At 45.1% G+C, this 138,492-nt stretch overlaps 11 protein-coding genes, 2 long non-coding RNA genes and 1 pseudogene across 23 annotated transcripts; 8 read left to right on the top strand and 6 right to left on the bottom strand.

The window, feature by feature from the left end:
• Positions 1-5,797: 5,797 nt before the first annotated feature.
• adamtsl5 (ADAMTS like 5) lies at positions 5,798-29,076 on the top strand. 3 transcript variants are annotated; one of them, XM_076037820.1, is made up of 14 exons: positions 5,798-6,214; positions 14,202-14,277; positions 17,097-17,272; positions 17,368-17,428; positions 18,599-18,704; positions 18,997-19,124; positions 20,780-20,903; positions 21,113-21,199; positions 22,856-23,019; positions 23,536-23,749; positions 23,992-24,144; positions 24,777-24,848; positions 25,792-26,138; positions 26,888-29,076. In XM_076037820.1, the coding sequence occupies exons 1-13, from the start codon at positions 6,207-6,209 to the stop codon at positions 26,124-26,126; spliced, it is 1,704 nt and encodes a 567-aa protein (XP_075893935.1). In that variant the 5' UTR covers positions 5,798-6,206; the 3' UTR covers positions 26,127-26,138; positions 26,888-29,076. The 3 variants fall into 3 exon arrangements, with proteins under 3 accessions (XP_075893935.1, XP_075894002.1, XP_075893856.1); XM_076037887.1 differs by having other exon boundaries at positions 27,206-29,076; XM_076037741.1 differs by having other exon boundaries at positions 25,792-29,076.
• Positions 29,077-30,782: 1,706 nt separating this feature from the next.
• serinc4 (serine incorporator 4) lies at positions 30,783-46,625 on the bottom strand. The gene is made up of 11 exons (XM_076037999.1): positions 46,151-46,625; positions 42,440-42,607; positions 39,990-40,168; positions 38,827-38,906; positions 37,782-37,875; positions 36,782-36,993; positions 36,221-36,316; positions 34,303-34,429; positions 34,090-34,202; positions 33,111-33,264; positions 30,783-32,027 (listed from the first exon to the last, which is right to left on the bottom strand). The coding sequence occupies exons 1-11, from the start codon at positions 46,268-46,270 to the stop codon at positions 31,820-31,822; spliced, it is 1,551 nt and encodes a 516-aa protein (XP_075894114.1). The 5' UTR covers positions 46,271-46,625; the 3' UTR covers positions 30,783-31,819.
• On the top strand, positions 44,565-52,261 carry LOC142896426 (uncharacterized). The gene is made up of 3 exons (XR_012928353.1): positions 44,565-44,713; positions 51,079-52,082; positions 52,132-52,261. It is a non-coding gene; the product is annotated as an uncharacterized LOC142896426 (long non-coding RNA).
• A 2,733-nt stretch (positions 52,262-54,994) lies between these two features.
• Positions 54,995-56,032, bottom strand: LOC142896480 (uncharacterized). Its single transcript, XR_012928359.1, has 2 exons — positions 55,939-56,032; positions 54,995-55,793 (listed from the first exon to the last, which is right to left on the bottom strand). It is a non-coding gene; the product is annotated as an uncharacterized LOC142896480 (long non-coding RNA).
• A 957-nt stretch (positions 56,033-56,989) lies between these two features.
• On the top strand, positions 56,990-58,378 carry hypk (huntingtin interacting protein K). Its single transcript, XM_076039690.1, has 4 exons — positions 56,990-57,197; positions 57,872-57,927; positions 58,015-58,066; positions 58,160-58,378. Exons 1-4 carry the CDS (start codon positions 57,036-57,038, stop codon positions 58,253-58,255), a joined length of 366 nt encoding a protein of 121 aa, XP_075895805.1. The 5' UTR covers positions 56,990-57,035; the 3' UTR covers positions 58,256-58,378.
• mfap1 (microfibril associated protein 1) lies at positions 58,379-62,669 on the bottom strand. Its single transcript, XM_076039184.1, has 8 exons — positions 62,462-62,669; positions 61,268-61,484; positions 61,046-61,193; positions 60,756-60,943; positions 59,692-59,961; positions 59,443-59,602; positions 59,266-59,355; positions 58,379-59,057 (listed from the first exon to the last, which is right to left on the bottom strand). Exons 1-8 carry the CDS (start codon positions 62,556-62,558, stop codon positions 58,878-58,880), a joined length of 1,350 nt encoding a protein of 449 aa, XP_075895299.1. The 5' UTR covers positions 62,559-62,669; the 3' UTR covers positions 58,379-58,877.
• A 360-nt stretch (positions 62,670-63,029) lies between these two features.
• On the bottom strand, positions 63,030-64,438 carry hddc3 (HD domain containing 3). Its single transcript, XM_076039563.1, has 4 exons — positions 64,217-64,438; positions 63,885-63,940; positions 63,528-63,768; positions 63,030-63,226 (listed from the first exon to the last, which is right to left on the bottom strand). Exons 1-4 carry the CDS (start codon positions 64,326-64,328, stop codon positions 63,096-63,098), a joined length of 540 nt encoding a protein of 179 aa, XP_075895678.1. The 5' UTR covers positions 64,329-64,438; the 3' UTR covers positions 63,030-63,095.
• Positions 64,439-64,906: 468 nt separating this feature from the next.
• Positions 64,907-74,697, top strand: vps33b (VPS33B late endosome and lysosome associated). Of its 2 annotated transcripts, none has more exons than XM_076039057.1 (24): positions 64,907-65,179; positions 65,341-65,462; positions 66,061-66,141; positions 66,240-66,301; positions 66,392-66,441; positions 67,034-67,101; positions 67,186-67,231; positions 67,313-67,407; positions 68,003-68,107; positions 68,189-68,279; positions 68,354-68,431; positions 69,384-69,457; positions 69,535-69,621; positions 69,701-69,791; positions 69,877-69,951; positions 70,060-70,124; positions 70,217-70,271; positions 70,739-70,785; positions 72,651-72,783; positions 72,896-72,969; positions 73,058-73,159; positions 73,227-73,302; positions 74,160-74,279; positions 74,517-74,697. In XM_076039057.1, the coding sequence occupies exons 2-24, from the start codon at positions 65,367-65,369 to the stop codon at positions 74,594-74,596; spliced, it is 1,851 nt and encodes a 616-aa protein (XP_075895172.1). In that variant the 5' UTR covers positions 64,907-65,179; positions 65,341-65,366; the 3' UTR covers positions 74,597-74,697. The 2 variants fall into 2 exon arrangements, with proteins under 2 accessions (XP_075895172.1, XP_075895094.1); XM_076038979.1 differs by having other exon boundaries at positions 65,366-65,462.
• Positions 74,698-74,974: 277 nt separating this feature from the next.
• On the top strand, positions 74,975-82,557 carry prc1b (protein regulator of cytokinesis 1b). 8 transcript variants are annotated; one of them, XM_076038280.1, is made up of 15 exons: positions 74,975-75,148; positions 75,337-75,469; positions 75,931-76,053; positions 76,171-76,404; positions 76,965-77,135; positions 77,228-77,377; positions 78,666-78,813; positions 78,896-79,032; positions 79,303-79,398; positions 79,473-79,619; positions 79,899-80,006; positions 80,183-80,314; positions 81,291-81,470; positions 81,577-81,611; positions 82,000-82,557. In XM_076038280.1, exons 1-15 carry the CDS (start codon positions 75,138-75,140, stop codon positions 82,046-82,048), a joined length of 1,854 nt encoding a protein of 617 aa, XP_075894395.1. In that variant the 5' UTR covers positions 74,975-75,137; the 3' UTR covers positions 82,049-82,557. The 8 variants fall into 8 exon arrangements, with proteins under 8 accessions (XP_075894395.1, XP_075894737.1, XP_075894821.1 ...); XM_076038451.1 differs by having other exon boundaries at positions 74,988-75,148; positions 80,183-80,296; XM_076038622.1 differs by lacking the exon at positions 82,000-82,557 and having other exon boundaries at positions 74,983-75,148; positions 81,291-81,393; positions 81,532-81,578.
• A 929-nt stretch (positions 82,558-83,486) lies between these two features.
• ptpmt1 (protein tyrosine phosphatase mitochondrial 1) lies at positions 83,487-85,433 on the top strand. Its single transcript, XM_076039434.1, has 4 exons — positions 83,487-83,777; positions 84,227-84,307; positions 84,414-84,605; positions 84,810-85,433. The coding sequence occupies exons 1-4, from the start codon at positions 83,631-83,633 to the stop codon at positions 84,936-84,938; spliced, it is 549 nt and encodes a 182-aa protein (XP_075895549.1). The 5' UTR covers positions 83,487-83,630; the 3' UTR covers positions 84,939-85,433.
• A 326-nt stretch (positions 85,434-85,759) lies between these two features.
• Positions 85,760-90,391, top strand: ndufs3 (NADH:ubiquinone oxidoreductase core subunit S3). Its single transcript, XM_076039310.1, has 7 exons — positions 85,760-85,893; positions 86,209-86,280; positions 88,171-88,268; positions 88,432-88,581; positions 88,950-89,075; positions 89,157-89,276; positions 90,104-90,391. The coding sequence occupies exons 1-7, from the start codon at positions 85,839-85,841 to the stop codon at positions 90,263-90,265; spliced, it is 783 nt and encodes a 260-aa protein (XP_075895425.1). The 5' UTR covers positions 85,760-85,838; the 3' UTR covers positions 90,266-90,391.
• A 2,214-nt stretch (positions 90,392-92,605) lies between these two features.
• c1qtnf4 (C1q and TNF related 4) lies at positions 92,606-105,456 on the bottom strand. Its single transcript, XM_076039819.1, has 3 exons — positions 105,313-105,456; positions 94,818-95,179; positions 92,606-94,079 (listed from the first exon to the last, which is right to left on the bottom strand). Exons 2-3 carry the CDS (start codon positions 95,172-95,174, stop codon positions 93,348-93,350), a joined length of 1,089 nt encoding a protein of 362 aa, XP_075895934.1. The 5' UTR covers positions 95,175-95,179; positions 105,313-105,456; the 3' UTR covers positions 92,606-93,347.
• Positions 105,457-118,297: 12,841 nt separating this feature from the next.
• On the top strand, positions 118,298-119,971 carry LOC142897507 (myoblast determination protein 1 homolog). Its single transcript, XM_076039944.1, has 3 exons — positions 118,298-118,989; positions 119,448-119,511; positions 119,664-119,971. Exons 1-3 carry the CDS (start codon positions 118,438-118,440, stop codon positions 119,822-119,824), a joined length of 777 nt encoding a protein of 258 aa, XP_075896059.1. The 5' UTR covers positions 118,298-118,437; the 3' UTR covers positions 119,825-119,971.
• Positions 119,972-128,082: 8,111 nt separating this feature from the next.
• On the bottom strand, positions 128,083-129,195 carry LOC142887487 (beta-1,3-galactosyltransferase 2-like; annotated as a pseudogene).
• Positions 129,196-138,492: the final 9,297 nt, after the last annotated feature.

Raw genomic sequence — 138,492 nt, forward strand, 5'->3', positions numbered from 1 at the left:
TTTTTACTTGACTGACACCCATAGACACCCACCACCCCTCCACGCACACACACACACACACCACTTCACCACATCACATTTTTTTCTTTTTTCTGTTGTGACAGTTTTTTTTCTCTAATCATTAATTTAGAAACTGTTTGTTGCGAGAGAGAGAGAGAGAGAGGGAGAGAGAGAGAGAGAGAGAGAGGCGGTGTTAGCTCCTGGACGTGAGTCAAGTCTCAAACTGTGTGTTGAACACAATCTCAAAACAACACACACAGGCGCACACACACAGATAATCACAGTCATCAGTCAGAGTCTGAGCAGGTCAGATGCCAGCCTCACATTCTTCTGCGTGTGTGTTTACTGCTCAGCCGGTGGGAAGCTGAAGGCTGTTAGTCGATGAAGTGTGCATCAGCCGCAGTGGCACCATAATATTGACGCAGCAGACAAATAAACTCCTGAGAAAATATAAATCTTTGTGAAAGCCTTAATGAGCTGTGACAGCTGCACCGCACATCAGCTCATTGAGACGCACCGACAGTTCCTGCCAGCCACTAGCCGGCGCTGGCACCAACCCGACATCCCGCAGCTGTGACAAGTTGAACAGATTAATTCTGCACATGAAACAGAGACATTAGGCGGCGAAAGCTAAATTCTAACAACCCTCAGGCTGGGATGTCTGTGTATTAACCCCCGGTGGACTGGAGGAGTAAAAAGTGTCCGTAAGACTTTCTTAAGAAGAAGAAGAAGAAGAAGATTTCACTTCACAGGACAAATACAATAATATAAAACTGTATATAAAATACAATGTGCAGTTATGCACATTGTATTTTACAAACAATATATATATACAAACAATACAATGCCAACACAAGCAAACAAACAAATAAACAACACAAAAATAAAATATGAATTGGTAACTGTGGTTGGTAACACACACCACACAAACACCCTATGTGTGTATGTATATACAGAATGTATATATGTATATATATATATATATATATATATATATATATATATATATATATATATATACACACACACACACACACACACACGAGAATGACTATTTATTTATTATATTTCTAACCCCCAAATAATGTCATGTGAAGAGCTAAAGTGGAGGCTGCTAATGATGATGTCACAAGGCCTTGAAGGGGTGCGTCCCTTTCCAAGTCCTCGACCCCTCACTAACTCAGTCACAGGGGCTGAAGGCTGAGAATGTGACATCGGACTGGACTCCATCATGTCCTGGGAGGAATTCCATCTCTTCCTGTGTGTTTTTTCCTCATTAGTGTTTTCTCCCTCCCTCCCTCCCTCCCTCCCGCCCGCTCTCTGGTCTCTCCACAAGCTGCTCCACAACATTCTGCCCCCCGCCAGCAAGTAGCAGAGTCTCTCCTGGTTGAGACGATGCCGCACATCTCAGCTCTTTAAAAAAAGGCCTTGATGTTGTCGTGTCAGGAGTGAGACACGCCTCCTGCTGTGCACCGCCCGTGTCACTCCCAGTGTTCAGGCGCTGGACAAGTCCTTAGGCGGCTAATTTCGCACAGATCCTGCAGCAAGTGAGACAGAGACAGCTGACCTGAGACAGAACTACCAGGTCCAGGTGTGTCAAGTGGTTGCAGAGAGGGTTTTTATTCTATTTTATTTTGGAAAAATAATCACTCATTCATTTATTCATTCATCTTCTATACCCGCTTATTCCTATTCAGGGTCACGGGGCTCTGCTGGAGCCTCTCCCAGCTGTCTTAGGGCGAAGGCAGGGTGACACCCTGGACAAGTCGCCAGTTCATCGCAGGCCCGGAAAAATAATCCACTAATGTAATTAAACTACTTTTTCTTTTTCTTTTTTTTTCTTTTTTTAAGTAACGGAGTAATGTAACGGGACTACTGTGGCAAAACTGTTAATTATATCATAAAAAAGGGTCTATCTTACATACTAAAGACTCTCTGTTGGAGGTTGAAGCCAGCTCATGTGGCATCAAACATCTTCTGCTTGTGCACTGAAGCCGCTAACAAATTGGCTTTGAAACAACAATAACAAAAAAAAAAAAGGAAACAGACCATGTGATGATATGTGATGAGGGGCGTGATTGGCCTCCTGCTTGAGACCCTTTCAACGTTTCTGCTCACTCGTCTGTCTCTTCCACTGAGCTGGCGAGCCGGAACATCGCAGCTAAACACGCACACACGCACACACACACACACACACACACACACGCACAACACTCGGCAGCGCTGTTGATGCTCTCCTGCAGCTGTGTTTGGAGGTCCCTCCATGTTTGTGCTGACATGATAAGATTTGTTTTAAGGTCGACCTTCCAAAACAACCTCAGCTTCAGCTGCATCTGCACAACCACCAGAATCTGTTTGCTTGCGTGTGCGCGTGCGTGCTCACGTGCGTGTGCGCGTGTGCGCGCGGTACATTTTATTTGCTGTTACAGGAAGCAGGTTTGCAATGGAGCCGGAGCTTTACTGGACTCTAAATGATGCCGCCGTGACGTCCAAGCCACAGAAGCAGCAGATGTTTCCCATCAGGACGCCTTGTTTCACTCAAAATAGGATTCGGGAGCGACACAAACAGGAAGCTGCTGTCAGCTTGTAAACAGCGTGCGTGTGCGTGCGTGCGTGTGTGTGCGTGTGTGTGTGTGTGTGTGTGTGTGTGTGTGTGTGTGTGTGTGTGTATGTGTGTGTGTGTGTGTGTATGTCAGCGAGTACACTGCAGTCGGTCAGTCTGATCAACTTTTCCCAGCTGGTTCGGAGAGACGATCGACTGCACAGGAGTCTTTTCTCAGCCGGTGCTCTCAGCCGAGGGGCCGCCTTTTAAAACGCCCTCGCTCTCGGTGGCCCCTCGCTGCAGCCCGTCTTTGGGCCGGAAGCGTGTAAAAAGACGCCTGTTACCGCCGCTTGCGGTTTGCTAGTAGCTGGAGTTTACTGGAGGGTTGAAGCAGCCTGTTGTTTTGTGTCAATGGTTGCGGAAGCTGTGTGACAACCAGCTCATAATGTCGTTCTGACTGTGTGTGTGTGTGTGTGTGTGTGTGTGTGTGTGTGTGTGTGTGTGTGGCTGTTGTGTCTGTCGTTGAAGTCCTCAGGTGTGTGGCCCCTCAGCCTGGCCCCCGGACACCAACTGTGAAAATAAAGAAGATAATCATGATTAATCAACTAATTGAAAAAATAATCGATGGATTAGTCAACAACAAAAATAATCATTCATTGCAGCCCTAGACCATTTACAAAAGTTGAAAGTGGCTGAAATAATCTTCATGTCTGATATTTATGACAATTAAAAAAAAATAAAATCACTTGCAACCTGAACACAAGCGAGCGTGGCCACCTTGAAAAGTGGACCAATCAGGTTCCTTCTCGCCAGCTGGAAACAGTGTGCGGCTTCCTATTGGAGCCGCTGAGCCTTGTGTCTGTTTGTGTCAGAGAATAATGTGGATGTAGAAGTTATTCTGTGCCATTGTTGGTGTTGGCCCCTAGATGGCAACAGCTTTCTAGCCTGCACAGGAAGTGCGAGGTCATGGGTCACAGGTGAGGTGGGTTCAAGTGCGGTGCCACAGGTTGGTTGTTGGTTAAAGAGTGGAAATGGAGCACAGGGGTGAAAGACACGCAGGTTCTAACTTCTTATCAACAATCAGCAACTTCAATGGTGGAATGGATCAAAGGAAAGTTGGTCTGGACCTTCTTTTGATTACTGCTAATGGACTCGGTTAAAACTTCCTGTAACCCCAGGCTGCAGCTGACTCATATTTCGGATTGGCAGTCACCACATTCCTATTGGTGCAGGGGCGGAGTCCAAGGGGGCCCAATCAGAAGCAGAGAAATCACAAGGCCTCTGAATGTTGTCTGCTGCGGCCGACCTGAAGAATGCAAGAAGCGAAAGTTCAAAATCTGCAGGCTGAGTCCAGAAGCAGGAGTCAGTCGGTCAGTCAGCAGATACAACCGTGCTCTTGTCTGGAGCTTCTCAGGGCCGAGCGAGGCGGAGAGAGACGCGACTGTGGAGGTGAGGAGGTGCTGATGGCCGTCGACTCTCTGCTGCTCTCCGCCCCTCAGTCAACACTCACAGTGGAGAACTCACACGTGGGACCTGAAAGTGTCTCCACAAGCCCGGACAAGACTGACGATAATGGTTAAACGCTCACAGCTACGCTGCCTACACACACACACACACACACACACACACACACACACACAGGTTCCACTTGATCAAAAACCCACCAATAGACAAGAGAGCAGCTCAGGTTTCACATCGTTCTTCAGCTCAGTTTGTCGTCCTTCCTGTGACGACAGCCACTTCCCGCCTGTCCGCCTGTCTGTCTGTCTGTCTGTCTGGCTGCAGTCACTTCACATTTACACCAGTCATGTGACCTAGAGTGCTTCCTGCTCCCACCTCTGAGGTCAGGGTCAAGTGGTGAAGATAGGAGCTGCTGTGATGCCCCTTGCCCCCATGCTGTTGACACACACACACACACACACACACACACACACACCTGCTCTGTTGTGTCTGCATCATACCGGGGTCGAAAGGTCAAGATCAAGTATTGTAGGCGGCGGTGACGACACCCTCAGGCCTCACACACACACACACACACACACACACACACACAGGCTGCAAGGGAGGAGATCCAGCGTTGTGGGAGGGGCCAAAGTGAAGGGGGCGTGGCCTCACCAAAGGAAGAGCCCCTGACGTGAAAGATGAAAGTAGAAAAAAGAGGAGAGGGAGGAGGTGATGGAAAGAATTCAGGAACATTTGAATTCCTGAGACGTGACAGTGACGTGAGTCCATTGCCGGGTGGCTCTGAGGGGCCGTTGCTGGGTTTCACACGTCCATCTGGAAAACAACCTGAGCGAAAACGATTGAAATGGGGGGAGGGTCCCCTGAACAACAAAGCAAACTTGGATTAAACCTGTCGCATTTAAAGCAGATCAATCAATCAACAGCGTTGTTGGGATTACTCCATAAAAATAGTCCAACTACTGATTACTGATTACTCCTTTAAAAAGTAATCTAATTACTTATTTAACTAATTTGTTTCATAAGTAATCAATTACCAATTACTGTTAAAGTTACAGTTAAAAAAAGATAAAGTTGAAAACACAGTTGAGAGCGTCTTGTTTCCTGCACATGACGCACAACGAACCACAATATTCTTTGATTTAGACGAGACGAACTCAAAGTAATGTTTGTATTTCCAGCTACAAACGCAATCGCAGTTTTTTCTTTTGCCGTCGCCGTGCTTGCTTTGGTGCGTCGTCGCATCAATGACGTTGCATGCATGGCTGCATCATCAATCTGCGACATCATTGTTTTCGGTTGTTTTCCTAGATTTCAGACATTTTGGGGATAATAAGATATTTTTAGCTTGCAAAATATTTCAGAAAAGTAATGGAATTGTTACTTGATGAAGTAATTATGATATGATTAACAGTTTTGCCACAGTAGTCCCGTCACATTACTTGACTAAAAAAACTACTAAAAAAAAGTAGTTTAATTACAGTAGTAGACTACTTAGTAATAGATTACTCGCCAACACTGTCAATCAATCAATCAATCAATCAATCAATCAATCAGTCAGTCACATTCCTTCTCGGAGCTGTGGCAGCAGTGGAAAATTTACACCAAAAAAATGCAGCTGCAAAGTCCTTTCAAATCAAGAGCAGCGGAGTAAGAACCGCTTTCATTCTCCGCTGGTTGTTCCCCTCTCGCCCTCCGATTGGTCGAGGGGGGCGTGGTCAGCGAAGGAATGCAGGTGGAGTGAGTGAGAGAGAGAGAGTGAGAGAGAGAGAGAGGGAGAGAGAGAGAGGAGGCACCTTCCGCAGCTCCACCTGCGGCTCCCTCAAACTGTTGGTCTCGCAGCAGCAGCAGCAGCAGCTGCAGCCACCTGTCCGACATACTTCAGGAGATTTTTCGCGCCTCTTCATCTGCCGTCCGTGCGCCACTTGGCACCTGGGGCTTTGCTCAGGCTGCGGGCGGGAGGAAGGCGCAGCGTCCGGCCCGGTGAACCGGAGGCGGGGGTGGGGGACCCCGTCGTGCACTTCACCTCGAGAGTGACGCGGGACGGTGCGAGCGACATGGACGCGCTCGGCGCCTCGCAGCTGGCCGCCGCCGCGGGGACACAGCCGCCGACTCAGCCGTGATCTATCCCCGCTCCCTCCGAGCCGAGCTGCGCCCGGCCACGAATGAAACGCACCAGTCCAGTCAAGCGACCGCGGCCACGATGAACAGGTGAGGCGGCGAAACCTCCGCACGCTCTCTGCCTTCTAGATTTGCTTCCAGCTTCGAGTCCTCCCATCAGCCGGAAGGATGAAGGCGCGCACGCCACGTTCGAAGGGACACGTTCTCTCTTGTGGCGTCACTAGGGAGAGGATGGGAGGGGGGGCAAACTTGACTTTCAGCACCGCTTGTTTTTGTTGTTGTTGTTTCTGCTGCTATTGTGTTTGTTGTTGTTGTTGGTGGTGGTTGTAGGCGTGGTGATGGTATTTGTAGTGTTGTTGTTGTTGGTGTTGGTGGTTGGAGTGGTGGTGGTAATGTTGTTGTTGTTGTTGTTGGTGATGGTTGTTGTTGTTGGTATTGGTGGTGATGGTGGTTGTAGTGTTGTTGTTGTTAGTGTTGTTGTTGGTGGTGGCGGTTGTAGTGTTGTTGTTAGTGTTGTTGTTGGTAGTGGCGGTGGCGGTTGTAGTGTTGTTGTTGTTGATGGTGGTGGTAGTGGTTGTAGTGGTGGTAGTGTTGTTGATGGTGGTGGTGGTGGTCTCTGGCCGAGGTCAGAGGATCTGTTAGCTCTGCCCCTGGCTGCACTGCGTCTTTGGCCCAAATGTCAGTGGCTATGAATAGCTGCCTCCTGTTTGCTCTGATCTCACCTCTGCAACACACACACATACACACACATGCACACACACACACACACACACACACACACACACACACACTGGGTGGGTGGAAACTGTTGCAACTGTGGATGCAAATCTGTGTCTCTGAATTTGTAAATTGTCTTGATTTTTTTTTTTCCAAATCAGTGGTTTCATCGACCTTTGACTTGATTGGCAGAGGAAAGTGCAATAGAAACAGAACATAAAGCAGATGGTGGCCTGCAGTTGGGGTGTGTGTGTGTGTGTGTGTGTGTGTGTGTGTGTGTGTGTGTGTGTGTGTGTGTGTGTGTGTGTGTGTGTGACCTCACTGGGCAGCTGCCCCGCTGACAAGTTTGGATTGTCTGAGATGAAAAGATCCACCGTAATGATTTTTTTCGGCAGTGAGGCAGCTGGTCAGGTCAATATAAAAAAATGATGTGACATCACATTTGACAATGATCCAGTTTTTAGTCCGAAAAGTTGATGGACGCCAGCGACACCAGCATCGCCAGCCGCCTTGTGGCCCCTCCCAACGGTGGGCGCCGCAGCTAGAGAAGGAATCTGATTGGTGTGCTTGCAATGTGACGGATGGAAGGTTCCTCCAGGCGTTTTCTCTTCACTTTCCAAACGTTTCCTCGGTGCTGCTCTGGGAGTCTGTGGACAGTTTGTGGACGCCCAGGAGATCTGACTCAGGGACACTTCCCGTCCACCTCTCACGAGGCCTTTTTGATGGAGACACAGTCATTGCACAGATTTTAATCTTCTCAACGTGGAACAGTGAGCTTTATCGCTCCACACCCACCGCTCCCACCCAATCCTGCGTGTCATGATGTCATTTCCTGCTGGGAAGAACCTTTGTTTTTCCTTGAGGGGAGAGGAGGAGGAGTGATTCCTCTGAAGAAGCGGTAGAGGAGGAGTAGGATTTGGAACGTTTAGGAATTGTTATCCAATCGTGGCATGTCGGATGCTGTCATGGCACTCTTGGTTGTAGTGCTGTGTCATTGCCACCCTCCATCAGTTCCCTGTGCTGTGTCACGTCTTATGTTGTGTTCTTGCCCAGGGGTTCCCAGACTTTTCTACATCACGGCCCCCCAAACAGCATTAGTGTTTGGGCAGGGACTTTGCAAATCACCAGAAAATGCTACAAAATGTGTAAAGAAAAATCAACTTTTCGAAGGTTTTTATTTTTTAACTTTTATTCTCTAGTCAACATTGGTGACATTAGTTTAGAATAAGAATGCTACCAACTAACTTGTTTTCAACACTGTATTAAACATTGTTTTTCTTAAACTTATCAACAAAGTTTAGACAGATAAAAAAAACACAGATGTCACGCGGATATCCAACTATTGTGCAATTGCATTTGTGTGTGTGTGTGTGTGTGTGTGTGTGTGTGTGTGTGTGTGTGTGTGTGTGTGTGTGTGTGGAAGTCAGACAAACACAGACAGATGACACTAGTTTGGATTTCTTTTTTCTTATCTTCTCTCCAATTTCCTGCAGCCCCCTTAGCGCCCCCTGGCGGGCCCCATTTTGAAAACCACTGTTCTGTGTAACATGGATTAACGCGACGATATGGATGTATCGCACTTGGAAAAAGAGCCATTCGGTCTCAAAGTGTCTACAGAAAAGGTTCAGTTAAAGCTCTCAGCGTTAACGCATTAATCAGTTGAAGTAGCGGAGGGCTCGCACACAATTTTCGTGGGCATGCGGCGCTTCCCGTCCGTTGTGAACCCGGCCTAAGACTTCTGGAAAGAATCACTTTACGATATGGTGTTAAAACTGCCTTGAAATGCTAGGTGACAGAATTTTACACATGCAACTATGAAGATTCTGCGATTAATCGCGATTTTGAAAATTAATCGTTTGACAGCCCTTGGTAATTCATAGATGCAAATTTGTGGATTAGAGGCTGATGGGCACCGTCACAGCCCGGACACGACTTCAGGTGTTTGTGGCGGTCGCCGAGGCAACGCTGGGTTGCGTCTGCTCTCTGGAAAAAAAAAATGTTCTAATCACATCCCGGCGTGCCTCTTCACGCTGTCAGACGGCGGGCGAGTGAACGAGCCGGCCTGAGTCAGATAATCTGATAATCCCCGAGGTATGACGCCGTTCGGCTTTGGCGGAGCGAGTCGGTTCGGTGGTGGTGGGCGGAGGTTGTGATCGGTTTGGGGGTGGAGTGAAGCAACCAGTGGTGTAGTCTACGTGATACGCAGGTATGCGCTTGAAAAGGTTCCCAATTACCATATGCGCAAAGATACGTATCAGTATGTTTATTTTTTTTAACACTTCACTTCACTTTCCCGTTTAAATATGCGATTAAAAAGGATGTTTTATGTTCTAAACCAGCGGTCCCCAGCCTTTTTTGCACCATGGACCGGTTTAATGGTATCATTGTCAGGGTTAAACGATAAATGACCGGCATGGAAACTGTGGTATTTTCTAAATATGATAAATGTGAAGCAACTGTGTTCTTGTATGCAACTTTATTAGCAGCGTCCTCTTAACATAGCGACAACAACATAACAAGAGTAACATATGTTTTTCTTTCTAAATGCTTTTTATTTATGCAGGTGCTTGGTCTCCAAGTGGTGAAGCAGTTTTGAAGGCTTCGTTGCGTCATTATAGACCCGGTCGCCGCATATTGCGTAGGAATCCTCCTGTCAAGATAAAATCCATGTTTTCATTTGGACCACTGTTATTGTCTGTTAAATGTTGCTTTCTTTTTCTTGTAAGTCCTTGGCTTTTCTTCTGTCTCCTCACTGGGACTTTTCCCCTTCGCAAAAGAAACTTTCCAAAGACTTTTTTTTCTCACTAATTTTGCTCACCAGCTAGCTCGTAGGTTTAAGACCGGAGACAGGGGCCTTGATGTGCGACAAGAGTTGAGCCATTAGACGGATGTAACAGAGAGAATCCAGTCAATTTTTCCTAACAAAACATCGTTCAGACTCAGATAATAAAGTAAAGTAACCTAAGTCATTTATTCTTTCTTGGCGGCCCGGCACCAAATGACCCACCGACCGGTACCGGTCTGCGGGCCGGGGATTGGAGACCACTGTTCTAAACGGTTTGAGCGTCTGCCATTGCTTTGGTGCCGCTTTCGAGGATTTATTTTTGTGTTAGCGCCACTTTTTGCACTTGATCGCTGAAACTGTGTTTGTTGTTGTTTTGAAGTAGCTGCGGCCAGACAGCTGCGTACGATCGGTGGGTGGGGAGATCAGAGTATACCCACTACAATAAACTAGACTACACTAGACTACGTTGGAAGCAACGTCACCACCACCACCACCACCGCGACGCCTGACACTCGCCCTTCTTTTGTCCGTCCTTTCCCACAATCCTGTCCGAAGAACAAAACCGTCCTGAAACAAAAAACGCTTCTTGGCCTTTTTTATTCAGCCTGATGTTTTTATTGCGTCTGGGAAGGGGTTGGGGTGGGGGAGGGGCTGGCATCTGCCGCGCCACAAAGGCCTCGCTGCTGAGAAGCCCTCAGAGAAGCCCCTCCTCCTCTGGTGAATGTGGACGTGACCCGGTGGGGGGGGGCTGCTGGCCAGAGCCGAGCCGAGCCTGGGGGGCCTCACACCCGACATCTGCCAACGTTTGTGTCAGTGTATTCGGACCACCAGCACCGCTGCCACCAGGCTCTGGTGGGCAGGCGGAAAGGTCAAAGGTCAAGGCGGCCGCAGAGACAGATTGCTTTTGGGTGTGTGTGTGTGTGTGTGTGTGTGTGAGAGGCCGAGCAGACGGTCTCACCTGCAGCAGCCTCGGACGCCGGCGCTTTGTTTGTGCAGGGCGTTGAGGAGCCGCGAGCCTCCCGGCTGCCGGGGCGTGTCAGCTGGAGGTTCCCGGGTTCACGTCGTTAAGCCGGGAATGATCAGCCAGGCTGGGGAAAGGTCAGCCGCCATCCCAGCGTCTTTATGGGGCCAGCAACCCCCCCCCCCTTCCACCCAGAGAAGATTATTCTTCCTGTCCCACGTGTCTCTTTCTTCTTCTGTTGACTTTCTGCACCTGACTAGTCAGTCAGCCAGCCAGCAGGGGGAGCTGTTGGTGTCGTGCGTCTGACAGGTGGACGCTGAACGTGTTTAAACTCAGGCCGACTCTTTGGTTTCTTCTCTTTAAGAGGCAGATTTCCCACAGCTTTCTCAGTTTCGAAATTGAAGTTAAAAAGAAGAAATTCACTGCCAAAAAACTGAAATTTGTCTGTGATTGATTATTGTGATTGATAGATTAGACGAACTGGCTCCTCATTAAAACATTTCCTAAGAATAATGTGAGTTTGTGGAATGGAGGCCATGATGAGCTGAAACTGCTAAATTTTGAAACATATGTAATGAGTGACGCACAACGTTAATATTGATCCTCGTTGCCACCTCGTTGCCAAGTTGCTTTATTTTAATGGCCAGTTCATGATTCGACAAATTGTGAAAGCACCCTTTATTTTCCAACAGTATCATTCTGGATCACATTTTCAAAAGCAATGTTTATCACTGATGATGATGATGATAATGATGATTAACATTTTGAAAAAGGCATGAGGGGATGACTTCATCCTTTGGTAGATCGAGGACGGCTGACTGACGGTGTTTCAAACAACAGTGGGAAAGTGCGACTTTTATTCGAGTATATTTCATGCCAGTTTCTACTCAAAACGTTGTAGTCAGCCGTCCTCGGTCTACCTGTGTGTCTCTCCATTGAGCTGTTCCGCTAAGAGCGCCCCCTGCAGGTTTGGATTCCTCCCGTGTATTGACTGGTTTATGCAGAGTTTTTGTCATTTGCATGTGTTTTTCTTGGTTTGCATCTGTTGTGTTTTGCATCGCTTCTCTATTTGCAGCGCATTTCATGTTTAGATATGTTTTTTTTTGTCTTGCAGCGTGTTTTTTTTTCCGTTTGCACCACAATCCTCTCTTCATACTTTGTTTAGACTTGTGTTTGTGTTTGTAAATGTGCATTGTTTCCATACCTGCAGCTGTTTTCACCAACTAAGGGGCATTAGGCAGTTGTATTGTGTTTGGCCCTTGTCGGCCACCGTAGTCTGAGGCTCTGACGTTCACTTCAACAAATCCATCCTCGAAAAGGGAAAAATATCAAAGAGAAGCGGGAAAAATTCATCCAGTCATTAGACTCGCACTTAATGACCAGCAATCAACATGTGTGCAACGATGGCAACACCTAGATGAAGATGATTAGCTTAGGGGACACTTTGAGGTGGGCGGGGCCACTGGGGTTGTCACCCCCACCCCACCCCGCCCACCCCACCCCCTCCGGCCCTCGCTGCCACCACCAGGCAAACAAACAAACAAACAAACTTACAAACTAGCTGCTGATTAAAGCCATTTCCCCCCCCAGGGCTAACGAGGAGGGAGGGGTCGGGGGGTGCGACCCTTGGTGACCTCCAGGAGGGGAGGGCGGGGCCACAGCTGGCCTCTCACACATGTAACAACACTATCCGTGCAAAGGGAATTATCTGAGGCGTGTGAGCTGAACTTGGAGCCAGGACTGATCAAGAGAGAAATAATTTATATCATGAAGGGAAATAATATTGTATTTCCTTTTTATTCCTGGAAACAAAGGGGGGCGAGTCACTCCGAACCCGAGACGTCCGTCCTGTCGAGATCAAACATGATGCGTGACTTTACCTCCTCTCCGGGTCACGGCGACCTTCCCTCTCCCTCTCTGGCTTCGCCCATGTAAGGCCGGGACGGCAGCTGAAGGGAGGATCTGCGCAGCCAAGCGAGTCCGAGATGTGTATCGTCTAATTGGACCGAGGGGGGCGACTGTTGACCCGGGGCCGAGCCCAAGGGCGGCGGAGATACAGAGGGGGGGGCAACGGAACGGCCTGATAAATGAGAGGAAATGGAGAAGGTCAGAGTTTGTTTTCCCTCGCAGTTCCACGGGATGAAAAGACACAGATATCCGCCCCCCAAAAAAGAAAAAGCATGAAGGGCCAGCAGCTGCGGCCAGAGGTGGTGCTAGCAAGTGACTTAAGAGGAGACTCGTCCCTCTGGTGAGCAACCGTGGGAAGTGACTAAGTACAAATACTTTGTTACTGTACTGAAGTCGATTTTTCAGGTATCTGTTCTTTCCTTGAGTATTTCTTTTTCTGATGACTTTTTACCTTGACTCCCTCCGTTTGGACGCAAATATCTGGACTTTCAACTTCTTACATTAGAAAAACACCCTGGTTACTTTAAAAGATACAAATTCCGTTCAAAGTCATTCACTTATTATTTATTATAGCTGTTGTTGATTGAAGTGGTGCTATTTGAACTCTGTTGTTTTGCAGTTCAACATAAAAGTTTTTGATATTTTAGAAGGAGATTATTTTAGAGGACCATGGCTTTGAGGTCGGTGTTTTCATTTTTGGCACAGAGAAAAATAATGTACAAAATAACATTATTATTATTATTATTATTATTATTATTGTTATTAAAAGTGTCAACATTCAATAATGACTCACTGGTCAGAACTATTAATGATTACAGTTTGGTTGTGCTGCAGTAGAAAAAGAAAATGAACTATAGTATTGAGATATACAGATATAGACAATGCATTTATACACGCACAGTAAGTACACAACAATGAAAAACAGGAGCAAGGACTTTGGATGGCAGATTTGGGAAAGAGGGTAAGAGGGTTGTACTTACAATGCAAATTTAAAGTTTTCGTATGTTTAACAAATTTTGAAGACCAAAAAATAAGTGTTTGTGGTGGAATTGCGCTGTGTCAAAATTGTCGACAAGCAGCCTCAATTTTGCGGAATAAACTGCAATTCGAAAGCTAGCGTGTGGTTGCATGTTGGCACTGCACCCATGCTTTTTGTTTTTTTTTTTCTGAATGAAAAAGTGCAACAGGATATTTTCTCACTGGTAAACCATGAGGCCCGATTGGGCCATTCTCTGCTGGTTCCAACGGCGGCGTCTCTGGCGGCTCTGGCGGCAGCGGGGCTCCGTCCTGATGGAGCTTACTTAGATAATTAGTGAGATAAAAGCGCCTGATGTCCGGGCGGCGGGGGTCCTGTGTGTTTTGCACGTCTGACGGCGCAGCACGCCAGTGGACGAGGGGATTTCCGCGGGGGAGATAATCAGGGGCGTGGCGGGTGAGCGATGATACTCGGTGGATGAAGGTGGGGGGGTGGGAGGGGGGCGGCGGCGGGGGGGGGAGGGCATTCCTCACCTCGACCCCTCCACCGCGGGCGGTTTGGATTATTTGTGGATATTAGCAGCGACCTAAAGACCTGCCCTGCCCCCCCACTACCCCTCACCCCTGCTCCATCCCCCTCCTGCTCTCCGCTCCTCCTCCTGCCTGTAGGGGGCGGCGGCGCTCGGCTGGAAGCGACTGACCTCTGCTTGTTTCGTCCCCTGTGTCTCCAGGAGGCTGAGCGCGTGCCAGGCCCTGACCTCTGCCCTGCTGCTGCTCGCTGCCGCCGGCCCGTCCACCTCGCAGAGCGTAAGTCCTCCGCAGTGACACCAGCACCACCTGCCTATCAGTCAGTCGGTCAATCAATCATTCAATCAATCAATCAATGGCATTATTTGTCCCTTATGGGGCGATTGCTGTGCAACAACGCTGGGAGCAACACTTCAATTAATCAATCAATCAAATAACAAAATCCAAAAAGAATACATGATTGATTAAATATTCATAATCAATAAAGGTTGTTATCAATGTCAATACTTAGTTTACATTTGCAGTGATCAAAACCCTTCCTTTATTCAAACCGTAAACCGTATCTGTCAGAATTAAGGAGGTGAAAAGTCGGGAAGTCAGTCAGGTGGTGAAACCTTCAAAATAAAAGCAACGTAATCTTATAGGGATATAAAACAAAGAGAACCCAGAATGCATATGAGAGAAAGTCAAACCTTCAAAATAAAATAAAAAAGGCCACATATGGGTGTATTACACTAGTTGGTTTTAGAAAGTGGACGTCTGAGGAAGTGAAAGTGTTTGACCTCTGTCACTGCCAACCAGGGTTACATTACAAAGTATTGAGGTGAACTTTTGTTTCTGATCAAAAACTTTTTTCACATTCTGTCTCACAGTCGAAGTGTAACTATGAACATGACAGACCTCTCCCGCCTTTTCAAGTGGGACATCTCGCAGAATCGGTGGCTGCCAAATACTTCTTTGCCCCACTGTACACAACATGAGTGAAACCTCCCTGTGTGGTTCACATTTTCGGCTGTTTCTCATGAAGAATCCAACTGGAAAAGCACGAACCAGCTGGAATTCTAAATTTGCAAAGGCCTGAGGAGCTTCAGTGAGCTTCAAGCTGCTCGGGGGAAGCAAGGAAGAGTTCAGGTGGAGGGGGTCAAATGTCACGAGGGAGCAGGCCGAACTTGAACTGTGGCCGGCTGACTTTGAAACTTTCTGTTTGTCGGTGTGTGTCTCCCTGGAGCAGCTTCCCTTCAGGCACCAGAGCTGCTGGCTGGCAGGCAGGCAGGCAGGGTAGGAGGAGGTTGTGTCTGAAGGAGGGTGTAAAAGGTCAAATGTCACTTTCATTCCAGCAGACTGCCGACTGACCTCATCTCCAACTGTTATCACCACTAATTTGGCCGGCGGTGACGCTAATGAGGGCGACCTCATGTGACCCTGCCATGGAAAATGATGCAGAGTCCCCGTGTGTGTGTGTGTGTGTGTGTGTGTGTGTGTGTGTGTGTGTGTGTGTGTGTGTGTGTGTGTGTGTGTGTGTGTGTGTGTGTGAGAGAGAGAGAGACAGAGAGAGAGGGACAGAGAGAGAGGGAAATAAAAAATCATAAATCGCACAGAAAAACTGAAAAACTGAAAAAATGAAGGTGGCTGTTTGAATTTGCTGTTAATTATTTCCAATAAATTAAAGGTCCAGTGTGGAAAATTTTCAAGGAAGCCCGCCTGACAGCACGTTTCGTATTTAGGGCACTGTCAAGCAGGCTTCTTTAAAAAATGGTGGCGCAAGATGGCAGCTAACTGGGAGCAAGACCCTTATTGCTCTATGTAGAGTCTTACATATATTAGAACCTTTCTAAGGGTACGAAGACCAAATGACTTTTATTGTACTGCAGGTATACACTTTTATTATTGTATTTATGGGCAGTATGTTGAGCTTTTACCAATACAATAATCATAAATCAAGCCACATTTTTACACACTGAATCTTTAAACAGTATTTAATACTCATAATGGTGTCATAGTGATACCAACACATAAATAAATAAATAAATAAATAAATAAATAGTAGTCACAATCATGATATTCTCGAACCTTGTTTTGTTGCTTTACTATCCTCAAGTCGACGTGACCCTGCGGCTTCACTGGCATGTCTCCAACTCCTTAATCAGTGAATCAACAAGGTCGAGAAGGGCTGTTTCGTCTTCTGACACTTGAACACTGTTCACTGAACAGAATCATGCACTTATTTCTGGAAGACTGGTGATGTTTGGTGGACCCACAGAGTCATGACCATGGTGTTAAAGCCGTCACATCCCGGCCCATGGCTGCATTTTTGCCTTTTCTATTATTGACAAATACTGAGATTTTTCTTTTTCTTTTCTTTTGGTGTTTGGAAAGAGATTTGGATGTGAAACCACGTGCCGTTCTTCCTACACGCTCATGTGTTGTGGAGGAGGAGGTTCTAAACATTCCTCTCTCATTCAGTCCATGGATGTATAATACGAATTGGACTCCAGACTGCCAATATGACAGTGCAGTGATTTTCTTTTCTCTTTTTTTTCTTTTTTTTTCCTAGTAGCTACTCAAGGTACTGCAACCAAAACCCAGCGAAACCCAAAAAGCATGTTTCACCATCAGACCACATGATGACCATATGATAAATCTAAATCTAATCTATATGATAAATATGACAAAAAGGCAAAAAAAACCCCAAAGAAAATAGTTTATTCCCTTTGTGACGTTGCAGCGTCGTACGTGCTACTGCGTCTCGGCTCGTTCTGATTGGCTTGACGCATCCTGATGCTTCACGTGAGTTACAGAGGCATGATGGGAAGTGACACTACTGCTACATGCTCTATTTGCCGCATGTTGCGGAAGCAAAATGGTGTGATGATGTCATTCAGCGACTTTTAGGACGGCCAATAGCTACTTTTCTTACTGGGGAGTGGGCAACACTGCATTCATTGAAAACCGCCCCAGTCGGCCAGTGCTGGTAAAGTAAAGAGGCTTTTCAGTGAGGCTCCAGTCTTGCTCATGAACAAACAGAAACATGTAGGTGGCGCCGGTTCCCAAACTCAGAGGCGAGCAGCACGCTAACACTCCTGCCGTTTCCCTTCCAGTCTTGGATTTCTGCGTGGGGTCCGTCCGCCCAGTTGCCCTCCTCCTCGGCTCGTCCTGCCCGTGCCCGGCGGCAACTTCACTTCAGGAACGAGTGGGCGATGTGGGGCGGCTGGTCCGTCTGCTCGCGGAGCTGCGGCAGCGGCGCCTCCATCCGGACGCGCACCTGCATCACAAGGTGATGATCAGTCGGACCTGAACTACGAGGAGCCCATTCCACGCATGTGCCGTCTCCTGCTAGTTTTCCCTTTTTTTCTGCTGCTCTTTGTACAGGAACCCGGTGGGTGGGCCTTGTGCAGGAGATGCCAGACAGTACAAGATCTGCAACACCAAGGTTTGTTGTGGGCTCAGGCTACGTTTCATACAGCAATTTCTTTTTGAGAAATCACATATTACACTTGAAATGTTTCATCTGTCAGTTTGAATTATGAACCATAGATGGACCACATTACAAAAAGAAACGCCTGTAAAATGGCTGGCAGGTCGACTTCTGACCCAAAAATGGTTCATAATACATTTTTCTATTGTAGATTGTAAAAAATGTATAAAGGCCAGAAAATCACCAGAAACCCCAGTCGTATGTGCTGCTGTGTCTCGGCTCGTTCTGATTGGCTGATTCGACCTGATGTATCACGTGAGTGACAGAGGCATGATGGGAAGTGACACTACTGCTACATGCTCTATGGATCCCCATAATGCAGGAGTAACCCAGAAGCCAATTCAATATGGTGGACTTTTCTGGTGCATGCACCGAGTGAGAAACTCCATTGAAGTCAATGGGCCACATTGCATTCTGGGGGCCTGGTTCCCTCGTCCTCCTGGGACGCAGGATTGTAACGTAAAGGTCGGACAAAGGCAACCTGGCCGGTCAGACAGCAGTCGTATTGCAAAATGTCAGATGCGTATTGGAATCTGGACCGCACATTGTAAGTGGGCTGGATCGCATCTGAAAAGATTGGAATTATGCTGTTGGATTGGATTGGATGCCGCTCACAGACGGCCGAATAAATCAGATTTGGGCCACGGTCTAAACACTGTGACAGTGATGCAGATGTTTGCAAATTATGGATGGCAATTGCACTTCGCAGCATTTGTGGTGGGCGGAGTTAGTGGAAATTTACAGGCGCGTTAACATGAGAGGAACTGGCCGGGATTCACTCAGTCGACGCACTGCCGAGCATGCGGACGTGATTCCTTCCGTGAACCTGCGGCTCGACAGCGGCGTCTCTTTCCATACGCCGTAATCCGTTTGACTCGACATGACACGCACCTCGTTGGCAGCAGATTAGTGGGGAACTTTCTCTTCTTCTGGCGGATTAGCCGACTGAGCTAGCTTAGTTCCAGCTTAGCCAAGCAAGAAGCCATTTGATGTCTAAAGCCGTCTGAAACAGCGGAGCGCTGATTAGCAGAGGAAGAAAATAGATTCTGTCGTAAACTGCGCAAAAAGGTGTACTCATTCTTTGTGTGTGTGTGTGTGTCTGTGTGTCTGTGTGTGTCACACCAGGAGTGCCCCCCGAACTCAGAGGACTTCAGGGAAATGCAGTGTGCTGCCTTCAATGACCGTCCGCTGGTGGCAGGAACCTCCTTCAGGTGGACCACGTTTCATGGAGGTCAGTGAGGTCACGCTCCTCCCCCACCCGAAAAAGTGAATCCTCCCAGTCGTCCAGAGTGTCTGATCAGTCAGTCACCTCCACCGCAATCGGAAAACCCCAACTTTTACTTTGTCTGCTGCAGCATTTTTCATGCATACGATATGATGGATTTGATGAGTCATGCCACGCTGGCCGATTCATTTGAGATGAGAAAATGGGCAGCGTGAAATTATGGGATTATGGAATTTGAGTTGCATGGATCGTAAAGCCGGACGAAGAAAAACTTCTGGCTCAATTTCTCCTCCGCCAGGCTCGAACCCCTGTGAACTCAGCTGCCTCGCCATTGGCCACAACTTCTACTACAACTTTGGCCACGTGCTCGATGGCACCGCCTGCGACAAGGAGCCCGGAGCCGTGTGTGTCAACGGACGCTGCCTGGTGAGTGGACTCTGTGTCTGTGTGTGTGTGTGTGTGTGTAACATAGTTTGGAAATTAGCGCCCTCTCTGGTAGAAACGTGTTGTTGCGTACTGATTGCGCAACGTCATCATCAGAGATTTTTTGATCGGCCATCGGTGCGTTCTGCTAGCCTCACAGCTCATTATGCAGACACTCTCCTCACACACACACACACACACACACACACACACACACACATCTACACGCGTCATGCTCAACTCAGTGCATGCGTGTGCTCCATGGGGAAATGGGTGGAGGGAGTGGATGTGTGCATTCACATATATTTGTGTGTGTGTGTGTGTGTGTGTGTGTGTGTGTGTGTGTGTGTGTGTGTGTGTGTGTGTGTGTGTGTGTACGCACATGCACACTGCATTAAGCATGTGGTTGTGAATAAGTGGTTTCATTGACCTTTGACTTGATTGGCCAAGGTACAAGGTAATACAGAGACGGAACATAAAGCAGATGGCGACGTGTGTGTGTGTGTGTGTGTGTGTGTGTGTGTGTGTGTGTGTGTGTGTGTGTGTGTGTGTGTGTGTGTGTGTGTTTCAAATATTGAAACCATTAGGTTTGTTCATTCAGAATAAGGAACGGCTCCACCTGCTGCTTATTTTGATGAATTAACTCCAATACAGCATATTTTCATTCTTTAACATTCCGACAGTCCGTGTGCGATGGATGTATTTACATGACAAACACTCAGCAGGCTGTAAGTGTTTGCACAGTCTGGGGCCCCACGCTGCCCCGTCATCAAGGTTTCGCTTCCTGCTGCCAAAAACACAGACTTGTTCTTTGGAGCCTTTCTGTGTTTTCTGTGTTTTCTGGGCTCTGGGTTGCGGAGGCTGTTGTTTAAAAAGCTCCTGACATCGTCCACTGAGCCGTCGGCAAAAAGTTGCCACTGCAACCTGGCTGAGCGCCATCAAGCATCCAAGTCCGGCCTGCTCAGCGCTGTTAGCCCGCAAAAATCACGACGTGGCTTCGATTTATCTTCAGTACGCAGTTCAGTTTAACTCAGCCGAACGTCGCGATCGCACCAATAGGAAGTCTGAAATTTTCTCTGTGAACAATGTGAACACTTGGCTGACGCGCAGACCCTGTTTGCCGTACTGCTCGCTGACACCGGGGGGGGCACTGACAAGACGGTTTTCTTTGTTTCCTGCATTTAAAGGTCAAGTGTGTAATATTTGGAGATGTTGAGATGAAACAGCGACATCAAGTGGTTACATTTTAGATGACAACTCCACCTTTACCCTAATGTCAGGCAGCTGGAATGTCCACAGCAGGCTTCCTTGCTCTATGTATATTCTAATTTCTTTTATGTATGAAAACTGTTCGAAGGGTAGGAAAACCAAATGACTTTTATAGTACTAGTACTAGTAATAAACTATACGCTTTTATTAATGTATTTATGCTTATATATGAAGCTTTTACCGATGTAAAAATCGTAAATCAGGCCAAATACTACAAACTGGACCTTTAATTCCAATTCGCACATTGGAAAAATATATATAAAAAAAAAAAAAATACTTTATAAAACTTTACAACAGAATACTTTATAATAACAAATACTTTATAAACACGTGACCCCCTGGCCGTAGCTAACGCTGATCTGCTGTGTGTGTGTGTGTGTGTCGTGCAGACGCCCGGCTGCGACTCCATCCTGGGCTCCAAACAGCAGGAGGACGCCTGCATGGTGTGTGGAGGACAGAACACCACCTGTCTGCACCACAGGAGTGTGTACCAGAGCGACGGCCTGCAGGCAGGTAGGACCCGCGACACGCATAACGCTCAACGTCCTCAGTGGAGGCTTTTTCCGCCCGCGGCCTCATGGTATCGCTGGGTTGTGAAACTGTTCTTGGTCCAGTGTGTGTCTGTGTGTGTGTGTGTGTGTGTGTGTGTGTGTGTGTGTGTGTGTGTGTGTGTGTGGACTCTTGTGTGTGCATAACCTCTGACAGTCCTGTCACTGTGCCAGGCGGACCCTTCGGCTACAACCAGGTGACCATGATACCAGCCGGCGCCACTCACATCCGGGTGACGGATAACAGCAGGAATTATCTCGGTAAGACACACACACACACACACACACACACACACACACACACACACACACATACACACGAGTGCATGCAGCCGGCATCTTGAGCGTCGGTGTCGTCTCGTTTTGGACACGTAGCTCAGAGGCAGACGGCGCCCTCGTGTGGACTGGCAAGACCATCACAAAGGAACTGCCGAATTTTCCATTTCAATTTTCAATTTTTGATCGTTCGCTTTATTTATTTAAGTAAATTCTAAGCGGCGATTAAACGGTAATCTATCGATTCTTCAGTCATCGCTGCTAACGTCCTCCTCCCAGAGACGAGCCAATGGAGTGGGCGGGGCTTATCTAGTCTCTGGACCAGCCATGTGTGGGTTTTTCTTCCTCCCCCCTATTACAATAACAAAGGGCCTCTATTCTCGTCCTTGTTTACAAAAGGCAAAATAAATCCTGCTCCTGAAGCTTCTCTCGCTGATGAAGCTAATAAAGGCTCGCAGTGACCGCCGTGACGGTGCAGTTAAGTCTGCTGGTTTCCATTTCACACAGCATGGAAAGTCCCAGGGTGGCGCCGAGGGGGACACAGCTGTCACATTTAGCCAGTTGCCAGGTTCCTGTGTGTGTGGAGACCGATCCACACAGCTCGTGTTCAGGACTAATCAACGGCCAACGCGGACGTGTGCGTTCGACTCACTCCCTGCTGTCGCGGCTGGAGTGAAGCGTGACGTGAGCGGGCAGGAAATCAGAAACCCTTCAGGGCGTCTGATTCAGAAAAGCAACAACGTCAAGGAGGACGAGGACACAGAATTGCAGAGACTAAAACAATTATATATTATGTATGTATGCATTATGAACAATTACAATAGGATGAAGTACAAATATTTACAATTCTGCGCTGTGCATAAGTGACAAGTTAGAAGAAGAAACTGAGCAAATTGCAGCATCTTTGCTAAACTGGCTAGCATCAAGTAGGCTTGCAGTCATTTTAAAAATCCCGAAAGATCCTTGTGTAGATGTAGATGTAGTTATTGTTTCACAGGTTAAGTGGACACTCTAAAGTCGGGAAGACAAATAAATGACTTCTCACGGCCCTTATACCAACATTAGCTGCTAGCCGCTCAAGGTTAAGTGTGTAATGTTTAAAGGTTTTGAAGAAGAAACAGCGACACTGAGTGGTTACATTTTAGATTGCAGCGTCTTTCAGGCTCTCTCCCTCTCCCGAGCTTGCCAGTGAGCTACGGTGGCCTGCACACACAAACCTGGATATCTCGTGAACCTTCTTCTTTGTTGGTTTCTTTGAAGACCTCTGCAGTTACCCTAATTAAGAAACGCACACACCCACACCAGGCTTCCTTAGAAATATGGTGGCACAGGATGGCAGCTACTGTAACTGGGAGCAAGACCCTTGCTATCCGTTCATTCTTATATATCAATAAGAATTGTTCTATTAGTAGGAAAACTATATTACTGTTATTGTACTGTGAGTATACACTCATTAATGTATATATGGGCAGTATATAAAGCTTTTACCAATAAAAAGATCAGGCCAAATTTTACATTCTGGACCTTGAAGCCTCTCTGTTGTTCACATCCGCTTGATAAGGGATGTACGAGCTGAGCCTGGTGGTGCATGTTACGATGTAAAAGACCAGACCTCCAGAACCTTCCGTCTCTCTCTACCAGCCCTCCAGAATGGCCGCTCCCAGTTTGTGATCAATGGCAACTGGAAGATCAGCATCCCAGGCGAGTACAACGTCGCCGGGACGAAGCTGCTGTACCGCCGCTCGGCCGACACCTGGGAGAGCTTCGAGGTTCCCGGACCCACCAGGGAAGACCTGCACCTAATGGTGAGGCTTCAAGCAAACGTGTACTGAAAGTGCTTAAGCAGCTCACGTGGAAAAGAACTCGGTCATTTTCTTGATTTCCAGATAGTGTGTGTTGCCCTCCTGTCGATGTTCTTCTGCTAATCATTAGGTGTTTTACGTGCAAAGTGGGGAAATTGGGGGTTAGATACGTTTGATTAAATGCAGATGTGCTGCGAAACAGCTGTTGAAAGAGCAGCAAGCGGGGAACTCACTTTGACTTTAATTGGACCGCAGCTGCACGAGAAGACGTTGAAATTAGCGTTAGCTCACTTTTATGGCCTTTAATTTAGTCTGGGCTGCCTGGCGACTTGGAGACACAGAGAGTTTTGATCTCGGTCCCCCAGACAAGGTGCACGTTTCGAGTCTTGGAGGCTTCAGTGGGTGGAAAAAGAGACATTGGGCATGGTCAGGAGGTTGTCCCAGGTCGGGCCTCCAAAGTCCTGATATTCCACCTCCACAAAAACAAGTTTTACAAGTTCACGAGCACGTTCCGTCCAGGTGCTGGCGACGGACAGGAACCCAGACATCGAGTACGAGTACTGGCTGCCTCCGGACCAGTACGCCCTCTACCACGGCAGGAGGAGTCCGCTGCGTCAGGTGCACCACACGGCCAACTTCCTGCCCTGGGAGCAGCCCTCCACCAGCACCACCAGCACCACCAGCCCCACCAGCACCACCAGGGCTCCTCCAGCCACCAGCAGACCTCCCTGGTGTAAGTGGAGCCTTTGACTTCTCCTGTCGTCAGAATCTCATGCGTAAACAGGCTCTTCATTGGGTCTTAACGACAGCTTTTTAAGGAAAGTATTGATAATGTTGAGAAATTTATGTGCAGACGCTCTCGAGGTCTCCGCTCAACAAAACGTGTGTAGCAAACGAGATACAAATGCTTTGAGCTCAGGCGTGACAACTCCATGTCAACTTGCAGACCGTGAAGCGCCAATTTCCTTCTTCCAGTTTTAAGGCCTGCGAAGCCGCCGCGCCAGTCCAGCCACCAGCAGCAGCAGCAGCAGCAGCAGCAGCAGCAGCAGCAGCAGCGTGTCCAGCTGCCTCGTCTGGAGCGAGAGGACGACACCCGGCGGAACCTGCTGCCTCAGCCCTCACCTGGAAGTAGGCTTGCCGTCTTCTGCTTGTCCGCCAACTGTTTTTTCATTCGACTTGACGTCTCATCACGTCGGCGTTTGGCTCTGACTTAAGCCTCCTGAAGGTGTTTTTAACTTTCACTTTTATTTTTTTGAACAGTTAGCATCAGATGCTTGATTCAGTGTAGGACAGATTCTCCCTCGTGGTTTTCCGGGTTTATATTTAAAGTGTTCTTGACTTGTGTCATTCAACAAAATGAGTATGTAATGAAGAGGAGGAAATGCTTTCTTTCTTGTCTTCATTTGGTTCCCAATGAGGACACTCTGGTAAGAATTGCTTTTCATAAATATGGACATAGAAAGGAAAAAGAACAGTTTTTAAACATGCAAATCCAAATGCGATTAATCGCATTAATCGCTTGACAGCCCCAATACTTTCACACCCAGACATTCCTTTCATTTTGGTTCCGCTCTTTTGACGACACGGGAACATTCGAAACTCCGCGCCCATGGTGAAATTAGGAAGGACCGTCTCCGTCGCCCTTTCAAAATGTTGTCCCTGGACAGGGAGAAGCTGCCAGTAGCTGCTGAAATTGAAAGTGTCCGAGACAAGGAACAGGGTAAAGGCCAATGAACCTCGTTTTGCCGCTGTGTTTGCAGGGCATTGTGGGAAGTGCCTGCGGGTCAAAGGAAGACGAGAACGTAGGAGACAGTACTGCCAGAAGGACTTTGGTGAGTCTGAACCTTTGAGCTTTGCTCAGCTGGAACGTGTCCATCGTGTCCTCCTATGATGATGAATTTATTCTTTTGTTCAGACAGATGATTAAGATGTTCTTACTTGTCTTACATAAACTGTTGAACTACTTCATTATCTGAACCACAAAGCCCCAGACATGACATCGGGGAGGGGGAGGTGGGATGGTGGGGATGAATAGTGGCGACCCTGAACAAGTGTCCAGTTCATCGCAGAGCCACATGGACACAAACAACCACTCGCACTCACACACACCAACGGACAATTTAAGAGTTTCCAATTCACCTCAAATGCATGTTTTTGGATTGTGGGAGGAAGAATTTAAAAGACTGTCAGCTTTGTTGCTGAAGGCGTGACGAGACACTGCTCTCCAACTCCAAACACGACCAAGGGGACATTCCGGAAAGCCAGTTCAGTGAAAACTCTTGAGTGTGTCAGCCCGGAAATGATTTGCTTGAACACAATAACATTTTTTTGTGTTTTTTTATGTTTATCTTTTCTCCCTTTTTCCTTCCTTCCTGTCTCCCTCTTTCTTGACTATACTACCTATCCCAATTTTAACATTCCCAATTAATTACAGACTATTCCATAAAACAGCCGGTTTTTTCAGGCTAGTAGATTTGTTTAAAAGATTCTAAAAAAAAAAAAAACACCAACACTTATCATACATTTATACTCTGTTTACTTATTCTCTGTGGAGAACATTCCACAACGCCACACCACAAACTGAAAAACACAAACTTTTAATATTTGTCAGAGCAGAATGCTGTTTCATCCCCACAGTTTTGCAGTTCAGGGTCGGTAAACTCAGCATTCCAGATCACACTGGGAGTCTTCTTTCTCTCCCCTTTTCTTTCTTTTTTTCTTCTTCTTTTTGTTGGAGTAGCCCTCTGACTTTGTCTTCCTGTGTTCTTCTGGCAGTTTTCCGAGGTCGAGTCCTCGGGAAGCTGCACATAGGCGAGGAGACGCGGTACGACGTCCAGATCCTCCACACCTACCGCAACGGCTTCCGTCTGGAGCACCGCGAGTTCCTGTGGGCTCCCAACACCTGTGACTGCCCCCTGCTGGAGCTGGGGAAGCAGTACATTGTGATGGCGCGCCGCCACATCAACCACGAGCGCACGCTGAACCGCATCCTGCTGGAGGAGGACGCCTTCGTGGTTCCCTACCGGCCCAGGGAGGACGAGCTGCTGCGGCCACTGGAGAGACTCTGCAGCAGCAGAGCAGCCGGGGAGCCGCCGGAGCCGCGCGGGTGAAACCCAGCCAAGGTGCGAGCGGCAGCAGCTCCCGAGAATCATTCACTCACTCCGAATCATCATCACAGAATCATCTGGTGCTGTTCGCACATTGTGGGGTCGATACGTACTTCAGATGGAATTAAGGCAGGACATTCAGCACAACTCTGCCACAGCAGTGGCACAAGCACAGGGGCCGTAAAATAAAAGCAACGGTAGTTGGCGGTAGTTGCCCGTAACCAATACCCGCACGCCGAGGAGACCCGATGACTGCTGTGGTATAGAACCGACCAGGTCAGACCATAGCAAGGTGGCGTGACCTCATTCCAAGCAAGCCACATGTCTTTCTAATCTGATGTTAAAGTCAAAATTAAGCTACGTTGCGAGTCGGCAAAGGTAATAGTAATTAGCCGACTACCTGTGTGCTACATAGGGATGGCTGGTGTTGTGTTAGCATCTTCCCTTGGAGCAAACCCAGTTGTTAGCGTGTATTTTCTGAGCTGTAGGTGGCGTCTTCCACACTTCCTGATCCAAATCTAACATTTCTCCTCTCGCGTTTCGGACTTTTGGAAATCCAAAAAATGTAACATTTCCCTCTGAACTTTGGAGGTATCGTGCATCCGACGTGCAAAGGTATGTTGCACGTATCAGCATATTGATTCTGATTGAGAATTCACTCGCCTACTTCTGGTGGCTAAGGTATGCTAGGTCAGCGACTATTCTAAGGCTTACCGAAGGGTTAATAAGTTGTTGTTGATTTTTTGTTGTTGTTTTAAATGTAGTATTTGAAGAAGACCAGAATGCAGTACAGAATTTGGGACAACAAGCCAAGATGAACGATAGTGTGCTGCACTGAAGTGTGATTTTAGAACACAGCAATGGTCCAGAGGAAAAAATGAAACGTCACGCTAACCTCAGCTAGCCACAGCGTTAACTGTTCTACATCACGTCAGATGATTTAGCCACCGCGGGATTCTATCCGCGTTGTGACCATACAGGACTATAATTTATTGAGCCATATAATCATGTCGTTTACATACAGTTTATCTGCATCGCCCCCTGGTGTTGCGTCAGTCCTTTTTTCCCCTTTTTTTTTTTAGACTTGGTATTCCTGAAGTCCGACCTCCAATAGTCTGTGCAGCTTCACTGCTGGGAGGAAGTGGATCATTGTTGCTGCTTCGCCCTCATCTGAAACCTCTGAGAGACACATTTTAACAGCCGGACCAGTGAACGGAACCACAGAGAGCACTTTAGGTGGCTGCTTGTGCCAACCTGTAAACACACCATACCAAAGAGAAGAACACTGTCTTTTTCCCTTATTGCAATCGTTTACTTTGTAATGATTCTATACGTTTTTGTGCACGAGCAGAGAAATAATCCATCTGGAACGACTTTAGGACACGTCGTCACGTCCAGCATTGTGCCCAAAACATTTTTACTTTAAAACCGCAATGTTTCCAGCAGCTCAGGATATTATAAAAGCATATATACAAAATGGTGATGCTTGACTGTTAGCCAGTAGTGGGAGGAAAAACGTGTGTTTTCCATTTAAATGTCATTCTGACAAATGTTTTGGACAGTTTTGCTGCCTTCTAAAAATATATATATATTTGTATGTTAAACTTGTATTGCTACATATTTAAGCGCAAGGTGACTTTACAGGTCCAGTGTGGAAAGTTTGGCTTGATTTATGATTTTTATATTGGTAAAAGCTTAATGTACTGCCCACGAATACATTAGCAAAAGTGCTTGCTTGCAGTACAATAAAAGTAATTTGGTTTTCCTACTCATAGAACAGTTCTCATATATATATAAGAATATGCATCGAGCAATGAGGGCCTTTGCGCCGCTATTTTATTAAGGAAACCCACTTGACAGTGCCCTAAATACAGAACGTGCTGTCACGCGGGCTTCCTTCAAATTTTCCACACTGGACCTTAAGTAACTTGAAGAGATTTCAGTTTTTACTAACAACACCACCTCTACATTTCTGCATTGTGAAAAAAAGGTTGTTTTTTCTTTCAGACAAATACAAACAAACTCAATTAATTTGAGCAACCAAATTAGGCATCATGAGTGTCAAATTTACTTTAGGATGCTTTAAATTTCTTTTAAATTTTCTGTTGATTTCTGCTTTGAATGTGAAATTGTGTTCATTCATCAGTGTACAGACATATTTCCAGAACTGCCGCAATACGAAGCTCATCTTCTTTTGCTTGCGATATTTGTTTTTTCTTGTATCTCATTTACAGTTAAAATGCAAAGTTTGGATTTCTGGGGGGAAAAAAACAAAACAATATTAGTGACCAAGTTATTTGCCCTGAAAAAACACTTCATTATAGAGAATATTTTTCACCTCCAGTATTTAATTTGGGCAGATTTGTTTGATCCACCGTCGTCTTATCACATTTCAAAGCTCCATTCAGAAACTGTGGATCTGCTGTGTTTTTGCCGCAGAATATTTATATGCAGTATTTAAACATAAACAACAACAATGTTGTGTGTGTCACTTGTTGCTCTATTGTCTCATCACTATGTCTATGCATTTCAACTGGTGGCTCAGTATCTCAGCCGGCAGTGACAAACTTAAAGGCTTTCTGATGTTCCAGCCTTTTGTTGCTGTGTAGCTTATAATTCTTTTTTTGAGAAAAATGTGGATTGAAAGGGCCAAACAAATTTTGATTTCAAAGTTTTTTTCCCAAGTAGTATCCAAGTGGTTTCCTTCTGGGAAAGCAGACACAGGGGAGACGGCTTTGTAAGAAAACGTTGTATTTAGAAAAAGAAGAAAAGCTCCGTCCAAAAGTCCAGCTACATGATGCAAGATGAAATTAGCCGTATCACAGCTAACGGCTGCTGAAGGCGTGAGGCAGGAAGCTTCTGGAACCTTCTGCATCTCTCTCCTGTATTGTAGCACTGGTGGTTTTCGTTTGTAACGATTGCTTTCATAAAAAATAAAATAAAATACAAACAACTGGAAAGATAATAAAGCAACACATGCACTGTAACATGTAAACAAGGTTGGTGCAGGGGGGGTGGGGGGGGGGGATCTGTGGAGGATCCCAGTGCCAACAGAAGACAGTGAGGAGAGTGTGGCTCACTTCCTGTTTGACTTCCCAGTCACTCTGATGCTGACAGCGAATCCAGTTTACCCACAATCCCCCCCCAAACAGCATCATGAACAAATCTGTCTTTGGGCCAACCGTGAAGGGTCAAACAGGGTCAAAGGTCAGGATGCTACTAAAGAATGGTGTACATTTTTATTTTATATTCAAATATTGTAGTTATTAATGTTAATAACTACAATAAAACGTATTCATATCATTATTATTATTATCATCATTTTGAGATTTGGAGCTATTTAGACTGAAAATGATGACGTATTAACCTGAATCACGCTGGTGAATGTGCCACCTTCACATGTGATTGGATGGACATGCTGCCTGTCTGCCACTTCACAAACAGGGCTGAGAGATTCCTGCACTGCCAGTGAAGTCAGTCCCCCTGCTGAACCAGTGGTGGGCCGAGTCTACCTACCTACAGAAGCCAGATTCACATGGAACTAAATATTCCAATTGTGATTGGGGTCAATAAAAAAAAATCTCCATATGAACACCTCAGTCAAAATAAACAGGCCTAAACTGAATGGAATTTCATTATTCATTTTCCCAAACTGATTAAAAGTCAAGTTTGAATGGTGAAATGCACAACGCCAAGGCTGCGCTCTTTCTGCACAGTGACGTCTGACTGTGTTTTTAATACAAACTCTTAAAGAACTGAAGATTACCGCACGCCGAGATGGCAGAAGAGCAGCAAGAAATATTGAATTCTTTAAAAAAACATCCACGAAAAAACTCCCAGACGCACAGCTGGACCCCTCTGCGATTCCACAGTAGCAGCGTCTCAGTATCGAGATAGACTTTCATTGTTTGTTTTTTTGTTTTTTGTTTTGTTACCGATACCGAGACACTTTCAGCGATCGGCTAAATGTAGCCGCTCATGTAAACACACCAGATTCGGGATAGATCACATCCCATGTAAACAGTTGAACTGGAATCTTCAATCGGAACAATTTCAATCAGAATGGAAAAAGAAAAAAAAAAAAGCGTAGTGTGCATGTAAACCCGAGCTGTTTGTCCAAAGCCAGTGAGCAACTGAGAAAAGCCTTCACACTGTCGACGAGCTGGCAGCAGCTTCCAGCAACAGATTTCTTTGAATTTCGTGAGGTGTCGCTGCCTTGGCTGTGCTTCCATTCTTTTCCGGACCTAATGAGTCACCATTATTATCATATTTATTAATAATATTTATAATTTGTGAGTTGTAACGGCGTTTTCTGGGCGACACCGTGCTGCAGTGGTCAGCTGAAGGTCACGAGAAGGTTGCAGGTTTTTCAGCTTCCGACCCACAGTCCAAGAACATGCACGTGAGGCCAATTGGAACCGAGAATTGGAAAAGTTGTCCCTGAGTGCAAATGGTAGTGAGTTTGTTTGTTTGTTTTTTCTTCTGTGGCCCTGCGATAATCTGGTTCTGGATCAAACTGCGATAAACTGGATTTGGATAAAACAGTGATAAACTGCCAACTTGTCCAGGGTGCCCCACGCCCCCAACGATCCCGAGTGCAGGAGAAAATGAATGCATGGACAATGTTTTAACCAGTGGTCACTTAATGTATTGCAAGCCTACTTGCTATTTTTAAGGCCTGTGAAAATGTTTCACAGCCCAGTATGAATTGTGAGTTTTTGTGGCTGCTGCCATACAAAAAAGAAATTCTCAGTAGCATGTCATTACTTGAAAATGTCATGTTTTTACGAAACAAAACAACTCCACTGCCCCCCTTTCACTGTTTAATTAAGTCGGGCAAACGAGCCATAGTGCCTTGCTTATGTCTCGTTTCATTTAGTTTTGGTTCCATATCATGAAATGACGTGAAAATAATCATGTAAAAATGAGATAATGAACCTTTCATTCAAAATAACGTGACCTTCTCGCAAAAACGTGAGACTTTTGCAGAAATTAAGTGAGCCTTCCACTATAAAGTGAAACTTTCATGTAATTACGTGATACTAGACCTTTTTTTTAATTATTATTTTGGCAGCAATACACTTCCATAGATTACAATGGTGTTTTCAAATGAAAGACGGTGCTGGCAAAAAGCTTCAGCCGCATTACCACAAGTGGCCACTGGTAAAAACAGGAAGAACGAGGAAGAGCAGAGAGATTTGTTCATGATGGGGGACCGTCAGAGTCCTGCCTGGCATCAGCCGACACACAGGACTCGTCACATGACACCCTGTCTCTAAACGCTTCTGTCGTGTGACAGAGATCTAAACGTGGCCGACACTAAAATCCTATGATTTCTTTAAAAATTATTATAAAATATTTTTTACACCTGCTACATTTCCAGTGTGCGTTCACTGCGCGTTTCCGACCCCTTTGGCAATGAAAACCGCAAGTCACTTCCTTGCTGCTGGTCGTGTGTCCCGACTTCCGTCCGGCAACATCAGCACTTCCTGTCCCTGGTCCGGAGGGGCCACTCCCATTGGTTCCTCTCACAACGCCGCCAGCCTCGGACTCTACTGTCCCGCCCACCCTCAGGGGTGGAGAGGGGGTAGGAGGAGGGGGGAGGCGTGCCGACGCTCCCCCCTGCACCCCGTCCTGTCCGTCCGTCTGCGCCTCCACGTTGCCAGCTTCTCCTCCTCCTCCTCCAGCAGGGGGCGTCACACGCTGACGGAGACGTGGCGGCAGGAGGCCGGGCGGCGCTTGATGCGCGAGCGGCGAGGCCTGGACTCGGCCTGGCAGCGGCACAGTGGGCCGAGCAGCAGCCACAGGTAGAGGATGACGCAGGCCCAGCACGACGACATCTTCACCCAGAAGGTGGACCAGCTGCCGTGGGTGAAGGTCGTCTCCAGCACGGCCGACTCGTAGCTGCGTTGGGGGGGCGGAGCCAGAAGACAGGTTGACACTCACACGCGACACGCACCATGGATGTATTAGAACATTGGTGTCAAACTCTGGCACGCGGGCCAAAGTTGGCCCGCAGCGTCATTGCATTTGGCCCAGTGAGGCAACAGTAAATCACTACCAGAGTTGACCTGTCGCTATTATATGGTAGACATGTACTGCTAACGCTACAAATACCAGAATGCTGTGTTGGTATTTTGGCGTGTCAATCGGGACAGGACGTTCATGAAAGGATATTATTGTCATTCATTGACATTAATTGGTTTATTATTGTTATTTTATCTTTGTTTAAGCCTTTATTTCATCAGGCAAGTTATTAAGAACAAATCCTTATTTACAACGGCCTTTCAATTTATTATTTGAAAAAGGTTACTGTTGAAATTTAAACTAGAAGGCTGCAAATAAAAAAAGAGGCATATCGTTTTTATTGACATTTTATTTACTTTGATGAGGTTTTTTATTTTAATTTGGATTTTGCATTTGCGCAATGTGAAGTTATTTATTCTGTAGTTTTAAGCAATGTTGGCCAGCGACTCTGTCAAAGTTTTAAATGTTGGCCCACATACCGGTGAATCAAAATGACTGGTATCCAGTTCTTCTATAATAATTAGAAGAACTAGACACCAGACTACATGGTGGCACAGCGTCCCCCCCCCCCAGTGGCCACTTGAGGTTCTGTAGCCAAAAATGCATCCCACACGGCTCTTTCTATTGTAGATTTTACAGTGCTGGCCTTTAAACGTCTCTAAAAAAAAAATTACGAAGGCCAGAAAATCCCCAGAAAAGAGTTTAATTCCAGCGTGACGTCCAGCACTGTAGGTGCTGCTGTGTCACAGCTCATTCTGATTGACTTAACTCACGTGATTCTACTGCTACATGTTATCTGGGGCCGCATAACGCGGAAGCAACCTGAAAGCCAAAACCTTTTTTCAGCATATTCGCTAGCTAGCTAGCTCGCAACTCCATTGAAATGAATGGGCCGCCGTACTGGAATCTGGAGGGCGTGGCCTGCGCCGCCTGGCCGACACCTGGGTGGACGGGACTCACCTGAACCAGTTGGTGAGAGTCATCATGACGTAGAGCGAAGCCAAGAAGAAGACAAAGTGGAAGAAGAAGTAGCTGTAGGCCACCCGCTGGCTCTCGTTGTGGATGACCCTCTGGCAGCCTTTGCTCTGGTCGTCCGTCACAAACTCCTCCTCCACTGGAGGAGACAAGACAGGAAGACCAACCGTTGGCCAATCGGCTCCTCCATAGGGCTTCCCTCATCCAGTTTGAAATGATTCAGCGCCATCTCTACAATTTTCTATACATTTTAGATTATCGCATGTGCTTTTTGGAAGGTGGGATGGATGCGGTGCTTTTCTTTCAGATTTGGGTTTGATTTTTCGTTCACACGGACGCCCGAGAGTGTTGCTGGTGCGCCATGATGCCACCACAAAGTAATGCCTGGAGCCTCAGCAGGGGCCATCTACATTTTCATTTTAACAGGAAAAAAATCCCCCTCATCCTCCTGAGGCGCCAACCAGCGTCTCATTTGTTCATTTGTTTTTCAAAACAAAACCAAAACCAGAAAAATGAAATAACACGTTTCCTTTTTCCAATATCTGTTTCGAAAAACGAAAAGAAAAACACTGATATCAAATCGTTCTTTTTTTCGATTTGGGATTTTGTGCTCCATTGAAAAATAGACAAAATGGATAACAGCCGATTTGGATCATTCGATTTTTAGACTACGTCTATGCAAGATTCTTTTTTTTTTTTTACTTATACAAGAAATATGAGCTGGAAGTGTCCCCCTTTTATTTTGCCTGAGAAGCACAAACCTGTTTATTTTTGTGATGCCAGCTTCAATCTCTAGCTGAAAACTTCCGGCTCACACACCTTGCATCGATCAAAGTATCCAAATTTGCCCCTTATTGTTGAAACAGATATTGAAAAAAACAAGTTGCTATTTTGTTGTTGTTGTTTTTTTTTACTTGTTTACTTGTTTTATTTTGAAAAACAAAAGAACAAATGCAGTACCCACCTTCTTCCTCCTCGGGGCAGCAGAAGCAGCAGCTGGCCTTCTGGAACTCGTAGCGGTAAACTTTGATCATCCAAAACGGGCCAAAGACCTCTGCCAGGTACGAGGCCTCGTTACTGGGGGACAAAGGTCACATTCAGACAAACTGTGAGTCTCCGCCTGCCTTGACGGGATGATTGATTGATTTTTTTTTTTTTCTTTCTGAACGCGGCTCACCAGGCAAAGAGGACGCAGCAGTACATGATGGCGGCTCCGATGATGGCCACGGCGTTGCCTTCGTTCTGGATGCCGTCCTGGCCCACGCTGGGGTAACAGACGGTCATGTTGGTGCCCTGATACACCACTGAAACACAGCAGAGACTCACAAAATCAGAATCCATCACAATAATCACACACTCACACACAATCCAGCCAAAATCCCCGAGGCTCCTTTCAGCTCAGGAGTGTTTGCGTGTTGTGCGTGATTGTGTGATTGTGTGTGTGTGTGTGTGTGTGTGTGAGAGCTGTGGGATAGGAACCGACCTGTGCCAAGTGAAAACATTGGCTAATTACAGGAATTTAGGCACATGTGCGCACGCACACACACACACACACACACACACACACACACACACACACAAATGTAACAACGGTAAAACGTCGGCACAAACATGTCCTGACCTTTAACTTGTCTCTTCATTTTCACCCCACCAGAAACAAACACATGGATTAAAGCTTGTGTGTGTGTGTGTGTGTGTGTGCGTGTGTGCGTGTGTGTGTGTGTCGGTGATGGTGAGGTCATGCAGCGGAACAAGCCTTCCGGCGACAGACCACAGCTAACAAAGATGATGTAGAAGATGTAACTAAAATATCTATCTTCTGCTCTCTCACTCCGTCTCGCCTTTTTCACACACACACACACACACACACACACACACACACACACGCAACACACACACACACACACACGCACTCTTGAGAAATGTGCTATGACAGGTTTACACTCTTGGGTTAGCCCATCTGAAAAGAAAACACTTAGTGAAATTGGATATAGGATGTATGTGTGTGTGTGTGTGTGTGTGTGTGTGTGTGTGTGTGTGAAAAATGGTTGCTGAAAAGGTGTTTTTATAAAAACACTGGCTGCATAGTTTCTCAACAAGTTGCTGCAAAGTTCTGCGCCGCCCGAGGACTCGCCAACTGCACACACACACACACACACACATACACATACACACACACACACACACACACACACACACACACACACAGTGTGTACAGCACAGTGACACTGACAGCAGCAGCTTCATAGCAGATGAATAAGCAGACAGGCGTTAAATCAGAGCTGAAACCTTCTCCTCCTCCTGCACCCACCCACACACCCACACACACACACACACTCGGCTGGAATCAGCTCAGCAGCCTCCAGCTGTCCACAGGGGGCGCCATTGTCAATGGATCTGTGAGGAATGTGACACAAACATCCCTCAGCGAGTCTCCACGGCCCGGCAGCCAGCGTGTCAGAGCACATCGTTTGCACGCATACACACTCACTCTGACTGTGTGTGTGTGTGTGTGTGTATGTGTGTGTGTGTGTATGTGTTTGTGTGTGTTTAGTCTGTATTTGCCTGGATAATGAAGTGACCACTGATCACAGCTCCTCTTTTTTCACAATATTTTGGTATCAGCTGCTTTGCTGGAGCCACGGGTGGGAAACTAAGGGCAGGTTTCCACTGGCACAACTCGGCTCAGCTCGGCTCGGTTCGGCTCGGCTCAGTTTGAGGGCGTTTCCACTGGGCACCAACCTTTTCCATTTTGGTCCCTGCTTGGGTTCCAAGCAAGCCAAGCAGGGACCAAAAGTGCCATTTTAAAATGCCCCCTAACATGTCTGAGGATCGTGACTGCACTGTGACTACAAAGAACTTTTGTTTTTAGGCTGTTTGGGAAGTAACGTCGTTGTCGCTAACGCTAATTTTCCATGCTATGCTTGTGTGTTGGGTTCGCTGCCTCTGAAGATTCGCTTTTGTGCTTTGTGTTTGCGTCGCTTCAGACTTCAGACATGAAAATGGGCGGAATATGAGACTTTTATTTGGAATTTAGGCACATGGAATCTAGCGCCCCCTGGTGGGCCCCACTTTCAACCACGGTGCTAGCGTACCTTTCTCCGGGGGCCGGCTGGACAGCGCTGAGAAGGTGAGGTACATGACGTAACAGCTGATGATGGAGGCCTGCAGGAGTCCCGACCGAGGCTGCTCTGTAAGAGGATGAGATGCAGAGAAAACAATGTGGCTGTTTTCAACAATCAGCCTCGCTCCACATCGCATCGTGTCATATGTTGCAAATATCCCCGACGTGGAACAATAGTGGCTCACCTCTGTGTCTGAGAACAACATCAGCACATATGTATATATATATACTTATATGTTCTCTTCATATATACTATATATATACTTTTGCTTTATCGCAAACACACAATGACATTCTGTTCACACTTGGTGGCGCAGTGGCTGCTTTGGGGGAAAAATTGTTCTTTATAACAGATTGTTTGCCAACGATACAACACTGGTGTCAGCCATACCCTTTTTTTTTTTTTTTTTTTCTTTGGAGAAATTTGATATTGAAATAGAAAGACAGCTGCACTAACACCAATCAGAGTTTTGCTCTCAAATGACAGGAGAAGACAACGTCATCAGACTGTCTCCTTCTTTGGCCAACTCACTCTGCTTGACGCACGGCGTGACGGCGATGAAGGACACGAGGCCGCAGAGGCCCAGGTTGATCCACAGCAGCGCCTTGTTGAAGTGGCAGGCGATGGGGTGCGTGTAGTACTTGTACATGAAGGTGAAGGCCATGGTGGCGATGGTGTAGAAGAAGAAGGTGGCGCACATCACGGCCAGGTACCAGCGCTTGTTCTCGGCGGCTCCAGTCAACCTGCAGGGGGCGACACGCACGCGGTCGCTCGGGATTCTGCGTTCAGAGAGCACCCTCGCTGTTCTTACAGCCTGGCTTCCCGCATCAAGTGTTCCTGCTACTTTATCAAGTCCCTTTTATTTGTGTATGTAGTAGCATCACATGACCTCGAGTCTTCAAGGCTTCTCTGAACAGAGTTTCCAGCAGAGTTGGGAAGTAACAAAGCACAAATACTTTGTTTCTGTACTTAAGTTGATTTTCTTTTTAAATATCTGCACTTTTTAGTCTTCCTGACATCCTTTCACTTTGATTCCCTATATTTCTACACTGTACATCTGTACTTTCAACTTACAGTACATTGGATAAACATTCTTGTTACTTTTGTATTTAAAAGCGTTTCATAGATTCCATTCAAAGTCATTCACGGATTAGTTATTGTAGTTGTTGTTGCTTGAAGTGGAGCGATTTGAACTCTGCTGTTGTGTAGCTGAATATAAAAGTGGAGGTAATTTAGAGTACCTCGGCTTTGAGGTCACTGTTAAGGACGTTTTCTCAACAGAGAAAGTTAGACATATAGAAATGGGTCTTTGACTCATTTACCCGTGAGGTTTATTTCCTCATGTTGCTGCAAACAGCAAGAATTTCTGGCCTGTGATGTGCGTGCAATGCGATTTGCTGAATTTTCACTTGAGGAAACTTCCAGTTCACCTCGCAGTTGGTACTCGCCAAACCTCTGAGACCTTTTGGAACAGCCAAACTGTTCCTGCAGCAACCAGAAGGGATGAATTTTTGTTTTTGGCCTCACTCACCAGTTCTTGTTCCAGGTATGCGCAAAAGCAGTGATGAGGATGAGCTGGATGAGGATGAAGGCAAACCCTCCCACCACGCCCACATAATGCCAAGCTGCAGGGGGGAGGAAGAGGAGAGGTCCATAAAGTCTGATTAGTTTTCAGGCTGTCAATCGTGTCTTGCTCCCACAGGGGCCAGGTGGCGTTCACAACATGGTTTACAGTCCAACAACATCGGGAAGCCTGCTTCAAGAGCAGGTCTCCACTGCCCCCTAGCAGGCCACAGAGGAAAGTGCAGGAACAGTAGCGGAAGCTTTATGGAAGCCACGCAGACGGACGTAAACAGGGCCGTACATAAGTCTGGTGGTACGTGGGAAATTTCCAGGGGGTGCATATGACAGAAAAAATCAATAATTTCAACTATATGGACCCCAGGTATAAAATGGGGGAGGGGGGGCAAATAATGATTATTAATCATTAATCTGTTCTCATGAAATATTCATTTGTCCCCCACAAAATATCATTTAGTTCCCACCAAATACTGACTTGTGCAAACGCAATACTTATTTATGGCCATGAAACAGTGTGGGACAGTCTGCTAACGTCAGCTAACCATTATGACGTATTAAACTCAAGCCTAATTAAATAACTGTCTAAATGTGGGACATATTGACAGGATATTGATAAGAAAATGATAAGAAATAATATATTTATATTAAGGACATCCCATAGGCTACTGCAGTTTCTGGGTATTTCGTGCTCACATTATATTCATTTTGTGGCCACAAATTAATATTTTGAGAGAACGAATTTGTATTTAATGGGAATAAATTAGTATTTTGTGTGGACAAATTAGAATTTTATGGGTGTGTTTGTATCTATTTATTTATTTTTTTTTATTTTTTTTTTTACCTCATGTGATATCTGGGGCTCCAAACAATTAAGTGGAAAAATTCTTAAATGCAAAAATGGCAATAATTTCTTCCCTAAAAGTATTTATCTATTCATAATCTGAAACATTCTTAAAAGCTTCTCCTGAGGAGAGAGAGGAGGAAAGGTTTCTCACCATGGAGGAAGGACTCTGTGGGGATGAAGAAGGCGGCGGTGCACATCCCCAGCAGCATAATGAACTTCAGGAACCAGAATCTGAAGGCCAAACAAAGCGTCAGTTTTATTAGAAGGCAGGTAACAAACAAATGTGTCATTTTCTGGACAGTGGCGGAACCAGACATTTAAATTTGGACAATTCTAGCAGTAAGAGTTTTTGAGGCACTTAAATTTTTACTCAATCCCAATGATTGTCATTAAATATGTGCCAGAATATTAATGTATTGCGTTTCACAATGTTTGGCCTGCATTAGAGACACAAAAACATATGGAAATTATTTTGTTGTTTATTTTTAATTAGACATATTAAGAAAACCAAATTCTTATAGTTCTTGGAGTACTTTTATATGCAATACAGTAACATCACAAATGCACAAACAAAAAACTAATGACTTTACCAGTCGTCCAGTTTATAAGTGAATGAAAGTTTGCATCACAGTGCATCCCAGCAGAGTCACTGTTCACTGGGAGAACTGGTCTTCAATCACTGGGTCACCTCCTGACCCTGCAGCCGGTCGCAGCAAAGACTCTTAGGGCCGATCAGCCCGCTAATCTCAGCACAGCGATGGAAAGTGTGACAGGGAGGAGGAGCTCCAAGGATAGCCAGTTAGGTGCATGTACCTGTGTGTGTGTGTGTGTGTGTGTGTGTGTGTGTGTGTGTGTGTGTGTGTGTGTGTGTGTGTGTGTGTGTGTGTGTGTGCGTGCGTGTGCCAAAATAAAGTTCCAGGAACTTCCTAAAGATCCACGGGGACTCTTAACAGCAGCTTTTTGCACACCACAACCACCAACAAAACAGAACCATTTGGAGTAATTGTACTCTGACTTAACTGACTTATTTGTGATGGCACTGATGTATAGACTTCATTATACAGAAAAAAAAATGTAGAACCACTGTACTGGGCTACATTAGCCCTTAAATTTGGTCCTTCGCAGGAAGCTCAAGTGGACAATTTTGTCTAAAAAAGAAAAACAAAGCTAACGTTGCTGCTTGGAGTCAAAACACACACAAAACAGTGTGTCCAGTGAGTGTATGTCATGTCACCTACTGTAAATGGTTTGTTTTACAGTTGATTTTGACACTGCTGCTGCTGCTTGTGTTTGGTGGCGTCGAGACAAACTGACCCGTTGTGTATCAGCGCCCTGAAGTCCTGGCTGGACTTCACGTCGATGAGGAAGATCGCCATCATCAGGTAGAAGCAGGAAGTGCCGAAGCAGACTCTGTAGACTGCCGAGTAGCCAACCAGCATTTCGCAGTGGCCGCCGCCGTGCGCCTGGTCACACACCACGTTGAAGAAAGGCACCTGCAAAACAGGCGCGAGTTCACTTTACTGACGGAGCAGAGCACCGGCCTGCTCCCACAGAAGCTCCGCCATGGAACCCGGTGGTTCTGTTAGCGGTGTGTCGCAAAGATGGTCACTGCACAAAGCCGTCGTGAATCGACCAACAACTGCTCAAATTTGCCGACCGGAACTATCGTTGTTATTGTTTTGCTGAACAAAGATGATTCTATTCAAACCTTCACACACTAAAAAACACTTTCAGTCAGTGGTGAGCCATCAGGGCCAGCGAGTCCTCCTCTGCTGGCCTTAACACACTCAGACAAGTCCATTTTCCCCGTACAAATTATAATAAAGTCATTTCCAGTATGTTCTCTTCAAGTCATATAATATCCACTTGTTTTGTGCTGCTTCCATTGTTGTATGCTATTAGTTTTATCCAATCATATTTCAGCTAGCTTGTGTTGTAAGGTTCTGTGAAATCTGCCTGAGGCAGAGCAGCCTCCTCTGCGCTGCGAGCAAACAGACGCAGCTGCGAAAGCCAATCAGATCTCGAGTCTGCTGATGCCGAGGCCAGCAAGAAGGTCTTACAATGAAATTCACATGCATGTGTCCTGTGATTGGGTAGGCACTGAGAGCACCGGCAGCCTGAAAGACTGAGCTAAACCCAGAGATGCGTTAGCTAGTATGACAACGCAAGACACGTTGGCTGAAGAAGGAGAAGGAAAATATTTAGTTGCAGAATCATTTGCAATTTATAATGGAAATGATGTGGCACACTGGAGCAGCAGCTGCTCTATTACGCCCAGTTCTTTGGCTTTTGCCTGTTCTCAAAAACAAAACACAAAAAACTGCTTATTTCTTCGTTCGATGAACAGTCTGTTTTGTTCCCATCTCATTGGCGTCTTATATAAGTAGTATTATCGTAGCAAACTTTTGCTGGACTTACTAAAACTTTTTTTTTCCCACCACTCTCTTAAATGGCTATTTTTTTTTATGTAACCTGGTGTTAGTTATAGATCAGATAGACTTTTACTGGTAATCATTTAAAGAGGTGTTGTTAGTGTTTATTATTTTGTTTTTTGTTTTTTTGCTGACCTTGACCTTGAAACATGAATGCGTTGTGCGGGGACATGCCTTTGTTTTGGTTGTGGGAATGTACTGCTTTTGTGATTGGGCGAGAGCTTTGGGAACACTTGGCGGGGCACCGCAGTTGGAAGGATGGGGAGAGAGAGCGACGGGGAATAAGCAAAGAAGAAGAGTGAGTAAAGAAGAGCTGAAAGGCTAAAAGACCATGTCGAGCTAGCTAGCTATGCAGTCCCTGTTGGTTGCTAGCGCAGCACGACAGGTGGCTGGACTGGAGACGGCCAAAGGACTTTACAAAGACGTGAGTCGTGCCGTGACGCCTTTGGAGGACTGGTGTTGGCGTTGTGAGCTGGAGAAGCAAGTTCATCTACTGCCCAGAGGAGAAGCTAATAAGCCTGTTAGCAAAGAGGGCCGCAAGCGAGCTGTGAGGTGCCGTCCAACTGACGGGGAACCGTGATGGATATTTAATTCAAGGTACTGTCGGGATATTCTGGCTCCCAGCAGTGAATAGGCTGTGGAGGGCCACACCTTACTTGAACCTCATTAACAGGCCTGCAATATGTTTAAAAAAAACAAACAAAAAAAACCAAACTATTCACTACAAGACATTGTTTATATTATACTCACTTGTGTTTGCATGTTGATTAGTATTTTCAAAGCAAAGACTATGAAGTGAGAGACATAACTTGTGAATACTATCTGGTACTATGTGTAATATATAGTTGGGTGTTGTAAATGACACTCACAAGCTCCAACAGTTCAGTAAGAACCTGAAGTCAAAAAAAGGAACTCCTCAATTAGTAATTTTCCTGCTCTTATTTGTCAATTCAAGCTTATTGATTTTAAATACTCCAGAAAGCCCATATCAAGGTGAAGTTGTTTCGTAAGTTTGATGCTGTCTGGATTCTTGAGTCGTGGTGTCATATTGATGGTGTTATGAGGTGAAATACTTCTGATAGGACTAAGTAGGATGTCACTGGCTGACCATTACTCTCAGTTGATGTAACAGTTTGCTCAAAGGATTACATTGTAGTAGCAGCAGCTGTTCCTTCAACTTCCAAATTGTCACTGAGACCAAACAAATCACATATGGAAATTCAAAGTCAGAGCGGTCCCAAAAAATATTGCTGACAAAATGTGACAGTGCACCGCTTGCTGTGGGAAATTCTGTTTTTCAGCCAATGGTCAAAAAGTGTTTAGGCAACTCACATTTTCCCGGACGAGCTCGGAGACGGTGCGGGACAGCATGAGGCAGGAGACAGCGCAGCTCAGGACGTGGAAGATGGTGTACATGATGCGCGTGCTGGTGGAGGAGCGCACTGGTGGACAGAAGGCACAGCAGAGCGAGCAGGGGGCGGGCCCACAGCAACAGCATATCTGAGGACGTGGGATCAAGAGAAAACAGGAAGTCAAGGCAAGTAGGTAGATAGGTCCCCACAGAACTCAGTGCGTATCATCATATCCCCCCAAACTCTCCGGATACTCAGACAGCAGCACCTTTAGCCAGAGGTGGCAAAAGTATTCACATTCTGTACTTCAGTAAAAGTAGAAAACTACACTGGTAAAAGTGAAAGTACTGCTTCAGCTCCTTTACTCAAGTTAAATTAAGAAAGTTCAGCTTCTTAAATGTATTGAAGTAAAAAGTATTTTTTTTATGTCTTGGTTGATAATTCTGCAAGATTGAAAAGGTTGTGACAGAATAACCTTGACTCAACGGACCAGAGGTCAGAGGTCGTGATGAGCATCTGGTTAATTTAGAATCATCGGTGGTTGAGAGGTGGCAACATTATTCACAATGTTAAGTAAAAGTATGGTTACTTATGTGAAAAAAAAGTCTAGTAAAAGAACTGGTTTATTTATTTTTTTTTTTCACAGCAGCACAACCAGACTGTAGTGAGCAATAATTTAGACCAGTGAGCCACTATTACATGTTAACACTTTTAATTAAAACAACCAATGTTATTTTCTACCTGTTTATTTTTCTCTGTTCTGAAAACGTACTTAACAGTGACCCCAAAGCTGAGGTACTCTAAAATAATGTTCCTCTAAAATACCATCCGTTTTCATAGTCAACCCTACAACAGCAGAGTTCAAATAGCTCCACTCCAAGCAACAACAACTATAATAAATAAATAAATGACTTTGAACAGAATTTGCATCTTAGAAAGACCTCAACACAAAAGTAACCAGCTCGTTTTTCCACTGTAAGGAGTAGAAAGTACAGATATGTGTGTACACATGTAGAGAGTCAAAGTAAGAAGTCTCAGTTAGAGTACAGATACCTGGAAAATGTACTTCAGTGAAGTAACAAAGTATTTGCTCTTTGTGAGCTCCCACCTCTGGGTTTAGCCGTGTGTTAACAGCCTCCGGCTAAAGCTGATGCTTTGTCAGACCTTCACACAGGCTTGGCGGAGCCAAGCTGGGCTGGCTGACTGTTGACACGCCAGCAGCAGCTTCCCGGTTGCAGCTGTGGCTCCGCCTCCTTCAGACCATTCAGACTGGATCTCTTCAAGGTGGACCTGAAAGAGGTCAGCTGGGACTCATCCAGCTGCGTGGCTGCGTTTGGCTTCCATCAGACCAACATTTGGGGATTAGCCGCTGATTTACGGTCCAGAATTCAAACCAAGAGTTTGGCAGCCGCCTGGTTGGTCCAACATTAATCTGATGAGTCCGATGGCATCTGGCTGGTTCTGATTCGGACCAATCTAGGCGGCGGGCGGCTGGACGTGAGCCCCCTCGCAGGGTTGCCTGAACTAAATCTAAGGAGGCCACAAGCAGCAGGCACATCTGTCTGACCTCTGGCCGGCTGCAGATTACGGCCGGTAGCTCTGTCTGTCGGCAGGGTTTTTCATTCTCCTGCGCTCTATGATCAGAGGTGAATTTATATATTTCACAATCCCAGACCATGGTAAAAGCCCAGAGATCCGCCACCGCCGACTTGTTTTACCAATGCATCCAGCAAACACCCACAAGAGCCCCAGAGATGTTGCTACTGGTCACGTGCGGCTCATAATCTGATGGCTAATGCAGAGATTATCCGTCATCTTGCGGTAAAAATAGCATTGCGTTGCAAAAATGATTGGATCGCGCTGGCGGAGCACCAAAAGAGAAGCTGAAGAGGTTGTGGAAATGAAAAAAGCAAGGCTCGAAGTGAGTGTTTTAGGGCCCGCTGTAAAAAGTGGAGCAGCAGAAGATGGAAAGGTGTCACGTCTGGGAGGTGGACTGACAGGTGAAACCGGTGGTCTGCAGCACGACTTCAAAGATTAAGATTAAGACTGTCGGATCGACATGGAAAAATAATCACTTTCTGACTTTTTCAAAAAAAAAATTTGCTGATTCGTGTTTCTTTCTTTTTTCTTTTTCCTGAGCATTATTAATAATCATTTTCTCATACTAGGATTTGGAGGAGCTATCTCCAACTCGTCTCACCTCATGACATCATCATTAGGCGACCTGGCACTGACGGCCGAGGCTGTTGTCAAGGTCTGAATTTCTTTTACATTTGTGTTGAAATGAAAGCTTTTTTGTTACTGCATGTTACTGCAACACTAAGTTGACACACACACACAGACGCAGGGACAAACACACACACACCCTTTGTCACTGCTGACATTCTGAACTGATTTTTCACCTAAACAGTCAATAAAAATGCAGTGCATAGCGAAAAGATTTCTTCCAGCTTTTCCAGCTGGTCCTAAATATGAAATAATAATGCAGTGCCTTGTTTAAAGCAACACTATGTCTACTATCTCTTGGTCATTTTCAAAAAACCATTTCAATCATTAGTCAACTCGCAAGTTCGGCTCCACCACCTGGACGCGACCCTGAGTGCAGGAGAAGAATTCTAACGTCCCCTGCTGTTCGCACAGTGCCACCAACTGGCCTGGCGGATGATTATACAATTTGGGTTGCCTGCCCGGCGCCCCCTTGCAAAACAACACTTGCTTTCAAGAACAACACAAACATCAACACCGCAAGTGTGCCAGTACGAAGCTAGGTTAGCTTTCAGTAGATTACATTGGCAAGTCCTTTTGAGGGGTTGTCGCACAGGCGGCTGGACTTATCGCGCCCAACACAAGGCCAGCAGAGGGTGCTAAAGGAAAATGTGCCGTTCTACCTCTTGGAGGTGAGCAAAAAGTTAAAATGACTTGGAATCTTTTTTTTTTCGCGACTAAAACTAGTGACCTCGTAACTGATTCAGCGGAATCTTTCATGGTTCTTCCAGTCAAGAATCTGAGCAGCAGCGACAAAGTATGTCGTCCCTGAGTTTGAAGTCACTCTCACTCTGTCCAGCTGTCCAACAAGTCACCTTTCAGTTACAAATCACCCCGTCACTACGCAATTACGTATATTGTTTATTCTTCCTATTTTACTATGCATGCAAATATTGTACTCTTATTATTATTATTATTATTATTACAATAATAATAATACTAATAATAACAATAATAATAATAATAATGATAACAGTGTAACGGAGCTTTTGTGGCCAAGCAATTTCCCTTGTGGATCAATTAAGTCTGCCTCAGTCTCGGTGTAAACCAAAAACAAACAATCCCACCTGTGAAAAACACAGGTTACTTAACTACTGTTAAGTTGCAGAATCCAAATTTTACATATAAAACAGGTTACATAAAGGCTAATAATAGTCAATGACGGTGCACTCAGTGAAATCTTCCATGTTTGCTCTGAAAAACATTCACAATGTGGCCACGGAGCGAAAACCAAAACCGAAGGAAGACTGAACCAAAACCCATGTGAATCCTCCTGGAAGTGTCAGCCAGGCAACATGTTCTGAAATCCTCCTGACAGCCTCCAGCTGATCTCCACACTGGGTTTAAAGTCGTTTCGCCCTGCGCCTGAGAAAGTGAAGCGGCAAGCAGCAGCAGCAGCAGCAGCAGCAGCAGCAGCAACTCTCACCTGATAGGCCACCATGTTGAGGAAGTAGTTGTAGACGCCGGTGCGGCTGATGCCCTGAGACGCCGACATGGTGCCCGCGGGCTGCTTGTCTTCGCCCACCGCCGCTCTACATTTGGCCATGAAACCGAGGCGGAGACGGTCTCTGTGTGGGAGGCAGAGACGCCTCACATCCTCAGAGAGGCGCCGCAGAGGGGACGCTCAGCAGAGAGCGAGAGAGAAAGAGAGAGAGAGAGAGGGAGCGAAAAAAAAAAAATGGAGATAATCCAGCAGGTTGGGAGGTTTGGTTCGGCGTTATGCTGGATTAGTGACCGGGGCCTCAGCATGAGCGCCGCCGCCGCCGCCTCGTCAGCTGCTGCTGCTGCTGCTGCTCTCCGACAAACGGCCTAAACGGGTCTTTTTCCGCACACATCCTGCGATGTGTGTGTGAGAGGGAGAGAGAGGGAGAGAGAGGGAGAGCTGGTGGCTGCCCCCCCCCCCCCTCCCTGCCATCCCTTCTCCTCCTCCCCCTCCCCCTCCCGTCCTACCCACTCAGATTAGGCAGAGCCTTTGTGGGGGAGGAGGAGGGGGCGGGTGGTGAGGTGGACGGGGACCATGTGTCCGTCCCATCTGTCCCTCCCTCCGTCCCTCCCTCGCTCCGTCACCCTCCCCCAGCGCCGCTCCAGAGCCACGGGATTGGCTGACACCGGCTCTTTAATCCAGACTAGCAAAATTAAACAATTACTGGCGAGTAGCGGCAGCGGAGCGATGCTCACTCCCTGCCTTGCGACGCTCGCTCACCCCCCCCCCCGCCTCACTCTACCCGACCCCGCCTCCCCCCGAATTCACCCAGGTCCGGTCAGTGTGTGACCGCTGTGTCATACACACCAGAGAAAGAGGCCACGTCTGTAATCCTGGCGAGTTCACCGCGGCTGCACGGCGACCCAGAAACTCTGATGTGGGACAGAGACGGTATAGCGGACAGGAAACTAGCAGGTGTTTCAGTCAAAGCAGTGATGGAGCCAGAAAGAAAAGAAAAAAGAAAAAAAAACAAAGCCTCCTGGCTGGTGTCTGAGTCAGCCGACGACAATTTACGCCAATCCTCTTGAACAGAGATGTCAAAAGTATTCACTTTCTGTACTTAAGTCAAGGTACGGTTACTTTTGTTAAAAAAAAAAAAATACTCTGGCAAAAGTACTGGTTCAACATCTTTTTCTCAAGTACAGTAAAAGTATATGTTTTTTGCCATTAATGAAATATTACACTAGTTTTGCCAAATTGAAAAAGTTGTGACAGAATAATCTAGATAGAATTGACCAGAGGTCAGAGGTCAGAGGTCTTGATGAGCATCTGAGTCATTTTGAACAGCTTTGCTACTCTCAATACTATAGTTTATTTTTCAACTGCAGCACAATCAAACTGTAATCAGTGATAGTTGTGACCTGTGAGCAATTAGATGATATTGACCCTTTTTATAACAATGTTATTTCCTACATGTTCATTTTTCTTTTTTTTTGTACTGAATACGTACTGAACAGTGGCCTTAAAGCCAAGGTCCTCTAACTTAATCTTCCTAAAATAACATCCACTTTTAGATTCAACAACACAACAGCAGAGTAGAGCAGAGAACAGCAAATAACTCCACTTCAAGCAACAGCAACTAGATTAAATAAAAAGGGAATTACTTGGAACAAAATTTGTATTTTGTAATCTGAAAAATCTACTTAAATCCATTTGTACTTTGTTATATCCAACCACTGTTTTTGAAAGATGCGCATGTGCGACATCGTGCAAGTTTCTTTTGTTGGCGCGTTGGCATTAACACGGAAAGATGACTGGAATCTTTGCATCTTACAATATGCACAAGTGCTTTGGATATTGACACTGACTCATTTCTGCATTGAACTTCATTATAACCAGTTTCATGAAATAATCATCTGGAATGCCCTGCCATCATTAAAATCAGTCAAGCTGCGCCTAGCAAGTATGGGAACATTATAGTGTTCAATGAAAACCACCTGCGATGTCTAATTAAAAAGGGATTGAGAGAATTCCAAGTGCAAAATTCTGTGTGAACACACTAAAAGTCGACTGCTTACAAGAGCCTAGAATATAAATCGTGATGCTTCATTTACTCTTTTATGGTTTGGCACACAACTAAGTGTGAGCCTACAAAGCTTTGTTTTAGAAATCTTTCCCTTTTTTTTTTAATAGCAATTATAAAGCAATCAACTTCTGTAATGATGGCCACCTATTTAACGCTTAATGTTCATTCTCTAAAATCACATTCAATCAGACATTCAAGGCAACAACTGTCAAAGCCATCCCATAATGTATTCAACTCATCCTGACTGATTTCTGTGTACTAGTAATGTTCTTAAAGCACTCCGGTAGATTATTTCACAAAGCTGGTTATAATCGAGTTTAATGCAGAAAAAAATTATTCAGTGACCCCCAACTTTTGAACAGGTGTGCATGTTTAAATCCCTTCGAAGTGAACACGCTAGATCCTTGCCAGTTCTTCTGTGTGTGTGGATGTGAATACAGAGTACACAAGGAGAGAGGAAGAGAGAGAGAGAGAGAGAGAGAGAGAGTCAGATTAGATTTGGGGCGGCCCGACTGGGCGGAGCTCTGGGCTAATCCGCCCTCGCCTCTTAGCCAGGGTGACCTTGAGCAGCCTCGCCAGCCGCCGGCCCACTTTCCCCTCTGAGTCTGGAGCGCCGCTGCCGCTCACCTGCTAACACACATCCAGCGAGAACACGGACCCTGCCTGAGCCTCCGCAGGAGGGTCAACGAGTCGACGGCTGCCGCACTGCAGGCCGCGTTTAGAGTGGGAAGGCGGCACCGTGTTAGCCCTCTGTTTGCAGCCCCACGGCTACAAAATGAAGCCTGGTTGTAAGGGAAACAAAAACACAAGCCTCAGAGCGCGCAGCCAGCACCTGGCTGGTGCTGCAGTCACTAACCAAACCTAGTTAGGTTAGGTTAGGCCCTTGGTGACATCATACAGGGATGTATGATGGATACCAATTTGGACATTTTGATTCCAGGCAAATGCGTGACCTGGAAGTTTCCTACAACGTCGATTCGAGAGACCTCGCTGTCTTCATGTGAGAGACCGCGGAAGGGGGTCATATTTTTTGTTCATTTTTGTGCCTGCTGCTGTCTCTCGCATGTGTACAAAAAAAAAATCTCTCTCATAGATGAAGTAGAAAACTTCAGAGTCACACGTCTTGAATCGAAGTATCCAAATTGGACAACAGCCTGTCCATCCATTTTGTCCATTTTCCAAATTGAGCACAAAATCTGGAATTGGAAATGAATGATGTAATTCATTCTTTCATTTTGGTTGTCAGAGCAGGTATTGAGGGGGGAGAAGCTAGTTGTTCCATGGGTTTTTTTTATTTTGGTTTGTTTTGAAAAAGGAATGAGCAAACAAGACACGGATTACACCGGTGTGTCACACTGGGGCGGCTCGCCATCGGCCATCGTCCCGGCCGATGAAAGTGGGGCAAAACATTTTTGCAACTCCATTAACAGTCGCTCCTCGGCGGTGGGACCCCTGACAGCGCGGCAGGGTGTGCGCTCAGTCATGTCGCCGTTATGAATGGCCACATTGTGTCCGCGCGCCTTTTGTTCTTCCCTTCCTCGCAGCAACGTAGGGAAACACTCTGCGTCCACACACAAACACACTTTGACTCGCCCTCGAGAAGCGGAACCGGACCTGTCCAATCGTCTCAGCCTTCTCATTCAGAGAGAAACGGACAGCCATCATTAATTGAAAGCCGTTAACCAAGTTGAGCCGCAGCCGTTTTCTAGCGCGCCGAGAGCATCTGCAGCTGCAGCCACAGACTGAGCACTTTCACTGGGGCGCTAATTTGCATCCGCCTGTTTGCCTCTTGTTTGTCCTCCCTGGCACTTCCTCCTCTCCCACCATGCAGCAGTAATTATCCAGGAGAGAGAGAGGGAGCGTTAGAGAGAGATAGAGAGAGAAAGAGAGAGAGGGCCCCCAGGAATGCTGGCCCCGCACCAACACGTGTTTGTTTCCGGGGAGACCCACTACCTCACACACGCTTGCGTCTCTGTTGCAACAACCCACTATAAAATTCAACCGAAAAAAACCCCAAACATTTTCTTGCAAGTGGGTGGGAAGGGTTTAAAAGTTGTTGGTAAAATGTGTCAAAAGAAAATCTCATTTACACTACACTTTCATTCCTGCGTGAAAGTTAAATAAAGGGCTTCATTACGAAGAGGAGGATATCTTGTGGTCACACGGCCACAGGTCTCACGCGTCCATCCCCAAGAACTTCGATCTGAGCGGGGGTGCAGGGAGGGGCGGTCGTAACACTGAGGAACCACGACAGAATCCTTTTTTTTTTCTAGGTGAATGGAGGATTGGGAATGACCAACCACCACAGACGTTGGCCAAGAAGAAGAAACTGTGAGCTAGTGGACAACTGGCTTTGGTCACAATTTAGTGTTGACACAATTTAGGCACCGCCGGCCAACACGAGGCCATGACCTTTCCACCTATAGCAAGCCTTGAGCTGTTGCTACTTTTCTTAACAAGCTGTAAAGCATTGCATGTTCCAAATCAATTTTTTTTAAAAAGCAGCGTCTCTCAAAACATTGAAAAACACATATTTAGACATATTTGAATGATGAATGTATCATAGTGTATTTTTTCAGCCATTCATTTTGACCTTGACTGATTAGAACCTCTGTAACTGCTGTAGCATAATATATGAATAAAGTTTGGCGTGCAGCAAAACTTTATTTATATATCTATGAGACTAAAGTATTGTGGGAGCAGACTAAACTTCATCTACTTTGTGCAGGATGTGCCGTACGGCCACGTAAAATAGGAAATAGAAAATAAATAACCAATAGTTTATTTGAGTTGAGCGGCCACGGTCACATTTCCTGGTGGGATTTTGCTCTCCCTGCTTCTGCAGCCTCACCTGAGCCCGCAGCTTTCGTCTAGACATCGCGAGGGCCAAAGTCACACAGCCGTCAGTCGTACAGCAGGATGAAGGGGTTGCTGCGGTGATGGCGACGGCTCTCCAGCCTCGGCGCCATGCCTCCGGACGCCGGCGAACGCAAACATCACCGGAGAGAATTACAGGCTACACTGGTGATGTTCTACCTGCCCTGCTCAGACAACCGGCAGAGCTCCCTCTCCTCTAATCTGATTATTGGTCTTTGGATTGTATGAGATCACGCGCACCAGCGTGCTGGAAAAGTCTGGAGACTCATGAAACCTCAATCGAGGCTATTTGTTTTTCTCAAGGAGCCGTAAACCTCTTATAGCAGACAGGAATAGAACAGGGAGGAGCAGTGGAGAGTGATTAGGTCAAAAGTCTGCATAATCTGCAGTTTGTTATTTTTATACTCACGTAACAGCTCTAAACATATCTAACAAATCATAATTTTAATAATTAGTTTTTTGTTTGTTTGTTGTATTTTTAGTTGAAGGGGTAATACACTATTTTATTTTCATCATTGACGAATTGAAGGTAGCACATGAAATGCTATGTAAAGTGCTTGTGTTATTTCTTCTGGGGCAGAGCGTCATGTCACATGACCTCTCTGTCCATTGATGTCCAACCCTTTCTATTCAGTTTACAAGGCCGGACCAAACAGGAACTCTAAACTGTCCGTAGGCGTACAAATGTATGTATGTGTGAAGTATGCCTTGATTTGTCTCCCTGTGTCAACTGGTGACTCGCCCAGGGTGCCACCCTGCCTTCACCCCATGACAGCTGAAATAGGCTCCAGCAGACCCCCGTCAACCTGAGTGCAGGAGGAAGCCTGTATAGAAAATGGATGGATGGATGTTAGAGAGAGTCACTAAACCAGATGCTAAATCCAGAGAGTCATCTCCTGTGAACCAGAACTGGTACAATGTTGACTTTCTAAGGGGACACCGAAGGGACCGACCTGCTTTAGATGTCCAGGTGTTGCATTTTGTTTTTATTATTATGAGAAGTGTAAATGCATTTTTTTAGCTCTTAAATTTGTTAAAATTGTTAAAAAATTTTTTTAAAAAAAACACTCTACAACTGAAGCCCATAGGCAACACCAAACCAATACCACCCGACGTTGGCGCTTCTCCCATGGAAGTATTATTGAATTGAAACTTGAGGAACTTCAAGAATAATTTGAGTGTTCGATTGCCAGGAAAAGGGGTTTGGTTTTCAGTAATAAAAAATATGGTCACCCTAATTATAATAATGTATTATGACTTCTTGTAACACATCCAATGCTTCTCCCGGGCGTTATTATGGAACCCACCGGAGTTCTAGGAAAATCCCGCCCCCGCTGCTCCGAGGGACTGGTGACGCAGCCAAACCCCGCCCACGCGACATGCAAACCCTACCCCCGCTGCTCCGATGGGCTGGTGACGCAGCCAAACCCCGCCCACGCGGCATGCAAACCCTACCCCCGCTGCTCCGAGGGGCAGGTGACGCTCCATTCTGAACGTCACCTTGATTTTTGTATTTTTATTACAAATTAATTTAAAGTTAATCTCAGGAAGCTAATATAAGCTATAATTAATGGCATTTGCCTACATATGTTTCCGCTTCAATGGACTGTTCATTGATCCGTTTTGCTGCAAAGAAAGGGGCTAATGATATTTAATATTCTGTAGTAAATTGATGGACTTTCTTTATCATCTTTATTATTTATTGTCTGCAGGCTTGCATTGCATCCTCCTGCTTTTGGTTAAATTGTTTATCCACAATCAATAGACATTATGTACTAATACAACAGAATACACTAAAATCAGCACTAGTGTATTAATGAATGCATGATTGAGTTGAATTGCAAATCCTGTTTGGCCTTTGCCCAATGGGCAACTGATTAGTGTATTCTGTCACAAAACAAAATAATAAGTACATGAAATAACGTATACAGAATTAGTCTCTTTATTCGTCTCCCATTCGTCTCTATTAATTGCAAAGATTTACCATAAAGGCAACAGTACACTGAGTCACGGACGTAAAACTGACATGTCCCCCCCACTTTTTAAAAAGGCAGTTTCGCAGTTAATGCACATTGTCAAAAAGCAAATTCAGTTGATTCTCAGCTTTCTAGTGCATTGGCAGCATCACAGCAAAAGGCAAGATCATGCTTGATGAAGATCATGAGCTGTGTGCAATTCCTTGGCAGACAAGGCCTGGCTCTCAGAGGCAATCAATCAGATGAAGGAAATCTTTCTCAGTTACTCAAGTTGAGATCAGATAATGATTCCATGCTGTTCGAGTGGCTTAATTCACGTGCTCATGATTACACAAGCCCCACAATCCAAAATGACAGGTTGAGCATAATGGCAAATTCCATCATCAGAGATATAGCCACTGAAATCCGATCACAACCACAGTTGCAATACTCCATCATTATTGATGTAACACAGGACATTACAGGGACCGAACAGGAATCAATCTGTCTTTGCTACATTGACCACAACCTCATTCCTCGTGAAGAATTTGTTGGGTTTATATGAAGTGTCGCTCACAACAGGACAAAACCTAGCCAATGTAGCCAAAGATGTGCTGCTTCGTCTCAACTTGTCTCTTGGTTGGCTCCGGGGACAGACGTATGACGGAGCAGCAAATATGTCCGGTAAATGTGCTGGTGCACAGGCCTTTCTTAGACAAGCACAACCACTGGCACTGTTCGTACACTGTGGTCCTCACTGTGTTAATTTGATAACACAGGCAACTTGTGCAGCCTCATCTGTTGTCCGTGATGCGCTGCAGCGGGTCCATGAATTGGGTCGTCTGTTTGGACTTTCAGGAAAGTTCAAGACCATCTTCTGCAACATTGCCACATCTGAACATGGATCGTTTACCACGCTGAAGCCACTGTGTCCTACACGGTGGACTGTGCGAGTCCCAGCAGGCCATTCAGTCCTCAAACAGTATGACGCAGTGTTACTCAGTTCAGAGGAGATGGCTTCAACTGGTGGCTCTGAAACTGCTACTAAGGTAAATGGTCCCTTGACAGATTCCAGGAAGGGAACACAGTGCTGGGACTCCGTCTTGCTTTGGAAGTTCTTGAGGAAATGGAGTGCCTCAACAAATCCTTACAAAAGCAAACCAGCACAGTGGCAGGCATGCGGGCTGCAGTCGATTATGTCAAGAAAGCTCTGCGAGAGAAAAGAACAGAGGAAAGATTTCGACAGATCTTTGACAGTGCAACGGAGCTGGTCGCCTCACTAAACATCAACCCAATTGAAATGCCTCGTGTCCGCAGGCCACCAAAACGTCGAGCTGGTGAAGCTGCAGCACACGGCCCAGCAGTTTCGGTTGATTACTTCAGAAGGGAGTTCTTCAAGATACTTGACACAGCAGATGAGAGCGGTTTCATCAAACAAGCCTTGAAGTTCTTGAGAAGTTGGAGAATGTGCTTGTAACTGGAAAAAGTGATGCCATTGTGGACCTATATCCAGAGATTAACAGGAGGATGTTGGATGTGCAGTTAGCCATGTTCAAGTCAAAGAACAACTACATTTCCAGCACAGAAGCTGCAGACATCCTGAGAGGCATGCTGCCTGAAGTCAGAGGTCTTTTTGACCAGGTGGAGGCCCTTGTGAGGCTGTTGTTGGTTGTTCCAGCATCGTCTGCTGAAGCTGAGAGGAGTTTCAGCGCACTAAGGAGGTTAAAAACCTGGCTTCGCAACTGCATGAATCAGAAACGCCTGAACAATGTGGCAGTTTGTCACATACACCAAGAAAGACTTGATGTCTTGGACAGGAAAAACTCTGGCAGGAATTTATCTCTGCTAATGGTCGGAGACAACATGTTTTCGGCAGCTTTGGCTAAGTTGATCACTCACTTCAAATAACATTGATGATCACTAATTGCATTGAATTATGGATATTTAATTCAATTTCTCCCCTCCTGCGATATTCCCTGGTCCATTTGATCTGCCCACCACTGGGTGGTACTGGGTGGTGGTCCAAACATTTGAAATTATTTCATTTCATTTTCACATATACCAGTCTGCGGTAATCTATCCATTTATATGCCTGAGTGTAACTATAGTCAAAGTAATTCAGAATTTCTGCTTATTTTTACTAAAAAATTTGGTATCATTTTATGCATATGAGGTCAATTGACCATACATACCAAAAAGAAGTGTTGGTGGTAATGGTGGCAATTGGAAAGAGAGATTGAAAGAGTTTGAGATTTAATGAAAAGTTTTTTTTTTTGCATGTGAAATTTCTGTATGACAACTTTGTATGTAAAAGCCTCTAGGCTGTGGTTGTACACATATTTTGAACTTCGTATTGCTTTGAGGTGGTCTGAGCCCCCCGCCCCGGCTCTGGCCAGTTGTGTCCACCCCATCTCTGAAATCAAAATTCCGTCCTTGCACTGAGTGCAAATTTCTGCGTCTGCTTAGTGCTGTTGGCTGGGCAATGATTGCAGGTCCAGCATGCCTGGCAGCTCTACGGATGGCCGTCGATCAAACCGATGCCAACCTGGTGTTGTTGTAACGCCCAAACATGTGCCAGGCTGTGGAGAGTTTGGCTGGATTGTTTTGGATTTTTTTTGTAGGCTTTTAATGCAGCCACCACTTGCAACTGCCAAAGATGAGTCGCTGCCGACCTTGGCTAGCATGTCCTCAAACATTTCAGTGATTCCGGCTGCAGCTTGATGTGATGCTAGAAAAGGAAAAGGAAAAAACAAAACAAAAAACAATTCAATGGCTTGACCACAACAAAATCCATACATTTAGAAGAGCAGAGTAAATAGATTGTCACTGCACTACAGGTCTGAAAGTTTAAATAGAGAACTCTGACTGATTACCATCTTCTGAAGCAGCCTCTTCAGCAACGTCTGCAGTAACCATCACCTCCTCCGCTGTGTCTTCTCTCCCACCTTCATTGGCCACATCCAGTCCATACGGTGTGAGACTTTAACCACTCTTTTATTTCTGCTTCAGACGACAAGGCCATCCGTAGGGTTGCTCTGAAGTTTACGTGATCTACGGTCTTGCTAAGGGTTTCATAATCACACACATGGTACTCATGGTCTGGTAGACAGTCCTATGAAGAAACAAATCAAATAAAGGACAGGCACGAGTGCTGTGTAAGTAATATTGTGGAAAAAATACAACAATGTGTTGTGCTAAAAGAAGGCCAGAAAATTAAATACAAGCACCCTAAAGACTACAAACCATTGAGTGACCAACTCAACATATACAGTAAACAGAGCTGCTACCTTTTAACAGATTTTGACTTTTGAAATAAATGAGGTAAAAAAGTTGTTTGTCCCAAAAAGACAGCAAACAATTACTGCCATTTGTTCCAAAGAAAAGCTTTTACACAATGCTGTACCCATGAAACTGTAAATGCACCCCCCCCCCCTTTTTTTTTTACAACTTTGTTTTATTTAATTAAACACTTACTTTGGCAATGCAAATTTCTCATGGCAAAAACTAATTTGGATCGAATTGAAATTAAAGTGTGTGTGTGTGTGTGTGTGTGTGTGTGTGTGTGTGTGTGTGTGTGTGTGTGTGTGTGTGTGTGTGTGTGTGTCGACTAATATCAACTCTAGCAGGGCTAAATTAAGTGTAAACAAATATTCAGGCTACTTGCTTGTATGTCAACTTTGGCAGAGGCCAGATTAGCGTAAATATATTAATTTACCGCTCTTCAATCGAGGGAATTGCAAGCTTTGCATATTTATTTAATTAGCATGGGCAACTTTAGCAGGGGCCAGGTTAGTGTAACGGGGCGTCACGGGGGGCTGTGGAGCAGCGGGGCGGGGTTTTCCTAGAACTCCGGTGGGTTCGATAATAACGCTTCTCCCGGAAACGAGGCTTCCTTTCCGGTACTTTTCGGCTATTGTTCCGACGTAAGGTGGGAACTCTTCTTTTTGTTCCGGACCGGCCAAGAACAAACATGGCGGCGGAGGGAGACGTCGACTTGGACCTGGAAGCCGAGGAAAACTGCACTGGGAAACCAGCAGAAAAGCCTCGGAAACATGACAGCGGGGCCGCGGACCTGGAGCGAGTGACGGACTACGCGGAGGAGAAGGAAATCTCCAGCTCCGACCTGGAAACGGTGAGAAGTTAAGCCAGGCGAAGGGTGTCAGCTGGGGAACATGCGGCCATCGCATCTTCCCCGTCAGTTCATATTCCCTGACGATCAAGCATGTGAACTGTGTTAGCGACATGCGTTGTATTTTTATTTTATTATTTATTTATTTTTAGACAGATGAGACGGTCGCTTTAAGGTAAAAAAATAAACGTGTTCTTCAGGGTACCGGCACAGTCGATAGCTAGCAAACAAGCTAAAGCTGTTCAAGCTAGCTGAAGCGCAGAATGCAGCCAGGGCTCACTGTTAAATACTTCCGTTAAATAGGGTTTATGTAACTGATAAATCTGAATTAGGAGTCATCCGATTGTCTTCTGATCGTGAAGTGTGTGTTATATTAGTCAGCAGCATTTAAACACATTGAATTTCTGCTAAAACTGATAGAACTAATACTGCGCCTCGTTCATTATTGTGTAAATACATATGAAACTATTAATATCAAATTGGAGATTGCCTTGTTGTTGCCGACACAGGTTTTTATCAGGAGTCTGTAAACAAAGGACTAAAATACAGATATCTAACTTAGATAACTAACTTGTTCCTGTTTAATTGATTGGTTGAATGTACAAGACATCCATATTGGGTACATTTTGTGATGTGCTTGAGCGGCCTGATAAGCCTAGTGTCTCTGCTGGTTTCAGGCTATGTCAGTCATCGGAGACAGAAGATCCCGAGAACAGAAAGCCAAACAGGAGAGGTGAGAGCCGATACTCCCTTCTCCTGAAGTGAAGCAAACTGGCGGATGAAGTTTAAACATGACTGTTGCATTGTTTCCTTCCTGCAGAGAGAAGGAGTTGGCCAAAGTTACCATCAAGAAGGAGGACGTTGAACTTATTGTAAGTTTCACCTTTTGCCCCAGGCCTATTTTTTTTTTTTTTTTTTTTTTACCAAGAATAAGGCCTTGACAGTGTGTTTTTGTGGCCGGGCAGATGTCGGAGATGGAGATCTCGCGGTCCGTGGCGGAGCGCAGTCTGAGGGAACACTTGGGAAACGTGGTGGAGGCTCTGGTGGCTCTGACCAACTGACTGAGGACATTGTTCTCATACTGGACTGCTTCATTCATCATTGTAATATTTGTCTTCTATTCCCAAATTACTCCCCAACCCCCATTTTTATTTTAAAATAAAAGTTGAACCGCCTCAATTGCATCTGTTTGAACTGAGACACTTGTTTTACTGCGTTTCTTTAAAAAAAAAAAAAAAACATGTTTTATTCACAAACAAATCAGCTTACATCAACAGGACTTTCACAAATAAGCAAAATTCAAGAAACAGAAGGGGGGGGGATGCTTATTTGCATCTGTGTTAAAAACGTGAAGTTTTCTGCCAATTGACATTTATCTATTCAATTAAATGACAAAGACATTTTGATATCACACTCCTATCTGGACAAATATTTTATAGAGAGGCTGCTCAGAAATTGGGATGTTTTCTGCACAGCTGCTGCAGCTTGGGTGCAACTCCAAGTCCGAACTCAGCAGGATGAAGTCGGGTTTTCCAGCTATTGTCCCGCTGGGTGAAGATCTGCACCCTCCTGTCTGACCAATAGAGTTAGAATCAGTCTGGCTCCTCCCACAGTGACACATCCTGGACAGAGTGGTCGTTTCTGCGGGATGCCCATCAGTCTGTCGAGCTGACTCGGGAGTCTCTAAGTCTTCCTCTTCTTGACGGTGGGCCGGTCAAACACGTCCCTCACGCCTGCTGCCTTCTGCTTGAAGAACTTGCTGTTCTGAGCGCTGTCCTGGGCCCAGGCGGAGTCGAATGACGTGGTGTCCTGGTCCACCAGGTGGGTGTACTTGGTGCGTCCTGAACGGCCAAAGTTTTTGACCTGTAGGAGGCAGAACAACCATAAACGGTTCCAATCAGATGTGTAAATATCTTCTCAGGAGTTGTGCCACCACTTGAAACAAAGTTTTAAAGGCCCCATTTAGGACCTTTTTTTATGGAGTTAACTGCAGTGGTAGAGATGCAGAGCCACTTTATTGCCCCTCAATAAAAGATAGTATAGCAACATGGTCACATGACCGACAGCTGACCTGCATGACTTTGGGCAGGATGGTTTTGTTGAAGTGGTCCTCCAGAGTGGGAGCGCTGAAGTCTCTCTTGTACACGTTCTCCTCCTCGTCCTGGAACACAACACACAACTCAGTGGCAACTTCGCTCAGTGGCACTCGACTGTCCCACCTGTTGCTGTTTGGTGTGAGGGGACTCACCATGAAGAAGGCTCCTCGGTGGTAGTACTTCTGCAGGAACTTGTATTTGCCCTTGGATGCCTTGTTGGTGATGACCTTGCCACTGTTGCGCAGCTCGGCCCGCCGCTCCTCCTCCGTCAGGTTGTGGAATCTGTCGATCTCGACCTTCTCCCGCTCCATGCTGAGGACCGACAGCACCGTCAGCACATGGGCCACCCACGGCGGCACAATGTTTGACTAAAGGCTTGGTGCGCCGTCGCGTCTACTCACAGCTCTCTGGCCTCTCGGTCTCTCTTGATGCGCTTCAGCTCCCTCACTTTCCAGGCTTCGTACTCCTCCTCCTCGTTCTCTCCATCCGTGTCCAGGCCATCCAGGGCGGCCAGCGTTCGTCGGTTCTCCTCAAACTCCTTCTTGGCTTCCTCCTCCACGATCTTCAGCGTGTAACGGCGCCGCTCCTCCACTTGCTTCTTGACCTCGGCCTCCAGCTCGCGCTGCCGCTGCTCCTCTGCCTCTCGCTCGGCCACGGTGATCCTGTCCTTTCTGCGGGACGGACGACAGACAGCCCTCACACAAACGACTCCCAGGAGGCAAGAAAACGGTCGTCTGACAGTGAAGACATCTACCGAATGTGCACACGAGATGTGGTTTGTATGTTTACATCAGATGTGAGTGTATGTGTGTGAGAAGCAGGGATGGGCGATATGGACTAAAAACATTAATCACAATCATTTCTGGCATTTATTGCTATAACGATAAAAGTGACGATAAAAAATATAAAACAATTCAACTCCATCTTTTTGGATTTTTTTTGAAACCAGACAAAACCACAAAAACAATGCATTTACACGAAACCGTATTTTAAAAAAAAAAGATCTGGTTTACACGGATACGCTGGAAATGACTGAAAACGATGTAGTACCTATGCCCGACCTGGTGTGGCACCGCAAGTTTACTCCATGAAGGCGGAAGAAGAATAAGAGCACCAGAAGCAGCAGCTCGCTAACAACATCAGCGTCACAGAGAACAGACAGAAAGTTCGCTCGTGAAAAGACGTGTGGATAAACGACAGAGTTGAAGGTCTGCTTCGAGTTGCTATTGAACACAAACCTGAAAAGGTCGACGATAAGATTGATTTTTGTCATCTAGGTTTCCTGCCTCAATATCCCAGTCCGCCGACCCAAAAGAAAATAAATTAAAAAAAAATAAGATAACATATCACCCATCCCTGGTGAGAAGGTGAGCGAAGGGAGTGGGGGGGGCTGACATTCAGCCGGGACAAGTGTTACCCGGCCGAATGTCAATTCAGCAGAGGGCGAAAAATGCTCAGGTCGTACTTGCGGATGAAGACCGGTTTGAGACGCGGCTCCGCCTCGTCCTCGCTGTCCGTGTACTCTTCGTATTCGGACTCGGATTCGGACTCCTCCCCCGACTTCCCTTCCTCCTCCACTTCCATGACCTCCATGTCCTCGTTCTTCCGCTCCAAGGCTCGCTGTCTCATCATGGTTCGTCTTCTCTCGATTTCCTGCACGGAGTCAATTCTGTGACTGTCAGACCTTTTCCGAACGTGAACATTGTGAGAAATCCCCCGCGTTCAAGAACACGCCGGAGAGGAGCGATGCCAAACCTCGTCATCGACTTCTTCTTCCTCTTCTTCTTCCTCCTCCTCATCTTCACTGCTCTCCTCTCGCTCGGGGTGCCAGGTGCCTTCATCCGAGTCCTCGCTGCTCTCAGCCATGACTTCAGGCTCTGCAATCTGTCTGTGTCGGGCCAGCCTGACAAACAAGATGACAAATAAGCTTCCGAGCATCAAAACACGGACAATGAAATCTCGTGAGTGTTGCTGTACCTCTCCTCCACATCCTCAGAGACACGGTTGAGGAGACGTTTGAGACGTGGGTCCGAGACCTCCTCCTCCTCCAGCTCCACCTCTGCCTCCATCTCCTTCCCCTTCTTCACAAACTGGAAGTCTTCCTCCTCCTCATCAGACGACTCCATGGGGGCGTAGTCGGGCCGTTTACCGGACACATATCGCTTCACCTTCACCTTCTCCATGGAGAGCTCACCTGGGAGATGCAAAGGCATTCATTAGCTTTCCAAATCTTTGACCCCACTTGTCCTCATCATGACCCACTCTGTGTATAATATCAAATGCAATCTCTGACCAGTGAAAACAATCAGTCATGAGTTGCAATTTGTGTGGGAGACCCTGCAAGCCATTAATGCACTCTTATGAAATAATATTTAAACTACTCAGGAGCCTTTTACATTTCATTGAAATAGATATGTCCTTCTGATTTGCTCAACCTGTGAGTAAAATTATCAGCTTGTTACTTAAGGTCTTTTAAAACAAATGGCATTTGCAAAAACCCCCAAAAAAAGAAAAAATGTGTCTTTGTTTCGAGGAAATCTATGATCCTAAGTTTGGTGAATTCAAGAGACGTATTAGTCCTTTATTTGTTTATTATTTATATTAAGCAGACTTTGTTTCTGTACTTAGATTTTTCAAGCATCTGTACTTTACTTGAGTAATTCTTTTTTTCCTGACTTCGTCTTTGGTGTCACTCATTGTTGACTAAGTTTTTAGAACAGAGAAAAACCAAGATGTAGAAAATAACGTTGGTTATTGTTATTAAAAGTGTCGACATCCAATCATGACTCACCGGTCATAAAAATGATTGATTACAGTTTGGTTGTGCTGCAGTTGAACAAGAAAAAGAAATTCAAACCAGTACTCTTTCAGTACTTTTTACACAAGTGTCCGTACTAGGACAGAATGTGAGTATTTTGCCACCTCTGATACCAAAATGAATGAACTGTCTTAACCAAAAAAGAAACCCACACACTTTTCGACACAACTCTGTATAAACACACAAGGGAAAGATGAAGGATCGACGTCGTTTGTACTCAATAGATACCTGCTTTAATAACAGCACAGTAAAGTGATATCGTATTTTCATAGACATGTTTTGGATTTTAGTGGACGATGTGCCTGCTAGCTAACGTAGCACGCTGCTAGCCTCTCGCGCGCTGTGTGGCTAACCTTTCTCGTTGCGAACCGGTACGGCTCCGGCCGTGGACTGGATCGCCGGGAGCTTCATGTTGAGGGCTTCTCGACTAGACATGGCTCCCCGGTCCATGGCTGAAAACGGTAAACTCCGTAGAAAAGTGAATTTTACACTAATAAAGTCAGGTCGACGATCCTTCCCACAAACGGAAGTTTGGCTTCGTCAACTGCAGTGAGCGGACAGGAAGTGGATTTCTTCCGAAAGATACTTCCGCCCACGTTGGGAAACAATAATGTAGTTTACGTTTGTGACATTTTTTTCGCAAAATTTCACGAAGTTTTGCGAACTTTTCCTTCTCCTATTATTAAAAATGTTTACAAGAGACAATAATACACTTGGTGGTGGATTTGGATTATATAAACTATCCCCTGCGACTGAAAGGAAACACCGCCCCTCGTGGCCATGGCCAGTGCGATAGATATGACAGTATGCCCGAAATCAGAGGGCGTCTTTCGATGTAAACCCCGACACAACATAACGTTAACAAAGCCCTTGGAGAAAACACACACAGGCAGGCACACAAAAACAGACAAAAAAAACATATTTAATAAGATGAAGAAATTGTATTTATTTGTTTTTTGAACGGTCTTGTGATGTGGGGTCCTGTGGTCAAAGTTGGATGCCTCTTTGTCTGAACAGCTCGTCAAGCTTCTCCTCCAGAGCCGAGTTCGTCCCTCTTAGACCTTTCACCACCTCGTGTGCCCAGAAAAAGTACTCCTGAACACGCTCAGCCGTCCAGCCTGCAGACACACAGAGATCACTAACTCATCAATCTGTGAAATACAGTGTGTGCTCCCTAAGTTTCAACAGGCCGAGTAGCTTAAAATATGATAAAGCTACAGGTCCAACTTATAAGTTAATTTTTCTAATTTCACATGTAAGAGGCATTGCAGTCCCCATATTGTACACATTTTAGGTCTTTAGTTTCCAACCTGAAGGTATCATGTCCAAAGAGACATCACACAGGAACTGTGCATTTTTCACATTTCTGGGGATTCGTGTGTGTATGTGTGTGTATGTCAGGAGGGCGGGGGTGCTGACCGATAGGTGTGCAGCGGTTCAGGTCCCTCAGGTTGTACAATTTATCTGCCAGTTTGACCAGTTTGGCTTGATGGCTGCAATGAGGCGCATGTGCCACCTGCTGACGCTTCCTCTCCTGTTTAGGCAGACTTTTGTCATCGGTCACCTCCTGAACGATACGAGCCACCACAGGCCCGAACTTGGCCTCCAGTTCTGCAGGCGAGGTGTCTGTGTCCTCTATCGTGTCGTGAAGCAGAGCAGCCTAAGAGGCAGGTAGAGGGATAGAAGGGGGATGGAAAGAGAGGGGCGGGAAGAGAGAAGAAAGATGGTCACATGTCCAAAACTGTCGATCTTGACATCACCATGATGAGCAATTACTTGCAAAACCTGGACGTCTACGATGTCTCCTTCATGACTGAGGATTCTTGCAACTCCTTAAAAGTAAAAAAACAAAAACAAAACACACACACACTTCAAAATGACTACACAAGGAAAAGAAAAGTGTCTTACTTTTCATACTTTTTAAGAACATAAATTCAGTCTAGGGGGGGTAATTAGTCCGAAGTGCACCAGATGGTGTTGAGAGTTAACATCAACAAAACTTCACATGACCTGAGACAAGTCTCGAAATGGAACTGAAAATACTAGGAGCTTGACGAGCATCGCCTGAATTTATCACGTATTAAGTACAACGCCGACACACTTCCTACCAATGGGGTGATTGATATACGGCGTCTGCTCTGTGTCTTTACGACGTTGGTTACGATGTTTCTCGGCGGCGAAATTAACGGTCTCTAACAAGATAACAGCGTCTGAATTCATGGTGTTGGAATGAGCGGTGTTAACATTGACTGAGGAAAATCCGTGTCCTGGATATTCGGACTTGACGCTCCCCTATGACTCCAGGTAGTCCAGGTAGTTAAAGTGTCCGTAAGAAACAACCGTGAGCTCAGTGATTCCGTGTCCCTCCCCCAAAATGCATTCCTGATACCTCGGAAATTCAAAAACCAGTGCATGAAAAAAAAAAAAAAAAAGTAACTCAATAGCTGTTGAGCTCGGGACGGATTTAGGGTCCAGAGCCTGGATCGATCTCACAATTATGGCTAACGGTCTCCATGATGAAAAGTTACGAATATTACTTCATTTTAATAAGTCATTACTTCTCTATGTCTCACTTATACGGCTAATGAGATTTGCTTCCCCATTAGTATACTACTGTCAACACGGGATTTTAAACGACGTTGAATACTCACATTAAAGTTCCTCCTAAATACAACAAAAACGCGAGCAAAAGCAGCGGCTGCGGTCTGTTTCCGGAGCGGCTCGTCATGCACGTACTTTTATTCTGGAATTCGGACCAAGAGAAGCTTTCCGGAACTCGGGACTTCCGAGTGGAATAGAAACGCAGCACCAGATACGACAGTGCAATTTCAAGTCAAACGACCCAATTTGTCAACTTTTCCTGACAGCGCTTCGCTGCTCAGTGACCCAGTTTTCTGGGCGGTATTTCAGAACTAATGTCAACACTCGGACGTTGATTTGAACCCTTTGTTAACGTCGCAGCGACATGAACAGTAGCTAACTGTATGTTTTTAGCCAGCAAGCTAGTGGTTCGTCCACTGCACAGGTTCTGGACGTTGCCTCGTCACTGCACATTGTCGACTGGTTTTCATGTAAGTACAGTGAGTCAAAATGATGATGATCATAATAATAATAATAATAATAATAATAATAATAATAATAATAATAATAATAATAATAATAATAATAATAATAATGATGATGATGATGATGATGGTGGTGGTGATGGTGATGGTGGTGGTGATGACGACAGCTTTCCTGTGTTGGTTGCGGTCCAGCATGGCTCACAGTGCCAGGAGAGACTCCCCGGAGCTGCCGGACTTCTCTCTACTGAAGCGGCTGGCCAGAGATCAGCTCATCTACCTGCTTGAACAGGTACGTGCCTCGTGCCTTCCTCGGGATATCGTATAAGGAAACGACAAAATGTTTTCCCCACACACCGTAAATGACTGTGGGCTGTAACCTCAGGAAAAAAGAAACTACTCTGTCAGATTTGACTTGGATCTTGAGCTCTGTTAGGGAATTGGTGTCTTACTCTTAGAGTGCGTTTGTGTCTTTGTGTGTTTTATTTTTCAAACAAATTAAATCCAATCGCTTACATGTCCTTACTGCACGGGATTGTCATATGTTAATACATGGTTTGGAGTCAGAGGATCTGAGCTATTTACTTAAAACACTGTCAAATTTTTTTGTTAATTATATTTGAAAATTGGATTTGTCAATCTTCAAAGAAGCACGACATGAGTTGAAGGTTTTCATTATTAATTCATTAGTTAGTTTGGTTTTATTTGGGATAGGTGCTAAGGATGGGTCTTCTGATGAAATACATAAGATTTTATTTTTCAGCTTATTCTAACTGACAGTTTTTGTCAAGGACCTCAGATTGTTTATTTTCCTGATTGAACTAGTGATGTGTAGACGCTTGCCGTGTGCAACTGGACCATCTTCCATCTGTTTACCTTTCGTCACGCAGCTGCCGGGGAAGAAGGACCTTTTCATCGAGGCGGACCTGATGAGCCCACTGGATCGCATTGCCAGTCTGTCAACGCTGAAGGTGAAGCTCCTGCAGCTCCTCTTCCTGTGGCTGCTGTGAGAAGATGTGCAGTTCTAACATCTTCCACTGTGCCCCCCCACCCCTCTTTCCCCTTCCAGCAACATGAAGTGGACAAACTCTACAAAGTGGAATACAAACCTATCAGCAGCACCTCAGAGCAGTGAGTCCCTGCAGGCTCCGAACACACACACACACACACACACACACACACACACACACACACCTACCTAACTTGTCTTTTTCTCCCAAGACTCTGCTTCCTGATCCGACCCAGAATACGAACTGTGAAATGGATCTGTGGTGAGTAATCAATTTGTCTGTTAATCTGGAAAACAGGATGAATAAAGGATCTTTGAGAAAGATTTGAGATGTTATTTTCTGCTCACAGTAAAAATTGAAGTTCAAAGAAACTTTCAGCCTGTTTAACTTGGGCATTTGCAGCCTTTTGAGCATTGAGTTTTTTAGGCCTGTGAATGATGGTTTTATAATAATTTTTATTATTCATTGACTTGTGGACAGACTGGATGACACCCAGTCGTCATGATAAAGTGGCTTTGGTCTTGACAAAAGATGGCGAATGTTATCACCCACTTTCAGATTTTTTTATATTATATATCTTTTTTTTAAATTCACCACAAATCAGCTGCTTAATGAAGATGCAAAAATATTATTAGAGGTAAAATGATTTTAATTTACCATAACATTTCGTAATGCAAAGTCAGTTAATCAGTATTTAAGAAGCTCAAGGTTGACTTTGTTTAGTCAAATCCTGTTTTGCATTGTTTTGTCTTCACACCCATTTAAAATGCTTGAGTGTTTGGGATTTTTCTGTATTTAAAATGATGTTGTATCTAATCTAAAAATCATAAAACCGTCTTTTGTTTCGTTCCAGACGTGGCCAACGCCGACAAGGCAGCGGGAAAGCCCCGCCGGTACAAGATCATCTTCACGCCTCAGAAGGTGGGTGTTGGCCTTGTGTGATGCGCGTGACGCTGTTGACGTTTCCCCGCTGACTCCGCCCCCTTTCTTCCCGGTGTCGTCCAGTTCTACGCGTGCGACGTGGTGCTGGAGGAGCAGGGCATGTTCGGAGGTGAGCAGTGTCCGGCAGCTTAGCGCGTCCATTAGCACCGCGGTGCCCGTGACCAACGTGTCTCCCTGGCTCCCTTTCCAGATGTGACCACCGACGAATGGGCGTTCTACCTTCTTCCTCTTGATGATGACATCATCAGTCTGGAGCTGCCTGAATTCTTCCGGGACAACTTCCTGGTAGCGTTTCTCACTCGGAATGCGAGGCATGGCTCAATGTTGTAGTTTGTGGTTCGCGGAGCTGTTTTAATTGGGTCGTGGCTACGTGCAAAGTTTTATTTGACTTTTTTCTAGAAAAGGGGGATTTTAAAGTGTGCCGGTATATATTTATAGAGAACATTTTGTGTATTTATTTTCCAGGACACTCATTTTAATAATGTATTTATTGAAATGATTGTTGTCTCGATACTGGATTTCGGATTTCAATACAATATTTTGAAAAATATCGATTTTCGATGCGATTTTTGAAACTAGCAAACACGGAAGTTGTGTCGGGGGGGTGTTTAGATTATGCTGAAGTCCCCCGGAAGTCTCTTTGCGATGCAATCTCCCTCCACTCCTGCCGGCGAGTCAATTTAGTAGCGATATATCGATATTACGGAAAAGTCATATCTTACCGTTTTTACTTTTAACCTTTTTTTTTGACAACACAAAATTAGAAAGTGTGCTAGCATTATTATTTTTGTGGAATAAATTTGAGTGTTAAGGAATATATTTGAGTCGTGACGTGAGCGCAGGGGGCACCTGGTGCTTCAGCTTGTGTCTGTCTCACCAGGCCGGGGATCAGCGGTGGGTGAGGACAGCCAGCAGCGCTCTGAACCTCCTCCACTCCCTCTACGGGCCTTTCTCCAAGGTCTACGGGATCGGACGCTGTTCCAAGGTCGCGGCAGCTTCTGTGGGCTCGTTGTCCAGCCAGGGTGCTTCTCCGCCTCCGCTCTAACCGCCGGTAATCTCTGTTCAGATGGCCTACGAGTTGTGGCGGGACCAGGCGGAAGAGGGCGAACAGAGGACTCGGCAGGCTGAGATCGGAAAGGTTTTCCTCATCGACAGAGGTGGGAGGGGCCAGTGACGTGCGGGCGGAGCACTGACACGTCCTCCCCGCTGACACGTGTCACTTTCTTCACAGACGTCGACTTTGTGTCGCCTCTTTGCTCGCAAGTCGTCTATGAAGGACTCGTAGATGACATATTCAGAATCAAATGTGGTGGGTATCAATCGTGGCAAATCCGAGTGCTACTGGCTGCCCTCTAGTGGACGTTATGAGTCACTGCTTCTGTTGCTCTTTCAATAAGTTTTCTCTTAGATGGGATATAGTCAGAGTTGGCAAAAGTATTTGCATTCTGTTCTAAAGTAAATGTATGGATACTTCAAAATTGTTTAATTATTAAGTTTGTTTTACTTAAAGTAAGAGAGTACTGGTTCTAAAATGTATTTAAGTAAACGGTAAAAATTATTTTATTTATTTTTTGCCATCAAATGAAAAAGTTGTGACAGAATAATCTGGACTGTACTGACTAGAGGTTAGAGGTCTTGCCTGAGCATGGATCATTTTTAACAGCTTTGCTACTCTCAACACTGTAGTTTGTTTTATTTTTCCTCTGCAGTACAATCAAGCTGTAATCAGTCATAGTTCTGACCAGTGGGTCATTATTGGATTTTCCTACTTTTAATGGCAATCACCAATGTTATTGTCTACATTTTTTAATTTTCTCTGTACTGAAAACGTACTGAACAGTGACCCCCAAAAGCTGACGTACTCTAAAATCGTCTCCCTCTAAAATAGTCTCCCTCTAAAATATATAAATTGATTGTTAAACTACACAAGTTCAAATATCTGCACTTCAAGCAACAGCAACCATAATAATTAGTAAGTTAATTATTTGAAACATAATTTGTATCTTTTAAACACAAAAGTTACCAGCATAACTTTCCAGCCAAAGGAGCAGATGCTACAGATGTTTGTGTTTTCAGAAGGTTTTCACAAAAAGTAAAACTGAAGTAAAATACAGACACCTGAAAAATCTGCTTAAGTACAGTAATGAAGCACTTGTATTTCGTCACTTCGATCAGTAATTTTGAATAGTAATAATTTGATTTAGGATTTAAAATTACAATTTTGAACACCCTTCCTCAACATAAATATTCTTCCTCCACAGGTTGTGTGGAGTTTGGACCTGACATCACCTCCTCAGACAAAAGTTTGAAAGTCATGCTGAACTCCCAGGATAAGGTGAGCCGGTTCCACTTCAGCTGCTCCTCTTCTGTCCGTGGGAGATGTTCCTTCGCTAAACATCTGAACCCTTGCAGGTCTTCAATGAAATTAGGAACGAGCATTTCTCCAACGTCTTCAGCTTCCTCAGTCAGAAAGCCCGCAATCTTCAGACAGCGTATGATGTGGGTATGGCTCATCGCAGCGACAAGCCCTGTTTGTCAAAGATGCTAAATCCGCCCCGTTCTTCCTTTGATGATGCAGAAGCGTCGGGGGATGGACATCAAGCAGATGAAGACGTTCGTGTCAGAGGAGCTGAAAGGGTTGAAGCAGGAGCACAGGCTGCTGAGCCTGCGTGAGTATCCGCTGAACTCGCGGCGCGTCTTTGAATTTCAACATCCGGGCGGCTTTCCGTCGCTGAGAAGGGCCTCCTTTCGCAGATATCGGCGCCTGCGAGTCGATAATGAAGAAGAAGACCAAGCAGGACTTCCAGGAGCTGTTGAAGACTGAGCACTGTGAGTATCGTCCACACTGTCTGCACACACATAAGACTCACAGTGCTGCTTAAATTCCAGTCTCTCTCTCTCTCTCTTTCCCTCTGTCTCTCTCGCTCTCTGCTCCAGCTTTACTTGAAGGGTTTGAAATCCGTGAATGTATTTCCTTCATAGAGGAGCACATCAACAGACAGGTGTGTTTGATTAAATGCACAGTGTTTAAAAAAAAAAAAAAAAGGGAAAATGTGCTGGAAGAGTAAAATATTTCCTCTTTATTCTCTTCAAGGTCTCCATGATAGAAAGTCTGAGGATACTTTGTCTCCTGTCTCTCACTGAAAACGGCAAGCCGTCTCTTTATTTTGGACGTTTTTATATAAAGTGGCAATACCTTTTCTCGCCACTAGAGAGGGCAGCTGAGCACAGCATGTAAATCTAAACGTAGCTTTTGGTGCCAGTGCTCCACTTCCATGTAATGTCATGCAACTTTTTGTTTTATTTTATTCATCCAAACTTAAATAAAATAAAGCTAAGTTACTGATAATTGTCCCGTCGGAGACATGTTTGAGTAACAGTTAGCATCCCACCGGATTGATGGTGATATCCTAGCATCGTTTTAGCTAACGTTAGTACTAATTAGCATTTGCTTGCAGTAAAGGCGTTTGCTTTTTGCTATTTATAACAGTCATAGGGCAGCTGCACCAATGGGCAGGAGGATGCAGAGGTTCACGTGCATGCAACATTTTCTGTTATCTTGAATGTTGTTTTTAAGTGACTGTGGTAGAGTTGTTTTTTTGTTTTTTCCTCCCAGGACTCCTGCCTAAGGATTACAGATCACTGAAGGCCCAGTACCTTCAGGTGAGACCGAACATATGCATTCGTCGAGAAATTTGGGGTCACTGACTCATTTCAGCGTTGAACCCCATTATAACCATCTTCACGAAATAATCCACTGGAATACTGTCAAAAAAAATTACCAGTGCACAAAAATTAGTAAGGACGTGCTGAACACATACAATGGGGCTAAAAAGTATTTGGGAAGCCACCAATTCTGCAAGATGTCCCACTTAAAGCAACTCTAGGTAACTTTTCGACCATAAAATTATGATTCCAAACTCAGTAAAGCGGTAGATAAACGATTAATAGGATCAATGGTGCCGCCTCGGCAGCGAGGGGGGTTGTGTCGGCCGTAACTGCACTGGGTAACTTTCACACCTTCCTATGACGTCATTACATATCGGACGAACCACTTAACGGCAACATCACACGTTTATTTAGAGGTGGTTTTACATACTACTATTACAAATACATAAGATTGTAAAATGGCCAAATGGAACCCAATAATTAACCTCGATGAAAGACGAAGTAATAAAAGTGTTGAACGTTTGCTACGACGTTATTGTCGATGTCTGTTTTGCATTTCATATTGGTGTTTTTCCGGAACACACACAAGCGCTCCAGCTAGGCGACTGTTTGTATTTTTCCCACATCAACGAACTAGCGCCGCAGCGTGTTTACTTCCTCACTTCACCAGTTCCACCGAAAGTTACCTAGAGTTGCTTTAAAAAGATGAGGTCTAGTTGTTCATGCGGTCTAATGTTCATTATACTGTAGGTGCACTTCAACTGTGAGAGACAGAATGTTAAAAAAAAAAAAGTAAAAATAAAAAAATAAAAATCCAGGAAATCACGTATGATTTTAAAATAATTTATTTGTATAATGGTGCAGAAAATAAGTATTTGATCAATAACAAAAGTTCACCTCGATACTTTGTAATGTAACCCTGGTTGGCAATGACAGAGATCAAGCATTTGCATTCATCCTCTCCTTAATACGGATCAGCCGTCCTGTCCCCTTTGCAGAAAAGCAGCCCCAAAGCATAATCTCTCCACCTTCATGCTTAACAGTGGGTATCGTGTTCTTGGGATGCATCTCAGCATTCTTCCCTCTCCAAACAGAGCAAGTGGTGTTTATACCAAAGAGTTACAACAGTTGATCTCTCCTCACAAAGCTGCTTAAGGGTGTGGGCAGGTGTCTTTTATGGAGATAATGAATTCAAACAGGTGCCGTTAATACAGCTAACGAGTGGAGGATAGAAGAGCTTCTTAATGAAGAAGTAGCAGGTCTGGGAGGGCCAGATTTCTTGCTTTTTTTTGTACGTGCTAAATACTTACTTTCTGCACCATTATACAAATAAATTCTTTGAAAATCATACAATGTGATTTCCTGAAGTGTACCTATGATGAACATTACAAACCTCTCATCTTCAAGTAGGACAACTTGCAGAATCGGTGGCTGACAAATACTTTTTTGCCCCACTGTTTGTGGGATGGCTTTGACAGTTGTTGCTTTACATGTCTAATTAAATGATGATGATTTTAGGGAATGAATCTAAAGTGTGCAATGTGTGGCCATCATTACAGAAGTTGAATGCTTTGATATTTCTTTAAAAAAAAAAAAACATTTGTAAAACAACTCTTTGTACTACTATGACCCCAAACTAATGAATGTTGTTTTGTTTTTTTAATGCCATTTGTTTGTTAATCTGAATTTGTCTCTTAAGTTTTGGAAGGAAGAAAAAGTTTCCAAATAGTTTATGTTCAATGCTGTAATTGAATTATTTTTCTTACATTCAGCATCGTTGAACAAAAAACACACAACAGCACTCGGTATTTTGCCAGTGTAAGTTTGGCTGCTGATCCGATGCACTCTGTCCTCTTCAGAGTTACGGCGTGGAGCATTTGCTCACATTTGCCAACCTGCGGCAGCTGGGTTTACTGGTGGAGCAGCAGCCGGGGGAAACGCTCACCGCCGTGGAGAGCAAAGTGGGCAAACTGGTCAACGACAAGGCTGCAGGTGAGTGACGAGGCGCCGCTCTGCGTCTGTCACAGGCCCACGCAAAAACGATGTCGCCCGAGCTTCTAAGGCCACGTCATCCGTCTCTTGTGATGTTCGCACCCCAACCCAGGAAAGCTGAGCGACGCCTTCTCCTCCTTGGCAAAGAAGAGCCATTTCAGAGCCATCAGCAGGAAGCTCAACCTGGTCGGTGCCTTCCAGGGTGTCTTGTTTTATGTCACACGCAGCCGGAAGCGCCGCATGAAGAAACTCACTCTTGTCTCCTCATGTGAAGGTGCCAAAGTCAGATGAAGAGTACGACCTCCGCGTGCCCCGGGACATGGCCTACATCTTCAGCGGCGCCTACATCCCGCTGAGCTGCAAACTCATCGAGCAGGTGGGAAAAGCAGCTGGATTCCACTGGGCTGTGTGTGACGGGGCTGACTCTGCTGCTCCCCCTGCAGGTGCTGGAGCGCGACGGCTGGGCGGGACTCGAGGAGGTCACCAGGCTGCTCAATGGCCACGAGTTTGCGGCTGCAGGTGAGACAACGTGTGGGAGAATTTGCATTTGGAATGTATACAGTGTCAGCACTGAGTCCAGTTCTAGGTTCACGGTGGCGGGAAGTGACCACGTACAAATACTTTTGTCGCCGTTTCTTCTTTGTAACATACATAAGCTAGTGATGCAACCTGGAGACGTCATCAGTATGTTTGCGGGAAAAAAAATTAGATTTCTAGATTACTCGCGATTGTGACATTGCCAATTATGAATCGATTCACAAATTTAAAAAAATCAGATTTTTTTTAATGAGGCCAGAACTCATGCGCGACTGCACTGCAGCGTCGTACAGGACGGTTTAGGGTGGCACACACTAGACACACGAGCACGCAGATCCGAACCAACTCATGAGACGAGACACCGACACACACGGCATTAAAGATGACCGAAAAACAAATTCGACCGGTTCCTTCGGGATTTAAAGTCAGCGTGTGGTAGCATTTTGGGTTTTACGAGGTTGACGGGAAAACGAAACTCAGCAAAAGTCACACTGTTTGTAAGTTGTGTCACGCTACAAACAAATATTGTGGGAACACGACGAACATGAGGAACCATATCGCCCGCTGGCACCTGGAATTGGAGGAAAAGACAAAAAAATCTTCCAGTTGTTCCAAACCAGACAGAACCTGTACTTACTTACTTTTACTCAAGTAAAGGAGTTGAATCAGTGCTTTTGCTTTTACCAGATTAGTTTTTTACACAAGGTTGCATACTTTTACCTCTGTACGGAATGTGAATACTTTTGCCACCTCTGTAGGTTCATAACTGGACAGGAGATGGTGCTGTAGGATCGATCCGTTGTTTTCATTAACTGGGGGAATTTTTCCCTGCTCACCAGGCAGCAGTGGCACCGATCTGAATGCGAAGAACGACGCACAGCGCACCATCCTGGTCATGTTCCTCGGTGGCTGCACCTTCTCTGAGATCTCTGCCCTGCGTTTCTTTGGCAGAGAGAAAGGTAAAGCAGCCGCTGCTCACGTTTTCCTTCTCTGAGCAGCGAGGGACTGGTGGAATGTTGCAACTTTTTTAGGAGTCCAGTTGTCACCTGTTTTCTTGAGTGACCGTTTGTACAAATACAAAAATCTGTCCAATCAACCCAAAACAAGCGCTTTCTATAATTTTCTGGAATTGTGCCTTGCCTTTCCAAAAATATTTGCTGGTTGTGTGCTCACACTTATGTTTTCTGTTTTTTCAGGTTACAAATTCATTGTGGTGACAACTGCGATTACAAACAGTTCCAGACTCCTCGAGGCTTTACTGGACAACCGAGTATGATGCTCGCTGAAACTGGACCAAATCGTCTCTTTAACGATCTTCAGCCAACAAATCTAATGATTACAATGTGAATAAATCATTTTTTTTTTAAGACGAACAAAGTATGTATTGTTTTTTTCATCGCTCTGTGATAATTTTTTCCCCCCGGTTTTTTTTAATGTGTATTTTTTTTCTGACTCAATTCAAATTCGACAACAGCGGCAGTGTTTGGAGCTGACGCTCTAAAAATAAAACTGACGTCCCTCCTGCGGACGTTAAAGCAGTGCGCTTGATTTAGTTCAAAACTTACTGGGAGAGGGGCGGCCCTCAACGCAGTTAATCACTCTCGTTGAAGGCGGTCGACGCTGGTGTACACGATTGGCGCCACCCACAGAGTCGACCAATCAGAGGCAGCGAGGCCACAGGACGCGTATTTTGAACTGGAGCAGCAAACGGACGGACGGAGACGTAGAGCACCCACCGAGAGAGGCGAGCGGCGCTCGGCTCGCATTGACAGCCTTTGAGGTCATTTTGAACTTCCCACCGACTCCGGAACACAACGATGAGAAAGAGGTGAGGGCCGTTGTTTTTTGTTTTTATTTTTGTTTTCATACGGTGACATACAAATAAAATCGAAGTTGTATTTGCTACAGCAAGCCCGGTAGCGGGCGTCTCAATGTTAGCAAGTGTTAGCACACAAGCAGCAGCGCCCTCTTTCTACCCGGGCCGGTTTTCTAAGTTCACTTCTCGGGTTTCCGTAGTGAGGTGCTCGCGGCAGAGGCGGTGTCGTGCCTGAACAAAGCGCTGTGCCACCTGAAGGACATCTGGGAGGAGATCGGTATCCCCGAGGACCAGAGGCTGCAGCGGACCAATGTTGTTAAAAGCCACATCAAGGTGGGGGTGCACTCACTGCACACTGAGCGGCCGATCCGCAACACCTCGTCCCCGGTTTCGGGTGAGGGGGGCGGGTGGTGGCTTGAGGAGTACCGCTTCCTCGGGTGGTGTCCGGCAGGTTAGGGGAGTGACTGCACCACGGCTTGGGCGTTTTTAGGGAGCGTCAACAAAGTCCTCTTCACCTCTCTTTCAGCTTGTTACAAACACATTAAAAAACAACAACAGCAACAACCGCACTTCCACTCAGGCTGCCATAGCACAGATAAATATGGTTAAAAAGAACTGCAAAATGGCACTTGAGAATTTTAAGATTCTAATTCAAATTGCCCACGGCAGCGTCTTGGCCAGGTGTGGCAGAGGTGATATGATACTTGTGACTGAATTTAGGAGCAATTAGGCAGTCTTATTGCTAAGGGGACAAATGGTCTCCTGATCCTTTTTTCAATGTGTTTGTCCTCCAGGGCCTTCTGGATATGATGATCAAAGAGGAGGAGTCGCTGAGGAGCAGGCTGGTTAACAGCATTCAGACATGCAGAACAGACATGGAGACCCTCTGCCTTGAGCTCCAGGTTCCGGTTTTTGAGGCGAGAGAAGCTCAGCCAGTCAGCCGACCGCTACGGCTGAAAACATTGACAGATTGCTCGTCACGCTGAGTGAGACCTCTGAGCTCGACGACGGTAACAAGTGGCGTCTCTCCTCAGGAGGAGAGTGGCATCAGCATGCTCCAGCAGGAGAAGAACATCCGCACTCAGGTGGAGGCCCTGCAGAAGGAGAAGACTCACCGGATGCAGCAGCTCAAGCTTCTGCTCGAGCAGGACCAAGATCTGTGTGACATCCTGTGCTCCATGCCGTACGGCATCTCGCCAGACTCTGTCCCTTCGCTGGAGGAACTGGACAACTTCAAACAGCACGTCAGCAACCAGAACGCTGAGAAGGTGGGAGGCTTGCTGCCGCCGTCTTCCAATGGTCACATCTAGGGATGTTAACAGTTAATCGATTAAGAATTTGATAGATTCAATTAAATGAGTCGCAATTAATTTAACTTTTTTTTTTTTACACCGCTAGTTGATATCATTATAACAGTGTAATAGAAAGAAAGAGCAATTCACCTGTAGATACTGTGATGGCCATAATATACCTAGAACAAGTGTTTGTTTGTTGTTGTTTTTTTAAAACAACTTTTTTTTTTTTTAAAAAAAAGTTGAAATGTGGCCCATTAGAAGTCTGACTTAAAGTCAGAGGATAAATGTTAAGGGTGTTTTCACTGTTCTCTAGTGTAAAACCTTACATGTGTAAAATGTGTAATTCCTTACACATTTTTCATTGTGAAATTTAGGCTCTCAGGAAAAATCGCCGCTTATCAATTAATCGTTAATCGATTGATAATGTCAATCAACTAACGATGAATGAATTAATCGTCGGTTTGCATCCCAACTCACATCATGTCTGGATTTTGTCTTCCTTGGCCGACCGACGCTTTGGTTTTCCTTCGCAGGTGAAGAGGCACGCAGAGTTCACGGGTCTCAAGAGGCAGATCGTCCTGTACATGGAGGAACTGGACGAGGTCCCTGAGACGAGCTTCGAGAAGGACGTGGTTTGTGAGGATGAGGACGCGTTCTGTCTCTCCAGAGAAAACATTACATCGTTGAAACTGCTCATCTGTCAGGTCAGAAGAACAACGTCCCCAGTCTTTGAAAGGATGGTGGATGGTGTTTCCACTGCGAGATGCTTAAATCTGGTTCCCCGTCTGGCCTTCAGCTGGAGGAACGCAAGTCACAGATCGAAGCCACGTGTGAGTGTCACCGCGAGAAGATCCAGCAGCTGTGGAGTCGACTGCAGGTTCCCCAGGAGGAGAGGGAGGCCCTCAACGAGCACATGGTCTCATCCAGGAAGAGGAACCTGGAAGCGGTGAGAAGTAGAAGTTGACCCGTCGAACCATGGAGACATTTTATTGGACCCGTTACCTGGTATTGACAGTTGGAGAGGTCATTGAAGAGCATCTTTGGGAGGAGAAATGTTTGCTTCAAGTATTACCGCGCAGCTAGTTTTTCAATCTAGTGAGTGCAGCCGCTGCCTATCCAGCTCCGAAACACAGTCGCATTGAGAAGGAGAAGGAGAGCATGACAGTTAAGCGGTGGGTGGCTCCGCCCACCCTGCTGACAGACAGCTCAGGCAGGGGCTGAAACACTTCAGGGTCCATCCTGTGGCAGAACTCAGGCGATGTCAGTGGAGACAAACAGACCAGTGGCCTCAAGTGCAGGGAAGTGGGTGGATTTCATAGTGAAACCTGATGTATATTCTAGAGATTGAGCAACATCGGTTTGTTTGTTTGGTTTTTAAGGGCCGTAACCCCGATAGGGACTTAACCCTTTACTAATGAAACGAGCTGTCAGAATGTACATCATTTGCCCTGATTAGTTGCACATTGTTTTATTGAGGGTTTTAATACTTACACATACTGCATGTTTCTTTTGTTTCAAATGTGAAAATATTTAAAATCCTTGTCAAAGCTACAATGTTAGGGATGCAAATTATCGATTAATTCATTAATCGTTAGTTGATCTAATGGGTCACATTTTAACTTTTTATTTATTTATTTATTTATTTATTTTTAAGTTCTTTAAAAGTAACTTTGAGGTATATTATGACCATCACAGTACCTGCAGGTAAATTGCTCTTTCCTCCCACTACACTGTTATGATGGGGATATTAACTACCTGTGTAAAAAAAAATTCAATTAATTGCGACTAATTAAATTTAATCAATTCAATTCTTAAGCTACAATTAATCAATAATTGATTAATTGCTAACATCGCCAGCCAATGTCCTTACTTTGTGCTGATTATGAAGCAGTTCATTGTATATTATTTGAAGAGGGGCAGTGTAGAGCAGTTTACACTTATTTCATAATTGGCACTTGAATAGAATTTCGCTACATAGTGTCTCCTTGATTTGGATCTCTGCTGTTCAGATTAATACGAGTAGCTTTTTTTTTTTTTTTTTAAATAGTGTATATTGCACTTAGTAAGTTAACAGTCTTGGAATTCAATACATAGTGACACCAAATGTAAATCCTTACGAGTTCCATATTTATTTTCATGGTGTAATTTTTCCCATTAACAGCTGTAGTTGTGTTTCTGACCCCTTCTCCCCTCTCCCGGCGTAACTTTAAAGCTGCTGTGTTTTCTTCCCTCAGTTACAAACGGAAGTTCATCGTCTGGAGGAACTCAAACTGCAGAATATCCGCAACGTGATCGACGCCATCCGCTCCGAGATCGCCGTCCTGTGGGAGAAGTGTTTCTTCAGCGCCGAGCAGCGGCAGGCCTTTGCGCCTTATTTCAGCGGTGGGTTCACCGCATCACACATTCCAAGCATGCAAAGTGCCCTCACTTGTCTTTATTTGTATCTATTTATATTTCCTCACAGAGGATTTCACCGAAGAGCTGCTGACTCTGCACGACGCTGAGATCCAGCAGCTGAAGCAGCATCACAACGAGCACAGGGAGCTCTTTGACGGTGTTCAGCAGTGGGAGGAGAACTGGAGGCTCCTCCTGGAGCTGGAGGTGAGTCAGCTTAGCAAGACCTTCTGGAAGTCAAATACCTCCCAGCTTTAACCACGGTTCTAATCGGTTACTTTGCCTTTCAGCACTCAGACTGCAAATGTTTGTACGTTTTATTTAATTATTACATTTTATTTGTTACGTTTTTGCAGAAATGTTCCCTTCCAAAACATGTGGAAGGTCCAAACAAAGCTTCACTTTCACCACTGCCACTGCAAAGCCTTGTGAAACCTCTGTCCGTCTCTCTCTGTTTTTTGTTTTTTTTTTTCACAGAAAAAGGCCACAGATCCGGCGAGATTCACCAACAGAGGGGGGAACCTTCTCAAGGAGGAGAAGCAGAGGTCTGAGCTGCACAAAAGCCTGCCCAAGGTAAAAAGCCGCCGCCAGTCCGAAGCACCTGCGTCTGACTCCAGTGTAATCCCTCGTGCTCGTCTGCTCTCCAGCTGGAAAAGAAACTGAAAGCCCAAATTGATGTGTGGGAGTGCGAGCAGGGCCGCGACTTCCTGGTGAACGGCCTGAAGTTCCTGCAGTACGTGGAGGAGCAGTGGGAGCAGCAGCAGGCGGAGAAGGAGAGGGAGAAGCTGGCGCGGGTGGGTCAGCCAGCGGCGCCGTGTCGCATTGTCACTGTAGCGATCCTTAATGTCATTGAATTTATTCGCCATCGGTCACCCCACACCGTGAAAACTAAACACAACTAATGACATCATTGATTTTGGCTTTGATGACAATTTCGCGCCTAAAATTAATGAAGTTGAAGTTCGTAAATGCACTGACGAGGTCCCAAGTGAATGCAAACAAATGTCATCCAGCAAGCCGACCCCGACTCGTAAATGTCTGCGGCATTGACCAGGTTCTCTTTGCACGAACAGCACCTGAAGAAAAGCAAGCAGACGGAGGAAGACATGCTGTACGGGACGATACAGACCCCCGCCAAGCGCCGCTTCCTGGCCACCCCCACCCCCAACAAAACCCGCAAGGTGGGTGGAGCTTTGTGTGTGTGTATATGTGTATATATAAATATGTATACGCATGTATATACTGTATATACTGTGTGTGTGTGTGTGTGTGTGTGTGTGTGTGTGTGTGTGTGTGTGTGTGTGTGTGTGTGTGTGTGTGTGTGTGTGTGTGTGTGTGTGTGTGTGTCCGCCCGCAGCTGAACGCCACCTCCAGCGTCTCCAGTGCCGCCTCCAACAGCACCGTGCGCTCGGCCTTCTGCGGGACCGTCTGCCGCTCGCCCGTGCCCCGCCCGCTTAACTTTGCAACCAAGGTCAGCTGCATCTCTGAGGTGACGCAATGCATTTAGACCAGGCATGGGCAAACTATGGGGCCCGTTAAGCTTTTCAACTCGGCCGAACGACCTTGAAGAAATTATATTAATAGTAAGTAGGTTATACAATAGCTGTAATTCATCCACTTTTTCCCTGTTTCAAGAGTCATTTCAATAACGAGGCTTCAAAGACACTGATTTTATTGCAACCCTTTTGTTAATTTTCAATAGACATTAAAGCACATGTTTTCTACATATCCCATCATATATTTTTTCCTCCTATGAGGTGGGTCACCAAAACACTCCATGCACCTGCTCCTGCTGGTGGATGTCTGGAGATCTGAAGAAAATCTAAAACTGAAAAAAAAAATCATCCTCCAGATAGAACAGTGAACCTTTTTATATGGACCCAAACAAGTTTTGCTTCAACGCTGAATTTAGAACAAACATAGTACTATACAATTAATAACTTGATATTGCACACATGCAAAATCCGTCCATCCATTTTCAATATCCGCTTCTTTCCTGCACTCAGTGTTGTGGGACAAGCAAAATCAAAATTCAATTGAAAAAAAACAAACTCAAGATAAATAAAAAAGAATGTAAGTAAAAATTTTATGCCTTTTTTCTTTGCAGCAGCAGCAGCATTCTGTTTCAAATTTCAGCAATAGCCTTTTTCACTAATAAATCAAAAAATAAAATAATAATAAACCAATTATGAGCTGCTTTCTCTTAGTAATAATAATAATAATAATAATAATAATAATAATAATAATAATAATAATAATACATCCTTCAATTATTGTCCTGTCCTAATTGACATGCAAAATACCAGGAGAGCATTCTGGGATTTGTAGTATTAGCAGTACATGTACTGCATAATAGCAGCGGGCCAGCTCTAGTAGTGTCTATTAGTGTGGGCCGAATTTTGCCCCCGGGCCAGAGTTTGACACCTCTGATTTAAAAGGAGAAAAAAAACCTGTCCTTCCTCCAGAGTCCTGCACCAAGGACACCAGGTGGCGCCAGACCCCCTCAGCGATACCTTCAAGGCTGCAACAAGGAGAACGAGGCCCAGCTGAAGGGGACACCTGTGATTGGTGCGTTGCTGACCCGCGCTAGCCCGCAGCGTCACTTCAGCATAACCTCTGTCGCCAGCACATATTCAGAGTTTGTGGTAATTCACACTTTTCTCTCTTTTTTTTCTTTTTTTTCTTTTTTTACCCTGCAACGTTAAGCTCTCATCGACAAACGCGCGCTAATGATGTGAATTTGTCTCATAGAGGGACTTGGTCGGCACTGAATCAGTTCAGTCAAGGTGTGTTTGCAAGGCTAAGGCTAACCCTAGTATGTCCTCTCACTAACACCTTGCCGCCGTCGCCTCTCTCACTGAAGGGAAGTCGCCTGTAAAGAGCAAAATTAATCACCAGTTGGCACCTCTGGTTATTATACTTGAAAACTTCATCTTTCTTAGACAAAAATAGGACAGAGTAGTAACAGGTGTAGATAGAGTCATCTATCTTTCAGGTGTGTCCTAAACTCACTGCTCTACTAAACACTTTACATATATAAGTGCAGTCCATGTCGTCCATTTAATTATAGAACGCAAAGTGACTGATTAGGATAGAAAGAAGCAAACACCACAAAGGAGAGGGAAGGTTCTGTCTGCCTGTCTGTCTGTCTAACAGCTGCCTCTTTTCCTGCAGCGAGACCTGTCCAAGGCCTCTGACGCCAAGGTCCAGCACAACGTCCTAAACTCCACCACCAGCAACCTTTGACCTCTGACCCCTGGCCTCTGCATGTAAATGAAGGAATTAATATATTGAGTGCAGGTACTGAGCGCAGGATCCTTTAACTCTGTCTGCGAGAAAGAAACATGGTCTATGATTCAAACTGCACACGGTTGTTTATGGAATAAAAAAATAGCTTGTCTGAGTTTATGCAACGAGGTAACAGACCAAATGTATTATGAATACTTTGCACTTTGTTTTATAAGGTTCAATATAGTGCAACATGTTTGTCTCTTTTATTCACACTTAACACTCTGTTCCATCATTTAGGTATTTTTTTATGTATTATCTGTATATATTTATCTAGTTCTGTTTCTTCTCTTACTCGAACCTGAAAATATTTGATTCACTTTGTCAGTTCTTCAGACTGTTAATGGAAAGAAAATATTGTTGCTGCACAGCATTTTTTTTAAAGCACACATCACACTATTATAATCTGAAAGAATGCAACAAATAAATTCACACTGGACACTAGCACGCTGTGTTGTGTTTACTGTTTTCTTTTATTTAGATTCAAATGAAAAACTACATCGAGTTGATGAAATCAACAGTGATGCCGAAGTCTACTTGAAGAGAAATTTGTTCTTGGAGACAAATGGATTCAATCAAGGTTGATTAAGTCTTAATGCACTAATCAGGTTTTATCTGGGTGGCTTTCAATATATTGATTGTCTTGTAATATCTCCCAGATGATGTGTTTACCTTTAATGCACAGAAACTGAGTGAGTGATGACCTCAACCAAACATTGCGTCACCTGAGATCTTGTTTTGAGAAAGTCAACACTGAGTAAAAACAAGATACTATAACGACTGAAATACTTGCATCTTAACACTAGTCATTTGTTTCTTTTCAATATGCAACCTCAAGTGGACATACTCATGAGAACTAAATGGACGTGACTAATGTGCAGGAGGCTACAGTGGGTATTTTGTCTTAAAACATGACATTAAAATGGACATCATCCTAGCAGTGTGTTGGCATTTGTGTTTGAATTTTTTAAAAAGTTGATCATCGTTGAGCATCATTTTCCAATAATATTATTCATTTTCAGAGTAATGACTCGGGCCAACCCTTTCACCCTTAGTGGGGTGTTACAGATCAAGCACAACAGTAAACTACTGAAAAGTCACTCCGGGATCATTTAGCAAAACACTCAAACTCATCAACCCGTATCAAGTCCCAGTGTTCAAAGTTTCATTTCATTGTTTTGTATGTGCGATTATTTCACAGCCTAGATTTTTCATTAACTGTGTGCGTGTGCGTTGATTTAAATGTATTGAAGACGCCTATATTCTAATCGAAACAATTTCAAGTGTTGAAAAATCGTATTTAAAAAAAAAAAAGCTCCACATCGGCGTCCGTAGATAGGGGGAAATGACGTAACCAGGAAGTAGGCGGAATTAGCATCAAACTTCGAAGTATGTAACGACGGTATGTACTGGCTGACAGGCGCGACTGGAAGGACTTTGGGTCAGACAGACACACTGACTGTCCGTCACTCCTCCTCCTCCTCCTTAGTCTTCGCCGTGTTGTGAGCCTTGCCATCATGTCGGGGGCGTTAGCCAGGCTGCTCTTCTACCCGACCCTGGCCTACAACGTCCTGATGGAGAAGGTGTCGTCGAGACGCTGGTTTGACCGAGTGGACGAGACCGTCATCCTCGGAGCGCTCCCCTTCCGGTCCATGACCAAACAGGTCCGACACACATTTATCCTCCGCAGCTTACTTGCTCACAGCGCTGTGCCACTGTGTCCCCATAGATATACTATACTGTAACAACTGACCGTGTAAAACTTCCGACAGGCAGTAATCACTGGGAACCTGTGGCGACGATGTTATCAGTTAGTTTTCTCAGTCTGTCGTATATGCATGTATGTATATGCATTTGTTTTTACTATACATGTGTGTGTGTGTGTGTGTGTGTGTGTGTGTGTGTGTGTGTGTGTGTGTGTATAAATGTATTTAGGTATTATTTAGATATGTATGCATGGTTAAAATAGATAGATGTGCTACTCAAGCCAATGGCTAATGTTATTTATTGTTATTTTTTTTTAAACCTAATTTTTGTAGAGAGAGATTCCTAGTGGCCCATCGCTGCATCACATGTTTGACAACTGATGTGTCCACTCTTTCTTGCACTGCAGCTGGTGCAAACAGAAAATGTGCGGGGTGTCGTCACCATGAATGAGGTTTATGAGACCAAATATTTTTGCAACTCTGCGGAGGTGAGTTTGCCTGTCGTCAGCAGAAATGACGGGGTTTGCCCGATATCGACTGACTGACGAGCGAGCGGTGCAAAAATGCTGCAATTTGTGTGATGTGTGTTGGCAGGAGTGGCATGCTGCAGGGGCGGAACAGCTGAGACTGAGCACTGTCGACCTGACCGGCGTCCCCAGTCTGGAAAATCTGCACCGCGGTGTGGAGTTTGCCCTGAAGTACCGTGAGCAGGGCAGCAGTGTCTACGTCCATTGCAAAGCTGGACGCTCACGCAGTGCCACACTGGTCGCTGCCTACCTAATACGGGTCAGTCCGTCATTATTCACATCAGCGACCCACAGTGGCTGCAACATCTGTTAAACTTGATTCAATCAATGACTTGGAAAAAAAAAATGCCTAAAAAACAAAACAAAACAAAAAAACGGCAACCAAAAGTGAAATTGGATTTGCAGAGAGTTCCCTATTGTGAGAGGATGGTTTGTTTATTTATTGTCTTCTTTATGGTGACAGTTGCATTGCTGGACTCCAGAGGAAGCCTGTGAGAAGCTGGCGTCCATACGGCCGCACATCCTGGTGCGCTCGGCTCAGCTGGAGATGCTGAGGAGGTACCATCAGCAGGTGTGCGGCCAGTCGGACTGAATCTCCACTTTGGGACCGTTTTGGACTTACACTTCCTCCTTCACAAGGCATGCAGCTCCATTTCTAAAGTGTGGCAACTCCAGTTCGGTGATTTCCACAGATGTGTGTTACGCTCAAGTTATTTTTTGTTGCAGTTAAAACATTTGATAAACTCCAGATCAACATGTTATCTTGCAGGACACACTCAGAACTGAGCCTTTTAAACATTTTGAAACACTGTGATATTTTTTTCTTTCTTTTTTTTTTTTTTTTTTTTTTACCAAACTCAGTGCCCTGTTATGTTTCTAGCCATTATGCTTTTAGGCTCAAGACAAAAAAAAAGAAATGAGTCAACATTACAGAGCTAAAGTGAAGAAAACACTGCTGGATGTTTCAGTGCACACAACAACTAAGTGTTTTTTCCTCAGTTTATTGTGTTTTTGCCAATGTGCCTCATAAATGTAAAAATATTAACAGCAATGCTAAATAAAAATGATAAATATTTGTCTCATAGAAGCTGTATATTTTTTGTGTTTTATTGTGTATATTGTTCAATAGTACAAGGATACTCCATTACAGACAGCTGAATGTGTGTTTTGCATATTATTTGACACTCTGATGCACTAAAACGGGCATTACTGGAGGAGATACACGCCACACATTAGTTCATTTAATAACATGCATTTTTTTAACTGGAGTCTGTGACCAAAATATTAATGCCACAAGAAGGAATTTTTAAAATTGCGGTAAATTACGTGTATTGATTGTAATGTCGGATAAATCAATAAATTGCTTTGTAGGTAGGTAAGAAGAACATAATATTGAATGAAATATATCTCGTCCTCCGACCCAGCAGGGGGCGATAAACAGCTCCCAGTCTCGTTGGCTGCTCGAAGAAGACCCGCAGCCTGCAGTGGAAACATGGCGGCGTCTTTGGTGCGGTTTGTCCGCGGAGGTCTCGGCAGGAGTTTGAACAGTAAGACGTCTAATTATCTGGCTTAGTTATTGCACGACGTTTTCTGTTGTGACAAATTTGTTTCCGTGCATTGTTGTTGAAGCGTAAAACGGAACGGAGTCCGTTTGAGCTGCCAAACGCCTGGGATTTGACCTTCGAGCTAGCTAATGCTAACTTAATGTTAGCAACGTCGAGAACGACGGGTTTATGACACCGGCGATGTTTCAAACAGGAAAATGACGTTTGGACGACGGTGTCATATTTGTTTTAAGGTCAGATCCTAACCAGACGTATTGTCGCCGTTTAAGTCCCAAATCCTCTTCTGTTCTTTTGCAGTCGCCAGGACTTCAGGTCTTCTCCAGCAGCAGCAGCAGAGCCGCCTGCAGAGCTCCGGAGCAGAGACCAGACGTGAGTTTCACAGGACTGATGCTGCAGCAGCAGGTTACAGGGTTTGCAGTGATGTGCTGCTGCAATCCTACCTTTACATTTTGCCCCAGCTGCTGTAGTTGGATACCAAGTCCTGCAGTGATGTGCTGCTGCAATCCTACCTTTACATTTTGCCCCAGCTGCTGTAGTTGGATACCAATCCAGTCCTGTGTCGTTCATCATGACTTATTGTTTGTTATAATATTAGGTGAGAGAATAAAGAATATGTGGCTGAATTGTGGAATGTGTGTGATGCTCCTTGAGCGTCTCTGCACAACAGTCCTAACATCCTTCAGACTCAGACCCAGTGTTGAGCCAGTGTTCCTAGTAAGCTTGTCCAGCCTCTTCTTATCGTTGTCTATCAGATAACGCCTCCGGCAGGGCACTCTCCACCACTGATTAGTAGTTACAATGTAGCAAAAAGACTTAAATGGTACCATTGCTTATTAGACTAAGTTTTAGCTGTCAAGTGTAATTTTGGAAGTGGACCTTTTAGGGCTGGGCGATAATTCGATAACGATATATATCGATCGATAGACGTGTGCTGCGATAGGAAGAAAAAAAAAGGGGGGGGGGTCGATAAAAAGTTAGATAGAAAAAGTTTCACTTCCTTTTTCATCATAGCCGATCATGTAGCTTAATATTACGGTAATTTCTTCCTCCAACCAATCGCAAACACAGACCTAGGTATGCTCCGTCACCAAGCCCCGCCCCTCTCAAATCACAACAGAGAGCGCCTGTAGAAGGATGCCGCAGCAAGGAGCGGCGGATGAAAAAAAAAAAAAAAGGTTTCAGTAGCAGCTCACTAGCACGGCAATATTTTGGCTTTTTCAAGTCCGACTAAAATCAAACTGCGGTCGTTGTTTTACCACCTAAACTAGTCGCATCTGCAGGAATACGAGCTGTGTCGCCCGCGCCGCGGCTCCACGTCGTCGTAGGAATCCGCTGCCAGCGCCAGCACCAAACACGTAAAGCAGACCAAACTAGACTTCTTGCTGTAAACACGACAGAGCGTCCAAGCGGCATAAGGACCCATGTAGTAACATGCTTCATTGCGAGGGATATGCTGCCAATAATGACCGTTGAAAAGCTTGGCTTCAAACAGCTTCTCGCCACTCTTGACCGGCGATATGAAGTTCCCGACCGCAAGTATTTTTTTTCAAACACAGCTCTTCCTCGTCTGTACAACGAGTGCAGGGAATCAGTGCAAAACGAGCTGTTATCCGTTTCTTTCTACGCCACAACGTCGGACCTCTTGTCGAGTCGCACGTTCGAGCCCTATCTCAGCCTCTTTAAAAAATAAAATAAAAATAATAATAATAAAATTAAATTAAAAAAAATTAATGTTTAAAAAAGGTGGTTGAATAAAGGTTTGAATTTGAATTCAGTGCTCGTGTGCTCTTTATTAAACGTCGGTCATGAAGTAATAGTATAAAACATCCAGGGCTGCAATTAAAATATATTTTAAAATCTTTTTGATAATTATCGATATCGATCAATATGATTTTTTAAAATATCGATATGCTTTTTTTCTATATCGTCCAGCCCTAGGACCTTTATATGTAGCAGAAATGTTAACCAGTATTGTCCTACCAAAAAGTAACACTTATACTAGTACTGACTAACGTTCAACCCGCCAGTCTGGTGTTGCTAATCATCACCAGTCGTCATTCAGAATGCTGAGCAATGTGAACAAACGACTCATAAACAAGCGTCAGAGGAGCACTGGGTTCTTCGGCACGACAGGTCGTTCTTTCTCCCCTCAGTTCTCCCCTTTCCCTCTATCTGCAGCAGGATGAATTGAATTCCGTTGATGATTTGACCAACAAAATACTTACCGCCTGGTGCTTGTCTGCTCTGTCCCTCTTGCAGCCACTGTCAGGCCCAAAGATGCCGTTGGCCACAACCAGCTGGCTGCGTTCGGGGAGTATGTGTCTGAGATGATGCCTAAATATATCCAGCAGGTTCAGGTGGGTTCGCCGGCTCAGACACGTGCTCGTTCTCCCTCTAAACGCCTTCATTTTAATCCTTTAGGTTCTCCTGCTGGAGCCAAATAAACTCTGTAGGTGACTCTGGACACCCGTAAACTTGTCTTCATAATGTGTGTGTGTGCTTGCGTGTTTACGTGCACAGGTGACCTGCTACAATGAGCTGGAGGTGATGATCCATCCCGACGGTGTGATTCCTGTCCTGACCTTCCTGAGGGACCACACCAACGCTCAGTTCAGAAACATGATCGATCTGACAGCAGTCGACATCCCAACAAGACAGAACCGCTTTGAGGTGCACACACACACACACACACACTGAAAAACTGCACAGTGACGTGTACACACATGCACACAGAAGGACTTCTTGAGTTCTCTAACTTAAAGGTTACAATGTTGACAGAGGGACATTTATTTCAGACGCAAAGCAGCAATTAGATGAGTTCTGCTTTATTGCTGCAAAAGAAATTTGTCTTGAGCTTAAAAGAGAAAATTGTTTTTTTGCATTTTTTTCCTTCTTTGGTTTGCTTCAAATCTCTCGGCTAGTCTGTGTTTAATTCAGATATTCGGGAACCTGTGATGTGTGCCAGCAGCAGCATGGATTCACACTGTGTTTGCGTGCATGCGTGCGTGCGTGCGTGCGTGCATGTGTGTGCTCTACAGATTGTGTACAGCCTGCTGTCGCTACGCTACAACTCCCGGATCCGAGTCAAGACGTACACAGACGAGTTGACCCCCATCGACTCGGCAGTTCCAGTTCATATGGCAGCCAACTGGTATGAGAGGGAGGTGAGTCCCGCCCTGAAGCTAGTTTGTTGCCCAGCGGTGACATAAGGACACTCAGTGTGTTTGCGTGTGTGCACTGCACAGGTGTGGGACATGTTCGGCGTGTTCTTCGCCAACCACCCCGACCTCCGTCGCATCTTGACCGACTACGGCTTCGAGGGTCACCCCTTCAGGAAGGACTTCCCCCTCTCAGGATACGTAGAGGCGAGTTCTGCCAATCTGTCTTCGTTCAGATCTGTCTGTCATTAATGTCTTGTATGTTTCTGGATCATGTGGGTACTTTTCGTTTCTTTCATGGTTATCATCATTCATTTGTTGTTTTTTAATGTGACAAATTGTCTGGTGAAGTCTAATTTATCTGACCTGCTTCCCAATGCTCTTTAATGTTGATGCTGACCTGCCGAAGCTGAACCTTACACCAAATTTCTTGAATTTGTTCGTGCGTGTGTGAAAACGAGTTGTACCTGGCAGGATGTCAGATGCAAGCTGTGCCCGGACCCTCAGCTGCTTCCTATAATTTCTATTCATATCTTCATCTTTGTTTTGTTTATTATGTATTCAGGATTCCTACAAACAAGCTTTGAAAACCCTAAGCAGTATGAGCACAGAATAATTCATGGCTCAAATTCTCCACAAAACGGCAGATTCCCTTTAAATAATTAATTTCATGGTAGTAAAAGAAAAACCTTTTTCTGCACCAAACCAAGAAGAGATCATCCAAACTGTGAAAAGCGCTCATCAAACAAGCGGTTCCATGCAGATTTTTTTTCTTGTAAGGCTGGTTTTATGCTAGCATTTTTAGGATTGCTTCATCAAAATAGTGAGACTGGCTGCCCTGCCATTGACACAGTGCAACCTGCTGGCACAGGACTATGCAGCGCTGGTTGCCAGCCCAGCACCTGCCCCCACTGCCAAGGTCCAGTTTGTCAGTGCTGGGTCTTTGAAGAACACGTGCTGTGCAGACTGATCCTCCAAATGCTTGATCAGGACACGCTGGAGCTATTTTTGACTCTGTAAAACTTCCTCTGCAGGTGCGCTATGATGATGAGTTGAAGCGAGTGGTGGCCGAGCCCGTCGAGCTGTCGCAGGAGTTCAGGAAGTTCGACCTGAACACACCCTGGGAGGTTTTCCCTGCCCACCGCGAGCCAAAAGAGCCCAAACTGGAGGCTGGCGACGCCCCCGAGAAGAAATAACTGTCATCCTGATGACCTGGAGTCACCGCATTCTGTTCCATTAGTGTCGTTTCTGGGATTCATTTTGCCTGAAATATTTATGTAAATACAAATACTAATAAAATAAAAGTCGAAAAAAACTTTTTAGAATGCCTTTGTGGTTCTTGTGGACTGTTTTCACTGAAAAAATAAGTTTCTCCAGTCAGCTGCTAGCAGTCAGGTGTGTGTGCATTGTTGAGTCAGCAGGCCACGACGATGTTGCTGTTTTTGTTCCACCTGGTTCCAGGAAGAGAGAAGAGAAGACTCGCACTCGAGCAAAATGATTTATTTTTTCCTTTGACACTAAATGTTTATTGGTTTTGTGGTTGAGTCTTGGCAGCAGGTGGTGGTGCAGCCCAAAGAAATGTCTCCACACAAGTACAACAGTGAAAACTACAGTCCTCGTTTTTTTTTGTTTTTTTTTTAATTTTATTTTGACAAACACTTACTTTTTGAAGCATTCAGTTTAGATGTAGGAAATACAACAACAATTAACAACAACGACAACATGGGTCACGAAGTGTTGGATTTTTGAGACTCAAAAAAGTCACTGAGGATCATCAGACAGAAGCACTGAGGAGAAACAGACAAATAATCCACTTGATCAAAATACACCAGGCGGCTGAACGTCTTCATCGTGTTTATAATTTATCTGCATGCATGTATCACTTCCGGGTTGTGCTGGATGAGTTGCGTTGAGGTCACACGTTACGCGCGCGGCATGAACAAAAGTTCTCGTAGCGTCCTGCGGACAAAATCCGTCTTCCCAGGCTGAGCCGTGGAACAGGGACCACCAGGGGGCACTACGACGACACAACAGATGGTAGAGTTGAATTTCGGCGTTCAAACAGGAGAACGCAGGTGCAGAGAGAGTGTGGGATCACGTGAGAGGTACAAACAAACTTTCTTCTTCTTCTTCTTCTTCTTCTTCTTCTTCTTCACCCCTTTTGCTCCTCTTAAGAGCCCAGTGTGCAACATTTCCAGGGATCTGCTGGTGTAATGGACAGTGCATTTGTTTGTTGGATATAGTCACTTTCAATGAACAACACTCGCGTTTTCATTGGTTTATAATCTACATTAGTATATACAATTGTCGAGGCGATGGCTCGCTCTGATTTGGTGATTTTTCAGAGACACCGCAGCTGGTAGAGGAAAGGTGTGACATCAGAAAGCGAGTTCGCAGCAGCTAAAATTTTGCAGACAAGCGAGACATGTTTTGAGTGAGACAGAGGCCACGAGGCGCTCAGGATTCCTGCTTGTTGTTTGGTACCCGAGGCTAATGTGACATCATTGCCATGTGCACAAGTTTTCACAGATGTTTTTTTGTTTCCGGCTTTCTTATTGTGAGATCCTACTAAATCTTACTCACTGGGCATATCAAAAACAAAGTTAATAAATAAGCAAAAAATAATGACGTAAGTTGCTCAGTTAGTCTTTTCCCTTCACAAAGTAGAAACCAGTGTCCACCCACAAAGACCAAGTCAAGAAAAGACACAAAGGAAAAATGAAACTTTGCATATTTTAGATTTTTCCCTCCTTTCTCAAACTAATCTGTAATGTTAGCGCTGCAAAGTGTGTGTGTTTATTGTCAATCGCCGCTGGTGGTGTTGAGTTTTGTCGTTCATCTTGTTGGCTAACTTCACAACAGTGAAGCAAAAGGACATGCAACTCGAGGCTGCAAACTAAAGTTGGGAGCTAATAGTGGCCTAAGTGTTAAGCAGAGACGAGAGGTATAGAATCAAAGCAGGGTTTGTCTCTGTGCCACCGTCTGGATTAATGGAGCGTTGAACTGTATAAGTATGTACCACACACAGTAATTTTACCTTAATACCCAGAAAATGAAGCATGCTACCCAATTGAGTCGTGCAGGCCTGCAGCCTCACCGAAGCGCCTTTCATTTGGCACCACAGAAGGGAGATTTCTGCAAGTCATGGTTAATCACAACTTTGAACAGTGTCCTCTCTACTTGTAGAGCTGTGAAATTAAACAGACGTGCATATTCCAGAAGCCAAGGTGCAGTCTGGGCGTACCTAAAGGCCCTTGGCAGGCGCCATCTGGGGAAAGAAATTAAATGCGGCCGAGGACGGAAAAATCAAATTATAGCTGTGATGGCCGGGAGCCATGCAGGTGGTTGATGGACACCTGCCGGGATGGATCTGCACTCTGCACATAGTCAGCCTGCTATGGCGGCGAACAAACATGAACCAAACACTGTCCATATTGTCTCAGCATGCCGTCAGTAAATGCAGGAGGTACAACAAGTTAATACATAGGCAGAAACATCAAGTCTGGGACACGCAAACAAGCAAACCTACTTGAAGTAATATTGTACCCCAAGTACTTATGCCCCCTGGTGGCTGACTGCAGTGGTTATCATAACCCAAAGGACCATAAAACTCAGTAAACAAAAAAAACTGTCTCTTGGAGCGTTTCAACTTGTCTTGTCCTGGTGATGTTTGTTCTCATCATCTTCTTTTAAAAGAGTCGGTTTGGGAAGTGTGTTTGTTGTGGTTTACGGCATCGAAAGCAAACAGCCTCTGGCTACAAGTGACATCACTGGGGTTGGCGTTTGGCATCTGGTATGAGATGTTTTTCAGTATTCGGCACTGTGGTTCTGCTGTGAGTTGAAAGTTGGGATGTGAGAAAGAAGAACTTCAATCATACTTGCTGACGTGTTTTATGGCTGATGTAGCGCCCCGATGATGATTCTTGTGTGTGTGTCGGCAGTCGTTGAAACTCATGCGTTGTAAATGAAAGTCCTGCGTCTCACAGAAGGTTATGACTGATTTTTTTTTTCTCAAATTCCTTTATAGTTGGAGTAAAATATTTTTGCGTAGCTTATGTTGCTGCTTCGCGGGTTCCATTCTAGGCTGAGTTGAAGTCACATCCTGGAGGACTGGCAGCTGGAAGCAGACAAGAACTTGGTTTTGGAAGGTCACTGTGCACTTTGCAAAAGGAAATCATGTGAAGGGAAAGCTTTGAAGACGCCCCAGTGGCTTTCAGAGGCTTTTCCACCTTGCATAAACTCCAGCAGTAGCACCGAGCATGCAGCCGGCTGCCACAGCTAGGGCTTCTGGTCTTCATACGACTGGTCCCTGGTGCCAAAGTCTGGGTAGACCAGGAAGCCCGTGAATGTGATGTACTTGGCGTGGTTGCTGTAGGCCCCGAAGCCGTCCCTTTGGTGAGAGTAGAGCCATACTGTGTCCCCAGGTTTCAGCATCAGCATCAGGCTCTGACTCTGCAGGGCCTTCTCACCCTGACTGTCGTCGTAGATCATCGCCTGCACCTCCAGCCGGTTCTTCATCAGCTTGACTGACAGCGTCTTCTGTGGCAGCTTGCCCACGTTGAAGGCAAAGTAGTAGGCGCCCGGGACTCGGCAGGTGAAGACGCCCTCTGTCACGTTGAAGTCCTCTCCGATGTTGACAAACGCTGTGTCGAAGCTGACTGGCTGGTGCTGCGGCAGGCCCACCTGGTCCACTCCCACGATGCTCTGGGTGCGGCCCACCGAGAAGGCGGACTGCTGGTCATCCTCCTCGTCCTCGTCGCCGTTGCTTTCACCCAGGTCGTCTTTGACCCCCACCGCCGGGGCCTCCTCCTCCAGGCGGAGGCTGTCTGGGCGGTGGCGGCGGCCGCTGCGTATCGTCTGATAGCTGAATGTGTCGGGGTAGATCAGGTAGCCATTGAAGGTGGTGTAGTGTCCGGTGTTGCTGTAGAGTGCGTAGCGGGGATCTCCGTGGAGCCTGAGCCAGATTGTGTCGCCGAATTCCAGCTGAAGCATGACACTCTGGCTCTGCACCTGTGAAGCCAAGAAGACAGCGTCAGCCTGGTAACCCCGACGTAATCCCTCCCTGCGTCTCGCAACACGCCTCATTTGGTTGGGGCAAATTTACCGTATCATGTGCTCAGTTTTGGTCACGTTCATCTTTACGACACAACAGAGCCCATTTGGTAAGGGCGTAATTTTCAGTTCAATAAAACTCCTGCCTCTGTTTGACCAACCAGCTGAGTGGTCTAGTGGTAGAGTGCCCACCCTGGGACTGGGATACCCGGCTGGATCATACCAAAGACCATGAAAAGGGTTCACATTGCCTCCCTGCTTGGCATTCAGTATTCAAGGTTGTACTTGGGGTATTAGATCACCCAAGCGCCACTGCTCACTCTCCCTTTGGCTAGAGATCAAATGTGGAAGACTAATTTCACATCCTTCGGGATGTGGCAATCAGCGGGACTTAAACCTTTAACCACTGACTGGTGGCCTTCAATCTGTAACAGTCACACAAGCCTATCAGTGGAAACCAAGACTAAATGCTGGAGTTCTGCTGTCGCAATGTCACTAACTTAGGAGTGCGTTGTTTGTATTGGTATGGACGTTAAAAAAGTCTTGCAGTCTTGAGTGCTGAGTTACAGACATGAACAACCAAAGCGACTGTGAAGGAGGTGGTTTTACTGTAAATTATTATTTTTTATTTAAATTCAAATGTCCCCAAACTTTAGACCGGTCGTGTGCTCTTAGCCTCACCCGTCCTCCACCCACCTTCCTCTCCTCTCCGGCGTTTTCTTCATACACGATGGCCTGCACTTCGTTACGGTTCTTCATCAACATCACTGACAGGTCCTTGTGGGGGAACTTGCCCACGGTGAAGGAGAAATAGTATGCGCCGGGGATGCGGCAGCGCAGCACGCCGGCCTTGGGGTCAAAATCCCCGCCAATGTTGACGTAAACGGTGTCAAACGTCACAGTCATCTTGGGCCCGCCTTCCATGCTGCTGGTTCGGGCGACGGAGAATGCCGAGCGGAGCTCCACGTCGTCTGGGAGGCGGGCGAAGGCCCAGCCGCCGCACACGAGGCCCAGGCTCAGCAGGCCGAGCAGCAGGCTGGCTGACGGCAGCATCGTCCCTGCAGGGGGTCAAACACACAAATAGTCCAGCGTCAAAAGAAGAAAAGATTCTTGTGTAAAAAAAAAAGAAAAGAAAATACCCCGGTATAACTAAAAGTACTGGTTTAACTCATTTGCTCAAGTAAAAGTTAGAAAATACAGGTTTTGAAACGGACTTTAGTAAAAAGTGGAAATGATTGATTTTTTTTTTTTTGCCATATATGAAACAATACATTTGATGACAATTTTGCTGAAATGAAAAAGTTGTGTCAGAATAATCTGGACTGAATTGATCAGAGGTCAGTGGTCGGGTGTCTTTCTGACCATCTGGATAATTTTTAACAGCTTAGCTACTCTGAGTACTGTAGTTCTTTTTTTTACTTTTCAACTGCAGCACAATCAAACTGTAATCAGTGATAGTTCTGACAGTGAGCCATTATTAGATGATGGCACTTTTAATAACAATATTAAACCATGTTTATTGTTAAACAAACAAACATTAATAATGGTTATTTTTCTCTGTACTGAAAATGTACAGAACAGTGACCCCAAAGCTGAGGTACTCTTAAATAATCTCTCTCTAGAATATAATCCACTACTCAACAGCAGAGCTCAAATAGCTCCACTTCAAGCAAAAACAACTGGAATAAATAATAAGTTAATTTATTTGAACATAATTTAAATATTTTAAATACAACAAAGTACAAAGTAACAATCTTGTTTTTCAAAGCTAAGACGTAGAAAGTACAGGCATTTTTGCAAAAATGTAGAGAGTAGAATAGAGAGTAAAAGTAAAAAGTAGTCAGAAAAAATAAACAAAGGCCCGTAACGTAAAAGTATTTGTTCTGCTCTGAGAGACACTGGTGAACGCCAGAGGAAGCAATTTCTCTGTTAACAATCAAACAAATGAACACACCCCGAAGCCTGAAGATTTGCTAGTTGGCTCTGCCATCTGCTGACTATAACATTTGCACCATTTTTATTTTATTTTTTTTAAATTAATTTCCTCGTCACAGCCTCGGAACTTGTTGTTTGCAGAAGCTGGCCGTTTTGGAAAGTGAACAAACTCAAAGGAAGCAGCTTGTTGACAAAGTGGCCTCACTAGAAGATCCTGCCCCATGTTTCGGCCTTCACTGGTGGCTGAATCGCAGCATAGGTTGAAAACACTTTGAGAAAAGAATGGGAAAAGTCTTATTTTTATTTTTATTTTTATCAGGCTGTATTTTGTAGAAAGCCCACAAGACTTAGAAAGCAAAACAAAGCAAATCAAATTGTCAAATTTAAGGGATTTACTTTGGTTCGTGACTAATATCATGAGAAAGAAATCTGTGTTTTGGTCAAGTTGATGAACATCTCAGATATTTATGAATGTCATATCATTCTTGTCCCGTGGGGACACTGATCCACTCCAGATGTTGATCCACTCACTGCATTAAAGCCCAGCTGGAGCATTTTTTCCACCATCCTGCACATTTCAGTCTGAGGTGAAAAACATACTGGGGCTGGACGTGCAACTGGAAACAGTGACAGCCATCACACACACACACACACACACACACACACACACACACACACACACACACACACACATCGGAGATGTTTGCCATTGACTTGGTGTGTGTTCAGGTGAAAGACTGGTGACGGTAGTTAATGTGGCCTCCAGTCTACTATAATGAAACAAAAAAAAAGCAAAAACCAAGTCGGACAGAATGGATGAAACTCGCCTCCTCGCTAATGAGCTCCCACAGGGGGTGAGCGGCAGACAGATGAGAGAGAGTGAGTCCTTGCCAGTGTGCAAAGGCGTGACTGCATCGCATTCCTCATTCCTTCCTCCTGCCTCGTTCCTTCCTTCCACCTTCCTCCTTCCTGCCTCATTCATTCCTTCCTTCCTTCCTTCCTTCCTTCCTCCTTCCTGCCTCATTCCTTCCTTCCTTCCTTCCTCCTTCCTGCCTCATTCATTCATTCCTTCCTTCCTTCCTCCTTCCTGCCTCATTCATTCCTTCCTTCTTCCTGCCTCCTTCTTTCCTTCCTCCTGCCTTCCTTCTCCCTGCCTCCTTCCTCCTTCCTGCCTCATTCCTTCCTTCCTTCTCCCTGCCTCCTTCTTTCCTTCCTCCTTCCTTCCTTCTCCCTGCCTCCTTCCTTCCTTCCTTCCTTCCTTCCTTCCTTCCTCCTTCCTGCCTCATTCATTCATTCCTTCCTTCCTTTCTCCTTCCTTCCTTCTCCCTGCCTCCTTCTTTCCTTCCTCCTTCCTTCCTTCTTCCTGCCTCCTTCCTTCCTTCCTTCCTTCCTTCCTCCTTCTTTCCTCCCTCCTGACTCTTTCCACCTTCCTTCTTGCCTCCTTCCTTCTGCTATCTGAGAGCCGCAATGTTTTACAGCGCCCCCCAGTGGCTGGGTTTTTGCAATGAAGCAACTAAACGCGACAGCCTTGTCCAGATGCCAGATGTTGTTGTGTTCTGAATCTCTTTCTTGTGGGTTATTCAAGTCTTTGCAGGCAGAGGGAGGGAGGAGGTGGAACCGGTGCACCAACTCACATAATGAGCATCAGCTTGCTGAGGCGCTGCGTTTCCCAACAGCAAGAGTCATTCGGCCCTCTGACACCTGCGTTATTGTCTCAGCCGTCAGACGCTGCCGGCTCAGGAATCTGCACCAATGCGGTTGCTGTGGCGTTTGGCATTCAGAGTCCGTCCATTCGTCCGTCTGTCTTTCGGCGGTTCAATGGTTTGGTGTTTGCAGGTGGAAGAACAGGAGAACACAAAAATGTCAGTTGTTTGTGTGTTTCCATGTCCGCACACACCTGTTGAAGCGCTGCTGTCTCCCTAAAGGTCACCGTCTCCAAAAACCCGTCTGCCTTCTTACTTCCTTGACCTTCATGTCTTTTTCTTTCATCCTTCGTTCATTCAGTGCTCGTCGGGGCGCATCGACCGCCGCCTCCGTCTATTGCATCAGCTCCATCTCTCCTCCCATATTTTTCTGTCTAAAAATAGAGGAAGGCGAATGGCTGGTTTCTCCTCCCTGGAGACGGATCAATAGCGGGTGATGGAGAGGCGAGCAGCGGGGGATGATGGGAAAAAAAAGAAGAAAGCGGGAGATGAGACGGAGAGCGTAGCAAATGTGGCGAAATGAGTGGCGAGTGTGTGTGTGTGTGTGTGTGTGTGTGTGTGTGTGTGTGTGTGTGTGTGTGTGTGTGTGTGTGTGTGTGTGTGTGTGTGTGTGTGTGTGTGTGTGTGTGTCCGCCACATTGCGCCATCTGTCCAAGGTGATAACAAACACATTAGCCCTCGGAGTGAAGCGAATCGAGCGCTCCCTGACATTGAGTGCTTATCACTGCTGTGTGTGTGTGTGTGTGTGTGTGTGTGTGTGTGTGTGTGTGTGTGTGTGTGTGTGTACGCGTGCGTGCGCGTGAATGTGTCACCACCGCTGCTATTCCTGACTGTGTCACACCGACTGTGTGGATCGTGGGGGTTCAGACTTCTTGTTGTTGTTTGTTTGCGAGTTGTTTTTTTTCCCTTCTCGCTTTCTCCACAACAAAAAGGACAAAGTCTGTGACTCTGCAATGCAGTTATTGGAAACAAGCGTCTGCTTTGATACAGGAGAGAAAATAGAATGCTCATGACGTCCGTACTTCTGCCCCCTAGTGGCCAAAAAATGCATCAACCTAAGGTGAGCTATTTTTCAAAGAGGTGTCCATTTCTTTTTTATTATATTATTCTTTTTTTTGGGACATAGGAGACTCTACTGAATATAGCAGACAGCCTAGATTTTAAGCCAAATATATATAACTATATTGCGTTGTGATTGCTGCTCTAGTTGCTTTTCCAAAAGTTCAGAAATGCGGACGGGATAACCAAGGTTTTTTTTTTTTCCTTTTTCCATTTCATTACTATTTTTTGTAACTAATGCACCGTATTGAAAATCTGAACAGCTCCATGTCATCACACATCCTCGTCGTGCTCAACGGACCTGAAATCAAACAGCAATTGTTATTTTTGTCACATGACTCAGAGGAGATTGGGGGGGTCAGTTGCTGAAAAGGATGCTGAAAAATGTGAACGGAGAACAAACGATTTTGACAGTCTGAGGCTTAAAAAAAACTTGAGGTTAAAGTTTGTTTGAAACGCTGAACTCGTCAAGAAGCAAAACAAGATTTTCAAACTTCCGACAACTCAACGCCTGATCTTCAAATCTCGCAGGATCACTTTTTTTTTAGTCTCCCCAGAATGCTTTTCTGTGTTTTTACTTTTTGGATGTGGATTGTTTTTTATACATTTTAACAGTTCTCATGGCAACAGCAAAAGAGGTCAAGCACGTTGAGTTTGTAGCTGCTGCTGCTGCTGTTGTGCTGCTCTTCAACACTTCTTCTCAAAGGTATGAAATAGGTGCGAGCAGACTTTGGTAACATTGTGCATGAGAGAAACAAACGAAAGGAATGAAAATGCTAGCTAGTTGCCCTCCGTCAACTCAAGCTGTCGCTGTTGCTGCCTAAAGTATGATGGCAGAGAGCTGCAAACGCACTGTAAACACCGGCACGCTGCAAGAGAGAAACACTGCAAATTCACCAAACAAAGTGGAAGTGCGCTAGACCACTAGGGGCACCAAACCGAGAAATCGACCAACCCTGCAAAATCGGTCTCTCTTTAAACCAAGAGAATGATGTATTTTCTGTATTTGTTTTGGAGGGGGTGGAAGACGTTGAATTAAAGGGTACATTTCTCCTATTGGAACTATCTACGTAGCTAATGTTAGTGTGCTGGCATTTGTTATTTTGTTTCTTTAAATTATGTTTTTCGTGCAAACCTTGGCAACAGTCATACTAAAGTACTGTTACCTGCGGTGCTAATGTTAACCACTGCAACAACTTTCCGGGAGACCTCTGAGGGTTGTGATTGTATTTAACGGTGGTTAGAGAGACGACAAACAAGCACAGTACAGAGAGGGGAAACTCACAGTATATATAATATGCATGCTTGCTCTTGCTCCCTTTCAAAAAGCAACCAAAGTATCGGCTAACGGCTACATAAATCCACACCACCTCCACGTGTCCCCTCTGTGCTAAAGAGTTGCAGTACCACCAGGAGCCATGAGGCGGTGGTTTCGTGAAGTATCAACAGTAGCAAGCAAGGAAACACTCCCCCCCCCCCCCGGAAAAAAGTTGCAATCATTTATAAATATGTAATTTAATTTTACTCTTTATTTTTATTACACCAACATTCTACGTCCAGATATCTCATATTTTCATATTTTACATAGATTGTAAGAAACATGGCTGTACTCCGGAACCGAGCAACGACATTTCGTTGTGGAATGAATCACTGCTGTGTTTCTTTTTCTCAATTAATTATTAGTAACTGTGGCATGTGCAAGACCGGCTCCCTCTTGTGGATGCTCTCGGTCTTTAGCGACACCCTGAAGTGACGGCCATCAAAAGCAGTGTCGCCCTCTAGTGTTTGCTTTGCCTGATACAATGAGGCAGAAGAAGTGGGCATGGCGCCACACCGTGGACAAGCAGCAAAACGCGCCCTAGAACCTTCCCCAAACCACGCTGGATTCATTTCACACAAGTGAATTGAATCCAGCGTGTGGATCCAGGCGTGTTTCTGTGCCAGCGCCACCTACAGGCCCGGCATGTCAATTGCATCCGTGTCAGGGTTTGTTTTTTTTCCTGTTGAAGGAAACATTTCTTGAGGTGGAGACCTTTTTGTTTTGGTCTGAGGCTGAAGGACTGGAAGATTTGGGAGCTGAAAGATAAGCGAGGCACCTGTGCTGTGAAGGTCGCAGGGTCATCTCGCCATTAATTCCCCTCCTCTGTCTGAACCCCCTCCCACCTTGAAAGGTGCTTGTGTGTGCGCCTTGTTGTCCACCTCATTAGTCCCCCCCCCCCCCCCCCCCCCCCCCCGTCACACCCACTGCATCCTGCAGACACGTCGCTGAGCTGTCAGCCGACCGCTGGACTGTGAAGACTGTCAAAGGTCTGAAGAGCAGCAGCAGAAGAAGAAGAAGAAGAAGAAGAAGAAGAAGAAACGGTTGGTCGACTGTATCCAACCACATCAAGACCTTTCTAGCGGAACGTCTTCCGCTGCTTCCTTTTTCAAAGCATCCGGTTGGTTGTAAGGTTGACGCCCCGGTCCTGCCCACTGCTTCCGAGTCCATGTGACCAGTTGTCCACATCCAGCAGAAAATGAAAAATGTTTCCTCAGCCGGCTGGTGAAATATTTATACCCATGCCATTTTTTTGGTGTTTTTTTTTCACAACTCGCGCGATCCTTTTTCAATTTTTCTCTGTTCCCTTTCAGTTTGCACAGTTTCCGGGTGGAAACTCCGGTGTCTGGCGTAGGGAGGAGTTCTTCCCTCCGAGGTCGTCTCGAGGTTTCTCCTCATGCGTGGATGAAGGGTTTGTGTTTGGCGTGCTAGTAAAGTGATCATCGGATGAGTGGAGAAAACTCTCTCTCCTTTCTCCGACACCAAAGCCGTGGGTGTGAAGTCGAGCCGTCAAAAAAAACTGGCCGGGCCGCTCCCACCTCTCCCGCCATCCAGCACTTCTCACTTTGTTTTCATGCCACGTTGATCACAACTACTCTGTGTGTGTGTGTGTGTGTGTGTGTGTGTGTGTGTGTGTGTGTGTGTGTGTGTGTGTGTGTGTGTGTGTGTGTGTGTGTGTGAAATCCGTCACTGTTGTACGGAAGAATTTCTTTGTGATGTCGCAAGGGGGCGCACATCACCTTTCAAAGATTGAACTTGGGCAACGCAAGCTGCCATGGGAAAAAAACAAAAGAAAACAAGCATCTCCTCTTGCATGCTACGGTTTTGCCCACCAGTGGTGACCTGCGGTAGTGCAGCATCATATTTTATGAATCGTTTTAATAAATCAGGCAGGATCTTATGGATTTTCTGTTAAAAATAAACTCATATATATAAGTAAACTCATAAAAAATTAACTGGAAGACGTGACTAACTAATTTACTTGTGCAACTCAAGTGGAGAAAAGCACGCGACTGTAGGCGTTTGTAGATTGACAACAAGAAAGTTGTTCATTAAGGATTAATTAAACGATAAAAAAAAGATTTAAAAATGATTTAATATCGTGATTAGGAATTTCTCATACTTGTTTTTTACTCAAGCCCTGCGGCACTGTGGCAGCAGTGCGACTTCTCTGCGACTCGTCTCTCTGCATCGTCTCCTTTTGCGTGACACTAGCAGCCTTGCACACCATCAACTGCATTTACGGCAGCGAGTGTGTCCCACCGGTAGCCGGCCTGTTATTTTCTGCATCACGCAGAAAACCAAAGAGACTCTAAAAATAATCCCCAGCATGGGACGGACAGAGCGCGTTGTCAAGAGTTTGAGGGGGAAGAAAAACACAGCGGTGAGTCAGGATGAAGGACAATAACAAGGTCACGTTCATTCATTTTGTTTGCTGTGTTTGATTTAAAGGGGGCCTATTATGTAAAAAAAAATACTACTAAATGACTTTTCTTTAACATGTCTTGTTTTAGCGTTCCTGTCTTGCTACTAACGTGCTGTGTACGAAACCTGACTGCCGAGGCGTCTCCGGCCGGTGGTGTCGCTGCGCTGGAACGATTCTTTGGGATTCTTGGGGGTCTTTCCATGTAACAAGCCAACCTGATTGTCACAGCAACACCTCTGATCAGCTTACATGACACTCGAGGAAACCAAATTATTGCCTTAGTCCAATTATGATCGGACAACTGAGCTTGTTAGTCTGACTAAGGTTGGAGTTTGAGAACTCCGATCTCAAACTGTGGGTTTGAGGTCCGGAATTTGACAACAACTCGACAGTTCATGCAGAACAATGGCGCTTCTCACCTGGAGTGGAATTGGCGCTCAGAGTTTCTTCCTGGAGGCTCTGAACACCTTCACAAGTCCACAAAGTTTCTCAAATGCACTGACCGTTATTGGGAAATGTGTTTAAAACTCTTTCATTGCCGTTGTGTTTTCTACTTCTCTTTATCAACACAATAAAAGAAGTCGGTAGATATGTTTCACTGCCTTTACTGAAGCTCCATACACGACGATTACAAACCCCCTCCCACCAGTCTGTTTTCCGAACCCATATGCACCAAGAACGAAGGGTCCGGATCACTCGCCAAGGTGACGGCACAAAGTGTGGAATCAAAGATATGGTTTGGTTGTAGCTCTCCAACAGCACATGACTTTGTTGCCTGCCTCTCCCAAGTCACCATTGCTTTCCTTAGATATTTTACTGAGTTTTTTATTCCGGTGAAATGAAGTCCAGCTCAACGCAAATTTGCGTATCTATAAGTGCAGCACATCTACAGCTGTTTGGTGAAGAAACTCGTTAGAAGACAAGTACGGACATTGCACCTCAAATTGTTTTGTTATTTTGCGATGAAAGAGTAAATGAACACGCTGAGAAGACTCATATCGCCCCCTAGTGTTCCCGTCAATAATTCAATATTCTCAGCTGCATGTAATCCGGGACAAGGAGAGGTAGTCTGATCAGACGAGAAAACAGAGTTATGAGCTTAGTCCGATTAAGCTCTACATTTAAATGTAGCCACTAATGCAAAACTGGTGACACTGTACTGGACAGACAGTGTGGGGGGCGTCAAGTGTTCTGTTTGTTCTGTGGGATTTCTTTTCCGCTTTAGTAGGTTTTTTTAGCCTTAGCTCAACAAAAACACAGACAAAACCCACGGTCGAAAAAGGCACAAGCCAGTCGAGCCAGGGCGACAAGAGAGGCAACTACATAGAGGGGCCAGCTAGAAACCTAGGTGCTTGCGTGGGCTCTGCCCACTCGCGTGTCACTTCCCGTACTTTGCAATCATCGGTAAGTCTGCTCGGTAGCTCCGCCTGGTGGAGGGAATTATCATATATTGGGGTGATCCAATCACTCACATAACTGTGGTTACATGCGTAACCTTGTGTGTGTTGTGTGTTCCGTTTGTTGTGTGTGTTCGGTGCATTGTATGTGCTCTCTGTGTTATGCGTGTTCTGTTTGTTGCGTGTGTTGTGTGTGTGTTCTGTATTGTGTTTGTTTCTTTGTTTGTTTTTGCTAATCTTTCTTGCCATCTTCCCAGCTGGGCGCGATTTGTTCAACGTGTTGGTTTTGTAAAATCTCCTCTGAGCTGCTTGCATGTTTAAAACCCGGTCGCATGTGTTGCGAGTCTCCAGACTGTGTGCTAGGCTGGACACACACAAACAGAGCAGAGACTCGGCAAGGCAGGAAAAACCCGGGCAACAGCAGAGAGTGCCCCCTGCTTTCACATTCTACTGCCTTGCATTGCAACAGTTTGAATTTGCAGCAGCTCCCCCTGCAGGTCCTCCTCAGGACTGCAGCCGCTTCTCTCACAGTCTGATATCTGCTGCATTCTGCCTTTAATAACAGAGTGGGCACACACACATACACGCAGGCATGTACCGTTCGCTCGCTCGCGCATACGCACGCGCACGCACACACACACACACACACGCATGCACGCTGAGTAAGAGGGTGAGTGTGTCGCCTGCAACGGCTGATGGAGATGAAGATGCTGCATCTGCAGACAAAAGGAGTCGATCTCCTCTGATGATAGTGAGCTCATCACCTCAGCCTGTGTGTGTGTGTGAGTGTGTGTGTGAGTGTGTGTGTGAGTGTGTGAGTGTGTGTGTGAGTGTGAGTGTGAGTGTGAGAGAGTCGCACTCCTGAGTCTCCAGCTCAGGTAATGAACTGTACAGAAGCGATGGGCGGGGGGAGGTGATGGTCCAGGCTGCATTCTCACCGTCAGCACAGACTGTCTTCCCATCCATCCATCCATCCATCCATCTATCCCTTCACCACACACACACACACACACACACACACACACACACACACACACACACACCTGACCAGTGTTCTGAAGATCAGTGCGGATAAATAATGCATGCAGCTCCGACGCGACACGACTACTGAACCAACACACACACGCACGCGCACACACACACACACATACACACCGCGTGCAGGGCTTTCTTTCCCACCGCACCTAAACAGCAGGATCAGCCGTCCGCTCTGATGCGGTTCCCAGTTCAGCAGGACTGGAACCACTTTGATGGTCAGACTGAACCAAACTGGAACTGCAGCAACAAACCGGAGGAGACGGAGATCTAATCGCAGGAGGAGGAGGAAGAGGAGGAGGAGGAAGAGTTGTCTCACCTGCTCGTTGTCCTGTCTCAGTCGGTGTGTGAGTGTGTATGTGTGAGGGTGCGAGTGGGTGAGTGAGTGAATGAGTGAGTGAGTGTGAGTGTGTGTTCAGTCCGTGGTCCCGGCTGTGTGTGAAACCCTGAGCTGAAACTTCTGTCACCAACAGCTTCCCCTCCCTCCCTCTCTCTCTCTCTCTCCACCACCTCCATCCCTATCGCTTACTCGCTCGCCCTCCCCTCTATCTCTCTCTCTCTCTTTATCTCCCCCGTGTCACTCGCTGTTTTCTCTCCATCTGCCTCCCCCACCTCCCCCGCCGCTCCGCCCCTCCCTCCTTTGCCATGTCTTTGCTCAACCTGCTGCTGCTTTTGATGCTGCATTTGACAGCCACACACACACACGCAGTGCAGTGTGCACTGGCAGAGAATCACAAAGACTCTGCAGTAATGCGCTCTGCACCCACAGAACCTTCATCACATAATTGATATTGTGTGCGTGTGTGTGTGTGTGCGTGCTTGGGAGGGGAGGAGTCCTTGTGCCTCACCAACTGTTGGGCTTTACTGTGTGGCTGCAATGTCGCCGACACCTTGTGGGGAGTTACTATCTCCCCCCAGGGGTGAGGATGGGTGAGGAGGGCTGCATTTAATGCTCTCAAATTGAAATTCATCCTACAGCGTCTCCCTTTATAATCTCATTGAAATTCCACAGTCTGCTGCTGGCTCTCTTCTAAAGAAGCTGGCGAGCTGCTTCCATCCAAGATTTTCCCTCTTCTTCTTCTCCTCCTTCTTCATCTTCTTCTTCTTCCACCTCCTCTTCTTCTCCCCCACTACTCCTCCTCTTGGCTGGCCTGGTTTGGCAGGAAGCGGTGCCTCGGCAAACTGCTGCTGCTCACTGCGTCGTTGGCCAACGTGCACAGAAATAGAACCAATGCGAGCGTGAAGCCGGGCGTCGGTGGCAGCACCGCCGCCGTGAGGCCAAACAAGCGTCGCGGCGAGCTGGCTGTGGGTGCTCCGAGGTGAAGAGAAAACAAACAGCAGCGCCTCAATGAGGCTTTTCAGATTTTAGTCCTCGGCAGCTTTGACAGGCAGGAAGCTCACTGTTAAAGCCACAGAGTCGAGTACTGCAGTCCGCCAGCAGGGGGCGACTCACTCTGTTACATGTTGTTTTAACGGTTTTGGCTATCGTGTTCCTGCCACCAAAGATAAACAAATGTTGAGTGTCGGCTTCAGCGGGGTCCTGATTTTAGGGGCCTTGACCTCAATTTTCATTTAATTTCACAGCAATTTCTCACAGCGTTTTCTTGCCATTCAAGGAGTGAAGCAGAACGCCACTATTCACTTTAAGGTCCAGTGTGTGTGAGTCATATTTGGCCTGATTTATGAATTTTATATTGGTAATAGCTCAACATACTGCCCATAAACACATTAATTAAAGTGTATACTCGCAGTATAACGAAAGTCCCATGGTTTTCCTACCCCATGCCATAAGAATATACATGGTTCAAGGTTCTTGCTCCCAGTTAGCTGCCATCTTGCATCTTCTGTATTTCCAAGGAAGCCTGGCGTGGACAATCCAGCTGCCTGACAGCAGGTTTCATAATTAGGGTGAACGCTCGCATCTTCAAATAAACCAACAAAGAAGAAGCTGGACAAGGTATCCAGGTTTGGATGCGCAGACCACCGTAGTTTACTGGCAAGTTCAGAAGGGGGAGGAGAGTGAAAGATGCTGCAATCTGAAATGTAACCACTTGATGTTGCTGTTTCTTCTTCAAAATCCCCAATTATTACACACTTAATTTTAATGGAATTTCTTGATGAAATGTCTAAAATGTAGCTTTTTTGACTGAGAGGCTGAGGGGGTCTGTGAAGGGAGCCTCCTTCCTCTGCAGGCATTTCTACGGTGCGCAAATGACTCGCCTCGGCTAACAGCCAATGATGGGCTCAGCTCGGCCGTCACACGACTCTCTTCCTGTCTTTGCCACATCTTCACAGTTTTCCTGCTCAGTTCTGCGATAAGCCGGCTAACCTGCAGCCGATGTAAAAACGCCATACGGGTGGATCAGCAGAATCAATGGTGACTCGACCTCGATTTCTCTCTCTCTTTCTCTCTCAGTGTTTTCACTGCCTACTTCCAGCATAATGCCAGAGTTGCCCTTCGCAGGCGCTAATTAGCCGCAGAAAGCATCTGCTACAAACTGGGGCGGGCGCTCCAAAAGTCTTTGAAATGTCATCTTCTGAAGGCCTGAGAGCGAAAGAGAAGAGCTCTGGAAACGAGAAAAACAAAACAGGAAAAACAGGAGCGGCTCCAGGATTATTTTGTCAGTGAAGTTAAAATCAAAAGGCTTTAGTAGACAGGAGGTGGCGCCGAGAGCGTAGGCAGCTCCAAAACAACTTTGTTTATAACCGAAAAAGAAGGTCTCAGGCCTGCAGCATCAACTTCCTTCGTGACAGTCTGGTTTCCCGCTGCCCTACAGTGACCGACGTTTGGCGGCAAAATCAGGAATCGGGACCAGTCTGATGAAACAAAAAAATAGAAGGGTTCCTTAAATCTCGGGAAAGACTCAAACCCGGTGTTTACATAGCAAAAAACAAAAACAAAACAAAACAAAAAAAGCAGGAAATTTACAGACTTGAGTGTGAGTTGTGTGTGAGTGTGAATGGGTGTTTGGTGGCCCTGTGTTGAACTGGCCACTTGTCCAGGTTGTTACTCTGCCTTTGTTCCATGACAGCTGGGTGAGGCTCCACCAGACCCCCCTTGAGTGTGGGAGGAAGCAGCTATAGACAAATCTGACGAGCACGTTGTGTATGTTGCCATCTTGTGACGCCGCCATTACTGGTGTGTTTACTCCAAGAACGCCTCATAAGCGTATGTGCCAGCCAGCGCTAGCAGCATCATGACTAGCTGGGTGGGTGAGGTTAGAAAGTTAGCCTCCAGTTATCGATGAAGGTAGCCAGTCAGCGAGCTTAGCGATTAATATGGATAGGAATGAGGTTGAAGTAGAGAAATAGGGACTGAATTCATGTTAGGCTAATATTTGCCACTATTTAGTACGTGGCTATCGTGACTTTCTCCTTTGTGAACATTTGCTAAATCAACTTTAGCTGACGAGCTAGCCATAAAGAAATGCTCTATGTGTTGAATGTCTAAATGACCTTCTTACTGTAAGCTAATGATTGAAGTAGAGAAATAGGGACTGAATTCATGTTACGCTAATATTTGCCACTATTGAGTACGTGGCTATCGTGACTTTCGCTTGTGAACATTTGCTAAATCAACTTTAGCTGACAAGCTAACCATAAAGAAATGCTCTTATGTGTTGAATGTCTAAATGACCTCCTTATTGTAAGCTAATGATAGCTTCTATGGGGAAACACTTATCATGCCTAAACCTCATGACAGCACCATATATAGTAACGTTTCACTCTAACGCTGTGACGTGAATAAAAGCCTAAATTGTTTGTTTGCTCATTAGTTTGCAGTATGGCAACAAAGAGGGGACATTCTTCGTGCAGTAGGGGCTTGTTATGTATTTTGCATTCCTTCTTCTCCTCCTGTTCAATCTGAACGCTATCGTTAGTGCAGCTGAACAAGGCACAAGTATTCCCCCTCGACATCATTAAAAGATAAAGTTAAAATCGCAGGCTAGAAACACTCAGGGAGGTGGAGATGCAACACTCTAGTTCGGCTTGTTTACTGCCGGTCAGTTTCGTTGGGATCATCTGTAGAAGATGGATGGATGAATGGATGAACATCAACAACAAAATGCTACCCGTGGTGGTACAACACAGAAGAAATTCCTTGAAATACTGGCAGTGTTCCGCAATGATGACATGAAGTTTTGCTGACAAGGCAGACTGACAGTTGGAACGGGTGCGTTCATCAAACCCCATAGATGGAGAACCAACATTGTTTTAGATATGTGAAGGCCACTGTAGTTCACTGGCAAGATTGGGAGAGGAAGGGTGAGCAAATGATCTATCTATCTGATCTAAAATCTAAAATCTGACCACTAGATGTCACAGTTAGTTAAATTTTTTATTTATTTTTACATTTTCCCCCCTAATTTCAAACACTGCACCTTTAAATTCAACCAATTGATGCTGTATACGTTTGCATGATTGACAATTTATTTATTTTGTTTTTGGGAATTTAAGTTTGGCTCCTTGTGTTTGCAACTCCAGGCAGCTTCTAAAGACTAAAGCTTTATAACAAAAAGAAGCTCAGTTGATTTGGATGCCGTGCAGCCAGCGTCTCCGTGGAAACCTGTGGCAGTGATTTCTTTCTTCATGCTGGTGATGATGTCACAGATGGATTCTGTTTTCCCTCCCATAAATAATTCATACCATTGACGACACATCCTAGTTTTTTATATATATATATATATATATATATATATATATATACATATATATATATATATATATATATATATATATATATATATATATACATACATACATACATACATATGTATATATATATATGTATATATATACATATATACATATATATATATATACATATGTATGTATAGAGCAATGAAATTGTTTTTATCTGCTATCCAAGTCACCAGCCGCAGCCGTTAGTCAGCCGCTAGTCATCTTGTCTCTATATGACGCAGGCAAGATGTGATAGAGATGTGTTTTTGTGCAATTCTTTTTTGTATTTAATCATTAAATCTGTGGAACAATGTGGAGCGTTGCCACTGAACAAAGCACCATAGGACACGCTGTGGGAGAATCAAGTGTGCAGGTGTCAGCTTGTTATTTTTACCTCAAAGCGTTTGTTCAGGTGTTGGGCGCCACTGTGGCTGCGGGCTGCCCCAGTTTCCCCGGCAGGTCTGTATGTCGTCTGTCTGTCTGTCTGTCGTGTCTCTCATGGCACCCGCCTAAATATAGCTGCAGACTGAGCTGTTCGGTTACAACCGGATCACAGCCAGCGTGACGATCTCACACTTCTACGCGCATTTTGGCGGCTTCGAAGCTAAAGCTAAATACGGTAAGTAAGGTGCGTTGCCAACTCATGTGCAGTCATGTGACCAGTTGCCCTCCTGCACGCGGACACAAGATCTTCTTCGGAACAGAAATCTGGAGCTTTTTCACTCTATTCTGACTGGACCAGTGATAAAGCAGGTAGAATTACACCAGGCTTTCGCTGTTTTGTTTTTTTTTGTTTTGTTTTTTTAAACCTTAAAGGACCAATCAACTTTTTCCCCAGATGAACGTGTGTAAAAAAGAAGAGGAAAAGAATAAAGAAACTGATAAGCTCATGGTGTTAGAAATGTGAATTCCGCACTATCGAGGTGTTTAAACTCTCACAATATTACCATCATGTGACAAAATCCAACTCTCTCTGAGTACTTCTGATGGTATTTTTTCCCCCGGAGTCGGGTAAGAAGTGAATTAGCGAAGATGAAGCGATGGCAGACAACAAAAGCATGGGCAAGAAGAGCGGAAAACTACCACTTCCGGTATCTTTGCACAATGTGTGTTGTTGGGGCTTTTTTGGTTAGAGTTTATAGTTGGTGTGTGTGAGCACTAGTGTGCATGCCAGGTCCCCAAGGTGCAGTGTGACGCTGCAACAATAGCTCCACAGTTAAACCATGTGTATGCGTACAAACGTTCCAATAATGAAGTAATAGTGTGAGGAAAAAGTCATTTTTTTTAATGAGAAAAAGGCTCCCAGTTCCTTGCTTTAATGCAGTCGGCAGGCTGCCCCCTTTCTTGAGATCAGTGTATTCTCATAACATTAACCGACTTCTTTAGGAATTAATTATCATGAATTCCTTTGTTTTTATCTTGTGATATTATGCTAATAGCAAAACTCATCAATGTGTGAGTGTTAATCGTTGATTGTCGTTCTTTGACTTTCAAAGTATTTTACCTTTATTCTATCTTTATTTGATCTTTTTTCTATTTTTTTATTTGTTCCATTGAAACACTGTGTTTGCTCTTTATTGCTTATTTATTCTTTATTTATTGCCACTGTCATGTTAGCTTGCCATCTGTTTCATAAATATCCATGGCATTTATTTTTTTGTCTTCTTTTCTTTTGTTGACTGTGCTGTAATTATGGACTTGATGCCATGAGGATATCATACGGTGAGATTTTGATACCGTTACATCCTTAGTTATTAACATAACGACTGCACAATAATATAACGCTCACTTTTATTGAATTCATCATAAAAGAAAGTCTTTTTTTGAGACTGTTAAAACTCAAAATGAAATCCAGTCCTTTACTTGAAGCAGAAAGCAGAATATTTAGCCTTCTGTTTACAGCCATCTGGTAGAACTGATGCTTGGTGGGATGGAGGTTTTAGCTCCCTTCGTGACATCACCGGGGGTGGCTTGCCAGACCTGAGTGTTTTAGCACACGCTTGCTGGGAAGTGGATGAGCAGCAGAAGCAGAAGGATGGACTTCTCTCTCGTGTCCACTGCTGATCCTGAGTGTCACCTTCACACATCTGCTGGCTGGAGAGGAGCAAATCCCTACACACACACACACACACACACGCACGCACGCACGCATGCACACACACACGCGTCTTCATCACGTCGGTTCTGCCCATGACTGTTTTGCAATTTGATTTGAAATTCGCACAATGACTACGTTGCTGTTCATTCACCCCCATTATGTGCGAGTTGCATCTTCGTGTCAGAGTGAAAGACATGATCACATTACACACCCACCTTTCCCTCTCCCTCTCTCTGTCTCTCTCTCACACACACACGCACACGCAGTCGGCAGTAATCTCTCACTGCTGACACCGAGTCTTTTTGCCCCGAGGCTTCCGTCGCAGAGCTGATTCAATTTTCCTCCATAAAACTGTAATTTCTCTCCCCCACCGTCACCACCAGCCCACCTCCCCCGCACGCCACCCTCCTCTGACACCTCCTCCTCTCTCCTCCCGTCTTACTTTGTGTCTCTCACTTCTCACCTCCTATTTTTTTTCTCTCTCTCTCTCCTCTCAGACTCCCTTCCACTCTGAGCTTTGGATCCTGATATTTCCCTCGAGTTCACCGCCAAAACTGTCCTGAGATCAGAGGAGTGGTGGCGGCGGCGGCGGCGGCAGTTTCATTCCCATCACACTTTGTCAGTACAGAGGTTAGAAATGATAGTGTTGAAGCCCAAAGTCGTGTCTCTTCCCTGCACCGACCTGCTGCTGCAGTAGTCTGGAAGAAAAACGCGGTTTGCATGTAAAGTGGTTTTAGGAGGAGGGCAGGTCCTCGTCAACCTTAATCAGATGGAATTTCTAAAAGGTTCCTGCAAAGCGGCAGTAAAATTGGTGTTTGACCGACTTGCCGACAGCACTACCTTGCATCCTAGCTCCAGACAAAAAATTTCAGATTTCAAAATTCAAACATTTCTCAGTGCTTTAAAGGTCCAGTGTTTTATATTTGCCCTGATTTCAGATTTTCTGTCTCTGTTATCTGTCAACAGTTGGTTGACAAGTTCAATAACGATGTTTCATACAGAGTTGAAAACATGTACGTTGACAGTATTCTAATTCTAAACAAATTATCAACAATTATTGAACAGCAAAAAAGTGAGAAAACACATTATAAAAGTTGATGTTTCTCTAGATATTTTGTGACATTGTGTGATGGTTTGCAAAGGGGGTCCCCGGCCACAAGATGATGCTGTTTTGGGGGGCCATGATGTGGAAAAGTGTGGGGAACCCCTGGGCTAAAAAAAAAAAAAAAAAAAAAAATTAGCCAACTGCTAATTGCAGTGCGACCCCGGAGCTCTTGTTCAGTTTGCGTCTGCCTTTCTGCATTCAGAGATGGAGGCAGATGTTTTTTGCGATGAAGCAGCAGATGCACATCGAGGAACCTTCTGATCGCCTCCCCCCCCCCTCCCCCCCCCCGGGACGGGTTTACCGTTGCTTGTGAGAATGTCGGGCGGGAATCAAACACACAACAGGCTGGAAGCCGATTAAGTGGCCAGATCGTCCCAGATTTGCCTCTGTCACATTTCTTTCCCGCCGTCTTTCCGCCGAGCGAAAGTGGAGAGGCGATGGAATTGTTAGCGGAGTGAAATATGGAATATATCAGCATAATCCAGAGCCTGGGGCCAGATCTCTGCACTCCTCGGAGCCCAATTATAGAGTGAGAACAGTGAGGCTGTGTTTCACATCAATGGCGGTCACACACACACACACACACACACACGCACACGCACTTTATATAGGATGCTACAGTCACGCTCCGATTAATGAGGCTTCCTGCGCCGCAAGGATGCTGCTTCCTTCTGTCACACATTCCGAGTAATTATTTTTGCCTCCCAAAGTTAGTTATTTTGTTGTTGCTCTCACAATCCGTAATTTATAATTATTCAAATGATTACTGTAACTTGCATTAAATAAACGACTAATATTCTACTATCCATTACTATCTTTTTTTTTTTGCATTGAGCGCCATTAAACCCATCTTTATAAAATAATCGACTGGAATGCTTTAAGAACATTTCTAGAGCAGGAAAATCAGTAAGGATGTGGTGAACACATTATGGGATGGCTTTGACAGTTGTAGTATGTAGTAGCATATGATTTGACACGGTCAAATAAGTTGGTGCAATAAAAGACCTGTCCTCAAGATTTGTGTGTACGACCTCCTTTATTTTTTTTTTATTTGTAAGTTATCCGGTGTGAATTTAATATTTCAATGGATTTGGAGCCTTTGGTTCATTAGCTTTTCCTTATGCACTGACATAAAGTCCACAAACCTGGCAAATTGAACAAGGATGTTCTCTCAATCGCTCTGTCCAGTCATATCAGATGTTTTTTTTGTTTTTTTTAACTGCTTGAAAAATATAAATTACATGATGCTTTTTCTCCTAGGAGATGCCAAGTTCGTTTCCTGGTGCTGCTGACTTCTAGGAAAGGAATTATTATCATTATTATTATGATTGTGCTGTTTGCTGGCCCCTCCGCTGTGTTGCCACTGCTGTGAGACTCCAGCAGGGTTGTGCAGACGGGAGCTTGTCACTGCAGTGACGTCTTCCCGTGTGTGCTCGCCCAGCAGGCTCCTGACACGGCGGCCCGGCAGTTAGTCACGGCCGTCACACAGCACGTTCCCGGGTCGGCCGACAGGAAGCAGGCGGCTGTAAGTCATACACCTGTTAAAGCCCGCCTCCTCTGTCACATGACAGCTGCTGCTGCCGCTGCTATTCTGTCTTTGGCTTTTGGACAGTTAGTTGGGTTTTTTTTTTCTAGCACAAGTGAGGAATAAATAAATATCGCAGTCATCCTCAACTGTGTGAGGATGAACGCAGCAATACACATCTGAATAAAAAACGTATTCACTTCCTGCAATTTGTGGTTTGGAACGATCTATTGTTTGCGATTGCAGTCACCAGCCAACATGAGGGGGTTTTCAGTTTTCCACCTGCGACCAGCGGTAGCTGGTGCGGCTGCTGAACAGCATTCGAGCCTGGAAATCCTGACCAAAAATCAAGAGACAGTGTCAGCAAGGACACAGAGTGACAGGCTCCGCCCTCCAGGTGGGTTTCAAAGACACACAGTAACAACAACAACAACAACAACTCATAAACCAGACGACGGCAGTTTGTTTAGACTGTCAGCTGGCACTAGACTCACACTATAAACGTATGTGTGTGTGTGTGTGTCCATCTGGAATCCACATCCACTTCGTCCACTTGCTGCTGCACATCACATCACTCGCAGGTTGGTGACTGACAGACACTCTGAGAAAAGCAGCACTGGTACCGGTTCAGCAATAATAAACCAACTAAGTCATAATAATATCCTTCAATGAACGATCTGTCCAGATTGATGTGCCAAAAAACCAGCAGAGCATTCTGGGATTGGCAGTATTAGCGGTACTTGTTCTGTATGATAACGACAGGCCAACCCTAGTAGTGATTGCGTATTGCCTCGCAGGCCAAATATAACTACAGCGTGGGCCAAATTTGGCCCGCGGGCCAGAGGTTGGCACCTATGTTTTAGAGGGAGATTATTTTAGTACCTCGGCTTTGGGGTCACTGTTCAGTATGTTTCCAGTACAGAAAAAATATAAACATGTAGAAAAGAACATTGGTTATTGTTATTAAAAGTGTCAACATCCAATAATGGCTCACTGGTCAGAAATATCACTGATAACAGTTTGGTTGTGCTGGAATTGAAAAAAAAAGCTATTTAGAGTCACAAAGCTGTTCAATCCAGATGCTCATTAAGACCTCTGACCTCTGACCTCTGGTCGATTCAGTCCAGATTATTTTTATTTTTGCAATTTTATCAACAAATGCATTGTTTCATTCTGTGAAATTCATTTCAGCACCTGTACTTTTACTTAGGTAAAGGAGTTGAATCAGTACTTTTACCAGAATATTTTTTTTTTACACTCGTAGCCATACTTTTACTACAGAACAGAATGTGAATACTTTTGACAAAGGCCCAACTGTTGTACGCAGATCGGCCAATCGCAGCTCCTGCGTGGCCAGCAGGCGCCTTGCTCACTCTTGCAGAGGCCACGCACACTAGTGGTCGACATCAGAACAGCGGGGTGATCTGCCAGCCACGAGTTTTCGGCGGGCGATTCATGGATGGAGCCTGGAGGCTTTCGTGAGGAGGACAAAAAAAATAAAATAAAAGAACAAATAAAGTCTGTGTAGAAGCAGCAGAGCCTCCAGGTGTGAAGCCACCAAGCTGTGAGAAATCTCACCTCAGCTGCACAACAAACAGACATGCAGCCTACAGTGCGATAAGTGAGCTGCAAAGTACTTCCTCACCTGTGGCGGGCACGTCTAGAAATTCACTCACTACACTTGAGTCCAATGGTCCATGACAACCCCCACCTTGGTTTTAATGCACTACAGTAGAAAACTCCTCATTAACAGGAAAAAATGGTTGGATAAGATAAATAATTTATTGTGTATGTGTATATATATATATATATATATATATATATATATATATATATGTATATATACACACACACTGATGTAATATCTAAAGACCATATACACATGTAGACGTAAGGTGTTGAGCACACTGGGGTGGGCTGGGAGGAGGGAGACCAAGCCCTCATGGCTTGGTCGGGCTCTACAGAAATCCTTTGTACATATATATGTGTGTATATATTTATATATACTGTGTATGTATATATCATTCTCTTTCTCCGCTTCTGTGATTAACCCTCCCTTAATTCATTCATTTAATTACTCATTTATTTTATTTGTATTTTATTGTTTTATGTATCTTTCTGATTATTTATTATTATATATCAATACTAACATTTTCCAACTGCCCTATTTATAATTGATACACGGACACACACACACATCCACACCCATTAATGTTGTTGTTTGTTCCTAATTCTGTATGTCTATTAATATCACTTTATTGTCGTATTGCACAATAAAAAAAATAAAAAATTTATTCGCACTCCAGAAAAAAAAAGTAGACGCTCCAAAAAAAAGATGTACTTCCTGTAAAGAAAACATACAAAAACAGATGCGACTTCAAACGAACCATAAAATGTCCTTAAACTGTTGTCCAGTGACGCCTCCCCTGCTGTCGCAGTCTGACATCAGCAGCTCCTGAGCAACCCCCACACCCCCACCCGCCCACCGCCACCAAACCAAACGCCCTTCCCTGCAGGGTTCTCGACGTCTTTACTGGCACTTTATTGTGAAAGGTACTGATGGGACATGTGTTAAAGTTCAAACACTGAAACGCCGAGTCGTTAACGTCATTCGAGCCAAATGAGCGGCGACTCTTCCCGTGCATTGAGTTGTCAGGCTTGAATTTCATTTCGGGAAATCAAGGTGAACAGCAGAGGTGGAAAGTATCAAAGTACAAATACTTTTTTGAGTAGATTTTACAGGTATATGCGGTTCACTTGCTACTCCTTACATTGGAAAAAAAACTATGGTTACTTTAAGTGCTCAAAAGTGAAAAAAAAAGAAGCTAATTCTGTTGAAAGTGACTCACCTATTACTTTTAATTATGCTGTTGTGCAGTTGAATATAAAACTAGTGTGTACCAGTATCTTTTCAGTACAGAGAAAAATAAAATAGTTGAACTTAACATTGGTCAAAAGTGTCAACTTCCAATAATGATTGACTGGTCATAACTATTACTGATTGCAGGTTGGCTGTGCTGCAGTTCAAAAAGAAAAAAAAGAAACTATAGTATCAAGAGTAAAGCTGTTAAATATGATCCATAGGCCCATCAATACCTCTGACCTCTGACCTCTGGTCAGTTCTGTCCAGATTATTCTGTCACAACTTTCTTTTTTTTTGCAAATATTATCAACAATTTTCGTTGTATTAATGAAAAAAAAAATCGTATTTACTTTTTACTTTAGTACATTGTAGAACCTGTACTATCTAATCAGCACTTTTACATCTACCTTTTTTTTCACACAAGTATCCCTGCTTTAATGTAAGCACAGAATGTAAGAACTTTTGACACCTCTGGTGAACAGATTCTGATAGACAGTGACATTTCGGAGCTGTCTTGTGTCTTTTGTCTGACATCACCAACAGGTTTTTTTTTGTTGTTGTTTTTTGTTTTCTCCCCCCTACCGAAATACATCAGTGCGACAGCTTTCAGGTCGACTTGAAGGAAAACAAATCACATTGATCAGAAAATGTCTCACCCAAATTTTCACCTTTCTCTGTCTTCAGGTTTAAGTTGGTTTGGCACTGAATTTGTCCAGAACATTGAGATAAAATGAAATTAAATAATAAAAAGATTGATTAATCTTTTATAAAAAATAAAACAAAACAGAAAATATAAAAAGTGGACTTTGATTATAGTAAATGCTGATAGTTGCGCGCACGGCCCAAGAGGCTCTCTGACCTCTGACCTCTGCTGCTCCAAACACTGTCACTGCTTTAATTTTGTTGACTTTGCTTCACCTCGGTGACCCCCCACAGCAAGAACTCCAACCTCTGGCGCATGTGATTGGTCACTCACACTACAACCCCGCCCACCACACCCACTGCACCACAGATAAGGAGGCTGGACGGCGAGGATGCGACCTGTGTTTTACAGACTGTCCCTGTCAAGCCACGGGACTGGAAGGGAAACGACTGTCGCTCCTCCGTCTACCGTCTTCCAGAAAGTTTGCAGGGCCACTTTGATTCCTCGCCCACAGCAGCCCGTCAGTGATGGATCTCTCCGACTTGCCCTTCTCGCTCACCTCAGACGACCTCTTCGACGACCCCTGCTTCTTCCTCAACTCTGACATCAACTTCTTCGATGACCCGGAGCCTCTGCTGCTGAAGGCGGACAACCGGCTGCATCACTGCTATGTGCCGACTGCGGTGCAGCAGCAGCCGGAGGATGAGGAGGAGCAGCAGCAGCAGAAGGAGCCGGAGAAGGAGCTGCAGCAGCAGCCGGAAAAGGAGGAGCAGCAGCAGCAGCATGTGAGGGCCCCCTGGGGCCTCCATCAGGCCGGCCGCTGCCTGCTCTGGGCCTGCAGGGCCTGCAAGCGGCAGAGCAGCCGAGCCGACCGGCGCAGGGCGGCCACCATGCGGGAGAGGCGGCGCCTCGGCAGAGTCAACGACGCCTTCGAGACGCTGAAGCGCTGCACCACCTCTGAGCCTGAGCAGCGGCTGCCCAAAGTGGACATTCTGCGCAACGCCATCAGCTACATCGAGTCCCTGCAGGAGGCACTGAGGAGCGCCGGCGACCCCGCGTCTACCTGCTCCACCGGCACGGTGAGTTCAAGGCTCGCCGCAGGGACCCCAAATTACTTCCTTTACAGCTTAAAAAAAAAAAGAGAGAACGCTTTGAACATGTTTTGAGCTTCAAAGTCCTCATTCGTGCATTGATTCATTTATTTTTGTTTGTGCTTCAAACGCCACCAAGAAAACAACAGTTATATCAACAGAGCACAGCTCCAAACTGTGTGTGTGTGTGTGTGTGTATGTGTGCATGTGTGTGCAGTGAACTAACTGGTACAAGTTGACCGGCAACAGTGTTACTAGCCTGGGGCTGCATTCACGTCTGGGCTGAACCTGCTAGTATGCTAACAGGTTAGCAGGCTAGCTGGCAACAGCTAGCATGAAGGCAGGCTGCTGCAGTTGCTGTGTGTGTGTGTGTGTGTGTGTGTGTGTGTGTGTGTGTGTGTGTGTGTGAGAGTTTGTTTGTGTAACTGTTTCTCATGTTCTTCCAGGTGGACTCCAGCTCTCTGTGTTCCACCGCAAGTCAAAGCAGCAACAGCAGCTGGACAGCTGATGGTAAGTCCGTCACGGCTACCCCTTTCCCACGATGCACCTTCTCTCAAACCAAATCCCTTTACACACACGCGTCAAATTGTCACTTTTTTTTGTTTTATTTATTTACCCTCCAGTCTTCAGTGTGCTGTCTCTACTTTACCCCCCCCCCCCAGATGGCAGCAGCAGAAACTGGTCGTTGGTTTCCAGTTTGGACTGTTTGTCCGACATCGTGGAGCGGATCAGCGGCCAGCACCCGGGCCAGGGTGGCGACGGCGTGGTTCCTCAGGGACCCGCCTCCCCTCAGAGTCTTTCCGCAGCCTCACCACCACACTGACGGGCACAGACTCAAACTGATGAGCCCTGTAAATAAGAAGCGGGCGCACACCCACATCCTGCGTTTCTGTTAATAAGTCAAGATGTTTTAATAAAGATATTTATATTTTTTATGCACATTGTGCCATTTGTCCTTTGACCAGTATTTTTTAAAAAATGCAGTCAGTCAGCCCCTCTATTGGTTGTTGTTCCCTGGTCAACAGACAGGGGGCAGTCACGTAGAATTTAGGGGCCATTTGGCCATTTACTAAAAACAAACAAACAAAAAACAATAAAAGTAATTAAAGGGGTGTCATGTTTTGAGATTTTGGCAGGAAACGGCTGTTGGGCAGACTGCATTGTCCACAGCAGGCTTCCTTACACACACACACACACACACACACACACACACACACACACACACACACACACACACACACACATATATATATATATCTCACTCACTCAGTGAGTGAGTTTAAAAAAAACAAAAATGTATGTACATATATATATACACTCCATTCCCAGGATTGACAGCTGGATTGTGCTCCTGCTGTGTCAATTTATTTATTCTTAAATAAAAAAGGTTTTCTTTCTTTAGCAACTTTGGCCCGAAGATAAATGTCTCACTGACGCCCTCTGTCTGCTGTCCAAGGAACAACAGCCATAAGAATGAGAAAGAGAGGTAGAGAGAGTAAGAGAGAGAGACAGAGGGAGGGAGAGAGTCCCTCTTCTCCTTTGACTTGCTGTTGCTAAGATACGAACTGCTCATCTTTTCTCCTCGCTACCACCCCTGAGTGTGTGTGTGTGTGTGTGTGTGTGTGTGTGTGTGTGTGTGTGCTCTTTGCTGTCCTCTACACACACCTTTAAAGGTCAGTTGACGTTAGAAAGGTGTTTCTTTTATTTTCCTGCCTTGCAGCTGCAGATGAGTTTTCGTCCCCTGACACCTGAAGACAATTTGAACAGCGGCGTGAACATGCCCCTAGGTTACGCTTTGAATCAGGATTTCATTCTTGTCTGCAGCCGTCATGCCAACCAGGGGGCGCTGCTGCAGCACAACTACACGATCCTCGTGATCATGGTTTAAAAAATATATATTCAAACTGGAAGCGGATGCCTGAGCCTGTGTGAGTCCAGGAATCACTCTGGCAAATCCTATGCTAATCCTAACCTCAACCCCAATCAGAGGCAAGATGGTTTCACACCATTCTATATTGAAAAAAAATGTTCTGTCCATATAGAGGAGGCATATTCTAAATATACTGAAATCTTTGAGCATCATTGAGTATCTCATTGCCGGGTGAAGTCTGCTGTCAATGCTTTCTTTGTCTTCTTCTTCTTCTTCTTCTTCTTCTATAACATAACGCTAAACGCTAACTGTGGCTGATTCGGTGCTTACCTGTCTATATGTGTACCTCATTCTCGGGTTCTTCCTGACTCTGTCGAGCTTCTGTCTGGTTCTTTGGATCCTCCTAGTGGATTGGAGGAGGAATTCCACTGCCAGTTTTCTACCCCTTGTGGTTGTGTTGGTCAGCGGTTGGAGAAACTTTGGTATTGGCTTGTTTCGTGGCCTGGTTTCGATGGGACTACCACAGTGCCTTGTGTTTTTATGCATATTTATTATTATACGCACAGCCGGGAAGCGACGCCGGCATCGCTCCGCTTTCAGCCACGTGGCGCCATTGCCTCCCGAAACAATCGTCTGTGTGAAGTCTCACTTTCCAGCTAGCTTTTTTTTTTTTTTTGCCAGTTTTAAAGGCGACAGAGGTGAGAGGAGGAGTCCTGGAGCTGCTGGGCGACGGGTGACTCAGTGACTCACCTTGTAACGATCCCCTTGGACCCCATCATACATTGTGTGCGCGTCACGCGTTAATCAGGGCACCTGTGAGGGCGTGCGAAAAAAAACAGCTAAAAGGAAGTGAAACGTTGCCGCAATTGATGACCCGTGTTGTCAAGTCCACAATAGCTCCGCTCCAGCGAACTAGTTGCGCCAGTCGGGGTAGGCTAGCCCTCGCCTGCCAACGCTCGCCCTGGACGCTGTCTGATGGATATACATTTCCTGGATTTTTCCTTGGATTGTGCAGTGCCGACAAACCACCGACTCACTCACTCACTCACGTGGGGAACTGCATGGGCGCCTGTCGTGAGTAACCGCTGACATCGGAAGACAGAGTGGAACCTCTCGTTTTTTCGTTATCTTCAACAAATGCAAAAACCCTTAATTTTCGTCCTGAACCTAAAATAGCGGGAAAGGAAGGAAAACAGAACTGAAGTGATTTCATTTTTATTTTGACTCTCTTGAACAAAGAACTCTTAATATGGTTGTGGTTATAAAAGACTGAAATGAACTGAAAACTAACTGGTGGTCAGTCCTTGGTTGTGTTCTATGCTTTAAGTTTTTTGCTGAAAAAATGTCTGAAGTCTTCTTGTATATTTTTTGTTTAAAATACTGCAGTCCTTCCTTGGTTACCTTTTGTTTCAATATACTTGCATCTTAAAGAGCCACATTTGTTGGATTTCCTTAATGTTTTTTCTTGGATGTTAAGTTTTACACTTATCATCCTTTGTGGGGGTTTGAACAATATATCAAGTTGTTTTTTTTTTTTTTATTTAAACACTCGAACAGAAAAAAACTACAGTGATACTGATTTTTTTAAAAAATGATTTGTCAGGTACAACCTGACTGGCACCCCAGATTTTAAATTAACTAGTGTTAGATAAATATTTAAAACTTAATTTAACTCGACATGTTAACCACTACAACCTCAGCCCAATGACGACGAGAAGGATGCGGCTCGCTGAGGGGTCAAATTGGGAGGGCAAGTGGTTTTGTGGGAACTGTTTCCTTTGCTTGCCAGCGGTGCAGCAGAGGGTGACTCTGTGCAAAGGATTATGTTTGTTTTCTGTCAGCCGCTATGTTGAGACGCCTCAAAAACATTTCTTCCGCTCCTTTTAGACAGACACGCCGTCCCGCCTCCCGGAGGAACCGCCGCAACGCTTCCTGAAAACCACCACCGCCTGCTATCCCATAGCTGGCCACCAGGTGGCCGGCGACTCAGCCGTCAAATCTGCTCACAGGTGAGGGTCCAAATTGTCACATACTTTAAAGGTCTAGTGTGTGAAATATGAGAAGGATGAGTTCAAAACCTTGTCCTCCACTAAAATAGCTGATTGAGGGAGGAAGCATGAATTGTTGGTATGAATTGTTTTCACCAAACGTTTCAGCATTGGAATGTGTTTTGAATGAGAATTGTTCCAAGTCTGAGCAGCATTGCTGTCCTGGGGGGTGGGGGGCGGGGGATCCAATGAAAAAAAGCCTTTATTGATTCCACTTTAAATTCTATCGTCCACAGTCATGGACTTTTCAGCTGATTGGCCCCCTGGTGGTCAGGTGGGGAGCTGCAGATTAGAGAAATTTCAATTTGTCAAGGCCTCTGTTTCCAGCAGTAGCTCTTGTGTCATAGCAGCTTCAATACCATTGGTGGCCACAAAGGGGATTGATTTTTTTTTTCTCTTATGGATATGGATTTTAATGAATGGATTTTCACTGAATATTATTTTAGTTTGTATTTTTGTTATAGTTCTGAATGAAAATTACATTTTGATTTGAATATTACAGTGTCATCATCACATGTGGTCTTTGAAAAACTGTGCCCCTCTGTTGTGATGTTAATGGAATGCAAATCACGGGAACGTCGACATAGCAGCCAGATTTTGGACCTTGCAGTCTGTGGCGATGCAGGGGACTGCGTTCCTCTTGCGCCTCACCTTGATGTCAGCGTGCGCCAGTCTCGTCACTGTACGACCACAAGAGGGACACAGACGCTTTAAGGGCCAATTACAATTCCTCAATCTCAAACCTCGCCCTCAACCCTCAATTTTTGGCCCTCAATCTTGGTCCTCAAAAATAAGTGTAAGGGTATCTTGTGACTTAGAAATGGGACACCCCTTAAGTGCAGTTACGTCTTCAGACTGTGGGGGGCGGCCTTACGCCAAAGCTACGTCCAGTCAGTCAAGAAGAAGGAGAAGGAGAAGGAGAAGAAGAAGAAGAAGAAGAAGAAGACGACTAAAAAGAAGAAGTCCTCCGTCGCTTCACAACGAGGTATACAAGTAACGTGAAGCCGGGACCGCCGGTCCGGCTGACAAACATCGTAAAATAAAAAAAAAAAAGTTACGCAACAACGATGTCAATAATCCATAAAAAAGTCTTAAACTAAGACAATACAATGGTTTCGTAATATTTATATCTTTATTAACTAAGAAAATACTTCCATTTGTAGCTCGCTTTTTCATCGCCATCTTTTTCGAAAATGCCTTGGCGAAAATACGCAATGCCTTCTGGGTAGCCCTTACTGCCAAGGGTGGTGCCGGAGAATCTCAATATTGAGGGCGATACAGCCCTTAAACTCCTCCCTCAACTTGACGTTCTGAGAATCGGGACAGCACTTGCACCTCGCGGGAGCGCGCATTTTTCAGATTGAGGGTTGAGATTGAGGGTTAAGGGAGGAATTGGAATTCACCCAAAGATTCAAAGACGGACGAATGAAACTCGTAGTGCAACTACATCGTGGTGTCTCGACCGACCCCATCACCCTGCCTTCACCCTCATCACGTAGCAACAGTTTAGCGAAAGAGGAGGCGCCAATACTGGCGCCTAACTTTATCCCCTGGGGACTTACATTTGCACTTTTACTCTGCCTTCACCCAGATAGCTGATAGGCTCCAGCAGACCCCCGTGACCCGGAGCTCAGGAAGAAGCAGGTATTGAAAATGGATGGATGGATGGATGCAATAGATTTCAGTTACTATCATATTACTTGCTTTTCTAATTTCATTCAATTATTCATACTTCCTGCAACCATGAATGACACATTTAACATCAATTGTGCAGATACATACTGAACACAAGACCACAATTTTCTGTTTGCGGCACTAGTGCTTGGCTGTGCATCAGGAGGTGCACTGGTGGTGGGCCTCTCCTCGAGGGTGTCGTTTATAAATGTAATATTTAGACCACACACACAACAGATCTCTGTAGAAGCAACAAAGGCAGCTCCACAGAATAGACAGTACATCTTTGAGAGGAAATACACCTTTATTGACAGTTTTGTGTCAGAAACCAGAAACAGCTGAGGTCTCTTCAAACTAGGGCCATCTGGACATGGGGCATCAGCTGTGCTTACTGCGCTACATTGCACCCCCAACCTGGATATGTGTCTGTATCATTGAAAGTGTCCACAATAATATGGAGATTTAGATGGGAAACATTTACATTCGACTTAATGGTAGTGTTGGGGTTATCATTGACAGTTACGGTACAAGGGTATACAAAATATTTCATAACATTAGAAATATTTTGTCCATTCTTTGTTGTGGAATTCATACCAGACAGCCAAGTTGATTTCCCCCTTACTACCCTCCATTATAGTTCATGTTTGCATAGTAAATTCAGAATCCACTTATTTGTGACATTTCCTAATTTACTTCTGGAGATGGAAACGCTTGAGTGTTATACATTAAAGTGACAAGTAAACAATTTTTCCATGAAAACATGTTTCCATGAATATATCCTTAACACTTTCCCATTTTTTGGTGTAGCATGCACTACATAGTAGTGTTTCTACTGTGAATGCGTAGTGAGAAATGTGTGAAGAGATCAGAGTTCAACTTTCAGTAACTTATCTTGGTGTTTGATTTGTGTTTATTGTGTTCTGATTTAATTTTAAGTTCTTTTCACAGTGCTCCTCCTCTATCGTCTCACTTATTTAATTAGAAACCTAAAGCTCTCTCTCTCTCTCTCTCTCTCTCTCTCTCTCTCTCTCTCTCTCTTTCTCCTTGAAAAAAACCAAAGTCTCTGCTAACATTTGCTACCTAAATAAATGCCACCGCGGCCTCTCTTTACTGTACTCTTTAAACACAGTTAAGTAAAATCACAACCGTCAGGTCTCCCAGAAAGTTGTTGCAGGAGCTAATGTTAGCACCACGGATAGCGGTACTTTAGTTGCCAAACTTCGCACAAAAAAATAAAATAACAAATGCCAGCACACTAACATTGGCTACATATATTGGTTATTTTCCAATAATCATATGTTGCTGAAGGGGAAATGCACTCATTTATTCAACTTCTTCCACCTCTACCAATATGAATGCAGAGAAATGAATCCTTCTCATGGTTTAAAGAGGAACTGACTCCACATGATTGGTCAATCTCTCAGTTTGGTGCCCCTAGTGGCCAGGTGCACTTCCTTTTTGGTTTGGGGTTTTTGCAGTGTTTCTCTCTTGCAGTGTGCCTGTGTTTGCAGTGTGTTTGCAGCTCTCGGCCACAGTACAAAAGGTTTGTCAAAGACCAAACTATTTGAGAAACTGATGACAACAGCCTTGCGGTCATGTTGCTGACACAACCACACCTGCTTCCACTGCCACTGACAAATGATGAAAATGCATCAGTAGTTGTACTTGCACTGCAAGCAGGGGTGGTCGAACTTGGCCTCCTCTTACCCACAATGCATTTTGTTTGACTCTAGCTTTAATGTTGTGCAAATGATAGGCGCTACTTTGAGGGCTCCCTGCCGAACCTGGACCAGAAAACTCAAAGTAACATTGAACTTTACTGACAATTACATATGTTGATTTGAGTTAATTACAGCTCACCAAAGCTAATGAGAACTGATAAAATAATGACAACACAGTGACAGCCTGAAAATGTTTGACTGTAGATTGTCCCTAAAAATGCTTTTGGTCACCAAAAACAAGTTGCACTTTTTTCAAGGGTAAAATAGACAAAACCCTCCTCAGTTCAAACGAATGTCGTCGTTGTCGTCATTGTGCTCTGTTGAAATGTATTCCGGTCCTAACAGTGCTGCATTTAGAAGAACACTGTTACGTGTGGAACGAGGTCTGGACTCAAGCGCAGACACAGGTCTCCAGGTAGGGGAAAGAAATGTTGTTTATTGCCAAAGACACGCAGGACTGGCCGCCGGAATGAAGAAACTGAGCGAGAACAAAAAACGCTGGAACCTCCAGGTCAACGGTTACAGAAGAACAAAAAACAAAATCACTACCAACGGTTAGGGTTGCCACCTGTCCCGTTTTTCCCAGAATTGTTCTCTTTTTTCACCTCCTTTCCCAGGAAAAATAAAATCTCTCCCGGGACACAATTTGTCCCGTTCTTTAGGGAAAATGACAAAACCTCATTTGATTTCCGTCTGTGGTCTAAATAGGGTTGCCCCGTAAAATACGCGATTGTCTCATATTTGGCAACTAAAAAACCTGTCCCGTAATGAACTGATACGGGACACACTTCACTTTGGCCCGTATATTTCGGGGACGCCTCTCCCCCGTCGACAGTCTTGAGAGATTTCCCGGATTTGAAACTCTAGGAGGTGGCAACCCTACCAACGGTAGGAAGCTGCAAACAGGCAGGGAACAAAAAAAAATCACTAGACTGGCTAGGACGAGGACTAAAAAGAAACAAAAGGTCACAAAGGCACTTGGCTGTAGACCGTAAATGCACCGCACACACATCAGTGACTCTAGGGAATGGCACCGAGAAGTTCTGGCAAGGAGGCCAACTGCCGGACCTATATACTGCTGCTGCTGATTGGGATTGCCCACAGCTGGTTCTAATCAGCTGAACCTGCCTCAGCTGCACCGTGCCAGCCCTGGAAAGAAGAAGGTAGAGAGAATGACACTAACAGGAAGTAGAGCGAAAACAAAATAAAAGCACAGGAAATATAACAAACACACACCTACACACTGAAGTTGACAAATCATTTGAGAAACCAGTGACAACACTCAAACACTGTCACAGCAACATAAACCTGCTTCCACTCCTTTCCTTGAACCATCAATCACTTTTGCGCAACAGTCATTATGTATATATGTGTATGTATGTATGTGTTTGAACAGGAAAGTACATAAACCTGACACTGCTGCATCTCACAGTGGGCAGAGGTAAAAAAAAAAAAAAAAAAGTTAAATTGAGGATGGACGAATACTTTCTCTGTGTCGTGGAGGATGTTATCATTATGGTGTTTTATTATTCATTCATATCATTATTAGCACACTAGCTAGCGAGCTATGCTCCTGGGGTAAAGCAATTTTCAGTTTGCTCACAGTTTAAGTACCAACAAAAACCTAAATTGTCTAGTTGTTCCACCAACTACTAGCCAGCATGGTCATATCATAGCTTGATCATTAACTGAAAACCACATAAAATGAACGCCTCATCCCATAAACATTTCAACACATTGTGTCTGAGTGTGTGTGTGTGTCTGTGTGTGTGTGTCTGTGTGTGTGTGTGTGTGTGTGTGTGCGTGCGCACATGCAGGTGTATCCAAGCCCGCGGGAATAGCAACGCTCGAGGCTTTGCTTTCACATTTTGATTCCAACATCTCAAAGTGTTCAATGTTTCAATACAAACTAGGGACCACTTATTCTTCCCTTTCAATTTCACCTTCCTACCAGTTTGATCTTCGGTAAAAACACACGTCTGCAATAAACGGTGGAGCTTCCACATGCATTAGCAGTACGGACCCGGTTTTATGAAATCTTTCCAGGTTGCCATGCGGTTGCTGTTCTGTGCCGTGGTTGTGGCGATGAGACGGGAGTAGGCGCAGCGGCTGTAGGTGACTGGAAACCCATGGAAGGCTCCGTTGGAAGGATCGGTGGGGGGGATTCCTAGGTGGCGCAGACACAAGCCAAGGTAGACGTCTTCGATGTAAACCGCTGTGACGTGTCTGGATGCCTCCACCAGCTTCTTGGGAAGGTCCAGAGACAGAACGTAGCCCAGTCCCAGGGCATAGCGTGGGTACACCGTTTCAGGGAAAATATCCTGCGGGAGGTACCACTTCGAGTTTGTGTCCCTCAGGACGGCGCGGTTATAGGCCACCAGGCCTGTCATGTAGTTGGTCTTGGGAGCTTTGGACAACATGTTTATGAGATTGGGCACGTTGAGAAACATGTCAGAGTCGATCTTCATGGCGTAGGAGGCGTTGGAGCAGTAGGTGTCCAGCCACTCCAGCATCACCATGGTCTTGATGGTTAGGTTCTTGTAGCAGTCCAGGAAGTTGCTCTGGATCAGGTCTCCATGCTCCCGGCTCTCCTGCAGCACCTGTTCCTGGACCTGAGACGCCCCTTCTCCAGAGTGCAGCCCCAGCAGGAAGAACAGCGCCACCACCTTTCCCTGGACCAGGTTCTGGCCTCCCCAGGTGCTGCGGATAATGTCCCGGTGAGCCCTGTTTTTGGGTGCCACAGGAACCACAAGCACCACATAAGGCTCCTGTTCCTCACACGCATGTGGCTGGTTGATGACGTAGGTGTATCTGTCGGGGTACTTAACCACGTACGGCCAAGGAGACTTGTAGGGGACTGGTGTTGACGTGCGGTTGGTGTTGACGCTGTCGTGTTGCTGGAGGAAATCCAACGAGCTCCACCTGAACAACTTCTCACTAGAATTGATCCGGTAGAGGAAGAAGATCGTTGCCAGCAGCACAACAAGAAGGAAATACCTGTGCCGCGACCCCACACATTCTTTTCTACCCTCAGTAGCTTTTCCTCCACAAAAGACGGGGCACTCCCTGAAAAAAACAACGTTTGGTCAGTCACGCATATGTATGATAAGAGCATCGAGAGATAATCAGCATAGGCAGACTTGGCGTATGGGCCATATATTGCTTTTATGGCCCCTCTTCTTTTGCTAATTAACATGAGGCTGAACATAGTGGCTTGTCGCACATGACACTCAGAGTTAAATGAAAGGGGAACAAATGTTATCGCTTCTCAGAACCTGATAGATAGGAATAAATTACATTGATAGAAAGTAACAGAAGTGAACAGAGGAAAGTAGAGCGCTGGGAACCCACAGGCATTGGACTCGCATACTTGCGTAGCGATGATCGAGCAAGTGTTAACATTGTGTTGTGCAAAACATTGCTTACTAAAGTGTTAAATGCTCTCCGTTTATCAGTAGGTATTACAATGTCTGTTTCCATTGCAGAGGTGGCAAAAGTATTTACATTCTGTACTTAACCAGAAGTACGGATACTTGTGCTAAAAATACTCTTGTAAAAGTAAAAGTATTGATTCAACTTCTTTACTCAAATGAAACTAACAAAAACTGGTTCTGAAATGGACTTCAGTAAAAAAAAAAAAGTCTATTGTTGTGAAGGCTCTCCATCATGGTGGGCTTCAATGACACTAAACTGTAACTGTTTGGGCACATGGATGTTGCTTTTCTGGCGAAGAAAGTTAGAGGCCGTCAATCTTAATAACACAGTTGCCACAGTTAAACATGGTGGTGGGAGCATTGTGCTGTGGGGCTGTAGCTGCAGCCTCAGGCACCGGAAACCTTATTTAGGTGCATGGCATCATGAAAAAGGAAATTATGTCGACATTTATGCAGAAATCTGCTCGTGGTCTACCTGCATGGTGTGGCTGGGCCTTCCAACAAGACAATAACCCAAAGCATTCATTGAAATTAGTCAGTGTGTTTACATGCAGAGCTTAATCGGACTAAGCAATAATTCGGTTTTCTCGTCCAATCAGAGTTCTCACCTTGTCACCGTATACATGCAGCTGAAAAATTTGACTTATTGACGGGAATGTTTCCTCCCAACACTAGGGGGTGGTGTGAGGCTTTTCAGCTGGTCAGCTGCTTCCGGTTGACATAACACATCATTACGATATGTACGATAGTCCATAATGTACGCTGTTGGAGGGCTACAACAATAGAATGTCTTCGATGCTACACTTTGTGCCATCGCTACTGACCTGAAACTCTCGTTCTTGTTGGATGCGGGTTCAGAGCACAGACTGGTGGGAGAGGGTCGCATTGAAGGAGTTTTCGGACACGGAATGGAAAGACAATTTCCGAATGACGCGCAGATCAATCGACAAACTTTGTGGACTGATGAAAGATGTTTTAAGCCCCTCGAAGTTGACTGTTAGAACGCCAATTCCTCTGCAGAAGAGAACCGCTATTGTTTTACACAAACTGGCTAGCTTTGCAGAATACCGCGTCGTTGCAAACCAGTTTGGAGTGCACAAATCCACAGTTAAAAAGTTTGTGTACAGGTTTTGCAAAGGAATGGTGTCTTCAGTTATACACACGCTCATTAAAGTGCCGACCGTGGAGGAAGCTTGTGCCACTGCACGCCCGTTCCAGCAGAAAAACAGTGAATTTACCAAAATAAAAACAAATCAGAAAAACACCTTTTTGGTGTGCTTTTATTTACAAAGTCAAACTTCTAACTTACAAAAAATGTGAACGAAAAGGTATAAATATATATACGAACAAATACGTATTTGTTCAGAGGTGCGCGCAAAGCCGGAGCCCTGCATTTGCTGCGCTACCTTTTTAAAAAGGTCTCTGTTGCGCGTTTTCCGTGCATCCATGTATTTTAATTTGTCCATCTCTTTTAGAAGAGAAAGCATCAGCCCAGTCTCATCCTCTCTCCGAAAGTGAACACTCTTATTCGTGTTTGCCATGTTGTTTCTCCGGTTTTTCGCGCCGTCTGTTTTGTTAGACGATGTAGTTCTGCGGTCATGAGTCGCGAGAGGGAAGCGTGACGCATGCGCACACGCATTGTCCCGTTAATAGTCCGACTAAGGCGTATACATGGCAGAGAAATTCGAATTCCATTTGCAATATCTGGGTGTCTCAGTCGGAGTTCTTCAATTCCAATCGGAGTTCTCAAACTCTGATCATAATCGGAGTAAGGTGTTTACATGCACGCGAGTTCTCCGATCATAATCGGACTAAGGCAATAATTCGAATTTCTCTAGAGCCATAAACGCACTGAGTCTAACAGTTCCTGAAGGATACCAAAACCAAGGTCCGGGAGTGGCCCACACAAAGCCCAGACCTCAAACATATTTAGAATCTGTGGCAGGTACTCAAAGTGAATGTGAATGAAAGAAAAAGGCAAAATATCTTTATCAAACTGTGTGGGCATTTTGTCATTGTTAATTTGGAAACTAATACACCATAAACATTTGTTGTCAATGTTAATTTTCATGAAGAAATCTAAAATGTGTCTACTTTCATACAGGGGTGGGGGGCTAATAATTATGGACTCAACTTCATTGTTGTGTCTGAACGCGTTCAATGAACGATCGTTCATGAATTTGTTCAGATTTTGGGCGAACGTGAACGGACCGTTCATTATTTGCGTTTGAACGCGTTGTTGTTGAACGTGTTCAGTCCGGCGTTTGTGAGCGGTGTTCATAACTACGTTCGTGAGTTTGCCAGATGCCGAGAGCCATCCAGAGGAAACTCCAGCTAAAACACACCATAAAGAGGCTTTAATATTTAGCGGAAAACCACCCAATCTGGCAACCGCAAGCTGCCTCTCTGTCGCTCCAACAAATTTGTCACTATCAGTCGTCACAACCATAGACATATGCTATGTCTCAATTCAGGGTCTGCACCCTTTAGACCGAGTGTCCTCCGTCTGAAGGAAGCGTTCTTCGAGTACCCAGCCTAGAAGGACGGACCAAACCCCGCCTCCCCGGTAACCACTCAGGACGGTCCAGCCTTCGGCGTATTTCCTCGTTTCGTCACCACCGTTCCCTCCGGCTGGCCAACCCCGGAAGTGACGTTTTCATAGTATCAAGCTAACCATTGGTTCGCCATCTAACGATGCCGTTGGATGATCAAATAAGTAATATCCTACGTTAAAAACTGGATACTTTATGTGATAATGTTATACTTAAATTTATACGTTGTGTCTTTGCCAGTACGTGCCACTAATTTCAGCTGACTTCCCAGGATCCTACGATGCTTTACAGCAGCACGCAAAGCATCATGGGATACATAAGTACGCAAAGGATAGTAGCGGTGCATCCTTGGAATCGGCTAATAGATAGACGCCGCGCTGACTGCCGAGTGACACACAGGTGTCTCTGATTTGTAACTCCGTTCCTCCTCCTTGTGTGATGTCACTTCCTATTAATCTCACTTCCTGTATCCTACCTTGTTACAAGTTCATTTTTGAGAACCATGAACTTTGGTTCAAAATGTGGAATTATGAACGATGAACTGAACTAGTTCATTTTAAAATGTGTGAACTGAACTTTGAACTAGTTCAGATAGAAAGTGAACTTTCCCAACACTGCTCAACTGTACATCCCCAGTGTAGACGTGCTTCCTCACCTCTTAGAAAACCTACTTTACTGTATCTTTGCCTCGACTCTGATGCATTGTCCCCAAACTACAAACATTAAAATCAGAGTACATATCAAGAAAATAAAATGCACTGACCATTTTCCTTCATGTACAAAGCCCATCCTCAATTTCTGTTGTTTTGTCCAGATGAGCCGTAGTCGTGGCTGTAATTAAAGTCTATAGAAAACAATGTTATAAAACAAAATGTCAACAAAATTGCACTTTACTTGCTATCGCTGCGGTTGTACACAAAATACTATATTCTTGCTACAGCACTCCCAAAAAGAATATCACCTCGAAAGCTCTTGTTGTTTCCTGCGCACAAACTAGGGTGACCAGATGTCCCAAGCGTCCCGCAAATTGAGACGATGTCCCGCATTCTGATCGACATGCGGCAGTTTTAAATTGCGCATATACAGTACTACCCAGAAAATTTGAATATCCTGAAAAGGTTGTAGTATTTCTGCAATTCAACTTAAAAGGTGAATGTGACATATTATATAAACGAATAATATGCAAATCAATATATTTCAAGTTTTTATATCTTCTCGGTCTTGCAGCTTAAAAAAAAACTCAAATTCAAAAATTCAGAAAATTAGAATGTTACATAAAGTCAAATCTTTATGAAAATCTTAGTCAGCAAAGTTACAACAAGGAACTGCTTGAGATATGTGCGTGTAATGGCTGAATAAAATATGTTAAATTGCCAAAATAAAATTTGATATTCTAATTTTTCGGGTAGTACCGTACATTTTTGTCTGTGAGTGTGAAGGCCACAAGAGAGGAGAAGAGAGGGGGCCTGTCAGACAGAGACAGGGGGCGGGCGTATCCGTGCGTGTGTGTATACAATGTATGTGTCAGCTTATGATATGTGTGCGTGCTCGCTTGTGTGCGTGTGGTCAGGATCCAATCAACAGCCGTGCTCACACCGGTGCGGAAGTCAGGAGAGCGAACGCGCACCAAAACCAACACAGCTGCATACAGCCTGGCTGTAGCGACGCTGACTTTGAACGAATGAAACATGGAGAGTGATGCAAGGGAGGAAAGTGCGACCACGGCAAAGAAAAGGAGAGGCAGTTACAACAAGGACTGGGAAACTATTTACCCGTGGGTGAAGTCAGTGCAAAGCGAATCAGTAAGCCACTGTTTGTGAGAGCCGTTACTCCGTTGCACACCGAGGTGAATATGACGTGAAGCCACACAGACAATGCGAGACTGACAAAAAGCGTGCTGCTTAAAAGGAGGCTTCACGTTCTATGGACGCCTTCATACTAAAACCAAAGCAAGATTCTAACGCAGATAGGTAACAGCTGCTGAAATAACCAGTGCTTATCACACAGTATCACACTTCCAGTTGTACAGGTTAGAAGAGTGTGGTAGTAAGCTATCATCAGTTATATTATTATATAAATTATATAATACTACATTGATTATAATGCACTTGCTGCTTGATATTGACTAAGCTGTGCCTCAAGACATGACTGTTTGTGACTGTACATAGTTATCTTGGCCAAGTTGGCCACAATGCTGTGAAAACTGTAGACATTCTTGAGAGCTCCTTCATTGGTTGTAATTTTTTGTCATCACAATGAAATCAAAGCCTCTTTCCTGCCAAGAAGCTGTATTGTCCAGTAAAATACAGATATTTCAAATGCATTTCTGTTGTTACGTTTTTATTTGCATAGTAGTTCTATTAGTTATTATCATAGTCCTTTGAATCAAACGTGGCAAACTCATACTATGTGCAGGGGCGGAATAAAAATGTTATTGCTTTTACATTACTATCAATGCATCGATGACGTCACTGAGGTCTCCCACTTTGTCCCACATTGTCCCACTCCCTGTCCCACATGATGTACTTTTTAAAAAATAATGCTGTGTATTGATTTTTTTCCTCTAATTAAAGTGTGTTATTATTTATAGGAGCACCTCATGAAATAAAGTACAGTGTTGAGTTAATGCATGATTTTTAGCTTTAATGGATGTTAGCGAATTTTTCCATGTTTTTGTCAAAAGGCCTTTGGGGGGAAGATCGAGGGCAGCGTCCTCTCGATACTTTTATCTTAAACATAGTTTTCTAAGGCTTGCATGAAAATGTTGCATTTTCAGGAATGTCCCCCCAGTGGAAGCAGATCTGGCTGTTGCTGTGGTCCCCAGCAGTTGTGATATTCGATTTTTGCTTTTGCGTATAGCTGTTGTGTGGTGTCTTGTGCCGTGGAGCCTGCATATCAGAATATCAAAATATGACTCCGTTTCTTGGTCTGAAAATGCTTGACAAAGTAAAACTCATCCTTCTAACCACTTAACATTTTCACAGAGGTGCAATAAAAGACTTTTATATGTCTGTATTCAGATAATTGTAAATAATCCAACTGTTGGACTGATCCAACTGCTAAGTTCTTTTCCTACTCTATAAATATTATTTTATTACCTCTTAATTAAGAACATTAGCAATGTTGTCTTGGACCCCATCCACCTAAGAGCGTGCTCCCATCAAATTACACCTTCACACCTGGCAGTTGTGTTCACTGTCAGGTCAGCAGCCGCCCGTCATTGTGTGAGTGTGTGCGCAGGTGGGTGAATGAGAGGACTTTGTTAAGCACTTACCATTTAGTTTTCACAGCCAGATTGACGTGAACTAACCAAGAATGTCTAAGCTACTTTTCTTCAGCTTTCATGGCCGATGTCTCTCATGTCCCAGGTGATCGTTTTGACAGCTGGACAGAAGCAGGCTAGCCATAGCTGCTGTGTCCTTGACCCCACATGACATCACAGTTGTCACAAACATAGAAAGCTATGGACTCTCAGGTCAGAGGTGCGCTGGCAGAGGTTATGCTGCATGACATGGGAATCTTTAACGCTGCGCACAGAAATGGAAGAATCAAACTCATGTTGTTTGGACATCTGTTCAGTTGTGATTTAAGAGAATGGGCTGCTGTAAAGACAAGAACAGTTCCTTGCAAAATAAGATTCCAGTAGACACAGATTTCTTTCTTTTTTTACTATTGTCCTTAAAGCTGCCATTTCTTTCTGGTGTCTTTAATGTTGTTCACAACAAGCTGATTCGTTTGGCGCTCACTATTTGCCTTGAACATTGGAATGTGATCCCTCTCACAGAAATGTATCGACAACAGACTTCTCTTTGAAGTTGCTTCTTGTATTTTTTCAAACACCACATTGTGTACTGATAGTGGTTGACCTTGGAAACTCAAAACAATGTAACAGTTCTGGCAACAGAAGGCGACTCCATGGCTCAAAGGTTTCATCCAGTATAATTTTTAGCTTGTGTTAGCATTCATTTGGAGCATGTCATGCTGTTTGCCAAGTTTTTTCTGAAGTTGCAACACAATAGTGTCAAAGCCACTGGAGGAGGAGGAGCAGCAAGTAGTTGTACGGGAGAACTTTGGGATTCCAGAGGACTTTTGTCTCCAATTCATTGTCTGAATTTGAGGCTGACTTTACCTTTTATAAAACTTTAAAGGACATAAAAGTTGCATTCCAGATGCAAAACAATATTAACTTTCACAGTCCATCCAAAAGGATCGATTGACCAACTTTTCAAAATGAAAGTGATCAGGATGATGCTCCTCATGTTCGTCTGTAAGTCTCTGGGTTGTTTTTCTTTTTTTTCCCATAGGTTGAACTTGATAGATTTGTCATTAAGATACTGCTCTTTTCTCACCCTGTGTCAAGATGCAGCGGCCATGGGAGCTGCACAAAATGGTGAGTAGAATCTTTCCAACTCATTTCTGAACAGCAGTGGTTTTTCACGTAATAAAAGTTAACGGTTCGTTATGTTTCCAATTGTCCTCCAACAACGAGCGAGTTGATTGGCCTGCGTTGGAATTCAATAAAAAAAACATGTTTTTTGGGCAGTGGAATTGGGGCTAGAGAGGCTCCAGCAGACTCCCGTGACTCTGAATAGGAATAAGTGGGTATAGAAGATGAATGAATGAATGAATGAATGAATGAATGAATTTTGGTTTGGTAACAGTGCCGTCCGTGCGCGAGCGTGCACTCATTTGTGGCCACACGCGCACAACAGATCTCTAGTGTGTGAAGTTGTGTGTCTGTGATACCGTGAACAGGCTGAAACAGTGTGAACAGTTATGTCTGGACACAGCAGGTTAATTGTGTCTCAGTTGTTGTCAAAGTTGTGTTGTAATGTTTCTGTTCCTAGTGTTGGAGTCACCTGTTACGGTTGGCCGCCACACATTTTTGGGCCAGCCAGGCTGTGATAAAAAAAAAGAAAAAAAGTTTTAAATATTTGTTTATCGGTCACGGCCCACAACGGTTTTAGAGACACTGCACATGGCCCATTGGTTGATTTTCTGGACATTTGGTTAGTCCAATTTCTCAGTGCTCCCCCTATCTCCAAGATGAGAGAGTGAAGAGAATGTCTTTCTGTGAAGATCAACAGGTCTAAAACAACATAAGCATAAGGGAGGTAGGCTCCCTTATGCGGGAGGGAAGCTTTGTGACAAAGGGAGTAAAAGCCTACAAGTGGACGCGGCAAAATGTGCAAAAATTACAAATATGTTTGGTGCCACATAGCGTGTGTGTGTGTGTGTGTGTGTGTGTGTGTGTGTGTGTGTGTGTGTGTGTGTCGCGCCGTCAAAGATTTGGGAGTGTGGGAGGCCGTTTAGGGCAAAAACATTGAAATGCGTGCACACATTGAAATGTGCGCACACACTGAAATTGTGCACATACACACTAAAAACGTGCACACGCACTGAAAAACATGGGCGCATTCATTCAAACATTTTTGACACCAGCTTTTGACTGCGGGATATGGGAGCGGGTTGTATCTCTGTGTGTGTGTGTGTGTGCGTGTAAAAAAAATTTCAGTGGGCTCGGAAGTTGTTTCAGTGTAAACGGAAGGCACGCTTTGAGATTTTTTTGGATCACCACAGCGGTCTGTATAATTATAAAAGTATCATGCACCTCTCTGTTCGTACAGTTTTAGTTTTCTATTGTTTCTTTAAATGGAAATTTATTTTTAACTTGACTTTGGAAAAAATTTTCTTCTTCGCTATTTATTTTAATTGAAACCTGTTCTAAAGGTCAATCAAAAAAAGGACAGTCTGGACCAAGGAACTGGATCAAGGCTGCATGCCTGTGCGGTACTCTCAAAGATGAGTGGACATTGTCAATGTGTGTGCACGCACGTTTTCAGTGCGTATGTGCACACTGTCATTGTGCGTGTGTGCACATTTACAACGTGTTGCCATTTTCATTGCATGCGTTAAAATTTTTAGTGTGTATATGCACAATTTCAGTGTGTGTGTGCGCACACATTTCAATGTTTTCACCCTTAACGGCCTCCCATAGTTTTTGCCCTAAACGGCCTCCCATATCAGTGTAAACGGAAGGCACGCTTTGAGATTTTTTTGGATCACCACAGCGATCTGTATAATTATACAAGTATCGTGCACCTCTCTGTTCGTACAGTTTCAGTTTTCTATTGTTGCTTTAAATGGAAATTTATTTTTAATTTGACTTTGGACATTTTTTTGTTTGTATTC

Source organism: Nelusetta ayraudi, unplaced genomic scaffold, assembly GCF_046127955.1.
Source record: "Nelusetta ayraudi isolate G7.1 ecotype Tasmania unplaced genomic scaffold, CSIRO-AGI_Nayr_v1 ptg000002l, whole genome shotgun sequence".
In the NCBI taxonomy this organism is placed as follows: Eukaryota; Metazoa; Chordata; class Actinopteri; order Tetraodontiformes; family Monacanthidae; genus Nelusetta; species Nelusetta ayraudi.

Bases quoted from the DNA above. Each gene is read 5' to 3' on its own strand.
- adamtsl5 (XM_076037741.1), top strand. The intron at 17,273-17,367 runs GTGATGATCAGT...CTCTTTGTACAG, and splicing joins ACGCGCACCTGCATCACAAG to GAACCCGGTGGGTGGGCCTT. The intron at 17,429-18,598 runs GTTTGTTGTGGG...GTGTCACACCAG, and splicing joins ACAAGATCTGCAACACCAAG to GAGTGCCCCCCGAACTCAGA.
- serinc4 (XM_076037999.1), bottom strand. From the start codon at position 46,270: ATGGCCAAATGTAGAGCGGCGGTGGGCGAAGACAAGCAGCCCGCGGGC. The intron at 36,994-37,781 runs GTGAGTGAGGCC...CGCCCCCTGCAG, and splicing joins CATACCTGGAACAAGAACTG to GTTGACTGGAGCCGCCGAGA. The intron at 36,317-36,781 runs GTGAGTTGGCCA...ATCCTCTTACAG, and splicing joins CACGCCGTGCGTCAAGCAGA to AGCAGCCTCGGTCGGGACTC.
- hypk (XM_076039690.1), top strand. From the start codon at position 57,036: ATGGCGGCGGAGGGAGACGTCGACTTGGACCTGGAAGCCGAGGAAAAC. The intron at 57,928-58,014 runs GTGAGAGCCGAT...TCCTTCCTGCAG, and splicing joins CAGAAAGCCAAACAGGAGAG to AGAGAAGGAGTTGGCCAAAG. The intron at 58,067-58,159 runs GTAAGTTTCACC...GTGGCCGGGCAG, and splicing joins AGGAGGACGTTGAACTTATT to ATGTCGGAGATGGAGATCTC.
- mfap1 (XM_076039184.1), bottom strand. From the start codon at position 62,558: ATGGACCGGGGAGCCATGTCTAGTCGAGAAGCCCTCAACATGAAGCTC. The intron at 60,944-61,045 runs GTTTGGCATCGC...GACTCCGTGCAG, and splicing joins AAGAAGAAGTCGATGACGAG to GAAATCGAGAGAAGACGAAC. The intron at 59,356-59,442 runs GTGAGTCCCCTC...GTTGTGTTCCAG, and splicing joins ACCGAGGAGCCTTCTTCATG to GACGAGGAGGAGAACGTGTA.
- hddc3 (XM_076039563.1), bottom strand. From the start codon at position 64,328: ATGAATTCAGACGCTGTTATCTTGTTAGAGACCGTTAATTTCGCCGCC. The intron at 63,941-64,216 runs GTAGGAAGTGTG...TTTACTTTTAAG, and splicing joins GTATATCAATCACCCCATTG to GAGTTGCAAGAATCCTCAGT. The intron at 63,769-63,884 runs GTAATTGCTCAT...CCTGCCTCTTAG, and splicing joins TAGACGTCCAGGTTTTGCAA to GCTGCTCTGCTTCACGACAC.
- vps33b (XM_076039057.1), top strand. From the start codon at position 65,367: ATGGCTCACAGTGCCAGGAGAGACTCCCCGGAGCTGCCGGACTTCTCT. The intron at 68,280-68,353 runs GTGGGAGGGGCC...CTTTCTTCACAG, and splicing joins GGTTTTCCTCATCGACAGAG to ACGTCGACTTTGTGTCGCCT. The intron at 69,952-70,059 runs GTGAGTATCGTC...TCTCTGCTCCAG, and splicing joins GCTGTTGAAGACTGAGCACT to CTTTACTTGAAGGGTTTGAA.
- prc1b (XM_076038280.1), top strand. The intron at 76,405-76,964 runs GTGGGAGGCTTG...TTTCCTTCGCAG, and splicing joins GCAACCAGAACGCTGAGAAG to GTGAAGAGGCACGCAGAGTT. The intron at 80,315-81,290 runs GTGACGCAATGC...TCCTTCCTCCAG, and splicing joins AGGTCAGCTGCATCTCTGAG to AGTCCTGCACCAAGGACACC.
- ptpmt1 (XM_076039434.1), top strand. From the start codon at position 83,631: ATGTCGGGGGCGTTAGCCAGGCTGCTCTTCTACCCGACCCTGGCCTAC. The intron at 84,308-84,413 runs GTGAGTTTGCCT...GTGTGTTGGCAG, and splicing joins ATTTTTGCAACTCTGCGGAG to GAGTGGCATGCTGCAGGGGC. The intron at 84,606-84,809 runs GTCAGTCCGTCA...TTATGGTGACAG, and splicing joins TCGCTGCCTACCTAATACGG to TTGCATTGCTGGACTCCAGA.
- ndufs3 (XM_076039310.1), top strand. From the start codon at position 85,839: ATGGCGGCGTCTTTGGTGCGGTTTGTCCGCGGAGGTCTCGGCAGGAGT. The intron at 85,894-86,208 runs GTAAGACGTCTA...GTTCTTTTGCAG, and splicing joins TCTCGGCAGGAGTTTGAACA to TCGCCAGGACTTCAGGTCTT. The intron at 89,277-90,103 runs GCGAGTTCTGCC...CTTCCTCTGCAG, and splicing joins CCCTCTCAGGATACGTAGAG to GTGCGCTATGATGATGAGTT.
- c1qtnf4 (XM_076039819.1), bottom strand. From the start codon at position 95,174: ATGCTGCCGTCAGCCAGCCTGCTGCTCGGCCTGCTGAGCCTGGGCCTC. The intron at 94,080-94,817 runs GTGGGTGGAGGA...TTGGCTTCACAG, and splicing joins ACGCCGGAGAGGAGAGGAAG to GTGCAGAGCCAGAGTGTCAT.
- LOC142897507 (XM_076039944.1), top strand. From the start codon at position 118,438: ATGGATCTCTCCGACTTGCCCTTCTCGCTCACCTCAGACGACCTCTTC. The intron at 118,990-119,447 runs GTGAGTTCAAGG...ATGTTCTTCCAG, and splicing joins CTACCTGCTCCACCGGCACG to GTGGACTCCAGCTCTCTGTG. The intron at 119,512-119,663 runs GTAAGTCCGTCA...CCCCCCCCCCAG, and splicing joins CAGCAGCTGGACAGCTGATG to ATGGCAGCAGCAGAAACTGG.